General features: G+C 54.0%; 7 protein-coding genes and 1 non-coding gene across 9 annotated transcripts; 4 read left to right on the top strand and 4 right to left on the bottom strand.

Annotated features, from left to right (window-relative positions):
• The first annotated feature begins 44,745 nt into the window (after positions 1-44,745).
• DUSP26 (dual specificity phosphatase 26) lies at positions 44,746-49,035 on the top strand. Of its 2 annotated transcripts, none has more exons than XM_054396630.1 (3): positions 44,746-45,005; positions 47,788-47,996; positions 48,812-49,035. In XM_054396630.1, exons 1-3 carry the CDS (start codon positions 44,827-44,829, stop codon positions 49,033-49,035), a joined length of 612 nt encoding a protein of 203 aa, XP_054252605.1. In that variant the 5' UTR covers positions 44,746-44,826. The 2 variants fall into 2 exon arrangements, with proteins under 2 accessions (XP_054252605.1, XP_054252604.1); XM_054396629.1 differs by having other exon boundaries at positions 44,823-45,005; positions 48,836-49,035.
• A 2,629-nt stretch (positions 49,036-51,664) lies between these two features.
• Positions 51,665-58,782, top strand: RNF122 (ring finger protein 122). The gene is made up of 6 exons (XM_054396694.1): positions 51,665-51,689; positions 54,897-55,053; positions 56,486-56,531; positions 57,256-57,297; positions 57,943-58,025; positions 58,668-58,782. The coding sequence occupies exons 1-6, from the start codon at positions 51,665-51,667 to the stop codon at positions 58,780-58,782; spliced, it is 468 nt and encodes a 155-aa protein (XP_054252669.1).
• A 1,363-nt stretch (positions 58,783-60,145) lies between these two features.
• On the bottom strand, positions 60,146-60,239 carry LOC128978749 (small nucleolar RNA U13). Its single transcript, XR_008489442.1, has one exon. It is a non-coding gene; the product is annotated as a small nucleolar RNA U13 (small nucleolar RNA).
• A 469-nt stretch (positions 60,240-60,708) lies between these two features.
• TTI2 (TELO2 interacting protein 2) lies at positions 60,709-66,291 on the top strand. Its single transcript, XM_054396589.1, has 8 exons — positions 60,709-61,361; positions 61,987-62,173; positions 62,493-62,585; positions 62,901-63,085; positions 63,182-63,325; positions 63,809-63,971; positions 64,832-64,913; positions 66,261-66,291. The coding sequence occupies exons 1-7, from the start codon at positions 60,709-60,711 to the stop codon at positions 64,910-64,912; spliced, it is 1,506 nt and encodes a 501-aa protein (XP_054252564.1). The 3' UTR covers position 64,913; positions 66,261-66,291.
• On the bottom strand, positions 64,998-70,447 carry MAK16 (MAK16 homolog). The gene is made up of 10 exons (XM_054396702.1): positions 70,419-70,447; positions 69,730-69,779; positions 68,921-69,030; positions 68,172-68,236; positions 67,923-68,074; positions 66,893-66,947; positions 66,729-66,803; positions 66,308-66,412; positions 66,063-66,119; positions 64,998-65,545 (listed from the first exon to the last, which is right to left on the bottom strand). The coding sequence occupies exons 1-10, from the start codon at positions 70,431-70,433 to the stop codon at positions 65,357-65,359; spliced, it is 873 nt and encodes a 290-aa protein (XP_054252677.1). The 5' UTR covers positions 70,434-70,447; the 3' UTR covers positions 64,998-65,356.
• Positions 70,448-70,523: 76 nt separating this feature from the next.
• SLC18A1 (solute carrier family 18 member A1) lies at positions 70,524-84,263 on the bottom strand (the record flags this gene model as incomplete). The annotated part of the gene is made up of 16 exons (XM_054396588.1): positions 70,524-70,607; positions 74,282-74,386; positions 74,653-74,786; positions 75,399-75,518; positions 76,034-76,097; positions 76,861-76,912; positions 77,021-77,099; positions 79,960-80,055; positions 80,197-80,257; positions 80,417-80,460; positions 81,130-81,219; positions 82,131-82,223; positions 82,818-82,901; positions 83,171-83,229; positions 83,580-83,940; positions 84,179-84,263. Coding segments are annotated over 16 exons (1,611 nt in total), but the record flags the coding sequence as incomplete, so codon positions are not given.
• A 6,865-nt stretch (positions 84,264-91,128) lies between these two features.
• ATP6V1B2 (ATPase H+ transporting V1 subunit B2) lies at positions 91,129-103,107 on the top strand. The gene is made up of 14 exons (XM_054396698.1): positions 91,129-91,237; positions 94,127-94,182; positions 94,889-94,987; positions 95,889-95,982; positions 96,079-96,156; positions 96,252-96,391; positions 96,515-96,616; positions 97,324-97,421; positions 98,159-98,282; positions 98,939-99,089; positions 99,908-99,990; positions 100,082-100,186; positions 100,385-100,514; positions 101,453-103,107. Exons 1-14 carry the CDS (start codon positions 91,129-91,131, stop codon positions 101,593-101,595), a joined length of 1,512 nt encoding a protein of 503 aa, XP_054252673.1. The 3' UTR covers positions 101,596-103,107.
• An 8,710-nt stretch (positions 103,108-111,817) lies between these two features.
• On the bottom strand, positions 111,818-116,420 carry LZTS1 (leucine zipper tumor suppressor 1). The gene is made up of 3 exons (XM_054396686.1): positions 116,070-116,420; positions 114,518-115,342; positions 111,818-112,483 (listed from the first exon to the last, which is right to left on the bottom strand). Exons 1-3 carry the CDS (start codon positions 116,418-116,420, stop codon positions 111,818-111,820), a joined length of 1,842 nt encoding a protein of 613 aa, XP_054252661.1.
• Between the last annotated feature and the right edge of the window lie 19,712 nt (positions 116,421-136,132).

Genomic DNA, 136,132 nt, shown 5'->3' with positions numbered 1-136,132 from the left:
TGAGCCTCCTCTTCTCCAGGCTGAACACCCCCAGCTCCCTCAGCCTCTCCTCATAGGGCTGTGCTTGAGACCCCTCCCCAGCCTTGTGCTCCAGACCCCTCCTCATCCTCACTGCCCTTCTCTGGACACATTCCAGTATCTCAATGTCCTTCTTAAACTGAGGAGCCCAGAACAGGACACAGTAAATTCAACACAATGACCTCCTTGCCCAAGGCAGGGCTAAGGCAGCAGGGACCCCAAGCCCAGAGCAGTTTTGAGAGGGTTGGGAAGAGCATTTCTTCCCTCTTCACCCAACTGATCATTCAGCCAGGAGACCATCTCAGTGCTCTGCTCTCCCCAGGGCAATCCCTTTGCTCAGTCTCAGCTTGAGGTGCACATCCTCAGCTTTGAGTCAGGGGCAAATGCAGAGAGGTGAGACACACAGGCATCTGCCAGATAGATCTGGTCTGTCCATCTGTCTCCATTTGTCTGTGATTCCATATGTCCAGCCATCCAGTTTTTCCTATATTAATTTGCTGTTTATCTGGCATATGTCTCCTCTCAATCCTGATGGAACAAACAGCATCAGAGGGGCAACATATTGGCAATTAATTCATGGAGTGTCTTCCTGCACAGGGAAATGATTAAGCAAGGTCTGAAGCATCAACACCACCCTAGCTGGCAAAGCTGGCTTAGGGCTGGGAGCAGTTTGCTGTTGGCACCAAGGGGCCCTGCTGCTGTGAGGTTTTTCCCCTGCATGGGCACTGGTACAGGAGCACTGCACTCATCTCAGGTGCTGCACCCAGGTGGGATGAGTGTTGTGGCCAGTGCTGGGCTCCCCAGTTTGAGAGGGACATAGAGAGAGTCCAAAGGAGGCTATGAGGATGATGAAGGGACTAGAACATGTGTGATGAGGAAAGGCTGAGACCCTGGGGCTGGTTAGTCTGGAGAAGAGAAGACTAAGAGGAGATCTCATTAATGGTTATAAATCTCTGAGGGATGGATGTCAAGAAGCAGGGGCCAGGCTCCTTTCAGTGGTGTCCTGTGATAGGACAAGAGGCAATGGACACAAACTGGAACCCAGAAGTTCCACCTCAACAGGAAGAAAAACTTCTCTGGTGTGAGGGTGGCAGAGCCCTGGAGCAGGCTGCCCAGAGAAGTTGTGGAGTCTCCTTCTCTGGAGACTTCCAAGCCCCATCTGGGTGTGTTCCTGTGTGACCTGCCCTGGCTGATGCTGCTGTGGCAGGAGGGTTGTCCTGGATGCTCTCCAGAGGTCCCTTCCAACCCCTGCCAGACTCTGTGAGTCTGCAAATAGCCAACAGCTGAATAGCAACTGAGGCCTGGAGGCGATGCAGGAAAAATTTTGCAGACTTTGGTGGATAAAACCAAAATCAACCTCCGAGGCCTTCACAGAATTTTACTGAACTGGTATGAAAACAAAGATGAAGCAAAGAGCAGGCAGAAGCTGCTGAAGCCTCCTCACCACAAGGAAGCCTACCTTCATGTGTTTTAAAAGGTAAAAGGCAGAGAAATAGCTCTTGCCTCACAGTGTAATCACCTGTGCTCCATCTAGGGAAGAAGAGCCTCTCTTCTAATTTGCAGAAGTCACAATCTGAAATGCTTTCAAAAGTTGTTGGGGTTGGTTTTGGGAGAGGTGTGTTTTTTTTTTTTTATTTCAGTCCCATTTTCCTCCCATGGGGAAAAAAAGGAAAAGTGCTGAGGTGGAGCTTTCTTTCTCAGTAAACAGGATGCATTGTGGAGGGTACACTGCAAAAGCCTTTACAAAGGAGGGAGTGGAACTCAGAGGGAATGACAAAAGCTGCACAGATTGAATTTGCTGCCTGTGTACTGCAGGGGAAGAATAGGAGCAGGTGGGGATGGAATGAGGTCTCTGATTGTGTGAGAAGGTGGAGGAAAGCTGCAGAGGTAGGGGCAGGTTTTGAATAACTAATAACTAACAGAAAATGGTTTGGTGCAGGCTCTGCTCAGGATTTATTCCTTTCTCATCATTGCCTCTATTTGCTTTTCTGCTGCTGCTGTCAGCAAAGCCTCACAGAAGACCCAGGTTCCTTTTTCTGCTCCTTCAGAGGCAAGGCTGCATTCCTTGGGCTATTTTGTAAGGCTGAAGCAAGGCACAGGGTTACCTTTACTCACCTGCTTGACCCACACATTTTCTGCTCATGTAGCCTTCTCTTAACCTGGCTGTACCTCAGGGCTCTTTATTTTTTAATCTACACCTGCACAGCTCTCTAGTACAAGGGTTAGGGCCAGAGTCTGTAGCTGCAGCTGTCAGTAAGAGAAACATCCAGTTCTTGCTGCAGGAAATAGCCTACCATGAGCATTCCCTCCTGCACCCCTTCAGAATCACAGAATCAGAGAATTGTCAGGGTTGGAAGGGAGCTCAAGGCTCAGCCAGTTCCAACCCCTCTGCCATGGGCAGGGACACCTCACACCACAGCAGGTTGCTCACAGCCACCTCCAGCCTGGCTGCAAAGACCTCCAGGGATGAGGCTTCCACCACCTCCCTGGGCAACCTGTGCCAGTCTCTCACCACCCTCATGGGGAAGAACTTCCTAACATCCAATCTCAATCTCCCCATTTCTAGTTTTGCTCCATTCCCCCCAGTCCTATCACTCCCTGATACCCTAAAAAGCCCCTTCCCAAAAAAAGCCATGGAGCTCTTCTTGCTCAAAGGGGGGCCATGGCTAGCCACAAGAAGCTCAGAGGTAAGGATCCAGCCTATAATCCAAGATCTCCAAGCCTGAGGTGTAGTTCAGGTGAGATCAGCATTGCATGCTCCTGCCCTCTGCAGTGCTTTGCCCAGCAGTGGCTGCAAATTAGTGCTCCCAGCTCTCTGAGAAGAGCTCTTGCAGGACATCTTCTATGGCCCTTCTGACTCAGCCTTTGGATAAATTGAAAGCTCCTCACCACCATCTATCTTGCTCTGGTGCACGAATGGATGATGAGCAGACCCTATTCCAGCTCATCCTCTGCCCATCCATCATCCACCCTGCCACCTGCTGTCCCCTTAATGAAGGCAACAGAGACAGATGAGAGCTAGACAGACACAGGGACAAGGACAGACACAGGGATATGCTCCTGGCTCTCAGTGCTCTCAGCACCAGGTGGATAAGGGTTCCATGGAACTAATTGAACTACTTCCCCCTGATGGCAACTGTCCCACTTGGGGACTTCTTCCATATTTTTCTCTCAGAGTGATTTGGGAGCAGCGTCTGCCCAGGCAGAGATGCAGGGAGAGCAGGAATCATGGACTAAAAGATATGGATGGGGCAACTAACTCCCCACAACACTTCTGTGATACAACCTCCTATCAAGTGCACCCAGGGACAGGAGAAAGTCTCTGTCCCAGCAGCAGAAGCCTTCAGCTTCATGCCACGCTGATGTATTCATAAGGAACCTAATTGATTTGGGCAAGATCTGCAGTGGCCTTTGGATCCAGCTTGTGTTTAGCCATCTGCAGCACTGGTTGTACTCAGGGCTTCTGTGGCAGGTAGAACTTCAGGCAGTTTGCTAAAGCAGGCACCTGCTCAGCACAGTACCTTGTGTGGTGCTGCATGCTGCAGAGATAAGAACAAACACCTCCCTGCCAACCTTCTCAGCTGTGATCTCAGCTTAACCCTGCCCACGAGGAGCAGCTCTGCCCTTGGACTTGATTGTTGTCAGAGGAGCCACGGCCCTTTCCTGACACCCTTCTCTCTCCCAGAATTTCTTCTTAACCCAAAGATTTGCTCCTGAACACAGAAGAGGCCTTGCAAGGGCACCATCTGGAGCCCCCTGCTAGGGTGGTATTAGCAAAGACATCCAACTGCCATGAATTGCAATGGAAGTGCCATTTGCTTTGAGAAGGGAGGATGGAAGCTCATTATCCCACAGGAGGGGGAGGTGAGAGCAGCATCTTCTTGCCCCAGCTGCCAGTTTCAGCAAGCAGCAACACAAGCTGAGAGCAGAACTTCCCAAACATTGATTCAGAAAGTTGCAGTAGGAGAGCTGGCTGAGCTCCATCCCACAGTCTCTGCCTTCCTCCTCTCCTCTGCAGTCATTTCAGGTCAGCTCCTGCTCACAGCTCCCTGCCAAAGACTGCTGCTGGCCTCATCACTGCTAATGGGGATTGACACACCAGAGAATCTCCACCCTCATTCACCCTGGCAGGAAATAGGAGGCTGGTTCAAGTACTGTTGATGCAGTAAGTTCTGTCTAGAAGCTCACCTGGCACCTGCCAAAGGCTGGGGGAGGATGGAGATGTGGTCTCTGAAAGTCTCTTTGCTCAGTGGGTTTATGAATGCAGCTGAAGAAAATTCTCTGGTGCTTAGCTTTGTGGTGTGCACCAACCATCTCTTGGAAATACCTTGGAATGCAAAACCCTTCTCCCAGCCTCACTCAGGATTTTCACAGAGTCACAGAATTATTTCAGTTGGAAGAGACCTCTAAGCTCATCCAGTCCAAGCATCAACCCCACCATGGCCACTAAACCACGGCCCCAAGTGCCATGGCCACAGGTTTCTGGAACACCTCCAGGGATGGGGACTCCACCACCTCCCTGGGCAGCCTGTTCCAGTCCCTGACCAATTTTACAGCAAAGAAATTTTTCCTCATGTCCAGCCTAAACCTCCCCTGGCACAATCTCAGGTCATTTCCTATCACTGATACTAGAGGTCTCCTTCATGCCTCTCCACATAACCTGAAGAGATCTATTCAGGATTGTCTCTTCTTGTGGTGGTTGCCAAGAGGATACAGCAACTGGTGTGGATGCTCAGGGACCTGAGTGAAGCTATGAGACAGTCACTATGGTGCACAGACTCTCATCTGCAGAAGAGCAGAGCTCCACTTTCCAGCAAGCTCTGCCCATTGCCACTGGCAGCTCTCTGTGTGCCATGGATGTGTGCTCAGGGCAGAAGAGAAAAGCAGTAAAGGTTTATTACAAGCTGCTGAGCTCCCTCATGGTCTCTAAATGCAGAGCTGATGAGCAGCTCCTGGGTTCAGGTAGCACTGGGGCCATTGGAGATGGGGAGCTGACCTCCTCTGTGGAAGCAGATACCTGGTGAGCTCTGGCAGAGGTGGTGTTTGGCAGAGCCCTGGGAAACAACAGAATGACAAAGAGAGGGATCCATGGCCAATCATTATTTGCCACTCAGTGTTCCAAACCTGCCTTTTCTTTTTCCCTTCTTCCTGAAGCTTTGTCAAGCTTTCTGTCCAGCAAAACCCTTTCTGAAGTGAGCATCATGGCCCTGGCTGTTTTCAGTCCTGATGGGCACAAATGCTGTCACAAACCCAAATATCTTCCAGGTCTCTGATCCCATCCAGCAGGGAAGCCACATGAACACTAATTGTCTCCCTGTGTACTACTCCTGGATGCAGTACACAGGCTGTGATGAACTTCCCAGCTTGTTTGGCACCATCCAGGTGAAGCAGGTGCCCTGCCAGTCAGGCTTCCACCCCTCCTTTGCCAGCAGATAATGAGAGCTGCCCATGGTGGTGCTGGTAGATGATACTCAGCTGATTGAGCAGGAGGTGCAGGTTCTGTTCTTTGCAAGATTCATGAACTTTTCAACCTGTACAGGTTCTCCCCCCACTTAGATGAGGATGTCTGAGCACCTCAGCAGTGTGAATGCTTTATTCACCCCCTGCTGCCAGTAGCCAAACAAAGGTTATTCCTCTGTTACAGGCAGAGCTGAATCACAGATGGATCAGGGAATGGATGGTGGCACCAGGAAATGATCATAGTTCTGATGCCTCTCAACTGTTTTGATTAACCTCTCTGAATCTGGCTTCACTTGATTAGTGATGAGCTTTTAGGGGCTTTGCCTTGAAATCAAGAGAAGCTGGCAGGCCTTCAGGGGGAAATCAGATGCCACTTGTCACTGAGTCCCTTTGTTTAGTCCCACAATAGGACTTTTGCAGCACTTAAGGACAGTAAATTTCTTGCACAGAAGAGCTTGTAGTGATAGGATGAGAGGGGATGGCTTTGAGCTAGAAGAGGGGAGATTGAGAGTGGAGAGGAGGAAGAAATTCTTGCCAGTGAGGGTGGGGAGAGACTGGAACAGGTTGCCCAGGGAGGCTGTGGATGCCTCCTTCCTGGAGGTGTTCAGGACCAGTCTGGATGATGCTTTGAGCAAGCTGGGCTGGTGGGAGGTGTCCCTGCCCATGGCAGGGTGTTGGAGCTGGATGATCTTGAAGGTCCCTTCCAACCCAACCCATTCCATGAATCTGTGAGGATAGAAAGAGGCAAATCCCTCCTTGCCTTGCAGTGAATCTCTCCCCACCCATCTCGGAGCAGCAGGGTATTTGAAGAGAGCTGGAAGCTTGTTAAGATCAATGGGATTCAAGCAGAGACAAGGGTAGGGAATTCTGCAGTGCTTTTAATATCATGTTAGGAAGCAAAGAGAAAGGTTCCTCTCTGCTTCAGCTGGAGGGAGAATGGGCAAAGACATCTCCCTCCTTCCCTAAACGAACCCATCTGCAACACTTCCAATCTGAAGCCAAATAATGGCTGAGGTTTGGGATTCAGCAGCAAACTAGCTTTGAGTCCTTAATCCCAGTGCCTGATGTTTGGGGGTGTTGGGATTTGGAGCTAATTAATTCAGCCACCTGTAATTTTCACTCAGATGTGCTGCCTGCCTTTTCCTTAGATATCTCATATGGTTTGGAAGGCTGCAGACAATGCTGGCCTGAATCCTAATCCCCTCCTGTTTGGTTTCTTTTCCTTTAATCCTTCACTTACTCTTTTTTTTTCACCACCTTTCCCTTATTCTTTCCCCCTCATCCCACTTTTTCTTGTTTGTTTTTTTTTTTCTTCTTTTCTTCCATCTTTCTCCTGCTGCTCTCTCCTTCTTCTGAGCCCTTCTTAAAACAAAAAAATATAAAACAAGAAAAACTCCTGGCATTGAGTCAGTGATTGAGCTCTGCAGGAATGAAATGGTTTTGTTCCCTTCAGGGCTCTCTGCAGAATGATGCTCCCAGTGCCTGTCCCACTCTCCCTGGCTGGTTTCATCTCAGCCCTGTGCTGTGTTGGGAACCAGACTTCAGGTGATAAATATTGCAAGGTCTAAAGAGCCCAAATGTCCTCTCCTGCTTTCTCTCCCTTGGCTGTGAAGGGCTGGAAGAAGAATGAAGAGGTAATTAGTTTGGAGTCCTCAGAAATGAAATGGAAATGGTTGCTTCATCCCTTTCTGCAAAGCCTGGACTCGAGCTGCTGAGGCTGCAAGGTTCTGCAGCCAGCAACTGGCTGCTTGCTTGCTCACAAAACACCTCCTGCTTGCTTTTCTTTTTTTTTTTTTTTTTTTTTTTGCTCCTGTAAAAATAATGCTGTGCAATAACCCAAGCTGGAGTCAGTTTTCTCACATCTGTAGAGCCTGGAGCTGTTATTTTTTATGACTGCTTTTCATATTCCATTAGTGCCAAGCGTGCCTGGGAGCCTGATTCTCCTGAGTGCAGCAGGCAGCAGTGCAGGGAGGCAGCTGCAGCCTGAGCAGCTTGCAGCCCGAGGCCTCTGTCCAGAAAGGAGCTCTGCAGCAGCTCTGGGCATTCACACACAGCCTTAATGGCTTCAGTGGGAGCCCTCTGCTGAAGAAGGGAGGTCTCTTCACACCTAGTGCAGCCACACAGGCTAATGGGTACATGGAAAAAAGGAAGAGGGATGGAAGATATCAGAGCAGCAGGAACAAGATGGTGTTGGTGCATTGGTTACCTTTGCATCCAGCTTTTGGGTGCCTAATAGAGATGCACGAAAGCAATCAACAGCACAAGGCTCATCCCATCCCTCTGCCCAGCCAGTGTCAGCAGCACTGTGAGCCAGGCTGTTGGAGTTTCCATATCCCCACCAGGTTTACCTCCATCCCACAAGGAAAACTGATCAGGCTTTGGGAGATTTCCCAGCTCAGCCCCTGTTTGCCCAGGCTGTTAGAGGTAACTGCTAAGAAAACTTCCTCTAAGCCACATTTGCCATTTCACTTGACATAAATTAGTAGCAAAGCTGAGAAAATCCTGCAGCTGAAAGCCCTTCCTGCTTTGGCAGGGAGGTTGGACTTGAGGCTCTCTGGAAGTCCTTTCCAAGCCCTAATATTCTGTGATGCTGGAGCTCTCCTTACAATATGTCCTGCTGCTCCTGTTTGATTTCAGGTGTGTCTGGCAGGTTCAGGTGTATGAAAACCTTTCTTTGCCCCCTGCTACCTTAGCAAGAATCAACTTCTCTTCACCTGATCTAGTGTGAGGTGTCCCTGCCCATGGCAGGGGAGGTTGGAACTGGATGATCTTTGGGGTCCCTTGCAACCCCGACAAGTCTGTGATGATTCTGTGGTTCTCTTTGGGGTCCCTTCCAACCCTGACAAGTCTGTGATGATTCTGTGGTTCTCTTTGGGGTCCCTTCCAACCCTGACAAGTCTGTGATGATTCTGTGGTTCTCTTTGGGGTCCCTTCCAAGCCTGACAAGTCTGTGATGATTCTGTGGTTCTCTTTGGGGTCCCTTCCAACCCTGACAAGTCTGTGATGATTCTGTGGTTCTCTTTGGGGTCCCTTCCAACCCTGACAAGTCTGTGATGATTCTGTGGTTCTCTTTGGGGTCCCTTCCAACCCTGACAAGTCTGTGATGATTCTGTGGTTCTCTTTGGGGTCCCTTCCAACCCTGACAAGTCTGTGATGATTCTGTGGTTCTCTTTGGGGTCCTTTCCAACCCTGACAAGTCTCTGATGATTCTGTGGTTCTCTTTGGGGTCCCTTCCAAGCCTGACAAGTCTGTGATGATTCTGTGGTTCTCTTTGGGGTCCCTTCCAACCCTGACAAGTCTGTGATGATTCTGTGGTTCTCTTTGGGGTCCCTTCCAACCCTGACAAGTCTGTGATGATTCTGTGATTCTTGCCTCCTGCAGCTGGCAGCTGCTCATCCATGCTTGGAGCTGGCTTGAGGAGTTGGGTGAAGCACTTTGGTAGTGGGATAGTCAGATTGCTAATGCATGCTGCCTCTGTTTCTCTTGTAGAAATCTTTCTTTGGAAGATACAGAGAGGCCACCAGGTTGTCATGATTGAAGGTCAGGGGACGTCTGCAGTGGTAGCAACAAATAGGCCAAAAGGACCCTGGAGCTCACAGACCATCCCTGTTTGAAGGAGATAAAGTCCAAACTATTTAACATGCCTGGGTGTGAAATTAGAATGATCACATAATCTCCTTAGTCTCTGGCTACAGGTCCAGCATGGGAATATGAATCTTAATTGGTATTTCCTTATCAATACACTCGAGTTGAGGGATTAAGGATAAGGCTCTTAGTTCAACCTGAAGTTTTTGGGGAAGATGCTTCCGATGCTTAGCGTCACCAAGGAAGCATCTCTGGTGCAGAGAGAGCCTGGGGGGAAGGAGTGGAGGAGCAGCACCAACAGTTCTCAAGGTGCTCATCCTCACTGTACCTCTCTGCAACAGGCTGCCCAGAGAGGTTGTGGAGTCTCCTTCTCTGGAGACATTCAAGCCCCATCTGGATGTGTTCCTGTGCGACCTGCACTGGATTCTGTGGTCCTGCTCTGGCTCCTCGATTTAAGAAGGACATTGAGATACTTGAAGGTGTCCAGAGAAGGGCAATGAGGCTGGGGAGAGGCCTTGAGCACAAGCCCTATGAGGAGAGGCTAAGGGAGCTGGGGGTGTTCAGCCTGGAGAAGAGGAGGCTCAGGGCAGACCTCATTGCTGTCTACAACCACCTGAAGGGAGGTTGTAGCCAGGTGGGGGTTGGGCTCTTCTCCCAGGCAACCAGCACCAGAACAAGAGGACACAGTCTCAAGCTGTGCCAGGGGAAGTTTAGGCTCCAGCTGAGGAGAAAGTTCTTCCCAGAAAGAGTCATTGGCCATGGAATGTGCTGCCCAGGGAGGTGGTGGAGTCCCCATCCCTGGAGGTGTTCAAGAGGGGATTGGACGTGGCACTTGGAGCCAGGGTTTAGTTGTCAGGAGGTCTTGGGTGCCAGGTTGGACTTTGATGATCCTTGAGGTCTTTTCCAACCTGATTGATTCTGTGATTCTGTGACTTGATGATCTCTGAAGGTCCCTTCCAACCACTAATATCCTGTGTGATCCTGTGTGATCCTTTGTGATCCTGTGTGATCCTTTGTGATCCTGTGTGATCCATGACCCCATCTGTGCTGCTCCTTACCTGCACTTCTAATGTACAGAAGAAACATCTCAGAGGTAGGGACCACCAACACGTTGTCCCTTGCTCTCTGAGAAGCTTTTGAGACATTTTATTGTTGTGACAGCTTTAAAAGAAGAATAAGTAAAATAAATGAACAAAGGAAGGAATGAAGGAATGAATAAAAGAAGAATTAAATGGGGGAATAAATAGATAAAGAAAGGGATTAATAAATTAAAAAATAAATGGGTGGGTGGATAAATGAAGCAGCAAAAAAAGGGGGGGGGAATAAATAGATAAATAAATGGGTGAATGAATAGATAAATAAATGGGTGGATGGATAAATAAAGAAGCAAAGCAAAAGGGGGAATAAATAAATAAATGAATGGGTGGGTGGATAAAAAAGAAGCAAAAAAAAGGGGGAATAAATAGATAAATGGATGAATGAATTTAAATAAAAAGGGGTGGGTGGATAAAAAAAGAAGCAAAAAAAAGGGTGAAGAAATAGATAAATAAGTGGGTGGATAAATAAATGGGTGGTTAAATAAACAAGTGGATGTGTGAAAAAAATGAATTAATAAAGAAATGGGTGGTTAAATAAATGAATAAATGGATAGATGAATAAATAAATCAATCAAAGGCTGGGTGCTTAAAGAAATAAATAAATGGGTGGGTGAATAAATAATGAACTAAAGGGACAAATAAATAAATAAATAAACGGGGGGTGGTTAAATAAATAAACAAATGGGTGGGTGGTTAAATAAATAAAGGGGAGGATGAACAGATAAATAAATAAAGGGATGGATGAGTAAATAAAGAAATAAATGCGTGGGTGGTTAAATAAATAAAGGGGTGGGTGGTTAAATAAATAAATAAATGGTTGGATTAATAAATAAATAAATGGGTGAATGAATAAATAAATGGATGAATAAATAAATAAGCGGATGAATAAATAAATAAATAGGTGGAGGGATTAATAAATAAATAAATGGGTGAACAAAAAAAAATAACTAAATAAAAGGATTCATAAATCAATAGATAAATAGATCAATAAATAAAAGCCCTGGGACGCTGTGAATAAATACAGAAAGGACTCCTGCTGATGGCTCTCTCTCTTTTTTTCTCTGCTAGTTAAAGTTAAAGGCCTGCTTCAAAACTTTGCTGAGATGAATGCCTCTCATGCACACGGGAGGATGAATGCCAGCCACACACATTGCAGCTCCTCTCTCCCTCTCTCCTCTCCTAAATGCAGTGGCAGCAGTTGCTGTGCTAGGGCCCAGCTCTTGCTGTCTTAATAAATGAAGAGTGGCATGGCTAATCTTCCAGCAGCCCAGCCCCAGAGCACCAGCTGCTGGCTTTCTCAGGGTGACCTGGAGCACCAGCAGGATGTGTGAATTGCTGTCTTTTCCTCCAATTAAGAGCCAACTCAGGGCTCCTGGAGTCCAGCAGTGCGCAGGGATGCCCTCAGCGAGAGGCTGCCTGCCAGCACGCATCCCTGTCCGTCTTCATTCCCACTCGGAGGCAGAGGTTCAGACTTTCTCTGCTAGTAAATGGGCAAACAGGGCTGCAATAACCAAATCTGCAATTCTCTTTTGTTGTGGGAGCTCTCCCTATTTGTTCTCCCTCCCTGTCAGCTCCAAGTTGCCTTTCTCTCTTCATTATGTCAGCCAGAACTATCTATCTCAGCCCTCCCTCCCTGCTCCCTCTTGTTCCCTAGAGCTTTTTTCTGCAAAGTTCCTGTGTTTTATTCCTTCTTAACTGCAGTTCTGTCCTCTGCCTGCCCATTAACCTTAGAAGCTGAATGGATACAAGGAAATACTTCTGTAGAGAGGAACATTTCCATCACCTTGCTCTCTCCCACGTCTGGTTTCAAAGCAGGAGCCAGGAGACAAATTCCGCTCGTGAGCAATTCACAGCCAAACGTAGCTCAGGAGCAGAGGCAGCTTGGAGTGAGGAGGATCCCAGCATATCAGTTTAATAATCCATCCCTTGGTGAATGAGAACTCCTGTGCACACAGCCCTGGGTGCAGAGTTGATAAGCCAAACACCTCCACTTGTTTTCATTTCTCATTGCTGTCATGCAGGAAGATCAGCTGCTGCCTCGTGGTGGATGCACACTCTGGGCTCTGTCTTCTCTTCAAACACTCGGTGCAGGAGGCAATTAGAGTCCTGATGATGGCCTAAGCCAGCCTCTGCACAGCAGTGGGTCTTGTATTAGCATGCAGCAGGGCTGGCTTCCCTCTCAGGTCACTGTCAGAAGCATTTGTTGCTGTGTAGTCCCTCCTTGCAACCAGCACAAGAGTCCTGCTTCCATTGCTTAGCTTCAGTGGCTGAAAGGTTGGAAAGTGAAGAGGGTATTGTACAGCAGCTCTCCAGTGTTTGAAAGGGGCTGCAGGAGAGCTGGAGAGGGGTGACAGGACAAGCAACCTCTCCAGACTGGAAGAAGATGGGTTTAGAGGAGACATTAGGAGGAGATTCTTCACTATGAGGGTGGTGAGGCACTGGAACAGGTTGCCCAGAGAAATTGTGGAGACTCCAAGCCTGGAAGAGCAACCTGGTGTAGCAGGAGGAGTCCTTGCCCATGGCAGGGTTTGGAACTAGGTGAACTTTGGGGTCCCTTCCAACCCAAGCCACCCTGTGATTCCCAAAAGGCAGAGCCTTTGCCATTTTCCTCACTGGGCAGATGGAGCTGGGGACACCTGGAGGGACAGGACTGTGGATGTTGTGTATGAACTCAGTGGCAAATTGGGAAAAGCTCTCCTGGGTCCCAAGAACAAACAATATTAGAGAGACCAGAGGAGGCACCTTGCAGAAAGCTACAAACAGCTCCTTCCCAGGGAGCCAGAACCTCATCTAACCTGAACAGCCACCAGCACTGTGCCTGGCACTCCAGTGCCAGGTCTCCTGAAATGGCCCAGCTGCTGCATCCTTCATGCCTAGCATAACATGATGCTTAATTAAATGTACAGTTGCCTCTTCCAAGTAACATTTCAGGAGTAAATGGAACCCTTGGCCTCAATGAAAAGGCCATTTCTGGGTGTAGTTAGCAGAGTCAGTTTGTGAAACGAGCTGGCAGTGCTGCAGAGAGGGTTGTTAGAGTGCAGCTGGCAGAGACAAACTACTGGGAATGGAAGAGGAAGGTTCAGACTGCCCAGCTCAGGGCAACCTCCCTGCAGCCTGGGAGACCTCCAGCCCTGGGGTGCAGTACAGCATCACAGCAGAGCCCCAGCTGCTCAGTTTGAAGCATGAGCAAGCAGCATTTTGTCAGTAATGAGAGCAGACACAGCCCTGCAGGGCTGCATGAGCCCACCCAGGCTCTGCTCCTATCAACCTGCTTTAAATTAACTTAACTTCTCGGTGTGGGGTAGCATCAGACTCCCCAAATGAGGAGCCCTGGTGGTTGGTACCTGGCTCCTGAGTGTGAGGTAAGTGTTTTTAGAGCACTGCCAGCATAAGGGAAGCGTGCAGTTGGTGAAAGCCAAAGCTGTGTGGGGCAAGGGCAGCACAGCTCTGCCTGCTGCAGAGCTCTCAGGTCGGTCTGCAGCTGTCAGTGTGCTCTGCCCATGCTCAGGGCCAGCTGGATGTGAGCCAAGCTTGGAGTGGAAGCCATGCAGAGGTGATAGTGTAGTGCCAGCACCAGGCTAAGAAACCTCCTGAGAGCCTGGGCATGTTATCATGGGCTCAGCTTTGCTCTAGAACTGATCCTCCCCTTCTGGCCTGGAGCTAGCTTGTATCTGCCCATAGCTAACCCTGTAGATACTTCTTTAACTCCATCAGTTGGGCTACAGAGGTGCTGAGGGGACTGGAACCTCTCTCTGACAAGGAAAGACTGTGAGAATTGGAGCTTTTTAGTCTGTAAAAGAAAAGGCTGAGGAGAGAGTTCATAAATGCTTACAAATATTTCAGGTTGTCAGGCAACCTGTGGCAGTCTCTCACCACCCTCATGGGGAAGAACTTCTTCCTCACATCCAACTGAATCTCCCCACTTCTAGTTTTGCTCCATTCCCCCCAGTCCTATCACTCCCTGACACCCTCAAAAGTCCCTCCCCAGCTTTCTTGTAGCCCCCTTCAGACACTGGAAGGCCACAAGAAGGTCACCTCGGAGCCTTCTCCTCTCTAGACTGAGCAACCCCAACTCTCTCCTGTCTGCAGAGCAGAGCAGCTCCAGCCCTCTGCTCATCCTCCTGGCCCTTCTCTGGACACCTTCCAGCACTTCCAGATCTTTCCTGTGATAGAGGCTCCAGAACTGGATGCAGTACTCCAAGTGGGGTCTCACCAGAGCAGAGTGGAGGAGGAGCATCACCTCCCTTGCCCTGCTGGTTGCCCTGTTCCATCCTGGCCCCCTCTGTTTGCTCTGCACCGAGGCTGGCAGCTGTGGTGTGTTTGCATTTGCTTTAATCCAAGGCAGACTCTGTTCTCTCAGCCCCTCTCACAGGAGCTGCTGGGCAGGCAGACACAACCTCTATTGTCTGCCGGCCTCGGGCAGCACTCAGAGCTGCAGCAGAGGCACAAACATCTCTGCCTCCCTCCCCTTCTTCTGTGGCCACCTTAGCATTTGATTCAATAATCATGAATATACCGTGGGAAGAGCTGACCTCTGCAGTGACCCTTCCTGCACAGAGCTCCTGCTCTAGCTGAGAGCTGCATTTTTGTTTTCTAGCAGGAGTTTTAAGCACTCTAATTAAATCAGGGACCTGGTTTAATAATCCTACTTGGCTCAGGCAGCTGAGACAATACGTTCACAGTTGCTTTATTAATGCAGCAGTAATCTCCAGGTTGGGAGTTCACCTCTTTATTCATTCAGCCAATTCTTTGGGAATGGGGAATGAAGTTTTTGGTTGGGTTGTTTTGTTGGTTTTTTGTTGTTTTGTTTTTTTTTTTTTTCTCAAGCAGCACAAGCCCAGCCTGCAGCCCAGTGCACAGCATAAAGCACTTGCCCAGAGCAGTCAGGGAAGGATGGAGCAAGGAAACCACACTGACAGTTTCCCATCAGGCTTCCACGTGATGTCAGTTTGTATTCCTGCAGCACCCACCACAGGCTGGGTCCATTGAGCCTCAAATCTAAGCTCCTGGGCACCCCCTACCATTAATAAATCTCTTGTCACCTGTCCATGGGTTAGAGCAAGCCTACAAAATCCTGAGGGGGGAGAGGGGAAGCTGAGCTGAAAATCACAGTGTTCTGTGCAGGTTTATTGTGGCTCTCCAGTGTCTGAAGGGGGCCACAAGAAAGCTGGGGAGGGAACTTTTTTTGAGATCTTGGATTATAGGCTGGATCCTTACCTCTGAGCTTCTTGTGGCCAGCCATGGCCTCCCCTTGGGCAAGAAGAGCTCCATGGCTCTTTCTGGGAAGGGGCTTTTGAGGGTGTCAGGGAGTGATAGGACTGGGAGGAATGGAGCAAAACTAGGAATGGGGAGATTGAGATTGGATGTGAGGAAGAAATTCTTCCCCATGAGGGTGGTGAGAGACTGGCACAGGTTGCCCAGGGAGGTGGTGGAAGCCTCATCCCTGGAGGTTTTTGCAGCCAGGCTGGAGGTGGCTGTGAGCAACCTGCTGTGGTGTGAGGTGTCCCTGGCCATGGCAGGGGGGTTGGGACTGGCTGAGCCTTGAGCTCCCTTCCAACCCTCACAATTCTGTGATGATTCTATGATTCCTAAGTATGTGGCTTTGACTCTGAGCTCTGAGCAGCTCCACCACACAGAAGTTGGCATCAGGGAGATGGGGGGGGGATGAGTGCCCTGTGTGTTTCTGAGGTGTAGGAATGAAATGCCTTTCAAAATGCTGCATAAGCTACAGCCTGGCAAGTAGGCAGGATGCTTTGGCTTCTCTTGGATCCCCCAAATCTAGGAGAGAGTAGAGATATAAAAAGAAAAGAAAGGGGGAAAAAATAAAATATGCCTTGCTGGATACATGGAAACTATATCACCAAGTGACTCTGAGGCAGATAAATCTCTTTAGGTGACACCAGTTCCATGGTAAAATATCCAACATCTCAACTGCTGTAAATCACCATCCCTGGGCTGACACCAGTGCAGCTGCTTTGATTTACACCACTCCAGGATCTGGCCTTTAGTCATTATCGTGGCCTCAATGAATCCCTCTGGAGAAAAAAAACAAACAAACAAACAGAAAAACCCACTCACAAAAAAAAAATAAACCCAGCAAGAAAAACACAACAGAATAAAACACAACAGAACACAGAACACAAAACACAGAACACAAAACAAAACAGAACAAAACACAAAACAAAACACAGAACACAAAACAGAACACAGAACACAAAACAAAACACAGAACAGAACACAGAACACAAAACAAAACAGAACAGAACACAGAACACAAAACAAAACAGAACACAAAACAAAACAGAACACAAAACAAAACAGAACACAAAACAAAACAGAACACAAAACACAGAACACAAAACAAAACAGAACACAAAACACAGAACACAAAACAGAACACAAAACACAGAACACAAAACAGAACACAAAACACAGAACACAAAACACAGAACACAAAACAAAACAGAACACAAAACACAGAACACAAAACACAGAACACAAAACACAGAACACAAAACACAGAACACAAAACAAAACACAGAACACAAAACAAAACACAGAACACAAAACAAAACACAGAACACAAAACAAAGAACACAGAATACAAAACACAGAACACAGAACACAAAACACAAAACACAAAACACAGAACACAACACAAAACACAGAACACAAAACACAGAACAAAACACAAAACACAGAACACAAAACACAGAACAAAACACAGAACAAAACACAGAACAAAACAGAACAAAACACAGAACAAAACACAGAACACAGAACAAAACACAGAACAAAACAAAACACAGAACACAAAACAAAACACAGAACACAAAACAAAACACAGAACACAGAACACAGAACACAGAACACAGAACACAGAACAAACACAGAACAAAACACAGAACAAAACACAGAACAAAACACAGAACACAGAACAAAACACAGAACACAGAACAAAACACAAAACACAGAACAAAACACAAAACACAACACAAAACAAAACACAGAACACAAAACAAAACAGAACAAAACACAAAACACAGAACACAACACAAAACACAGAACACAAAACAAAAAATCCTAAACCTAACCAAACCAACAAAAAAATCCCCCAACAAACCAAAGAAACAGCAACAAAAATAAAAACCAAACAAAAAAATCCCAACCAAACTAAAAGAGAGGAGTCTGGAAAGTTTGGGTTAGTTTGTCATGTGTTGTATTTTCAGCTTCCAGAACACTCAGATAAAGAAAGATGGGGGAAAAAAAAAAAAAAAGAAAAAGAAAAAGAACCAAACCCCCATTCAAATGAAGCAAAGATGAGTAATGGATGCTCACAACTGTGATTAGAAGGTATAATTACAATTAGCTGCACAAGAGTGTTAATCATGGAAATAATTACATGTCAGCTGTTTCCACAAGAAAAGAGAAGGTAATTAAGTGGCCCAAGTGGGTGACAAAAAAAAAAACAAAACAAAACAAAACAACAAAACCGACTAAAAACAGGAGTGAGAGAGAGATGGTGCTGGAAGAAAGGGGGACAAGAGCCTGCCTAGGGGTGAAGTCCACTGGCTGGCTGCTGTTGCCTCTCCAGCCTTGGGAAATGAAGCAAAGCAGGGGGCCAGGCTCTCAGCTCTAATAATGAGCTGCTGAGGTTGATTGAGCTGATTTGAACAGCACCAGAAAAGAGAGTGGAAAAGAGTCTCAGGGTTACAGCTGCTGGATTTCTCATCTTTGGTAGGTGAGGGCTGTCCTGATTTCTTTTGTAATGAGATGAAGAGCAGTCTGGGGAAGAGAAGGCTTCAAAGAGACCTTATTGTAGCCTTTCAATATCTGAAGGGGGCTACAGGACAGGTGGTGAAGGACTTTTTGGGGTGTCAGGGAGTGATAGGACTAAGGGGAATGGATCCAAGCTAGAGGAGGGGAGATTGAGATTAGACATCAGGAAGAAGTTCTTCCCCATGAGGGTGGTAAGACACTGGAACAGATTGCCCAGGGAGGTGGTGGAAGCCTCATCCCTGGAGGTTTTTGCAGCCAGGCTGGATGTGGCTGTGAGCAACCTGCTGTGGTGTGAGGTGTCCCTGTCCATGGCAGGGGGTTTGGAACTGGATGATCCTCGAGGTCCCTTCCAACCCTGGCAACTCTGTGATCAGAGCAGCCCTCAAGCCACCTCTCCTCTACTAGACTCAGCTACCCAAAGCAGCTTTGTGTTTTGTCCCCCAAAAGAAGGCTTGAGGCAGCCTCCCCATTAGCAGAAGAGACTTCTCCAGCAAGTCTCTTTCATTCCCCACGGGGCTGTTTTTTAACTGGCTGTACTGGCAGCTTGCTCTTGATCCTTTCTCTCTTTTTGCTTAGACAGCTACTTCATGTTCCAGCTGGTGCTGGGTGAATCAGACCTTGCAGCCCAGCCCCCTCATCCCCCCCAGAGCAGGTCATTGTGCCACAGGATATCTGCCAGCAGACCCAACTGTCCATCCCCTCACACACACAGAGTGAATGGCAGAAAGCTCTCTTCAGGGAGTGAGGGTGGCAGGGTCCTGCAATTTATCTTGCATGAAATGAGCTTGTTTGAATGGACTGGAAAAGCCAAGCCATTAATTTAGAATAGCTTCTGGACCCTGCAGAGCTGCAGTTCCATTCTACATATCCACTGCTATGAAAGTTATTGGATTTTAATACCCATTCTGGTTATTATTACTCTTTTTTTCTTTTTTTTTTTTCCTCCCATTTTTTTCTCCTGCTGCAGGCTCTCTGGCTGCTCTGCTCACCTGCTTCTGAAGGCTTCTTCACCTCACCAGTTGCATGGGAACAATTGAGTCAGTTTGCTCGGTGTAAATCCTCTTCTTTAAACTCATTAAAGTGTGCCAAGCCTCTCCAAGAGCCATTTGACAAATTCCCCTGAGTAGCAAAGCAGTGTTTATTATGATTATTATTACTATTATTTTTTTCCCTCTCTCTCAGCTCCATCTGTAATGTAAACACCATTAGGATTTAATTATCTGTTTGAAAAGGAGATTTAGAAGTGAATCCTGGCAGTAACCTGGCCAGCATGCATGAGAGAAAGCTCCTTGAGAGCCAATCCAGGAGGTGAAAGCTGAAAGATGTGCTGGAAGGAAGAGGGCTGAGGGTCATGGCCACCCTGTCCCCTAGAAGTCAGACTGCAAGCTGCTGGATCACCCTCTCCAAAAGGGTCTTTTATTTCCAGCTCTGTGTTAGGGAAAGGAAGCTGCTGGCAGAAGGATGTTTCCCTACCTCTGCTGAAGGGATTGTCACCCATTCAGCAGGGAAAGGACTTGGGAGCCAGAGGTGCACCCTGCTGGAGCCTAGGGAATGAAAAGGCTTTGGTTGCCATGGTGCCTGTCTCAGGCACGGTGATAATAAGCAGCATGAGCTGAGGCAGGCAGGCAGCACAGCTCTGCAGACCCCACACACCCCCAGCTGGAGATCTGCCTTCCAGGCCAGCTTTGCAGGTCCTGCTTTCAATCACTCACTCCTAACCAGCTCTCTCCTCTCCTCTCCTCTTGTCATGCCCTACAAAGGGAACTGGGAATCTCTGCTGGGGTTTGTCCTCTTCCTCACACTTGGGACTGTGTTTTAATGTGGAGGATTTGGCAGAGGGCACTTGGACTTGGCCTGGGAAGGGTAAGTGATCAGGACAGGTGAGCAAAGGGTGTGCAAAGCTCTCCATGAATCAAAAATGATGCCAGAAAGAAAGGCAGAACTGAAGGAGTGAAGTCAGATCAAACCCAGGAGAGGAATGAATTGTTTCCAGACCTGAAAGCCATCTCTTTTACTTCCTAAGCTTGAAGTCACCTCAGCTCAGTGACCCTTTTTCCACACCCTGCTGTGAGGACAAACCTGATTGCCTGTCCTCCCCCACACTGCCACCCCTGCAGTGTTTAATGGTCTGAATTTTCCCTCCTCACTGCTCTCCTCAAATGAAAGGCAGGAGCCCAGGCTGCTCCCCTGCCCTGTGCCAGAGCCCAGGTGTTCAGCACAGCCCTCCTGCCTGCCAGGACTGTGAGAGGCAGATTCCCTCCTGCAGAGCAACCTTTTCCTGACCATCCCTTCTGCTGACCACAGTGCAAACACCTGCAGGGAGGATGGGCAGCCCCACACAAGAGTCTTCTGCCTTGCAAAGCTCTTTTTTCCCCTTCCTTTGCCCCAGAGAAAGCAGCAGCCCCCCAAGAGAAGGCTTCTGTCACATCAGGACTTACACCTGACCACAGCACCTTCAACCCAAAGGGTTCCCAAGAAACTTGGAAGAGGCCCTCCCTGTGTCTTGCAAATCCACCAAGCTTAGCATCCCTGCAGGAGGAATGACACTGAAAATGTGAGAGGAGAATATTAACACCTCCAAGGTTACCAAACCCCCCCAAAAAATTGATTTTTAATAACCCAAATCATCTCCTCAGCTTTCATTAAGGCTCCTCTTTGGCTTTTAGAGTGCTGGGCATGAAGAATATGAGGATGTGAAGAATTAACTGAATTAATGAGGGCTGATTATTAATGTTCAGAGCTGAAGAAGAAGGGGGGAAAATAAAAGGGGAGGGGGGGGAAGAGAAATAAAACACACCAAAGAAATGAAGTGAAAATAAGGAAAATCTTTCCATGCCTCCAAAATGAGAGACTTTGAATTAGGGTACTTCAAACTGAAGCAGCAAAGGAATGGGGATAAATAGAGAGCTGCCATTAGCTAATGGGGGACCTGGGAAACCTGCTGCCAAGGGCAGGGTGAAGAAGGTGATCAAGAGGAGGTGGTGCTGAAGGCTTCTGCTGAGCCTTTTGGGCCAAGGCTTTGAGAAACACTCAGCCTCTGCCTTGCAGCCCCAGCTCCAAAGATCCCAAAGCCTCTTCTGCCCTTGGATCTTGGGGCTGGGAGAATGTGGTCCACCCTCAGAAGCTGTTTAGCTGTTAACTCCTCAAAAGGTTTTCACATTCACTGTTGGAAGAGGACATTTTTGCCCTTCTGACCTATAGCTCCTCACCTCCAAGGAGGGTGGCACAGACAGGACCATGGCACCAAGCTGTGTGGTGCAGCAGACAGGCTGGAGGGAAGGGATCCATCCAGAGGGACCTGGACAGGCTGGAGGGAAGGGATCCATCCAGAGGCACCTGGACAGGCTGGAGGGAAGGGATCCATCCAGAGGGACCTGGACAGGCTGCAGAGCTGAGCACAAGCCAACCTCAGGAGGTTCAACAAGACCAAGGGCAAGGTCCTGCAGCTGGGTGGAGGCAATCCCAAGCACAAATGCAGGCTGGGCAGGGACTGGCTGGAGAGCAGCCCTGAGGAGAGGGACTTGGGGGTGCTGGGGGAGGAGAAGCTCAGCAGGAGCCAGCAGTGAGCACTTGCAGCCCAGAGAGCCAAGCAGAGCCTGGGCTGCAGCAGGAGAAGTGTGGCCAGCAGGGCCAGGGAGGGGATTCTCCCCTCTGCTCAGCTCTGCTGAGACCACACCTGGAGTACTGCATCCAGTTCTGGAGCCTCTGTTCCAAGAGGGATCTGGAGGTGCTGGAAGGTGTCCAGAGAAGGGCCACGAGGATGAGCAGAGGGCTGGAGCTGCTCTGCTATGAGGACAGACTGAGAGAGTTGGGGCTGTTCAGTCTGGAGAAGAGAAGGCTCCCAGGAGATCTTCTTGTGGCCTTGCAGGATCTGAAGGGGGCTCCAAGAAAGCTGGGGAGGGACTTTTGAGGGTGTCAGGGAGTGATAGGACTGGGGGAATGGAATAAAGCTGGAAGTGGGGAGATTCAGACTGGAAGTGAGGAAGAAGTTCTTCACCATGAGAGTGGTGAGAGCCTGGAATGGGTTGTGCAGGGAGGTGGTTGAGGCTCCATCCCTGGAGGTGTTTGCAGCCAGGCTGGATGAGGCTCTGGCCAGCCTGATCTGGTGTGAGGTGTCCCTGCCCATGGCAGGGGGGTTGGAACTGGCTGAGCCTTGTGGTCCCTTCCAACCCTGCCTGATTCTCTGATTCTGTGATTCCTGCTCCCATCTGTTTAGGCTGCAAACTCTTCAGGAGAGATGTGGAATCCTGACCTCATGCCAGGACTACTGTAACACAGCTCTTACCAGCAGCACTCCCGACCTCACCTCCACCCCAGAGCCCAAACCAGATTCCAAAGCCAAGCATTTAATTACCTGCAAGGAAAGAAATACCAAAGTGTCTGCCATTGCTCCTGCTCCATGGGTGGGATGGTCCAGGGCTGTCGGGGCTAATAGTAATTGATGTTTCCTTTCACACCTGCTCTCTTTCCTGCTTTATTAAGCCTCTGCAAACACTGCTGTCTCTGGGGAAGCAGTGGGAGGGGAGGAGGAAGCCTGTGGAAGGGAACAATTCCAGTTGTTGGAGCACACGGGGCTTTGGCTGAGTTGCATTCAGCCTCTTTTGCAGCCTAATAAAGTGTTGGCTGAAAGGCAGCCCTGGAGTTTTAATTTTCTCCTTGTGGATGGATGCTGTAATCAGGTAATTAACCAAGTGCAGGAGATAGGCATTTAAAGCAAGCTGAGAAAGCCAGGGCATGAAGCAGGTGCTTGGAGGAGTGCAACAACTTTTATTTGAGCTCTTTTAAACCTGGGGAAGCTTTTCAGCAGCTGAGAGGTGGAGGGATCACATCTGGGGCAGAGCAGGAGTTAAAAGGAGGAGTGTGCTGTGGTTTGTTGGTTTCTCCCTGTGCTAGCTTGAAAATTCAAGGGGGAAGTTGCCCCAGTCTGAGAGCCTGGGTGCTCAGGGGTAGATCCCAGCAGCCACCCCACTGGCTTCAGGGGACACTGATCTCTATGGTCCCACAGCCCCAGAGCTCATGCTGGTTCTCCTCCTGCAACGTCAACATTTCTCCCTGCCCCAGCAGCTCTCCACACAAGGACACTCCACAACCTCTCTAGGCAGCCTGCTCCAGGCCTCCAGCACCCTCACACCAAACAAATTTCTCCTCATCTTCAGGTGGAAGCTCCTGGGTTCCACTTTGTGCCCACTGGCCCTTGTGCTGTCCCTGGGCACCATGAGCAGAGCCTGGCCCCAGCCTCTTGCCCCCCACAGCTCCTTTAGCTCTTGCTGAGCATTGCTCAGCTCCCCTCTGGGGCTGCTCTTCTGCAGGCTCTCAGCCCCAGGGCTCTCAGCCTTTGCTCCTCCCAGAGCTGCTCCAGGCCCCTCAGCATCTTCCCAGCCTGCCCTGGACTCTCTCCAGCAGTTCCCTGTCCCTCTGCAACTGGGGAGCCCAGAGCTCTGCTCCATAAATTCCCATGGGCTACACCTGTGCCCAGCACCTGCTGCTCAGCTGTGGGGATGCTGAGCATGGACCAGGTCCTGCAGCTGCTGTGGGCAAGCCCAGATCTGTCACCATGTCACTGCAGGTCCTTCCTTCAGTGTGGGCTGAGAGCTGGAGAGGCCCAGATCCTGGTTTGCCCAGCAGCACCCATAAAGCATCCTCTTCTTCCTCCTCCTCCTCTTTCTATTCATCTGCAGGAATTTCAGGGCAAGGAAGTGCAATCTGTCTGCAGGGAAAACTTCCCTCCTCAGTGGCTGTTGCCCAAAGGAAGAGCCTCAGTCTGGAGGAAGAAGAGAGGTTCTACTTCTTATGCAGGAAATGCCTCCCTCAGTCTGGGAAGCCAGTAAACAATGACAGCAATGGAAGATGCTGGAGATTTAGAGATGCAGGAGTGCTGACAAAGGCTAAGTCTGACCCATTTATCTCTCAGCCCCTCTCAGCATATTTAGCAGCAGCTAAGCAGCACCTCACAACACTGAAAAGGAGGAATTTCAATGACAGCCTCTTCCCATCCCTTTGGTATTCCCCTCCCCACTCTGACATGTGGAGTCTTCCTCATCTCCACTGATCTATTCCAGGTCTGCCTCCACCTCCACACTGCTGAACTGGGAGTGGTTGACCAGATGGGCACTGCAGGTCTGCTGACTTTAATTAGCAGGAGATACCTGTGCAGAGGTTGCAGGCTGAGAGTGATGACTCTGGGAGGTGATGGCATCACCCCTGCAGGGTAAGTCAGAAGGAGAAGCTGTCCCAGAGCTGCCCAAGGCCTTCCAGATAGCTGCAACCCTTCTCTTTAGCTTCCCCACAGCAATAGAGAACAGGAGCAGCCCTCCTGACAGCTAACAGAATGTTAAAATCCATTTAGGTGCCTAACAGCCACTGAAATGGATGGCAGCTAGACCCTTGAAGTCCCTTCAGTACAGCAGATCTTCCTGAAAGCCAGGGGTGTCTGCTGGAGAGGGTCCAGAGGAGGCCAGGAGGATGATCAGAGGGCTGGAGAACCTCCCCTGTGGGGACAGGTTGGGGGAGTTGGGGTTGTTCAGCTTGGAGAAGGCTCCAGGAAGACCTCAGAGCAGCCTTCCAGGACCTGAAGGGGCTCCAGGAGAGCTGGGGAAGGACTTTTGATAAGGGCTGGGAGTGACAGGATGAGGGACAATGGCTTTGAGCTGGAAGAGGGGAGACAGAGAGTGGAGAAGAGGAAGAAATTCTTGCCAGTGAGGGTGGGCAGAGACTGGAACAGGTTGCCCAGGGAGACTGTGGATGTCCCCTGCCTGGAGGTGTTCAGGACCAGGCTGGATGATGCCTTGAGCAAGCTGGGCTGGTGGGAGGTGTCCCTGCCCATGGCAGGGGGGTTGCAACTGGATGAGCTTTGAGATCCCTTCTAACCCAACCCATTCTGTGGTTCCATGAGGATTTCTGTGGATTGCAGCAGGCATTTGTCTGAGATGGGAACACAAGACAGAACCAGGGACTGCTTTCATGTGGCCCTGCTGGCTTCTTCCAGTGGGACCCTACAGGTGGTCCCAGTCCCACTGCATGTCTGCAGGAGCCAGGGCTCTGCCTCAGACAAAGGGCCATGCTCAGGTGGAAAACTTGAGCAACAAATTGTTTGCAAAAGCAGAGCTAGGTCAAGGCAAGGAGTCAGCAGCCCCTGGGCAGCTTTATGATCTAATTTAGTCTCTCAATTGTATCACTCTGTGCTTCATGTAGTCCCTGACACGTGTACTTGGCCAAAGCCTAGGGACTGGGATGTGGGGGTGGCAAAATAACTCTGGCTGCACCAGGAAAATAGAATCTTATCAGCAGAATGAAATCATCAAGGCTTCCTTGGCTTGAATTGCTTCACTCTCCTTGCAGAGGCAGACCTGAAGCTGGCCTCTCTCAGCTGAGGATCTGCCTCATGGCAGCAGGAGCAGCAGAGAATGAGGTCCTGAGGGATGTGCATTAATCACCTGGCAGGAAGGATTTGCATCTAAGGTGCACAGCTGAGCTTTGCCTTGGGGTGTGCCAGTTTGGGACATGGCAGCTGGATCAGCACAGTCAAAGGCAGGATTCCTTTGGAGCAGCAGCCCGGGCCAAGGTGTGACCATGGCCAGGGCCCTCTCCTCCCCCTCACTTGCAGAAGTGGCCAGGCTCAGCCTCTTTGAGGGCTCACTGCATTCAGAGCAGTGGCAATGACTGCAGGCTTCCTGCTCCCAGATTCACAGGTGGGAAGGGACCCTCCAAGGGCATCTTGTGCAACCCCCCTGCAGGCAGCAGGGACACCTCCAGCTAGAGCAGGCTGCCCAGGCCCACAGCAAGCCTGGCCTTGAATGTCTCCAAGGATGGAGTCTCCACCACCTCTCTGTGCAACCTGTTCCTGTATTTCCCTACCCTCCTCCTGGTGTCCCACCTAAATCTGCCCTGCCCCAGTTCCAAACCTGTGCACCACAATCCCTTCCAAACCCCTCCCTGCAGCTTCCCTTCGGGTACTGGAGCAGAGCTGAAGGGTATGGTCACCTTCCACTCCAGACAACAGCTGGATGAGGCCACCCAGGAGGAGGAGGAGGAGGAGGAGGAGGAGGAGGAGGGGGAGAGGAGAGGAATGAAGCTGCAAGATGGCTGCTGAGGGCTTGGGGCACCATGCAAGCTGTAATTTCCCTCCAATTGATTTCCTAAAGACAACCTGTGGGCTGTGTGTGGAGCAAGCTAATTTGCACAAGAAGGATGAGTTCTTCCCCACACCCCTTGATTGGCAATTGTGATAAACTCCTGTAATTACTATTGACTGCACAGAGGGGGGGTTGCTCAAGATGCTGCTGAAATGACAGCCCAGAGATGGAGGAGAGGGAGAGGAGAGGAGAGGAGAGGAGAGGAGAGGAGAGGAGAGGAGAGGAGAGGAGAGGAGAGGAGAGGAGAGGAGAGGAGAGGAGAGGAGAGGAGAGGAGAGGAGAGGAGAGGAGAGGAGAGGAGAGGAGAGGAGAGGAGAGGAGAGGAGAGGAGAGGAGAGGAGAGAGGGGAGGGGAGGGGAGGGGAGGGGAGGGGAGGGGAGGGGAGGGGAGGGGAGGGGAGAGGAGAGGAGAGGAGAGGAGAGGAGAGGAGAGGGAGAGGGAGAGGGAGAGGGAGAGGGAGAGGGAGAGGGAGAGGGCTGCACAAAGTGGAGCTGTGATGTGCCTCCAGCCTTCCTCCTGCCTGCACCAGCAGCTCATCTCTCAGCAGCCCTTGTGCCCAAGAGGCCAATGGCATCCTGGGGTGCAGCAAGGAAAGTGTGGCCAGCAGGGCTAGGGAGGTTCTTCTCCCACTCTGCTCTGCCCTGCTGAGACCACAGCTGGAATGCTGTGCCCAGTTTTGGGCTCCCCAATTCCAGAGAGACAGAGACCTGCTGGAGAGAGTCCAGTGGAGGCTATGAGGATGATGAAGGGACTGGAACACCTCTGCTGTGGAGAGAGACTGAGAGCCCTGGGGTTGTATAGGCTGGAGAGGAGAAGGCTGAGGGGGGATCTGATCAATGTCTATCCCTATCTGAGGGCTGGGGGTCAGGATGAGGGTGCCAGGCTCCTTTGGCTGGTGGCCAGTGATGGGACAAGGAACAACAGGTAAAAGAGCTTCTCCAATTCCTTCAGCTCCTCACTTGGACACTGTGAATGAGATCTTCAAATATGTTGCCTTGGAAACAATCAAAGAGGGGGGGTCTGTGTGTGAGGGTGAGGGTGAGAGTGTGTTTTAGTAATCCCAAAGAGAGGAGGGGGAGTGGAGGGATTTAATTAGAATCAAGCACAGCTTTTTTTTTTTTTTTAAGTGTGTTTTAAATTGAAGGGAAATAAAAAGAAGAAGCTGCCAGGAAAGGAATGTTAAATAAAAGGGAATTAAAAGAAAAAGCCCTCATGAAACAAGATGGGGGGGAGGGGAGGGGACAGGGGAGAGAGAAGGGGAAATCAAAAGAATAAATTTACTGTAACCAGCAAAGGATTCATTAGGGTTACCACAAAGCTCAGTTCAATTTCCCTCCTGTTGACATTAATGAGTTTGATGTAGGTCCAGCCTGAAAGGCAGCCAGAACCTTTCCCTCTCCTCCCCTCTGCCTGCTCCCAGGGGACCCAGCAGCTGTCTTCAAATCACTCCCCACAGGGGAGTAAGGTTTCTCTGCCTTCCTCCTCCTGATTTCCTTTGTCCAGCTGAGCAGTGTCCAAGGAGCTGCCTCACTGCTTGCCTCTGCTGCTTCTTGGACTCTGCCCAGAGAGGTGGTGGAGTCTCCACCCCTGGAGACACTCAAAACCCTCCTGGATGTCTTCCTGTGTGACCTTCTGTAGGTGAACTGCATTTCAGTGTCTGAAGGGGACCTACAGGAAGGCTGGGGAGGGACTGTTTAGAAGGGTTTGTGGTGATAGGAGCAGGGGCAATGGTTTGGAACTGGAGCAGGGCAGGTTTAGGTTGGACATCAGGAGGAAGTTCTGCACAAGGAGGGTAGGGAGACACTGGGCAATGGATTGAAACTGCAGCAGGGGAGATGTAGGTTGGACATCAAGAGGAAGTTCTGCACAAGGAGGGTGGTGAGACTCTGGGCAATGGATTGAAACTGCAGCAGGGGAGATGTAGGTTGGACATCAGGAGGAAGTTCTGCACAAGGAGGGTAGGGAGACACTGGGCAATGGATTGAAACTGCAGCAGGGGAGATGTAGGTTGGACATCAAGAGGAAGTTCTGCACAAGGAGGGTAGGGAGACACTGGGCAATGGATTGAAACTGCAGCAGGGGAGATGTAGGTTGGACATCAAGAGGAAGTTCTGCACAAGGAGGGTGGGGAGACTCTGGAATAGGCTGCCCAGGGAGGTGGTTGAGGCCCCATCCCTGGAGACATCCAAGATCAAACTTGACCTACTGTGCTTGGAGGTGCCCCTGCTGACTGCAGGGGGTTGGACAAGATGCCCTTTGAGGGTCCCTTCCAACCCAGTGCACTCTGTGAATCTGTGAGCCTTCCTTGGCTGGGGAGGGTTGGACTCAGTGATCTCCAGAGGTCCCTTCCAACCCTCCCATTCTGTGATTCTGTGACTCTCAGCCTGGGACAAGTCATTTGTTGGTGGTAAACCTGAGATGTTGTTTAGTGCTGTCCTGCAGCTGGAATGCATTGAGCTTGCCAGGGTTATTTGGGGGGCCCAGTAAGAGCCTCTCTAGGCTCATCATGAACTATTATTACTGTTAGTGGTAGCACTGAGGTTGCTATTTCAGCTGTTAGTGTAAGAACAACCTCCCTGTGAGCAAACAGGCTGGAAGTTAGGGATTTCTACACATAGGAAAGGCTGAGCCTGGACAGGAAGCCTTAAGAGAAAATTTGGCAGGGTGTGAATGAGATTTGATCTCAAAGAGCTGAACTCTGTGGTCCAGAAGGTGTTTTCCAGGCTCTTGCTCCTCTGATTTATGCTTTTTGTATTGAAATGAGATGTCAAAGGAGCTGAATTACCAAGGCAGTGAGCATCCAGTCACACACACACAGAGCAGGAGCCAGTTCCTGACCCCGGTGTAAAAAAGACAAGATTACAGCTGAGATTAATTCTGCATGGCCAGAGGTGCCAGGAGGTGCACATCAAGGAAGGGGGCACTGATCCCAGATGCCAGGATCAGCCTCTGATGTTCTGCTGCAGAGAGAGCCAGCAGGAAATTAGCACACAAGAGAGAGAGGAGCTGGGAGGAGTCCAGAGGCACAGCGAAAGGAAGGGACTCAGCCAAGGTCCAGTTTTAGACCTTGGGTGTTTTATTTTTAGACACAGCACATTTCCACCACCCTCTGGAGAGGAAATGGCAGAGAGCTGCTTGGCCCTGCTGCCTTTCTGAAGGACAAGGAGCTCAGGTGACAGAAGAAGTTAGTAACAATCAGCTGAGTGCAGCTCCTGGGCACTTGGAATGCTCAGGGAGTGAAGAACTCAGAGCCTGGAGCTGGACCAAGCTAATTCAGCCTCAGCCTTGTGTAACCTTGCAGCTTGGCTCTGCTGCATTGAGAGATCTGTGTGAAGAGGCTGTGTGGGACTGTGGTGGAAGTGCCCTGTGCTTGGTACTGTCCCAGCTGTCAGAGCTCAGCCTCAGAGACCCTGGCACACGGCCAGGAGCAGCTTTACCTCTTGGAGCAGCCATCAGGCCATGCTGAGCTCCTCTCAGTCAAAAGCATTCTGCTTTGGCAATATTCTCCCTTCCCACTTGGCCATTCCTTGGCTGGATCTTCACTTTTTCAGCCACAGAATCACAGAACCGCAGAACATTTGAGGTTGGAAGGGACCTGCAGAGATCAGCCAGTCCAACACCTTTGCCAAAGCAGGGTCACCCAGGGCAGGCCACACAGGAACACATCCAGGTGGGGCTTGAAAGTCAGAGAAGGAGACTCCACAACCTCTCTGGGCAGCCTGCTCCAGGGCTCCAGCACCCTCACACCAAAGAAGTTTCTCCTCATGTTGAGGTGAAACCTCCTGGGTTCCAGCTGGCACCCACTGGCCCTTGTCCTATCCCTGGGCACCACCAAACAGAGCCTGGCACCTTCATCCAGACCCCCACCCCTCAGATATTGATAGGCATTGATCAGCTCCCTTCTCCAGACTAAACAGCCCCAGGTCTCTCAGCCTTTCTCCACAGCAGAGATGTTCCAGCCCCTTCATCATCCTCATCACCTCTGCTGGACTCTCGCCAGCAGACCTCTGTCTCTCCGCCACGACAGCTCCAAGCCCTGGCTGTAGCGCACAAACCTCTGCTTGCTTCTCCTTCCTTTTCACCACAACCCAAGCTGCTCCTGCCAGCCTTTTCCACTCCTCCCACCTTCCCTGAAGAGGAGCAGGAAGCTGTACAGCTGTGATAGATTTCCCCCCACTGGAGTGTACATTAAATTTAAGGCTTCGCCCCGGACTCCGAGCGGTCGCTCATTAACGCACCTCGAACCAGCAGCATAAAACAATCCTCCCAAGTGCTGCCATGAAAAATGGTGGCAGAGATCAGAAGTGATCAGAATGCAGAGGAGAGCTGCAGCTCTCAGTGTTTAAAGGGGAAGAAAAAAAAAAAAAAAGAAAAAAGTAAAAGAGAGAGGGAAATGATTAATGGCAAAGTCCCCAGCATCCTTTCTTCTCTTTGCAAGGGAGGAAGGCAGCGAGCTCGACAAGAACAACGGCTCCTCGTGTGAGGAGGATAATAGCAGGAATGATATGTCTCCAGGAGATTCCCAAGGCCTTCTGCTCACATAATAAATTGCCCTTGTCACTTTTGGGGAAACTTCTGAAGAAAGATAGGCCAAAGCCAGAGAGAGGGGGGGAAAAAAAAAAAGAAGAACAAAAGATTCGAAGCAAAGGAGCTCAGCCTTGCCCGGCTCCGCTCGCCCCTCGCCTCCCTTTGCTCAGCAAAGTGAGTTTGAAGTGAACAGAAGGGGTTGGCTCCCCAGGCTCATAAAATATCTGTCAGGGTGTGATGGCAAGAAAGCCAAGGAAGGGACTGCCAAGATGTAGAGCTGCAGAGCTTAAACCCTGTGTAGGAAGAGCAGAGGATGGCACTGGAACGCTGGCCAAGGCAGATGCTTCGGGCAGGTGTGCAGGTGACTGGCAGGGATGTTAAAATGTCAGGGCTTGTGTAAGGGAGATGAAGAAACCTTTGAAGGGCCTCCAGGAGAGCTGGAGAGGGACTTTGTACAAAGGCCTGGAGTGACAGGATGAGAGGTGATGGCTTCAGACTGGAAGAAGATGGATTTAGATGAGGCATTAGGAGGAAATTCTTCCCCATGAGGGTGGTGAGGAACTGCAACAGGCTGCCCAGGGAAGTTGTGGAGGTTGCAAGCCTGGAAGTGTTGAAAGTCAGGTTGGATGGAGCCTTGAGCAACCTGGGCTACTGGGAGGTGTCCCTGCCCATAGCAGGGGGCTGGAACTGGATGATCTTGAAGGTCCCTTCCAACCCAAACCCATTCTGTGTGGTTCTGTTAAGTGTGTTGCTTTCTTCCTGAACTGGATGGTGCAAACCAGCTGATGCCTCCCTTTAAAGCAGAAACATCTCCTTCCTGTTCTCCCTTGGCTAGTTCCGTGGGAATTCTGGGGACAGGCACTCTCTCCCCCTGTCAGACAGCTCAGGAAATCCTCCTGCAGACCCAGAAAGGGCTGGCACACAACCTCAGCCAGGTCTCTGGACACTGCCCTGCTTCTCCTCTTGCCACGCAGTGCCACGCAGCAGTGCCACACAGGCTCAGCTTTGCCCCTGAGAGTTTGCAGAAGCCCACTGGTGAGGTGAGGAGGGATTCAAAGCCGGGAGTCACGCTGGGAAACCTGCTTTAATTTCCTGCTGTGCCTCCAGCTTTGGCCTGACATTGTAAATCACTGCAAGCCAGAGAGTGGAAGATGGATGGACCTTGCACTGCTTGGCTGGTACTGCCCAGAGCACATCTACCAGAGTGCAATCAGCACAGCTTGGGGCAGCTATTTGTACATATGCAGGAAGGGCAATTTCAGCAGGCAGAGGGGTCTGGAGGTTCAGGAGTGAGCCAGCTCCCCTTTGTGAGTCCCTTGGGAAAACTTAGGAATGATCTTTGTGGCTTTTCCCTTCGGTGTCTCTGTGGCACACTCTCTGTGTTTTGATTGCTGGGGCTGGCAGCTTGCTGCTTGCTCTCCTTTCCTGTGGGCATTTGCGTGAACACCTGCTGCAGGTGGCTCCTCCTGCCTTGCTAAAGCACCAGCAAGCTCAGCTGTGAGGGCATTGCCATGAGTGCCAGGTGCATGGAGAAGATAAAGGCAGGTCCTGCAGTGCTGGCTGCCCTTTGGATTTCTGCCCTAGCTCCAGGGCTGGCTGTCAAAGGAGGGCTGGGCAGCAGTAGGTGAAAGCAGCCCTTGGCAGAAGAAGAGATGACCATGGTCAAAGAGCAGCCACTGATCACAATCATAGAATCAGTCAGGGTTGGAAGGGACCACAAGGATCATCTAGTTCCAACCCCCCTGCCATGGGCAGGGACACCTCACACCAGATCAGGCTGGCCAGAGCCAGCTGCATTGTTATTCCACTGAGCAAAAGAGAGAGGAATGGCTTTTGCTTGAGCCCTCCCCCAGGTCTGTGTGGGGAGATAACAGCCTGTTGAGGCCAGGTTGTCACTCTATTGTTGGTGAGAAACAAGGTGTGGGGCTGGAGAAGGAGCTGCACTCTACCTTCCACCTCTGGGCAGCATAACTCAGCCAAGAGCCACTGCAGAGCCATGGTTCCCCTCTCCAGGATGGCCTCACCTGGACACAGCTGTTTAGCTGCTGTCAGAGCTTGTTAGTGCCAGGGCTTTAGGCAAGGCAGGAGCAGGATGTGGCCTCCTAGGCTCAGCCAAGTCCTTTCAAGCTATCTTCAAGCCTTCCCCTCTGCAGTGCTGGAATAACAGGCCAGGAGCAGGGTCATTTGTTTGGCCTTTCATCCTTCAGCATGATGGATGAGGATGCTGAAGAAGAGCTGCTCCTAGGAGAAAGTCTATTTTTGGTCCTCAGCTCCTCTCACATGTGTGGCTGTATGAATTGTCTTCCTGCTCACCTGCTTCATGAGCAAACTGCTGAGGACTTCTGGGTTAAAGTTGGGCTTTGTGACAAAGGCTGAGGATTTTCTGCTGCTTTGCTGTAAATAAACCCCAAGTTTTCCCCTGCTTACAGCCAGCTCCTTCCCATGGGGCAGTGTCTCCAAGGAAGCCCCACAGACCCCCCCTGGGACTGCAGCAGATCTTGGTGGATTTCCCAGCCTGTTAGCTGCCCCAGTCCCTTGGCATTTCCCAGCTCCAAAGGTTCTCCATTCCTGAGGGACTGCCACTGTAGCTTCCAGGTCAAGGAATCACAGCTGCATATCCCATGGGAGAAAGGCAGAGGGGAAAACATGGAAATATCCTCATCAGCTACAGGGAAGTGAAGAACAGGAGAGCTATGGCATGGCAGTGGTGTGCAGGAGGCTTAGCTTCAGGGCTGGTTTTGCCTCAGCTCCCTGCATGGCTCTGCAGCAGCTGCTGTGCAGAAGTGAGGGCTTTAATTTTCTCTCCTATTTCTGAGCATATTTCCCATTCTTTTCTGTCTTGTCTCTGCAAGGCAGAGCTCAGGGTAGATTTAGATACCTGCATTCTGCCACTGGATGTTTCCCAGTGCCATGGGACACTGATTTCATTTGGATTTCTAATTTATTTCACAATACTCTGGAATAATTAGAATTATTAAAAGCCAAAATGTTCTTTGCTGCCTCTTTCTATTAGGCAAAGCAGCTCAGACTCTCAGGTCTTTGGGGAGGGAGGAGAAGGTTTGGGTTTGTTGGTTTTTTTTTTTTTTTTCCACCTCCAACTTTTTTGTCCTCCACAACCTTTACTTCTTTTTGCTAACATCAACATTTGTGCAAGAAACAGAGGTGGGAAATTGGTTCCTCTTCCCTTTGCACCAAACATTCCTGCAGAGGTTGCTTTGTCATAGCTCTGCTACAGGGCACATCAGATGCTATCCTCTGCCCTTTCTCAGGCTAAATCATCAACAGCTTTAATCTGTTTTCCTTCTCTCGTTATTCCTATCCTCTACTTGGAGCAGAAGGACCTCCCATGTTGACTGTAATATTGCTGCCTGTGCTGGCAGCAGATGGAAAGCCAAGCTGGAAGTGCAGGAGATGCAACCAGTAGGAGCCAGCAGCTAGATGGAATGGTTTTGAGTGTAACCCTTCCAGTCAGGGACTGAGCTGGTTCTCAGAAATGTTTAATAATAATAATAGTAATAACAGTAATAGTAATTAATAGTGATAGTAGTATTGAGAAGAAGAAGGAAGGAGAAGAAGGAGGAGAAGAAGAAGAAGGAAGGAGAAGAAAAGGAAGGAGAAGAAAAGGAAGGAAGGAGAAGAAAGGGAAGGAAGGAGAAGAAAAGGAAGGAAGGAGAAGAAGAAGAGGAAGGAGAGGAAGAAGGAGAGGAAGGAAGAGGAAGGAAGAGGAAGGAAGAGGAAGGAAGATGAAGGAAGAGGAAGGAAGGAGAAGAAGGAGAAAGAAGAAGGAGGAGAAAAAGGAGGAGAAGAAGGAGGAAAAGAAAGAGGAGAAGAAGGAAGAGAAGAAGGAGGAGAAGAAGGAGGAGAAGAAGGAGGGGAAGAAGGAAGAAGGAAGAGAAGAAGGAGGAGAAGAAGCAAAAAAAAAAACCCAAACAAAAAAAAACCAACCAACCAAAAAAACCCCAATAGCCCTAAGGCACAGCTCTGTGTTCCTGTGTACTGGTAAAATCCTGCTGTGAAGCCAGGCTGGAGTTGTTCAGCCTGGAGAAGAGAAGACTCCATGGAGGACCTCAGAGCTGCCTTCCAACACCTGAAGGGATCCTGCAGGAAGGCTGCAGAGGGACTGTTCATAAGGGTGTCTAGAGACAGGCCAAGGGGGAATGGTTTGAAGCTGAGGCAGAGCAGGGTTAGACTGGAGCTGAGGAAGAAGTTCTTCAGTAGGAGGGTGGTGAGGCTCTGGCACAGGCTGCCCAGGGAGGCTGTGGCTGCCTCCTCCCTGGGGGTGTTCAAAGCCAGGCTGGATGAGGCCTTGAGCAGCTAAGTCTGGCCCATGGTGGGGAGGTTGGAGGAGATGAGGTCTGAGATCCCTTCCAACCTGAGCTGTTCTGTGATTCTATGTGGAGAGGCTTGGATAGCACTGGGATTATTTTTTAGCTTTCTATTATAATAAATGAATCAAGTGAGAGCTTTCCTAGGAACAAGCAGGAAAGAATTGCCATAGTATGAAATCAAGCAGCCAAATATCCAGGAGGAGGATCATTCCTGGCAATCTAATTTGAACCATCAGTTTGGGATCTAATCAGCTGAAGCAAATCAGGGACTGCTGGAAAGGCTGAATGTGAGCTTGGGCTGTGCCACCCTCCTGGATCCGTGGGCATCTCACTCAATATCCCTGAAATGTTGACCTGCCATGGCCTCTACAACCTTTCTACAGCATCACTGCTGGGAGCACTCTTACCCAGTTTGGAGATCCTCTCCTCCCTCCCTTCCCAATCCTGCACAGCCAGCTGCTGCTGGAGAGCACACCCGGGGCGCAGAAGGAAAGCCAGCAGCTGGGTTTTGATTCGTGCACTTGCAAAGGTAGTGCCTAACCATCGTTAGATCTTTAGGAGCCCTGTAGCCAGGCTGGATTTTCAAAGCTCTCTGTATTTTCTGTCTCCCCCGCGTCCCACTCCCTCCACCCCCTCCCCAGCCGAAGCCTCCTCGTTCCCTATTCAAGGAGCCGAGCGCAGCCTTTGTGCTCCCAACGCCCAGCAGTCACCCTGGTGCCTCTCCCTTCCTCAACAAAGAGAAACCTTATCTGCTGATGGACACATCCAGCACATTCTCTGTGACATTTAAATCTCCCTTTGTAGCCAGCTCAGATCTTTTGGGGCTGTTAAAAGCAGCCTGTACAGCCTGGGTGATTTCATTACTGCAAAATGTTATTACACTGAAAGCCTCTTTAAGACATAATGTCACTGAAGGGAAAATAGGATCCAGCAGCCACTGTGGCCCGATGGAGGGTGCTGGGATTCATCACAGCCTGAAAGAGACCTCTCCAACATCAGACCTGCTAATGGAACAGCTTTTTTTTTTCTCTTTTGTTTTTTCCCCCTATTTTTTCCCTCCCCCCCCCCCCCCCCCCCCCCCACCTCTTCATCAACTCAAACCAACCACTTCCTCAAAAACTTAATGCTAGGAATCAGAAAAGAAGATTGGATGGAATTAGACACCCAACCCTCACTGACTTTCCAGTTGGAGCTCCTGAGCTGTTCTGGCTGCTTCAGGAATTAGAGCTGGGCTGCTGGCAGTCTTAGTGCCATAGGCACAGGGAGTGGAAATGCTTTGTGTTAACAGCAGCCACGGGGCCTCACCGAGGGGCTGCTGCTGCCTGGATGTGCTCAGAACGATGAGGTCCTGCTCCAAGAACCACTCAGGAAGAGAAATAATCACAGACAGGTCCCAGCCTGCCTGAAAGCAGTGTGAATTTCCTAGGGACTTGGCTCCAATGTCCACCCTGATGCAGACAGAATTCCTTTCTCCTCCCAGGCAGATTTCCCTAAGGATTTGGGGGTTTCAAGAGCTTCTAGAGAGGCAAGGGTGTGATGCAGTGATGAGTACTCAGCTCTGGGAGGTTCTTCACAGAGAGAGTGGTTGGCCATTGGAATGGGCTGCCCAGGGAGGTGCTGGAGTCACCATCCCTGGAGGTGTTCAAGGGAGGATTTGGATGTGGCACTTGGTGCCATGGTTTAGATAGGCATGAGGTGTAGGGTGACAGGTTGGACTCGATGATCTTTGAGGTCTCTTCCAACCTTCTTGATTCTATGATTCACAGGTGGGTTTGAGCTGTGCAGAGGTGGTGGTGAGGTACAGAGCAGAGCCAGCCAAAAGGACCTGCACCATGCAGGAGATTTAGATTGGAGGTTAGGAGAAAATTCTTCACCATGAGGGTGGTTGAGAACTGAGAGGTGGTTGGGGCCCCATCCCTGGAGATATTCAAGGTGAGGCCCCACAGGGGTCTGGGCAACCTGATCTAGTTGAGGATGTCCCTGCTGACTGCAGGGGGGTTGGACTGGATGCCCTTTGGAGGTCCCTTCCAACCAAGGTGATTCTGATCCATGACTCCCAGCCCTTTGAGGTGCAGCTGTTGATGATTGGCTCTGTTCTGACCTTCAGCTCAGCCTTTCAAAAGCCTGAGCAGCTCAGGCTCCCTGCTAATGGGGGGATGGGGATCACGAATGCCTTGGCTGTGCTCCCTTCCAGGGGGGGAGGGGAGGGCTGTGGGGAGCTCTCTTCCATTTGACATCTTTCCAAGCATTGAAACACGACAACTATCGAGTCAACAGCAAACCTCTCACCAGCTTCGAGAAGGTTTGGACTGTGCCCCAGCCTCCTCTGCTAACAGGATGTGACAAGCTGAAGTGAAGAGTTAGACAGAAAGCATCAGGATTTCACAGCCTATTTTGCCAGCCACTTGTTGGTTGGTTTTTTTTTTTTCAGATGTTCTCCCTCCCTCCCTTCCTCCCTCCTTTCCTCCCTTCCTCCCTCCTTTCCTCTCTTCCTCCCTCCCTTCTTCCCTCCCTCCCTCCCTTCTTCCCTCCCTCCCTACTTCCCTCCCTCCCTTCCTCCGTTCCTCCCACCCTCCCTTCTTCCCTCCCTCCCACCCTCCCTTCTTCCCTCCCTCCCTTCTTCTCTTCCTCCCTCCCTCCTTCCTCCCTTCTTGCCTCCTTCCCTCCCTTCTTCCCTCCCTTCCTTCCTCCTTCCCTCCCTCCCTTCTTCCCTCCCTCCCTCCCTTCTTCTCTCCCTGACTTCCTCCCTTCCTCTCTCTCTCCCTTCTCTCTCTCCCTCCCTCCTTCCTCCCTTCTTGCCTCCTTCCCTCCCTCCTTCCCTCCCTTCCTTCCTCCTTCCCTCCCTCCCTCCCTTCTTCCCTCCCTGACTTCCTCCCTTCCTCCCTCTCTCCTTCCCTTCCTCCCTCTCTCCTTCCCTTCCTTCCTCCCTTCCTTTTTTTTATCCTCTTTGATTTTGTTGTTCATTTGTTTTTTTTTTTTTCCTTTTTCCTCCCCTCCTCACACTGCAGCAACTCCAATCTATCCCAGGCTGCTCCTGACATTAACAAGGCAGTGGGTGACAGGCAAAAACACAGCCCTGAGCAACCCAAAGTCTGCCTGCTAAGTCATCATAAATGCTGCAAGTTTGCAACAAAGCAAGCAGCTGTCTCTCTCCCTCTGGACAAGGATTTGCTCCCTCACAAATTGAGGCTCTGCTGCTTTTACAGCTGTTGGACAATGACTCTGCTGCCTGTTATTTCCTCCTCCTCCTTTACTTATTCTTTTTTTTTTTTTTTTCCCCTTTCTTTTAATGGAAAATATCTCAGAGCTCAAGTGGCCTCCTCCAGCAGTGAATCAATACAGCCAAGTGATGAGGCTTTAACTTTCTGCCTGACACTCCTGCAATGGGCACAGAGGGGTTGTGTTGCTTGCACATCATCTCTTCAAGGGTTTATTACCTTCCTTCACAACCCTTACAGGGAAGCAGAGAGGTGTTTGGGGGCTGGGAAAGGACTCAACAGCACAAAACTTCTGCCCCAGGGGTGGGGAGGGTGTGCTGGACTGGGACTCTGAACTCATGGCAGGCTTAGTTTTACCTCATAGAAGCATTAAGGTTGGACAAGACCTGGAGGATCATCCAGTCCAACCATCAACCCAACCCTACCATGGCCACTAAACTCTGGCCCCAAGTGCCATGGCTACAGGTTTCTTGAACCCCTCAAGGGATTTGGACTCCACCACCTCCCTGGGCAGCCTGTGCCAATCCCTGACCACTCTTGCAGCTAAGAAATTGTTCCTCATCTCCAGTGAGCTCAACAGTTGGCTTCAGTGATCTTAGAAATCTTTTCCAAACAAAACAATTCTATGATTCCAAGCCTCCCCTGGTGCAACTTGAGGCCATTTGCTCTCATCCTATCAGCAGTTATTTAGGAGAAGAGACTGACCCCCTCCTCACTCCAGCCTCCATTCAGGGAGCTGTAGAGAGCCAGAAGGTCTCCCCTCAGCCTCCTCTTCTCCTCACTTTGCTCCAGCTCTCTGTTCCCTCTGCACCCCCTCCATCTGCCACCCTCCTCTGCAGAGGGTCTCTCAACCTGGCTGCAGTCTGTAGATTCTGTTTGTGATTGAGTGTGCTAAAATCTGGCTCCTCTGCCTTCCAGGTGGCTTTTGGACATGCAGCATTTAGTGTGGGGACTGATTGATCTCTGCTCTTTAAAACAGAGCCGCCAAGACCAGGCTGGGTTTGCATGCATGAGGAACCCAAAGGCAGGGAGCAGCAGCTCTGAAACTCCCTCACCCCTGCTCTTCGGTTTCCTTGCGTGGACTTTGCCACCTGACAACGCTCACGGTGGTGATTTATGTATGACCAGAGCAGCCTCCAGTGGCTGGATCCAGGAACTTTCCCGAGCAGCCCTTTTTAGCTCAGCTCCTTCCTTGTGGGTTTTGCAAGCCCCCGAGGCCGATTCCTCCCTGCTCCAAGCTCAGCCTAGGAGAGGGGAGGGGGGAGCTGGGAGCAGCGGGTGTCCTGCTGGGAGCTGATTTGGTCCCTAATTGAGCTGAAAACAGCTGCTCCATCCCCGCTGCCGCAGGCCTGCTGTGCACAGCAGCTTCTGACAATAGCTGAGATGCAGGGAAATCAGAGGCACAGGGAGATCAGAGCTGCCTGTGCCAGCATCCCACCCCTGCAGCCACCTCTGCCAGTCAGGGCACACAGGGAGCCTCTGCCAGCGCTGTCCTCACGCTGCCCACCCCTCTCTGCAGTGGTCCCCAGCAGGGGAAGCCAGACCCTGGCTGTCTGTGTCTCCAGAGCTCTGCTCCCATCCAATCTTTACCTGCCAAGGACCAGATGATCCTTCTCAGGTGCTGGGCTCAGGCATCATGAAGTGGTCATGGAGTCTTCTCTGGAGCTTTCAAGTGGTCATGGAGTCTCTCTCTCTGAAGACTTTTAAGTGGTCATGGAGTCTCCTTCTCTGAAGACTTTCAAGTGATCATGGAGTCTCTCTCTCTGAAGACTTTTAAGTGGTCATGGAATCTCCTTCTCTGAAGACTTTCAAGTGGTCATGGAGTCTCCTTCTCTGGAGACTTTCAAGCCCCACCTGGATGCATTCCTGTATGATCTGCCCTAGGTGATCCTGCTTTGGCAGGAGGGTTGTGCTGGATGATCTCCAGAGGTCCCTTCCAACCCCTACCATTCTATGATTGTGTCCTGTCCTACAGTTGGATGCTTCCCAAATGGAACAGCTTAGAGAGAATCACTGCCAGGAGGAGGAAGACTCTGGGGGTTGGTCCTCTGAACTCTCTCCCTTAGTCTTGATTAGTTCTCAGAGAGAGTTTTGCTTCTCAGGGCCCTTCAGGGCAAAACAGGTGAGAGACAGGACTCTGAAGTGGGAGGTGATGAGAAGGAAGTGGGGAAAGTGAGCAAGATGCATGTGATAGTCACAACAAAGCCCAAATGGTGTTGGTGCTCTGAGAGGCCTCTTGCCCTCAAGGACAGGAGCTTCAGAAGCAATCTACTGAGCTGCCAGGGAGCAAGGAGCAGCTCAGTCTCTGCTCCAGCCCTGATGTTTATGGAAAAGGAGGAGAGGAGGTGAGGCAAAGAGCTCTGGTTTTATAGCTAAGAAACTTCCCTTTACAGAAAGATAGATGGCTGCCACTTTTCCTTGCTGCAGCTGCCCACAGCATTTCAAAGCATCAGAGATTTCATTATCTAAGAAGCAGTCAGTGGCTTTGTGGGGGACTTCTGGCTGCTTTACAAAGCAATTCCAGTGTTATTATTGGAATAAAAACAACCACTAATCCTCTGTTTAAATGACCAGCAAGTTCCCTGCAGGCAGTGCTCTGCCAAAACATTTATCTACCTAATTTTATTTCATGTAGGTTTGTGGTTTGTTGGGGTTTTGGGTTTTTTGTTGTTGTTGTTTTTTTCCTCTCAAATTCAGATGTAACCTTTTGTGATGGGGCTTGTAGGCACTTCTCCTTAAAAGAACATTTTATGGACCACTGGGAATGTAATTCCTTGGTGCAGGGGAGGGAGAGGGCCTCTGCTTGTCCTTGTTAAAGGTGTCTTGCAGAGCTGTGAAAGTGCAAATTGCCTTTTAGGTCACTCAAGCCCTGGGTTGTTGTGTTTGGTTTTCAGTTTGGGTTTGGTTTTTTTTTTTTTTTTTTTTGGAGGAGCGCTGCCAGGCAGAAGTGAAAAGCTTGAGCCTTCTGCAGGTGAGTGGAATCAAAACCCTTAGTCAGGGGGCAGGACAGGCTTGTCCCAGGCTGCCAGTATCACACAGCAATGAAATGCTCTTAGCTCAGTGAGGACAGCAAAGCCAACCCTCAGCCAGGACCTCCTGGGGTCTGCTCCTTGCTGTGTGCCCCTGGGAGTCTGGACATGGAGGAAGGGCCAGAAACAGGTCTCTGAGTGCTGCTTCTCATGTGCTGCTTCTCATGTGCTGCACTGGGGACCAGCAACTGCTCCTCGCTGCCTGTTGCCTGGGAGCAGTGGCAGCTGGCAGCAGGGCAGCATTTCTGGAGGGCAGGAGCTTTTGGAGGCCATGCCAGGAGAGGAGGAGGCTGCTCCTGGCCAGCCTGCAGGGCTGTACCTAGCAGCTGTGGCTCTCTGTGCCTGGAGCTGGTGGCAATGCAGCTACCTGGTGTGTCACAGCCCTGGCATGGCTGATGGACAGGGAGCCAGTCAGCGTGGGCACAGCCACCCTGGGGGTGTTCACACAGCAGAGCTGCTTGGTAAGGAGCATTTGGGATGGGTGGAGCTGGAACCTCTGTTCCCTGAGGATCAGGTGAGTGTAGCTGGCAGGAGAGCTTATGGGGGCAACCTGGGGGTGTTCAGGGCCAGGCTGGATGAGGCCTTGAGCAGCTGAGTCTGGTTGAGGGGCATCCCTGGCAGCTCTCAGGTTGGAGTGGATGAGCTCTGAGGTCCCTCCCAACCTGAGCCAGTCTGTGATTCTCTGATCTAGAAAATGTCAAAGCAAAAAGCCTTCAGTCTTGGGGGTTTCCCCCTTTTCTTCATCCCCAGTCTTTGGGGTTTCCTCCTTTTCTTCATCCCCAGTCTTTGGGGTTTCCTCCTTTTCTTCATCCCCAGTTTTAGGGGTTTCCCCCTTTTCTTTATCCTCAGTCTTTGGGGTTTCCCCCTTTTATTCATCCCTCCTCCCCAAAGGAAAAAAAAAAAGGAAACTAAAAAAGAGAAGCATTCCCATGAATTGAACATGGGTTTGTAAATAGTTTGGCATCTCGCCACAGACCCCCCCAGGCTTATTTTGTTAGCAAGTGATCCAAATGTCCCCAAGCCACAGGGATCCTAGAAGGTGAGCAAGGACAAGGTCAAGCTGCAAAACAAAAGATGAAGGAGCATCCTTTAGAGACAGCTTCAGATTTCGGAGCCGGGTAACCCTGTCAGCAGCAGCACTTTCTCAGCTGTTCCCCCCCTCCCCCTCCTCTGCACGCCTGTGGCTTGGGGTTTGCTGGAGGAGGGGTGAGAGCCAAGCTGGCAGCGGAACCCGGAGCCGCTCGCAGCCTTGCTGCCGTTCCTGCCTGCGCGGCCATGGGCGAGCGCTTGGCTGTGGGGCTGTGCCTGCCCTGCATGCCACCCCTGTGGCTGTGCCCAGCTCCCTCCTGCCTCCCTTAGCCAGCCATGCACAGCATGAGATAAACAAAGCTGCCTCTGGACATGTCATGGCTTAAAATAGATGTTCCTACATCAGCCCTTCTCCAGCGGCGGCGGCGGCGAGACATGGCCGACTGGATGTGACTCCTGCACTGCCTCTGAGCTGAGGAATCCCAGCCCTCACCAAGGTAGAGTTCAGGGGGTGGGCATCTCCTCCTCCTGTCTGTCTGTCTGTCTGTCTGTCTCGGCGGGGCTGTGCAGCCTGCATTCCTCCGGCGCTGCCTCTCCCGAGCTTGTTCCGTGCATCCAGGCAGGCTCAGCCTGTGCCTCCCCTCCCTCCCAGCATGGCACGACTGGCTGAGGGCTCTGGGGGCAGCCATCAGCCTGCTCAGGAGGAGCAGGGGCCGAGCCCCCCCCTTCCTCGGCTGATGAAGGGGGGGGAGGGGGGTGCAGCCGATGCCTGTGAGGGTTTGGGGTGCCAGGAGTGCTCTGGGGTCTGTTCTGAGCTCTTGGATGTGGAGCAGTTCCTCTTTCCCTGCAGCGGTTTTGGGGGGCTGAGGTGGTGGTGGTGGTATGCTGGGGGGGTGGGATGCTGCAAGTCAGCTTTGGCCCTGAGGTTTCCAGAGCTCCATCCCAGGACAGGTCTGGGTTGCTCTTTTTGCAGCCAGCTGTAGCTGTGAGGATCTGCTGTTTGCCTGGTTACAGCCTGATGATTCAGTTGGGGTTTTTTCAGGCCCTTCTGCTTGTTTGTTTCTTAACGCTGCCCAGTGGCATGTGGCTGTGCTGCAGCCAAGGTCACCCAAGGTTTAAGGGCCCTGGGCCATGCTGGATGCCTTCTCCAGGTGGGCTTTGCCAAGTCTGAATTCCCAGTGTGAAGGAGTCAAAAATTCATCAGGACGGGGAGAGCTGTCAGGGTGAGACCTGGCCCATAGCCAGTGTGGTGTGCTCAGTGCTAGCACCCCAGGATGCCAGGCAGGGTCTGAACTGCCACCTTGGAACAGGGAGTGGGGAGGGAGATGTCCAAGAGTCTCTCTCTGCTCCCTCTGAGCTCCCCTGTGCCCTTGCAATGTTTTCCTCCTCTACACACTGCCAAGAAATGGCTGGAGGCTTCTTCCTCCTGCACCATCAGCTGCTGCTTGGTGCTTTAGGCAAAATGTCAGTGCAGACAGACATGCTGTGGTCCAGGACAGACAGACATGCTCTGAGACAGCCTGGCCAGCCCAAGGTCGCTGATTTTCCTCCCCAGAGCCAATTGGCCAGCGCTGGGGTGGAGGGGGGGCTTCAATGGGATGCTCTTTGGACACCTTCCAGGGCAGCAGCAGTGATGGAGGAAGGAGAACTGAGTGCTCCTGTCTGGGGGGGAGGGGGATTTGTCAGTGGGGCAGCAGCAAAGGAGCAAAAAAAAAAAAAGGCAGCTCTGAGGCACATCTGGCTGCAGGGATGGGGAACTGCTCCCCATGGGTAAGGCTGCCCAGGGAGGAGTCTTGCAGATGTGTGGCAAACATCAGCATGACCTAAAGGAGGATCCTAGAGGAGCCACTCTGTAAAATGAGCTTCTGCTCCCCTGGAGTTAACTCTTCCACACCAGAACAGTCTTAGACATTCAAACACAGCAGCAGGACACTGCACTTGGAGAAGTTAATCCTTCCTCTCCCTCTCCACAGGCTTTTGTGCCTGGTCTGTAGGAGTCTGGGTCCTGGCCAGGCTCTGTGTGGTGCCATATGGAATCCTCCACCTGTCTGGGGGTTTTTCCTCCCCAGCCCTGGTGCCTTGCCCAGACCTGGCTGCCTTTCATTGCTTCTGATCGCAGGTTGGCAGCATCAGTTCTCGAGCTGGCATTGTCCTGCTGGCAAGCAAAGCCCCAGAGCCAGCTCAGAAGGAAGGTGGTCCTGTGTAGAACATCTCTTTGCCAACGTGGCCTCAACCCAAAGTCATGAGGCTGGAACAAAACCTCAGCCTTTGGAGACTCAGCAATCTGGCTGCCTCTCTGGCTTCCCCTCAGCAGCCCTGGCATCATAAACACCTCCCCAGCAGGACTGATTCTTGGAAGGGGCTGTAGGTGATACTCTGCCTCACACTGGGGACCCCTGGGTAGCTGATTTGACACAGCCCTTTGACCAGGCAGGTGAGAACTGGCAGCTCTGGGCCAGTGTTCCTACAACAGGGAGGGAGGCAGAGGTCTCCGATTCTTCTAACGCCATCTTCACTGCTTCCATGACAGGACCGTGGGTGGCAGAAGCAGCAGAAGCGACCTCCAGGCCACCCTCCGGCCTTCAGGAACCCACAGGTATGCCTTGTGGGTCTCCACAGCTCCAATGGCTTTCCTGTCCAGGTTCTCCAGGAACGGCACCAGATCGCCCAGCCGGGGCGCGCGGGAGGAGCGCCACAGCCACCCCATCCTCAGCATCTTCGAGCTCGAAAGGCTGCTCTACACGGGGAAGACAGCCTGCAACCATGCTGATGAGGTCTGGCCAGGGCTCTACCTGGGTGACCAGTAGGTATCACAAGGGCACAGAAACCAGCAGGAGGGTTGGGGCTGGTTTTTTTTTGAGGAACTGTGAGAGATCTGGGAGAGGAGAGGTTGAGAAACGGTGCTCAAGGCATTGAGCGACCTGAGCTAGTGGGAGGTGTCCCTGCCCGCAGCAGGGGGTTGGAACTGGATGATCTTTAAGGTCCCTTCCAACCCAAACCATTTGATGAATCTATGAATGTGAGGGAGAAGAGAAAAAATTCATTGCTGCAAGAGTGGGCAGGGATTGGAACAGGCTGCCCAGGGAGGTGGTGGAGGCCCCATGCCTGGAGGTGTGCAAGAAACCAGTGGCCATGGGGATACAGTGGTCATGGCAGTTGGGTTATGGTTGGACTCAGTGATCTTTAAGAGCTTTACCAACCTTAATGATTCCATGATGGTCCATGATTCCATGATGGTCCATGATTCCATGATGGTCCATGATTCCATGATTCCATGATGGTCCATGATTCCATGATGGTCCATGATTCCATGATTGCATGATGGTCCATGATTCCATGACTCTATGATGGTCCATGATTCCATGACTCTATGATGGTCAATGATTCCATGATTGCATGATGGTCCATGATTCCATGACTCTATGATGGTCCATGATTCCATGATTGCATGATAGTCCATGATTCCATGACTGCATGATGGTCAATGATTCCATGACTCTATGATGGTCCATGATTCCATGACTGCATGATGGTCCATGATTCCATGACTCTATGATGGTCCATGATTCCATGATTGCATGATGGTCAATGATTCCATGACTCTATGATGGTCCATGATTCCATGACTGCATGATGGTCCATGATTCCATGACTCTATGATGGTCAATGATTCCATGATTGCATGATGGTCCATGATTCCATGACTCTTATGATGGTCCATGATTCCATGATTGCATGATGGTCCATGATTCCATGACTCTGTGATGGTCCATGATTCCATGATTGCATGATGGTCCATGATTCCATGACTCTATGATGGTCAATGATTCCATGACTCTATGATGGTCCATGATTCCATGACTCTATGATGGTCCATGATTCCATGATTGCATGATGGTCCATGATTCCATGACTCTCTGTGGTCTATGATTCTATGTGGTCCATTGGGACAAAGGAAGGACATCAGCATGGCCATGCAGAAGAATTCAGAGCACTGCTGTGGAGGGCTAGGTGGAGGTAGACTGTCCAGGGGCAATCAGATTGATGCCTACCAGACTCTTTGGCATTATTCTTCCACATCCAGCTTCTTCAGGTGTAAATGTTTGTCCAGGACAACCCTTAGCAGTGTCCTTGTGTGGTGGGTTGAAAATTCCCCTCGACATTAAAATTGCCAGACCTGCTCAGCTGGAAGCAAATGAAGCTGTAATTACAAGCAAAACTACAATCTACAATGCAATGCATGGAATATGTACAAAAGATAGAAGATTTACAGATATTTTAGCCAGCAGTGTGCCCAGGTGGCCAAGAAGGCCAATGGCATCCTGGCCTGCAGCAGAAATAGTGTGGCCAGCAGGAGCAGGGAAGTCATCCTGCCCTGTGCTCAGCACTGGTTAGACCACACCTTGAGTGCTGTGTCCAGTCCTGGACTCCTCAGTTTAAGGACATTGAGATACTGGAATGTGTCCAGAGAAGGGCAGCGAGGATGAGGAGGGGTCTGGAGCACAAGGCTGGGGAGGGGTCTCAAGCACAGCCCTGTGATGAGAGGCTGAGGGAGCTGGGGGTGTTTATCCTGCAGAAGAGGAGGCTCAGGGCAGACCTCATTGCTCTCTGCAACTACCTGAAGGGAGGTTGCAACCAGGTGGGGGTTGGGCTCTTCTCCCAGGCAACCAGCACCAGAACAAGAGGACACAGTCTCAAGCTGTGCCTGGGGAAGTTTAGGCTCCAGCTGAGGGGAAAGTTCTTCCCAGAAAGAGTCATTGGCCATGGAATGTGCTGCCCAGGGAGGTGGTGGAGTCCCCATCCCTGGAGGTGTTCAACAAAAGCTTGGCTGTGGCACTTGGAGCCAGGGTTTAGTTGTCAGGAGGGGTTAGGTATTAGGTAATAGGTTGGACTTGATGATCTCTGGTTGATTCTGTGATTCTGTGCCCCCCTGTTCAGCACTAAAGCTGAGATCAGGAGGAGTTGTCTCCCCCTGTATCTGGAGGTGCTGGAGGGTGTCCAGAGAAGGGCCATGAGGATGAGCAGAGGGCTGGACCTGCTCTGCTATGGAGACAGAAGGAGAGAGTTGGGGTTGCTCAGTCTAGAGAAGAGGAGGCTCCGAGAGGACTTTATTGTGGCCTTTCAAAATCTGAAGGGGGCTACAAGAAAGCTGGGGAGGGACTTTTGAGGGTGTCAGGGAGTGATAGGACTGGGGGGAATGGAACAAAAGTAGAAGTGGAGAGATTCAGATTGGATGTTAGGAAGAAATTCTTCCCCAGGAGGGTGGTGAGAGACTGGCACAGGTTGCCCAGGGAGGTGGTGGAAGCCTCATCCCTGGAGGTTTGTGCAGCCAGGCTGGAGGTGGCTGTGAGCAACCTGCTGTGGTGTGAGGTGTCCCTGCCCATGGCAGGGAGTTTGGAACTGGCTGAGCCTTGAGCTCCCTTTCTCCCCTACCAATCCTATGATTTTCTACCACTTTCTGTTCACGATCTGTGCAATTCCAAATTCCCTGGGCACTGCCTGAAACGACCTCCACCTTGGAAACTTCTCTTTTGAACTAAGCTGAACCTAGCTTCTCTCTCTGCTCTGCTCCTGGCTCCCCGCAGGGATATAGCAGCCAACCGGCGCGAGCTGGCCCAGCTGCGCATCACCCACGTCCTCAACGCCTCCCACAGCAGGTGGAGGGGGGGTGCTGAGTACTACGAGGGCACTGGCATCCGTTACCTGGGCATCGAGGCCCACGACTCTCCTTCCTTCGACATGAGTCCCTACTTCTACCCTGCAGCTGACTTCATCCACCAAGCGCTGAACGAAGGTCGGTGCGAAAGATTCCCGGCAGAGAAGCAGAGGGCTGAGGGCTGGGGAGGGTCTGGCCCGGGTAGGTGGGAAGTCAGACTGAGATCCTCATGCTAGGAAACAAAGGGACTTCTAGTCTGGGGTGGTGAGTTCTGCACTGGAACAGCTTGTCCAAAGAGGGAGCAGGCTAGGTGGGAGCACCGGTGCCCCAGGTCACAGTCCAGCCCTGCTGTGATGTAGGAGTTCAACCTCAACACGAGGAGAAGCTGCTTTGGTGTGAGGGTGCTGGAGCCCTGGAGCAGGCTGCCCAGAGAGGTTGTGGAGTCTTCTTCTCTGGAGACTTTCAAGACCCAGCTGGATGCTTTCCTGTGTGGCCTGCCCTGGGTGATCCTGTGCTGGCAGGGAGGTTGGACTTGAGCTCTAGAGGTCCTTCCCAACCCCAACTCCCATTCTATGACTCTGTGATTGTACTCTGTCTGCTTTGGGAGATCAGCAGAGAGGTTGGAGCTGCCCCATCCCTGGAACCATTTCAGGTCAGGTTGTGTGGGGCTCTGAGCAACCTGCTCCAGTGGCAGATGTCCCTGCTGACTGCAGGGGGGTTGGACTAAGACAAGCTTTAAAGGTCCCTTCCAACCCAACCCAGTCTGTTATCACAACACCCTGACACCCTCTGCCCAAGAAGGGCACCTCAGTGCCTCCCAGCCACGCCACAGCTGGAACCCCACATCCAAGGCAGAGGCTGCACACCTGAGCCACAGCTCCAGGATGCACCACGGCACAGCTTGGGCCCTCAGTGAGTTTTTGAGCTGTGCTGTTTGGTCTGTTGTGACACAGCCACTGTGTTTCCCATCCCCCCAGGAAGGATCCTTGTGCACTGTGCTGTGGGGGTGAGCAGGTCAGCCACCTTGGTCCTCGCCTACCTCATGATCCGCCACCACATGCCCCTTGTAGAAGCCATAAAGACAGTCAAGGACCACCGTGGCATCATCCCCAACCGGGGCTTCCTGCGCCAGCTGGTCGCCCTGGACAATGCCCTGAGGCTGAAGAGGAGCTCCTGAAGGAGGAGGAGGAGGAGGGAGGGGGTGTGTGGAGGGAGCAACGTGTGTGTGTGGTGCTCACCTCACCCCCATGCCCACAGAAGGCTTCCTCGCGGGGCAGACGCTTGGCAGCTGACGGGCTACCAGCAACTGGCCCCTGGGCCTCCCCCTCAGCTAAGGGGGTCCCCAGACCCAGAGCTGTTCCCAGTGGTGAAGCATAGACCCTCAGCCTGCAATCTTGCCACCTAGGTAGGCCTGACACATAGCCTCCTTCCCAGCCTGCTCGCTCCAAGATGCCTCCAGAGGGACTCAGCCCCACGTTTCAGGTTACTCTAGATCCATGCTGGCTCCAGGAAGCCTTCCAAGCTTCTTCTCCCACGTGGCAGATGCATTTGCCAAGCCAGTCCTGTCCCTCCCTCGCAGGAGACTGAAGCTCTGTGTTCCTTGTCTTGTTCCCCCATGTGTTTTTGGTCTGTGAATCAGGTCTGGTGCCTGGGCTCAGGCAAACAGCCTTTTGTTGTGGTGTTTGATGTCCTCCATGCCTGGTGTTCCCCTGGTAAAATAAAGACAGCACTAAGGAAAAAAGTTCACCCACCCCTTGTGTGCTTCAGGACAGACTTGATGTGGTCATTTATGCTTTCATTAAACAGGAGGAGAGACTTGTTTGGTGTGAGGGTGCTGGAGCCCTGGAGCAGGCTGCCCAGAGAGGCTGTGGAGTCTCCTCTGGAGAGCTTCCAACCCCACCTGGCCACTGTGAGCCTGACCAAGCTGTGGTGGGTGCCCTGCTTTAGCATGGACTGGATGATCTCCAGAGGTCCCCTCTAACCCCATCCGTGCTGGAATCCTGAGTGATTCAGGCTGACACCCATCCCAGGAGCTGATGGGAAAGCATCACCCTGAGTGCTCTGGGTTGAGGTGGACCTGAGTCCTTCTGGATTTTGGCTCCAGGGGGCTGAATCTGCCAGCCCTCACTGGTGGCCAGGGCTTGTGTTGGGCTTCACAACTCTTTTCCAGCCATGGGGACCGAAAGGAAGGCTCCTGGTGGAGAGCAGCTGGCAGCTGCCAGGGTCCCCATCCAGCACGAGGTGGCGATGTTGGTCTCCCAAAGGCACGCAGGTACCAAGCTACCACCCAGGCTTGCAGGAGGACCTTGTCCTTCGGGGACAGCAAAAATCGCCTTTACCTCTTGCAGAGGGGATGGAAGAGCTGAGCCCCAGGAGAGTGACCACTGCCAGGGGCAAGTGTCTGTGGTGGCACCAGCCACACGGGCTCCGGGTGGCCCCGGGGGTGCTGGGCTGCCCCTGCGTGCTGCCAGCACTCATTGTCCACAGGCTCTTATTATAGCTCCATTCTTCCTCTGCTTCCTGAGAGCACAGGGAGCAACGCTGCCGGCTCTGGGATGTGCTGGGGACACGGAAACACGGAGCTGGAGGAGCCTGAGGAGCACGCAGGGTGGGCTGCTTGGCTTGGGAGGGGGTGGTGCTCTAACACCCCTTCAGTGCTGGCTGGTGGCCCCAAGCCATCCTGCTCCAGGGAACATCTGCCCAAGTGCAGCAGGGAGAGCAAACTCAGTTTGCAGAAGCTGTGGTGTCCTCTACGTGTGTTGCATGGTTCCTGGGATAGGGCCTCTGCTCTTACAGGCTCCTGAGTTGCCCCAGGGTGCCCAGGGCATGGCACTATCCCAGAAGGGTACTGGTAGAACAGAGCAGCTGCTGGCAGTGAGGCCAAGGTTGCCCTGAGCCAGGGCTGCAGACATTGAGGCAAGGAGGAGCTTGTGTTGGGCAACAATCAGGGGCTGGGCACCAAACAGGGGCTGGGCACATTCTGCAGCCATGCTGGGTGGTGCTGGGACTGGTGGACATGCCAGGAGCTTCAGCAAAGGTGTGAGATCTCACTACAAGGAAGACACTGAGGTCCTGGAGTGGATGCAGAGAAGGACAACAAAGCTGGTGAAGGGTCTGGAGAACAGGTCTGGTGAGGAGCAGCTGAGGGAGCTGGGATCGTTCAGCCTGAAGAAAAGGAGGCTGAGGGGAGACCTTCTGGCACTCTACAACTCTTTCTGACAGGAGGTTGGAGCCAGATGGGGGTTGGTCTTTTCTCCCAAGGAACAAGGGACTTAGAGGAAATGGCCTCAGGTTGCCCCAGGGGAGGTTTAGGTTGGACATTAGAAGAAACTTCTTCCCTGAAAGGGTTCTCAAAGGCTGGCACAGGCTGCCCAGGGAGGTGGCTGGATCCCCATCCCTGAAGGTGTTTCAGAGCTGCAGAGATGTGGTGCTGAGGGCCAGGATTTAGCCCCAGCCTTGGTAGAGTCAAGAGAATGGTTGGAGCGGATGATCTTGAAGGGTTTTTCCAACCAAACCCATTTTGTGATCTACGATCCTCTAACTCCGTGACTCCAATGCCCCGGGACCTCCCCGTTCCCTGCCGTCCCACCGCTCCAGCTCCAGGGCTCCGCCGCCTGCTCGGCGCTGCGGGGGCGGCCCCGGGGGGTGGCTCCGGGGCGGGGTTTGAGGGCAGGGGCCGCTCCCGGCCGCCCAGCCCAGCCCAGCCCAGCCCAGCCCAGCCCAGCCCAGTACAACCCAGCTCAGCCCAGCCCCGCTCCCGGCCATGGCCCGGCGGAGCCTTCCCGGCCCCGCGGAGCGCCTGCCGGATGCCCCCCTTCCAGTGGTGCAACGGTGAGAGCAGGGACCGGGGCTGGGGAAGGGTCGGGCTTGGGGGGAGGCGGGGGAAGACGGGGTGCTGTTCCCCTACCTCCTTCCTTCCTTCCCTCCCTCCCTGGGAGAGGCAGCGGGGCGGCAGTTTGGGGAGAATCAGGCATCCCCCCGCCGCTCCGCTTCGCCTCCCGGACGGCCCCGGCTCCCTCCCTGCCCTTCCCTCGGCTCCTAACTTCCAGCCTCGGCTCCGGTCGATCCCCGGGAGCCCTAACCGTGCCGGCCCGGGTCTGGGAGGAGCCGGGGGAGCGGTTTATACACCCAGGGTCCTGCTCGGTTGGCAAGAATAAAGCCAGTTCCTAACTGGATTGGCCACGCTTTCGCTTCGCCTGCTGGCTGCAGAGGAAAAAAGCTTCTTTCAAGTCTCCGCAGAAGTGGAATAAACTTATTTTTAAGAGCTCCCAGACGAAACCCTGGCTCCTGGCTCTTGCGTTGGCTGCAAGAAACTCGCAGGAACGTGGAACTGAGGTTGCACATGTGAGAAGCGTTTGGTTTAACCCAGAAGTGGATGCTTGTTAGGATTTAAGCAGCTGAGAAGCTGCGCTGGGAATTCTCCCATCAAAGCCCTGCCTGAGCAACAAAGGCTGGGTCCTTGTAATTTGTGAGAGGCTCCCAGCCTTTGAAGCTCGATGTAATGCGAGCAGTGGCTTCTTCTCCCCTAAAAGGTGCCCTGTGTGCTCTTGTGCAGCCTGAGGGAGGAGAAGCCACAGGTCCTGCAGGCAGCTAGCCCTGGACGTGTGGGGAGTGCCCAGGGTTCCACTCAACGGGGCACAAGCAGAACGTGCAAACTTGGCCGTGTTGGAGAAACAGCCTAAATAAGAGAGACTTTGCTTTGGGAGGCTTTTGCTGCCTTCCCCAGGCAGGGGCTTTGGGAAGCAGGGAGGACAGAGCCCCCTCTTGTTTCAGAGGCCAAGAGGTAGGGTGAGGAGAGCAGCTGTGGGCAGCTAACACTGTGCGTTTTGGCCTCAAGCCCTGAGTTTGCAAAGCTTTAAATCAGCAGGGTCCAGCAAAGTCTCTTATCTGTGCTAAGGACCTCTGCAGAACTGTGGCCGCTGGTGTCAGGCAGGCTGAGGCCCAGGACAGCAATGCCATTGTCAGCCTAAATGAGCAGGCAGTGGGTGCAGAGCTGCTGGGGCACTCAGTTCCTCTTTTTGTTTTTTGCATCCCAGGTTTCTCCTCCTGTTGCTCAGCTGTAGCTCAGGGGCATTGCAGTCACCAGGCATGAGCCAGGGAACTTTGGAGGCAGAACTGCTCAGCTTTGGGGCAGCTTTAGCAGGGAGCCTGCTCCAGCATCATAGCAGAGATTAGATGGGAGCTGTGTTCAATTTTCTGAGGCAAAGCCCACAGCTTTTGTGTGGGAGTAAGAGAGAATGGTTTTATTTAATGACCTGCTGAGCTCTCCATTTGTTTTATTGAACAAGAATTGGGGTGAGAGAGGAGCTCTGCTCAGCAAATACTCCCATGCCTGCACAGTCTGGGGTGCTGGAGCAGGTCCAGAGAAAGGCAATGAAGCTGGTGAAGGGTGTGGAGAACTTCTGAGGAACAGCTGAGGGAGCTGGGGGTGTTCAGCCTGGAGAAGAGGAGGCTGAGGGGAGACCTTCTGGCTCTCTATAGCTCTCTGAAAGGAGGCTGGAGCCAGCTGGGGGTTGGTCTCCCAAGGAACAAGAGATAGAATGAGAGGAAGTGGCCTCAAGTTGCATCAGGGGGAGGTTTAGGTTGGACATTAGACAAAAACTTCTTCCCTGAAAGGGCTCTCAAAGCCTGGCACAGGCTGCCCAGGGAGGGGGTTGAATCCCCATCCCTGGAGGTATTTCAAAGCCACAGAAATGTGGTGCTGAGGGCCAGGGTTTATCCCCAGCCTTGGCAGAGTCAGAGAATGGTTGGACTGGATGATCTTAAAGGGTTTTTCTAACTGAAAGGATCCTGTCCTGCAGAGGACTAGACCATGTGGACACCACCCACGCGAGGGTCTGCTTTTGGAGAGGTTTTGGGGCCCACACTGCTGCTTGTGCTCCCCATTGCAGCAGGGAGGAAACCAGACAGAGCAAACCTGGGGTCTCACTGCTTGCACAGAGGCTTCTGCCTCCTGCTCTCTTTCTGCCCTTGCCCTCCATGGTGGAGAGCAAATTTCATCCTCGTGAGAAACAGGCAGAGGCTTTTCAGTGGCTGTAATTGAGCCCAGATGTGCTCCTGGAAGAGCTTTTTGATGGGGGCTGCCCAACACAGGGCAGGGGGAGCCGAGCGGAAGGGGTGGGGGGAGATGCTCCGTGGAGCACAGATGGGGCTCGGGGGCTGCTCTCCTTTCAAGTCTCATCTGAGTGAGATCTGATGAGAAATCAAAGCTCCAACTCTTGTGGGGGTCAGCACGATCCTGGGATGTTAAAAGCAGTGCTTCTGCAGTGCCAGAGCCTGGCTTTGCAGCCTCCTCCAGCAGAGGCAGCTGCAGTGGATCTGCTGTTTCCCTGCCTTCCCCCCCTCAGTTAGTTGGGGACCCTCCTGGGGTGGCCCTGTTGTCACCAGCTCTGTGTGACAATCCCTCCTCCACGTTTCACTCCCATGGTGCCAGGCTGGCAGCAGGAGGTGGTGGCCCAGGCAGCAGCAGCAGCAGCATGTGGCTGATGTGTGCTGGCACCCAGATTCTTGCTCAGAAAGGGGATGTGGTCAGTGCAGTGCTGGACGTGCTCTTGGGGACAGCACCAAGGACAAACCAACCACTTGCTCCTTCTGGCTGCCATGGAGCAATGACAGACACCAACTGTTCCTGTTTCTCAAGCTATTTATTTATTTATTTTGCTCTGTCCTTTCCTAAATCCCCTTCCAGCCTCCATGGATTTCTCTGGAGAGGCCTCCTTTTTTGGTTTGGTTTGGTTTGGTTTTTTTTGTTCCACTCCCAGCTGCTTGGATTCTGCCTGGAGTGCATTTGTGCTGCTGGAGGAAGGTGTCCTGATGGCAGAGATGCAGCAGTGTCTGCTGCCTGTGCTGCACTGAGCTGTTGCCCCTCCTGGGGACAGCTCACAGGCCATGAGGTGATGTCTTGGTGTTGGTCTCTGCCCACTCTGCAAACTCCAAAAGGGATGGAGTCAGCCCAGGCTCCCTCTGCTCTCCCAGCACCTCCTCTTCACCTCTTTTTCCCCTTCCCCCTCTTAAACACTGACTTTTCCCTCCCCATAGGGTGCTCCTGCAGTCTGGGGCCGATCTATGCCAGTAAACCCTGCACAATGCCTCCCATCACGTTCCAGGACCTGCCACTCAACATCTACATGGTCATCTTTGGCACTGGCATCTTTGTCTTCGTGCTCAGCCTCATCTTCTGCTGCTACTTCATCAGGTGAGCTGGGAGCGGAGGATGCAGCAGTGGGTTGGCATCCCTAGGGCACCAGGCACTTCCCAGTGCCCTATTATAGAATCATGGAATTCTTTGGGTTGGAAAAGGCCTCTAAGATCATCCAGTCCAACCATCCACCCAACACCACCATGGCCACCAAACCATGGCCCCAAGTGCCATGGCCACAGGTTTCTTGAACACCTCCAGGGATGGGGACTCCACCACCTCCCTGGGCAGCCTGTGCCAATCCCTGACCACCCTTTCCTTAAGGAAATTTTTCCTGAATCTAAATTTTCCCTAATCTAAACCTCCCCTGGCACAATTTCAGGCCACTTCCCCTTCTCCTATCACTTGTTCCTTGGGAGAAGAGACCAAACCCCATCTGGCTCCAGCCTCCTTCCAGAGTTTTAGAGAGCCACAAGGTCTCCCCTCAGGCTCCTCTAGGCTGAACACCCCCAGATTCCTCAGCTGCTCCTCACCAGCCCTGTTCTCCAGACCCTTCCTCAGTTCCATTGCCCTTCTCTGAACCCCTTCCAGCTCTTCAATGTTCTTCTTGGAGTAAGTGGCCCCAAACTGAACCCAGGATTCAAGGTGTGGCCTCACCAGTGCTCAGCCCAGGGGTACAATCCCTGCCCTACTCCTGCTGGCCACACCACTCCTTCTTTGAGCTGCTTGCTCTGAGGATCTGCCCCAAGGAGGGGGTCTTCTGCCTGCCATGCTTGGGCCAGGCATGATCATGTTCCCTGCAGTCCCCTGAGCTGGAGCAGGGCAGGAAACACAGGAAGGGGCTCTTGTTTTTCAGGGGAGCACACGGAGGGATGCATTGTGTCGGGCAGGGAAGGAGCAGAGCTGCAGAGCTGCAGGCAGAGGATGTGTCTGTGCACTGCACTCCCTGTTCAGGGAGGGCTATTTTTAAACCCAAAGCCAAGGCAGCAGCTGCTCTTTCTGCAGGGCCTGGCTGGCTCAAGTCCTTCCCACATCCCATGCACCTCTCAGCTATTTTTGGACACCAGGAGCACATCTCAGCACCTGGGTTGGAGCAGCAGCTCTGCTGCGTGCGGTCCAGTCCCTTTCTCCTCACAGCTGGCTGTGTTTCTCTGCTGGGTGGTTTTCCCCAGCACCCTCTCCCCAGCCAAGGTCAGAGCAGGGCTGGGAGCTGCTGGCTGGGAGCTGCTGGCTGGAAGCAGAGCACTTCCTGCACCGCCAATGACTTCCTAAGGCAAACAATCAGGGGGGGGCTGCCGGCTCCCACCGCACCCCACTGCCGATTCCTGCCGGTGCTGGGCACTGCCAGGCTGCTCAGGCACTGCTCAGAGCTGCTTCTGCCCGAATCCTGCTGGGCAGGGCAGGAGTGTGTGCTCCTCGCTTTGGGTGCCTCCTGAATGTTTTGTGGCTGCTCTAAAAACTCACAGAGCCTTTTTCTCCCTCTCCGCAGCAAACTGCGGCACCAGGCTCAGAGCGAGCGCTTCGGCTACAAGGAGGTACAGTCCGTGGTGGCTTCCTGCGTGGACCCAGGGGGGTTTGGGGATGAGCAGGGGGTGGGTGCAGGTGGGCACGGTGGGGAGTGATGCTGCATGTCGCAGCTGGGCACATTCAGAAGCAGTTTGATGGGAAGTGGTGCTCGCTGCACCCAGGCGCGCGCAGCTGGACCCTGCCGCCTGGCTCGACTCAAGCTCCTTTGGGGCTCCTGGCAAAATCCCTCCTGATGTTAAGGTTGGAATGGACCTCCAGAGGTCATCTAGTCCAGCCCTCTGTCCAAGTCAGCAGGGACATCCCCAACTAGATCAGGATGCTCAGAGGCCCATCAAGCCTGACTGAATGTCTCCAGGGATGGGGTCTCCACCACCTCCCTGGGCAGCCTGTTCCAGTGTCTCACCACCCTCATGGGGAGGAACAACTTCCTAACGTTCAACCCAAATCTCCCTGCTCCAGTGTCAAACCATTCTCCCCTGTCTTATCACTCCCAGCCCTTCTCAAAGGTCCCTCCCCAGCTCTCCTGGAACCTCTTCAGGTACTGGAAGTCTGCTCTAAGGTCACCCTGGAGCCTTCTCCAGACTGAACAGCCCCAACTCTCTCAGCCTATCTCCATAGGGGAGGTTCTCCAGCCCTCTGATCATCTTTGTGGCCTCCTCTGATCCATGTCCCTCTTGTGTTGAGGGCCCTAGAGCTGGACATGGTAATCCTCTGCTTCCTTTTCTCCCCCAGGTGGTTTTGAAGGGTGATGCCCGGAGGCTGAACGTGCATGGGGTGAGTGGGCTCTGGGCTGGACTGGAGCTGGGGCTAATGGGGACGATGCTCTGGGGCACATCTCCTCTGCTCTGCGAGGTTGAAGGCAGCTTGAGTGAGGCTTGGATGGGGACATGCCAGCAGTGAATGGCTGGGGAACGATGGTGCTGGGCTGGGAACCGGGTAGGGGCACTTTGGGAACTGGGCTGAGCTGCCAGTTGGCAGTAGGGGAAGGGGCAGTGCAGCAGTAGGATTTCACAGAATCACACAGAATCAACCAGGTTGGAAAAGACCTCAGAGATCATCAAGTCCAACCGATCACCTAACCCCTCCTGACAACTAAACCATGGCTCCAAGTGCCACAGCCAAGCTTTTTTTGAACACCTCCAGGGATGGGGACTCCACCACCTCCCTGGGCAGCACATTCCAATGGCCAATTACTCTTTCTGTGACGAACTTTCTCCTCACCTGGAACCTAAACTTCCCCTGGTGCAGCTTGAGGCTGTGTCCTCTCGTTCTGCTGCTGGTTGCCTGTGAGAAGAGCCCAACCCCCACCTGGCTACACCCTCCCTTCACCTACCCCCACGTCTGGTGGGAGTGGGGCTGGGTGTGGGTGTTGGGTAGTGACCATGATCCAAACCTCACCTCCCATCTCCCTCCCCACAGCAGACCTGCGCTGTCTGCCTGGAAGACTTCAAGGCGAAGGAGGAGCTGGGGGTGCTGCCATGCCAGCACGGCTTCCACAGGAAGTGAGTACAGCCCCGGCCTGGGATAGGGCAGGGATTCCCCCCAGCATTCATTTTGTCAGACTAGCTCAGGTGGAAGTAAATGAAAGCTGTATTTACAGGCAAAACTACAGTCTCCAATGCAATGACTATGTACCAAATATCCAGCATTTATCGACAGGTACTTCCCACTAACAAACAGCACAAGGACTCCCCCTGGCCAAAAGACCAGGGGAGCTGCAACAGCTTCTCCCTCCCTGCCTCCTTCTTAACCCCTGTACAAAAGGGATGAGAGAGGGAAGCAGAGACATTAGGCTTAGCCAGAATAAAAGCGATGCAGCCGAGGTCAAGCAGAAGCACACAGTTAGTATCTCCCAGCCTGAAGAAAGAAGGATAGAGAGAGAGAAATAGTTTTGGGAGCCAAATCTTATGGGAGATCTCCCTCCAATGGAATTGTTCAGAGTAATCAGTCTTTTCCTTTTTACACCCAAGAGTGATTTATTTACATTCTTACTACTTTCTGCTTGGGATCTGTGAAAAAACAAACAAACAAAACAAACCAACCCCAACAAAACAAAACCAAACCCAACATGTTAAAGGCATAAGCCTGAAACTACCCCAGCCCCCGTGGGGAATGTTCCCTCTCCCGTGGTTCTGCCCCCGCAGGTGCCTGCTGAAGTGGCTGGAGGTGCGCTGCGTTTGCCCCATGTGCAACAAGCCCATGGCGGGGCCGGCACAGCCCCGCGCCGGCATCGGCACCCTCCTGGACGAGCTGGTGTGAGCTGCAGGGCTCCTGGCCAGCCAGACCCTACCCAGGGAGCCGTGGCAGGACCATGGCTGCCCACCCCCCAGCCAGCCCCCAGCCAGCCGGCTCCAACGCTTCGTCTGGAAGGATTTGGGATCTCTGAGTTGTGGTTTTTTTTTTTTTTTTTTTTTTTTTGTAACTCGCAGGTCGTTGCTTTATTATTTTTTATTACTTTGGGTTTTTTTTTTTGGGGGGTGGGGGTTGTTTGGGTTTTGACATCACCCCAGTTGGTGCTCCTACAGCAGGGCGGGGGGGAGATGGTGTGGAGCTGCTCGTGGAGAGCTTGAGCCCCATGGTGCTGGGGACATCTTTTTGCTGCCCAGAGGAATTTTGTACCTGATCCCCTGCGGACCCTCAGGCCTCCTCCCCTGCCCTCACAGTGTACAGTTTTGTGTGGAAAGCAAACAAAAAAAAGATTAAATGGACAATTTCTTAGCTGCCCCTGAGCTGTGAGATCTCCTGGGGGACTGAGGGGGCTTGGGGTGGGAGCTGAAAAAACCTCCAGGGGTGCAGCAAGCTGGGGGGGGGGGGGAAGCCTGAGGCACCCATGCAGCCCTGGGACACCATTGGCTGTGTCCCTGCATGTGGCAGCAGTGGGAAAAGGTACCAGAAGTGCCTGAATTAGCCTCAAAATGAAGCCTTTTGGTGCTTGGTTGGGAAAAATATACCAAAAGCACCTGAAATAGCCTCAAACTGCAGCCTTACAGTGCTTGGTTGGGGGGAAGTTACCAAAAGCACTTGAATTAGCCTCAAACTGAAGCCTTTTGGTGCTTGGTGAGGGAGAAGGTACCAAAAGTGCTTGAATTAGCTTCAAACTGAAGCTTTTTGGGGGTTGGCCAGGGAGAAGGTACTAGAAGGGCCTGAAATAGCCTCAAACTGGAGCCTTGCAGTGCTTGGGTAGGGAGAAGTTATCCAAAGCACCTGAATTAGCCTCAAACTGGAGCCTTGCAGTGCTTGGGTAGGGAGAAGGTACCAAAACTGCCTGAATTAGCCCCAAAATGAAACTTTTTGGGTCTTGGTCAGGGAGAAGTTACCAAAAGCACCTGAATTGGGTTCAAACTGGAGCCTTTCAGTGCTTGGTTGGGATAAAGATACCAGAAGCACCTGAAATAGCCTCAAAAGGTTCCTCAAACTACAGCCTTTCGGTGGTCAGGGAGAAGGTACCAAAATCACCTGAATTAGCCTCAAACTGGAGGCTTCTAGCGAGGCGGAGCGAAGGAGGACTTGAACGCTGGCAGGGGCGCAGCCACCGCCTACCCAAAGCCACCGCTCTCGACTGTTTTCTACGAACACCTAAAAAGAAGCTGACGTCAGCGCTGACGCCGCAGACCCCCCGGCCGCTCAGATGGGAATGTGCCACGTCGTAACGAAGGGCGCACACGTCACGCAGGCGCGTGCCGCTCCCATTCATCATTGATATGAACCGGAAGGATCAAACACATGCTCTTCCCGCTCCCGAACCCAACAGCGCGCCCCTCACCTCTACGTCACGGCGAGGGATATTCTCACCGGCAAGCCCTACCTCCAGTGTAGCACTCTCTTCATCATATTTTCTGCTCTTTCAGTCTCTTTTCTTTCTTCCTCGGCCGCAAGACCGCGATTCCCTCGCATGCGGCCGCTAATTATTCATGCTAATTTATGTGCGATAGCCTAGCTCCCCCCCCGTCAAGCGCGCTTTGCGGAAATGGCGGCGTTTTGCGACAGCGACGCGCTTCGCGGCAGCCCCTGAGCGGGGCGGAAGCGCTCTGCAGTGGAGGGTTCTGAGGGGTTCTGGGGGTCTCTCAGCGGCCTGCAGTCGGTACCGGGGCGTGGATTTGAAGCGGGCTATGGGGGGTGTATTGAGAGGGGGGTTTTGAGCGCGGGAGGTCGCGCCCTGGGGTGGGAAGTGGCGGTGCTCGGGCTATGGAGCTCAGCGGCCTAGTGCAAGCCCTGAGGCTGGAGGAGCCACGGGACGAGGAGCAGCCGCCCCCCGCCGTCCCACCGGCCGAACAAGTCCTCCTCCAGATCGGGCTGCTCTTCTCTGAGGGGCCCGGCGGTGCATCCAGGGCCGCTGTGGTCAGAGACCTGGGTGCGCTCATCGAGGCTGCGGATTGCCGGTGGCTGTTGGGAGGCGTGAGCCCTGCGACGCTGGGCGGGTTGGTGGCCGCACTGAAGGGCTACGCAGCACCCCCAAAACAGGAGCAAGATGCTGCGGATCTCCCCAGCAAGGACAGTGCTTATGCTGCCGCAGCTGAGAGAGCAGCAGATGTTGGCTCAGTGTTTCTCAGCCTCCTTGCAAAGCTGGAAGCTGCCAAGAGCCAAGAGTCTCTGGGCAACCCCGTAGTGGATCCAATCCTACGCTGTCTGATGGGACCCATCTACATCTTTTCTGCTACACACGTTGTGGAGAGGCCGTGGACAAACAGAAGGTCTCAGGCAGTGGCACAGGAGCTGCTGGAGCTGCTGGTTCAGGCTGCAGGCTGTGGGTCGGTGGCTGAATTCCTCCGAGGAAAGAATGAAGATGAGGAAGGAAGATTTGCAGCAGTGATGGGGCTCCTGAAACAGGAGTTGACCAAGTGAGTAGGAAAGGGAGGGCAGCAGTGTGTGTGGCTGGTCTCTGTGTAGGAAATACTGGAAAGTTTTAGGAAATGGGGTGAGCACTGGTATTACAAGACCCTCAGTGATAAGTGAGAGGCCAAGAGCTTTACAGATAGCCTGGAAATGTGAGAGGGTGGGGGCAATCAGTCAGAGCTTATTGTCAGCTGAGAGGCCCAGATGTGTAGATAATTAGGGCCACAAAGATGCTGAGGGGCCTGGAGCATCTCTGTGAGGAGCAAAGGATGAGAGCCCTGAGGAGAAGAGCAGCCCCAGAGGTGAGCTGAGCAATGCTCAGCAAGAGCTAAAGGCTGGGGGGCAGGAGGCTGGGGCCAGGCTCTTGTCAGTGGTGCCCAGGGACAGCCCAAGGGGCACAAACTGGATCCCAGGAGGTTCCATCTGAAGAGGAGGAGAAAGTTGTTTGGTGTGAGGGTGCTAGAGGCCTGGAGCAGGCTGCCCAGAGAGGTTGTGGAGTGTCCTTGTGTGGAGAGCTTCCAACCCCCCCTGGGGGGTTGGGGTAGATGATCTCCAGAGGTCCCTTGCAAACCCCAGCAGGATATGACTGGTTAATCCCAGTGTTCACTGAGCTTGTGTTTGCCTTTCTAGGGACACCTGGAAGCATAACCCTGCCACAAAGTTTGTGTTCTCCTGGACCCTGCCCCACATCAGCCGGCCCTGGCTCAGCCCTCACCTGGAGCGTGTCCTGCCGCCCTCGCTGCTCCTCTCGGACGACTACCAGGAGGAGAATAAAATCCTGGGGGTGCACTGCCTGCACCACATCATCCTCAACGTGGTAAGGTACTCACACCTCCTGCCCCTGCACAGAGTCTCTGTGCCAGCTTTTGAACTGCTGCGTCAGCCTGAGAAGCGTTTGCAGGGCAGGCTGTTAGAGTCATGCCAGCGGAGCTGCAAACAGGCACAGGGAAGTGGCTGCTGCTCTGCATGGCAGGCTTTGACCTGCATTTATTGTGCCACCTGCTGCCTGTCCCTTGGCAGCAGCGTTCCTCCTGCACAGTGTGTCCAAGGGTTTGTGAAGCCTGTTCTCTTCCATCAGCTGAAGCATCTGCTGGGTGGGAGGCACAGCAATAACATTCTGTTCTCTGCTGTTGCAGCCAGCTGCTGATCTGTGCCAGTTCAACAGGGCTCAGGTTGTGTACCATGCCCTCTACAACCATCTCTACTCACGAGAGGCTCCTCTCATCCAGGTGGGACAGCAGAGCTGCATTTTCATATTGTCTCAGCTCCATGAGGCATGGCCAGGAGGAGGCAGAACCTTTTCCTCACAGCCAGGCTGCTACCAGCTGATGCCTAAGAGACAAAGTCACTCAGTAGATCTGAGGAAAACACCAAAGCAGAGGGCAAAATCTCTTGCCTCCTGTCCCCATCCAAGTGGCAGCCTTGCTGGAGAGGGCTGGGGAGCAGAAGTAGTTGGGTCTGTGGGTGGTCAGCAGGGTTGGATGCTACTGGTGCTGTGGAAACAGCAGCAGCAGCGCTCAGAACCGTGTCTCTCACTGAACCAGGCAGTACTGCTGTGCCTGCTGGACTTGCTGCCCATCCTGGAGCGAGCCCAGAGGCAGCAGAAGCAGCCCAGACCCAGCTCTCCCTGGCAGGAGGTGCTGCAGCTGGTGCTGACCCACATGGAGGCCGAGCATCGCCTGGCGCTGCGGAGAGTCTACGCCAGGACCCTGCCTGCCTTTGTGCAGAGGTGAGAGCAGCACCCACAGCCCTGCAGGACTTGCTTTGGCCTTGCTCTGTGTCTCCCTCCTCAGTGTGTGTGTGTGTGGTTTTCCTGTGCTGGCAGACTTGGCATCTTGATAGTGAGGCACCTGAAGAGGCTGGAGAGAGTTATCCTGGGGTATCTGGAAGTCTGGGATGGCCCTGAGGAAGAAGCCCGACTGGGAATACTGGAGACACTGCAGTGCACCATAGAGCATGCTTGGCCCAGGTACACAGCTGTGGAAAGCATCTCCTGGATGCTGTCACTCAGAGCCAAAGTTGCTGTTGCTTGAGGAGAAGGCCCTCAGATCTTAAGGGTGAATCTCTGCCAGGGAGGAGTCGCTGGCAATGCTGTCCTGCTGAAAGATCTGACCCCAGAATTAAACTAGGTCCTTGTTTTGATCTGGCTCCTGTGTGCCCTGCGTGGCAGAACTGTGGAGCCAAGCCTGTGCTGTGAGTTCAGCACTCCCACTCCTGAGCTCAGCTCTGGGTTCAGGACTTGTGTCCTCCTCCCTCTGGTGGACACATGGAACGAGGCAGCTTCTTCAGCCTCCAAACTGAGGGAGTTGCTCATCTTGAGCCAGCTGCAATCTCACTCCACACCTAAATGGCAACGAGCAGCTCCTGCCTGAAGCATGTAGGAACTGCCAAGCATTCCCCTGGCTTGCCAAGAGGGTTTAGCCTGGGGTGCAGCTGCTGTTTCCCTTTGCAGGATGCCCTGCAGGCTCCCTGTGCTCCTCAAAGCCCTGCTGAAGATGATGTGGGATGTGCACACTGACCAGGGGTCAACACCAGAGGCAGTCAGAGCTGCCTTGCTGCAGGGAGCCACTGAGTGCCTCATCCTGCTGGATCGCTGCTCTGAGGGGCAAGTGAAGGTGAGCCCAGAACTGCTTCAGCTCTAATCCCTTGCCTCTTAGAATGGGCAGCAGAGTGCATGCAAGAGCCCACTTGGCTTCCCTCAGGATTCTGAAAGCATCAGTTTCCACCCACCTCAGCATCAGTGTGGATTTAGAATAGAAGCAGAGGATGGCTTTGGTTGGAAAAGGCCTTGAAGCTCAGCCAGTCCAACCATTCTCTCACTGTGCCCTCAGCACCACATCTCTGCTTCTCTTAAACACCTCCAGGGATGGGGATCCAGCCACCTCCCTGGGCAGCCTGTGCCAGCCTTTGAGAACCCTTTCAGGGAAGAAGTTTCTTCTAATGTCCAACCTAAACCTCCCCTGGGGCAACCTGAGGCCATTTCCTCTTGTCCTGTCCCTTGTTCCTTGGGAGAAAAGACCAACCCCAACCTGGCTCCAGCCTCTCAAGGAGTTGTAGAGCCAGGTGGTCTCTCCTTGGCCTCCTTTTCTTCAGGTTGAACAATCCCTCAGCTGCTACTCAGAAGTTCCCCAGATCCTCCACCAGCTTCATTGCCCTTCTCTGGATATGCTCCAGCCCCTCCATGTCCTTGTAGTAAGGATCTCAAACTTGAACCCAGGACTCACCAGTGCCCAGTACAGGGCACCAATCCCTTCCCTACTCCTGCTGGCCACACCACTGCTGATCCAGGCCAGGGTGCTGGTGGCCTTCTTGGCCAGGTGCTGGCTCAGCCTGATTTCTAAGTGACTTGATCCATACTGACAGGTGTGGAGAGATCCTTTGTGCAATTCTCTTCCAGCAGATGGCTGGGAGAAGGTTGGTAGCTCTCTAAACCTGAGTGAGCCAAGCCTGGAAGTGGTTATTTCTCTCCTTTCAGGCCCTGCTGGAGGGTGTGTACAGCAGCTGTGAGGAGAACAGAGTCCGGGAGTGCATCAGAAGAGTGCAAGAGGACACCTGAGGTGTGGCTGATCAGTGCTCAGCTGCTTTCTGTACAATAAAAAGGCTTTATTTATTTATTTATTTATTTATTAAAAGTTCCTGTCCTCCTTATCCCATCCTTCAGCCCCACACCTCACCCAAAGCAGACACATTGCTGTGCTCTCCCCATGCCTCCCGTGGGCTTCTCCAGAAGAAAGCAGCAGTGTCCCCCAGGCCCAGGTTCCTTCCTGGAGCACAGCCTGAGCTGTGAGGCTGAAGAGAGGGGGGGAGGAAGACTTCTTCCTTCAAGCTGTGCTTTGTGGGGGGCTGTACAAACTTGCTGCAGGGCCTGGAGTCAGGAGTTTTCTTATTTTTTTTTTTCAAGAAAACCATTAGAGCATGGGAAAAGGAGGAGTTACTGAGGGGCCTGCAACTTGGCAGCTGGGCTCCTGTCAGTCAGTACAGAGTGGGGGCTGGGAAGGGCTCAAGCTGCTTTTGTTTTGCTGGCTGGCTCTGTCTCTTCTTCATACTCTATCTCGATGTAAGGACGTTTTCTCCTGGCTGGGCCTTTCAGGGGAGTTTTCCCTTTTGATTTGGAGGGAAAGGCTTTCTTCTCTACTTCTTCCTCCTCTTCCTGCTCCTCTTCACTACTTGTCTCCAATTTATCCATGTCCTGAGAAAGACAAAGAGCAGTGACATCAAAGCACACTCTAAGTAAACCTCTCTCTGCAACATTATCTGCTGTATCTGGATCCACTCCAGCGTTCCTGGCTCCCAGCTGTCCATGCAGAGGAGTGGGGCTGTAGTGGGTATGCTGCAGTCTGGCTCTATCCCCATGTCCCACAGATCTGATTTTGCTATCCCCATGTCCCACAGATCTGATTTTGCTATCCCCATGTCCCACAGATCTGATTTTGCTATCCCCATGTCCCACAGATCTGATTTTGCTATCCCCATGTCCCACAGATCTGATTTTGCTATCCCCATGTCCCACAGATCTGATTTTGCTATCCCCATGTCCCACAGATCTGATTTTGCTATCCCCATGTCCCACAGATCTGATTTTGCTATCCCCATGTCCCACAGATCTGATTTTGCTGGCTCTTAGCACACCCCCAGAGCCACCAAGAGGGTAGAGGTTCCTTCCCAACAGCTTAAGCCTGACACTTTATACCTGGAGCTTCACCTACCTCAAAGTCACTGAGGTCACTGTCATCTGCTTCCACAAACTCCCTTTTATCCATGTCCTGCAAGAAACAAAGTCAGAAATGAAAGTGATCAGAAGCTGGTTCCTGGGGCCTAAGCACAACACAGCAGCAAAGCCACCAAGGCCACCACTTGCTGTGGCTGAATTCACCTCTCCTTCTCTCCTCTGCTCACCCCAACAGTGCCCAACATGCAGGTGAACAAGAGGTGCTGAGGCTGAAGGCATTACCTCCTCATCTTCCTCTTCCTTCTCTGTGTCAGAGTCGCTCTCGGCGTCCTGCTGCTGCAGAGCTTTGTCAAAGGCATGAATGGGGAAGTTGTAGATGTCTCCATACTGCAAAGGAAAAGGTGGGTGTGCCATGAATCACAGCAGCAAGACAGCTGGTGCTGGGAGGGTCATTAAATCCTGCACTGAAGCCATACCAAACTAATTCTGAAGGACTCAGAGAATGTTCTGTGTTTCGGGGCAGGGGGGGGAAATTCCTCCAGGCTGTTTTGAAGCCCCTCAGGAAGGGCAACCTGCAGTCATCCCCTGCCCCTCCTACCTGAGTGATGCTTCATGCCCAGCACCTGTGTCCCTCCCTGGAGAGCCAGCAGGACAAAGGGGAGGAGCAGTTTTCCCACCCTCCTCTAAAGGCAGTGATCCTTACTGTATCCTGCTTTAGTCTTTCCAGCAATTCCTTCTCAATGGCATTATCCAGCTGGGCAGCAATCAGGGCCTTCTCCTAAAGGAGGAGAGAGGAGCTGTGTCAGTTGTTTGCAAGCTGTGTGGAAGAGAAGCAGGAGATCAGAGGAAGGAGTGGTGTGGAGTTACCTCTCTCCTCTTCTCTCGCCTCTCGATCTTCCTGCGTAAAGGAACGAGCTTCCTCCTGCAGGGAACATGGGATAGGGAATCAGTCTGGGGAAAGGATTGAAGCTTGAGGAGGGCAGATTGAGACTTGGAGATGAGGAAGAAATTCTTGACAGTGAGGGTGGAGCAGGTTGCAAAGGGAGGTTGTGGATGTCCCCTCCCTGGAGGTGTTCAAGGTCAGGCTAGATGAGGCCTTGAGCAACCTGGGCTGGTGGGAGGTGTCCCTGCCCAGGGTGTGGGGGTTGAAACTAGATGATCTTTAATGTCCCTTCCAACCCAAACCACTCTGTGACTACAAATCTCACAGCCTCCTGGAGCAGATGAGCTCATTTGGGCCAACAACCAGCCAGTGGTGTCTTTAGAAACATAGCTGCAGGTCATTGGTGAGCTCAGGCCACACCACAGTGAGCTCCATTCCAGCCAGGTCCATTCATACCTAAAGCCTCAGGGCAGATTTAGATTGGATATCATAGAATCATAGAATTGTTAGGGTTGGAAGGCACCTCAAGGATCAGCCAGTTCCAACCCCCCTGCCATGGACAGGGACAACTCACACCACAGCAGGTTGCTCACAGCCACCTCCAGCCTGGCTGCAAAAACCTCCAGGGATGAGGCTTCCACCACCTCCCTGGGTAACCTGTGCCAGTCTCTCACCACCCCCATGGTGAATATCAGGAAGAAGTTCTTCACTATGAGGGTGATGGAACAACTGGAACAGGTTGCCCAGGGAGGTAGTTGAGGCTCCTTCCCTGGAGATACTGAAGGTGAGGCTTGACAGGGCTCTGGGCAACCTGCTCTGGTTGGGGATGTCCCTGCTGACTGCGGGGAGGTCGAACTGGATGAGCTTTGGAGGTCCCTTCCAGCCCGAACCATTCTGTGATTCTGACTCAGGAGACGAGCAGCAGGGCTGTGGTGGTGGTGGTGGTGGCTTTGGTGGCCAGAGAGGTGATCACTAAGGCAAAGCAATGCCACCCCCCTCGGAGCTGTCACTTACTGTCTCTTGAGGGTCAGCTTGCGGATGCGGATCAGGTACTGAGTGATCTTGGTGAAGCGCTGCTTGCACTTGTGCCGCAGGAACCGCGGCCAGTAGATGAGGTTCTCATCGATCTCCTCCAGAGCTTTCTCATAGTTCTTGCTTAGCAGGACCTGGGGTGGAGGGAACAGAAAAGGGCTGAGCTGCAGAGCAGCAACGAAGCAAGGGACACATCTGCTTCGGTCCCCCAGGGGGGCAGCTGGGACTCACCCTCTCCCAGAGGCGGCGGGGGAAGGGCGCCCGCTCGATTGTCTTCATGTACAGGTAACAGCGGCCTGAGGAGAAGAGGTCAGGAGGTCGAGAGAGGTTCTCCTCCCTCTCTACTCTGCCCTGGTGAGGCCACATCTGGAGTACTGTGTCCAGTTCTGGGCCCCTCAGGTCAAGAAGAACCTCAGGGAACTGCTTGAGAGAGTCCAGCGCAGAGACACGAAAATGATGGAGTGGCAAATCTTCCTTAGGAGGACAGACTGAGGGAGATGAAGCTCTGTAGCTTGGAGGAGGGGAGACTTAAGAGACTTATTTATAAACCTCATTCATGTTTATAAATATGTGAAGGGTGAGTGCCAAGAGGCTGGAGCCAGGCTCTGCTCGGCGATGCCCAACGACAGCACAAGGGGCAATGGGTGGAAGTTGAGGCAGAGGAAGTTCCATGGAAACAGAAGGAAGAATTATTTCACTGTGAGGGTGGCAGAGCACTGGAACAGGCTGCCCAGGGCGGGTTGTGGAGTCTCCCTCTCTGGAGATACTCAAGACCTGCCTGGAAGAGTTCCTGCGTGATCTGGTACAGGTGATCCTGCTCTGGCAGTGGGGTTGGACTGGATGATCTCTCAAGGTCCCTTCCAGCCCCTAACATTCTGTGATTCTATGAATGTGAGACTGAGAGTGGCCCTGCCACTGGGAGGGTGCCCTCAGGCAGGACCTATCTGCCCCCTCCCCACACTTAGCTGCCCGACTCCCACCTTTCTCCTCCCTGACAGTGGCATACTGGCTGTTGGCCAGGGGGCAGGAGGAGCGGTTGCAGAGGCCGGTGAGGTTGTACTCATTGCGGCAGAAGTTCTGAGTCTTCGTCCTGCAGGGAAGAGAGGATGGAATTGTTTGGCCTGCAAGAGACCTTTCAGGTCATCAAGCCCAACCCTTAACCCAGCACTGCCAGGTCAACGCTAAATCGTGGCCCTCAGCACCGCCTCTCCATGGCTTTGAAACCCCCTCTTGTCCTATCAGTTGTGACCTGGGAGAAGAGCCCAACCCCCCCCACACTCCAACCTCCTTTCAGGGAGTTGTAGAGAGCCAAAAGGTCTCCCCTCAGCCTCCTTTTCTCCTGGCTGAATGACCCCAAGTTCCTCACCAGCCCTGTTCTCCAAACCCTTCACCAGCTTCTTTGCCCTTCTCTGGACCTTCTTGGAGAGGCCCCAGTCTGAACCCAGTACTCAAGGTGCAGCCTCACCAGTGCCCATCCTCTGTGCCCATAGAATCATAGAATCAAGAAGGCAGGAAGAGACCTCAAAGATCATCGAGTCCAACCTGTCACCCTACACCTCATGCCTATCTAAACCATGGCACCAAGTGCCACATCCAATCCCCTCTTGAACACCTCCAGGGATGGTGACTCCACCACCTCCCTGGGCAGCCCATCACACGTAGCTGTGGTGACAGGGCACAGAGAAACGTGCCAGGGTGTGAGTGGCACCCAAACCTGTCCCTCCCACTCCTCACCCTGCAGCCCCCAGGCTGGGAGAGCTCAGCCCACCCCCTGCCCACACACACTCACGTTATCTTGTAGGAGCAGAACTGTCTGTTTCCCAGCATATCCCAGACAACCTGCAAGGACACAGCAGGTGACAGTCAGCACCTCCACTCACCCAGCACCCTCTGCACCCCCGTTGAGGCTCAACGATGGGGGATACCCCACCAAGACAGGGGACCACTCTCTGCACCCCTCCTGCACGGTGGGCTCAGTGTGACAGTGACGCAGGGATAGGAGATGTGCTGCTGCCATGTTCCCATTTACATCCCACCCACCCCGGTCTATCAGCTGGGGACAGAGGACTCACCCCAGGCTGGGTACTGGGGATCCGTGAGGGGCTGGGGACCGGGGGAGCCCCCAGTCTTGATACTGAGATCACTCCAGGCTGGGTACAGGGGACCCCCACCCGGGTTGGGGACCGAGGGAACCACCCGGGTTGGGTAGTGGGAACCCTCTGGGATGTGCATAGAGAACACCCACCCATGCTCGGTACAGGAGACCCCCTCCGGCCTCGGTACCGGGCTCCCTCTGGGTTGGGTACACAGAACACCCATCCGGGATGGGTGCAGGGGAACCCACCCCGGGCCCGGTACCGGACCCGTCTCCGGTCTGGGTACAGGCTCGCTCTGCGGCGGGTAGCTGGGGAAGCAGAGGGTGTCCGCCCCACCGCCGCAGCTGCCTGAGGCGGGGCGGACGGGACCGACTCAACTCACATCGTCCGAGTGCATGCTGCCAGTTCCGCGGGGCCGCGCCGCCTCAGCGCGCCGCCATCACCGGAAGGGGCGGGGCGGGGCGGGGCGAGCTCTCGCGAGAGTGTGTCACCGGAAGTGAGGGCCGTGGGCGGTGAGGGCCGTGGGCGGGGCGGGCCGGGCCGGGCGGAGCTGTCGTGGCGGCAGCGCGGACTGTGCGGAGGGCAGACCCTCAAAACTAGGCCTTTTCTCACTGCGAGAAGCCAAGCGCCGCACGGAGTGGTTTGCTTTATTTGGGTGCTAAGCGCCGGGCCATAAATCGCTAAACCCAGCGCTCGTCACTCAGCCGGCAGCGGTTTATACACGGTCCCAGTCATAAGGACTCCGAATCATAGGATGGGTTGGATTGGAAGAGACTTCTGAGGTCGTGGAGGCCAACCATTAGCCAGGACACCACTAAGCCCTGGCCTTCAGCACTGCATCTCTACTTTGAAACCCCTCCAGGGATAGAGACTCCCCAACTGCCCTGGGCAGCCTGGGCCAGACCTTGACAACCCTCAAGGGAAAGAAATTTTCCTCATGTTCAACCTAAACCAGCTGTTTCCTCTTCTCCTGTCACTTGTTTCTTGGGAGAAAAGACTAACCCTCACCCAGCTCCAAACTCCTTTCAGGGAGCTGTAGGGAGCAATGAAGTCTGCCCTCAGCCTCCTTTTCTACAGACTGGACAATCCCAGATGTTGGTTGCTCCTCACCAGACTTCTCCAGACCCTTCACCACTTCTATTGCCCCCCTCTGGACTTGCATCTTGAAGGCAGAGGAGTCTCTGGCCCAGCAAGGTAGATTCCTCACCAGCCAGCCCTCCCCAGGCACCTCACCCACCACTGAAAGGAGGTTGGAGCCAGGTAGGGGTTGGCCTTTCCTGCCTGGTAACAAGTGATAGGATGAGAGGAAATGACCTCAGGTTACCCCAGGGGAGGTTTAGGTTGGACATTAAAAGAAACTTCTTCCCTGAAAGGGTTTCAAAGCCTGGCACAGGCTGCCCAGGGAGATGGCTTTAGTCATGACTTTATAGTCATGAGGTTTAGGGTGACAGGTTGGACTTGATGATCTTTGAGGTCTTTTCCAGCCTTCTTGATTCTATGACTCTATGATTCTATGGCTGAATCCCCATCCCTGGAGGTGTTTCAAAGCTGCAGAGATGTGGTGCTGAGGGCCATGGCTTAGCCCCAGCCTTGGAAGAGTTAGGGGATGGATGGACTGGCTGATCTGAAAGGGCCATTCTGTGCTGGCAGGAGGTGAGTTTCCAGAGCAACCAGCATGCAGACAGGCCTACCATTAATATTTAAGTGGGAGCTGAGCTGTGGAGGTGTGAATAAGATCCCCCAGATGGAACAGCTCACACTTCTTCCTTCCATCACACAAAGCAAACAGCTTTTTTATTTTCTTTTTTTTTTCCCTTTTATTCTTGGCAAAGCAGGGAAACAGGTGGAGGATAAAAATAACCACTTTTGGAGAACAGGCTCAGCATTAGTCACTTCCAGTCAGCCTCAGAAATAATCATTTCAGCTCATCTGGTGCAAAGCAAGGGGGGCAATGGGTCTGATGTGGCTGTGGGATTGCCTGATGAGAGCCATTGATGACCCTTGGTAATGAGTCATATGGTCCCAAATCTTGATGAATTGTTATTAGCCTCCTGTTTCCCCACTGGCAAAAGCATCTGTGTTGTGCTGCTTGGGGCTGCAGAGCAGTGAATCATCTCTGCTGTCTGGCAAGTGAAAGGGCTCTGCCTTACCCAACTGCTCCTTCGAGGCAGAAAGGAGTTGGTTAGAGAAACTGCCAGCAGAGGAGCCAGAGAAATGGTAAATTTGAGGTTTCTCTGCAAAAAAAAGAATTAAAGAAACGAGATCAGAGGAATTTCTCTGATGTGTCCACAATTAATTTGGTGCCTCTATGACTTCACTCTCTGTTGGCTGTCAGGTTTACAGCCCATCATGCTCAATAATTATTGTTAGCAGTGCAGCTGCTCTCTGGTCTAAACTTGGGGCCAGGAAATTGCCAAAGGGCCCTTAAAAATGCATTGATTGTGCTTCTCCTCCTGATGGATTAGGAGCACAAACACAGCTCAGCCAAGGGGCAGGGTTTAAAATGCTGTTAGTCACTTACAGCCCCAAGTGATCAGAGGATCAGAGAGTAGTGGGGTTGGAAGGGACCTCTTGAGATCATCCACCCCAAACTCCCTGCAAGGCAGGGTCACCTAGAGAAGGTTACACAGGAGCACATTCCAGTTTGGAATGACTCCAGAGATGGAGACTCCAATACCTCTCTGGGCAGCCTGCTCCAGGGCTCCAGCACCCTTAAATTAAAGAGGTTCCTCCTCATCTTTAGATGGAACTTGCTATGTTCAGGCTTGTGCCCATTGCCCCTTATCCTGTCACTGGGCACCACTGAACAAAGCCTGGCCCCAGCCTCCTGACACCCACCCTTGAAGAATTTAAGAGATCCCCCCTCAGTCTTCTACTCTCCAGGCTAAAAAGCCCCAATTCTCTCAGCCTTTCCTCATGTTCCAGTCCCCTCATCATCTTTTTAGCCCTTTGCTGTACCCTCTCCAGCAAGTCCCTGTCCTTCTTGAACTGGAGAGCCCAGACCTGGACCCAGTATCCCAGATGTGGCCTCACCAGGGCTTCCCTAACAGGAATCTCATGACCTGGCTGAGTCTCTGTCTGAGAGCCTAAACCTGCTTTCAGCCTCATTTCTACCTGGATTTCTTAAGAGCTCTCCCAGTGTCTGATTTAATGGCTGGTGGCAGGGACACAGAGGCAGCCCTAAGCAGCCCATAAATAGCACCACAGATAAAGCTTCCCCCAGACAGCAGCCAGTGTTTGTTGTTGGCTGTCCTCAGAGGAGCGTGGAGCACACCAGCAGCACAGGGACATCTTTATTGATGGCCTGACAGTGACACAGATGGATGGAGCCCTGCTGCTGCAGGAAGCTTTCATGCTGGGGATGATAGCAGAGAAGTCTCCCAGAGCTGATGCTGCTGAGTTTGTTTTCTCCAAGTGCTTCCCTTTCAACAGCTTTAACTGCCTTAACAAATGGATTCATCTGGCAGGGGTGTGGATGTGGGCCCCTGCTGCGTGGTGAGGCTGTGCCTAAGACAGAATGAGTCCAGAGGAGGGCCACAAAGATGAGCCAAGGGCTGGAGCACCTCTGCTCTGAGGCCAGGCTGAGGGAGCTGGGGGTGTTCAGCCTGGAGAGGAGAAGACTCCAGGGGGACCTTAGAGCTGGCTTCCAATGTCTGAAGGGATCCTGCAGGAAGGCTGCAGAGAGACTTTTGCTGAGGGTGTCTAGAGACAGGCCGAGGGGGAATGGTTTGAAGCTGAGGGAGAGCAGGGTTAGAGTGGAGCTGAGGAAGAAGTTCTTCAGGATGAGGGTGGTGAGGCTCTGGCACAGGCTGCCCAGGGAGGCTGTGGCTGCCTCCTTGCTGGGGGTGTTCAAGGCCAGGCTGGATGAGACCTTGATCAGCCAAGTGTAGTTGAGAGGTGTCCCTGCCCATGGTGGGGAGGTTGGAGCAGATGATCTCTGAGGTCCTTTCCAAGCTGGCCCATTCTCTGATTCTGTGGTGTGGTTCTCCTCACCTCTGTAAATTTATTGCACAGGCAGTGGGTTTGGGTAACTTGCCTCCAAGCCACGCAGCAAACGAGAGGCTCAGCCACATGGAGAGAGCCTGCAGATCCTGGAGGCTGTGAATTGCATGGAGCAGGTCAGCCATGGAGGCTGTGGCTGCAAGTGCTGGGGCAGGCTGGGGTGTTCTTGGGGTGCTAATGCATGTGCTGTAGACGTAGCCCAGCTCCAGAGGAGGGCACACAGCCTTGCCTGGGCTGTTCCACCTTCTCTGCCTCCACATCACTGCCGCCGCTGAGAGGGAGGTCAGGCAGGGTCTTGTGAGTGCTGTAGCTTTTGGTTTGCAGGGGGCACTCCTGGCTTAAGATTGCCTGGGTGAAGGAGAGGAGAAGCCTTGCTTTAGAACAGAGATGGTGATCAATTTGCATAGTTAATGAGAGGATTACTGCTTCCAGAGAAAGCCAACAGCTTCTACCAGCTGTGAGTTAAGGGAAGGGTGATAGCCCTGAGCTTTCCTGCTTTTATTGTCTGCGTTTTCCATCCCTTTTAGGAAGGGAGAATCCCTGGCATGTCTCTTTTGAGACGTTTGGATTGTCAGTCCCCCACACTTTAAGGGAACAAAGGAACTTCAACTCACAATCTTCTCCTCTTTAGCAGGAGGGCTGCGCAGGTACCAGCAGAGAGGAGCATAAGCAATGTTGAGGACTCCAATGCTGATCATCAGCCAGGGGAAGCCAACAGCTCGTACAACTGCACCACCTGTGGAGGGGCCTGCAGATGGGGGGTTCAGAAGGGCTCAGGTGGCAGAGAGCAAAAGCTGCTCTGCCAGTCTGGAGGGGTTCTGTGGTGTCTGGGCTGCAGACACACTGCTGCTTGCTTGCAGTGAGTGCTGGGTGGAGGAGAGGGAGTGATAAAGTCAGTGAGGTACACACTGGGGGCATCATGCCATGGGTAGGAGTGAGATACACACTGAGGGCATCATGCCATGGGTAGGAGTGAGATACACACTGAGGACATCATGCCACAGGGTAGGAGCTCCTCCATACCTAGGGCAAAGGCCATGCAGTAGGCAATCCCATACCTAGGGCAAAGCCCGTGCAGAAGGCAGTCCCATCCCTATGGAGAAGCTCCACAGCATGCAGAAGGCAGTCCCATCCCTATGGAGAAGCTCCAGAGCATGCAGGAGGCAGTCCCATCCCTATGGAGAAGCTCCACAGCATGCAGAAGGCAGTCCCATCCCTATGGAGAAGCTCCACAGCATGCAGGAGGCAGTCCCATGGAGAGCTCCACAGCATCCCATCCCTATGGAGAAGCTCCACAGCATGCAGAAGGCAGTCCCATCCCTATGGAGAAGCTCCAGAGCATGCAGGAGGCAGTCCATACCTATAGCAAAGCCCATGCAGAAGGCCACATCAGCTATGGCATAGACATTGCCATAGACAGAGGTGTGGCGAAGGTCCACCAGGTAGCCCATGATAGGCATCATGGAGGAGTCCACCATCCCTGCCCAAACAAGAAGCACCTGCTCAGTCCCCACCTGCTCACTCCCCACCTGCTCACTCCCCTCCTGCTCAGTCCCCCCTGCTCACTCCCCCCCTGCTCACTCCCCTCCTGCTCACTCCCCCCCTGCTCAGTCCCCCCCTGCTCAGTCCCCTCCTGCTCACTCCCCCCCTGCTCACTCCACTCCTGCTCACTCCCCCCCTGCTCACTCCCCACCTGCTCACTCCCCCCTGCTCACTCCCCCTGCTCACTCCCCCTGCTCACTCCCCCCTGCTCACTCCCCCCTGCTCACTCCCCTCCTGCTCACTCCCCTCCTGCTCACTCCCCCCCTGCTCACTCCCCCCCTGCTCACTCCCCCCCTGCTCACTCCCCTCCTGCTCAGTCCCCCCCTGCTCACTCTCCACCCTGCTCACTCCCCCCCTGCTCACTCCCCCCCAGCTCACTCCCCTCCTGCTCCAGGGGCTCTGGGGGGAGCTGCTTTTGGGCTGTGCTGCTCAGCCTGGCCCCTGACAGCTTACCTATGGCAAAGCCCAGCCCAGCGTTGGGACCGATCAGCCCAGAAATTGTTTTGGCCAGAGGTACCTTGGGGAGGAGAGGTTGGGGATGCATGGATGAGGCCAGAGAGGTCGTGTGGAGGTGGGACAGGGATCTGTGCACGAGGTGCACCCACTGAACACCCACTGCCAGGCCCATAACTCCATCCCACTGCTGCCCCCCACACTGCCCCTGCTGATGCTCCTACAGAAAGGTCTCTTCTAACCCAAACCATTCTGTCATTCTCTGACCCTCTTGCTCTCTAAAACTCACTGAAAGGAGGTTCTAGTCAGGTGGGGGATGGTCTCCTCTCCTAAGTGACAAGTGGTAGACAAGAGGAAATGGCCTCAGGTTGTGCCAGGGGGGGTTTAGGTTGGGTATCTGGAGAAAAATCTTTACTGAAAGGGTTGTCAAGGCCTGGCCCTGGCTGCCCAGGGAGATGGTGGAGTCATCATCCCTGGAGAGGTCTAAAAGGTCTGTAGTAGGTGCTGAGGGACCTGTGGTGACCTGGCAGTGCTGAATTAATGGTTGGACTTTAATCTTAAAGGTCTTCCAGCTTAAACACTTCTCTGATTCTATGCTCATGGCTTCAATATCTCCTCCTGCCCCACACCCTATGCCCACCCTTGCTGCTGGCTTTTGGAGGCAACCAGGTGCCTGTGGGCTTCAGCCTTGTTCCTGTGAGACCCATCCCAAGGAACAAAACCCATTGCTGCCTGCTGGTGCAGGAGCAGCAGGATGAAACCCTTCAACACTCCCCAAAGCAAGGCAGAGCCCTTCATGCTCAGGCTGTTGAGATGGTGCTACTCACACAGAGGAGGCTGATCCCCACCACAGCCATGCCAATGAGGGAGCACAGCCACCTGCAAGGGGGCTGCAGTTAGCAGAGGACAGAGGTTCTCAGGGTGCACAGCACCAGCAGCTGAAGGCACAGGACTGGGGTGAGCTGAAATCCCTTGGGTTCCACTTACCGACCCATTTTGTTAGCCAGGATCCCAAAGAGGTTGGTGCCAATGAGGTAGGAGATGCTGGCAGGGAGAAAGGCCATCCCTGAGAGAGAGAGGAAAAGAATTCCAGCTCCATGGAGAAGGATCTTGGAGTTCTGGTGAACACTAAGTTGTCCATGGGACAGCAATGTGCCCTGGGGTGAATGGAATGTGGCCAGCAGGTCAAAGAGAGGTTCTCCTGCCCCTCTGTACTGTCTTGGTGGGGCCACAGCTGGAGTATTTTGTCCAGTTTTGGGCTCCCCAGTTCAAGAGAGACAGGGAGCTGCTGGAGAGAGTCCAACAGAGGCTACAAGGGTGATGAAGGGACTGGAACATCTGTGTGATGAGGAAAGGCTGAGCCCTGGGGCTGTTGAGCCTGGAGAAGAGAAGGCTGAGAGGGGATCTGAGCAATGTCTATAAATATCTGAGGGGTGGGGGGCAAGAAGAAGGGGCCAGGGTCTTGTCAGTGGTGAGAGGCAACAGACACAAACTGGAACCCAGGAGGATTCACCTCAAAGCTTCTTTGGTGTGAGGCTGCCAGAGCCCTGTCCCAGGCTGCCCAGAGAGGTTGTTGTCTCCTTCTCTGGAGACTTCCAAACCCCATCTGGATGTGTTCCTGTGTGACCTGCCCTGGGTGACCCTGCTCTGACAGGTGGGTTGGAGTGGATGATCTCCAGGGGTCCCTTCCAACCCCTAACATTGAGCTTGGGGCTCAATTCTGTAGCCCAGGCTCAGCACTTGCAGTGTTTGCTGATTTCCCAGCTGTTTGTTTTTAACATCCTCTTTATCTGATTGTAAATAAAAGTGGCCAGCTGCATTGCACTAAGACAGCTTCCTGATGGGAACACACTGATTTGTGGTTGGTTTTCTTTCCTCTCTTTCACAGCTACACAACATGGTTAATCCTGCAGCTTTAGGCCAAGCTTTTCCTTGGATTTGTTCCAGACTTATGGGAGGGGGCAAGCTGAAGCCAGTAGAGAAGGCCCTTGAGTTGATAACAGCTTGTGAGCTGGGTGGCTTTGCAGCTGAGCTGGGTGGTGAATCCAAACTGCTCTCAAATCTGAGGCCCCATCCCTGGAGACATCCCAGATCAGACTTGCTGTGGCCCTGAGCAGCCTGATCTAGCTGGGGGTGTCCCTGCTGAGCTTTGAGGGTCTCTTCCAGCTTGATGCATTCTGTGATCTGAGCATCTAGGGAATACACCTGGGGGTTTCTTAGGTGTCTGCTGCCCTCTGGGTCACCTCAAAGGTTCCCCTTGAGTCCAGTGGTGACAGGGGCAGCCCTGAGTGCTTCCCTCAGCCTGTGACACTTTTCATTACCAGGCAGCCACACTGTGCCTTCTCCCCCCTCTCAGAGCCCTTTGGGATGCTGCTCTGCCCTCATCCATCCTCACTCAGTGCCCTGCTGGTGAGCTGTTAACAGGATGGAAGCTGCTGCCTTGACCAGAGGATAACTCAATCAGGAGCTCTCTAAAGCCTCCTGCTCTCAGGCTGCAATTCAATTTGGGCTCTGAGTGTCACCTAGGGCACCCCCTAGGGTGGTTCCTCAGCCCGTTGGGTTTGCTGAGTGCTGGGTTTTTATTTGTGCAGCAAACACAGGCTGCTGTTATCTGCAGATCCCATTTCCCAGGCAGCTGGTAATGAGCACAGACCATCCTGTCCTGCCTGGGACCCTCTAAATGGCCTTGTTCTGCTCAGAGCTGCCTCTGCAAAAGGCATCTGGCTGCCACCATTTCAAGCCCAGCATGAACCCATTATCTGCCCTGCAGAAGACAGGATCCAACAGGCTTCCTGTGCTTGAAGCAGCCTTTCCTCCACCCTCATAGCTCATGGGGGGAGGCTAACTCCAGGCAAGCCTTGCAGTAGTGGAGGAAAACACATTGTGCAGCCAGCCCTGAGGGCATCTCCAGCTGGAACTGGAGCACCAGGCAGCCTGGGATCACTCTGGCTGGCTGAGGGCATATGTTTTTCTTTTTCTTTTTTTTTTTTTTAGAGTGACATGGAAAAAAAAAATCCCAGAATGCCAGCTTGGAAGGGACCCCAAGGGTCACCTGGTCCAACCTTTCTAGGTGAGAGTGGAGCTGCAGTGAGCTGGGCCCAGCACCCTGGCAAGCTGAGGCTTAAAACTGCCCAGTGTAGGGCAATCCACTGCTTCCCTTGGGAGATGATTCCAGTGTCTGACTGCTCTCATGGAGAAATATTTTCTTCTGGAGTCCAGTGGGAATCTCCCCAGCAGTAACAACTTGTCCCCATCACCCCTTGTCTTGTCTTTGCCTCCTTGGAAAAAGGAAGCCTCCATCCTCCTTCAGTCTGGAGAAGAGAAGGCTCTGAGGTGACCTTCTTGTGGCCTTTCAATATTGAAGGGGGCTCCAAGAAAGCTGGGGAGGGACTTTTTAGGCTATCAGGGAGTGATAGGACTGGGGGGGATGGAATAAAGCTGGAAGTGGGGAGATTCAGGCTGGATGTGAGGAAGAAGTTCTTCCCCATGAGAGTGGTGAGAGCCTGGAATGGGTTGTGCAGGGAGGTGGTTGAGGCTCCATCCCTGGAGATGTTTGCAGCCAGGCTGGATGAGGCTCTGGCCAGCCTGACCTGGTGTGAGGTGTCCCTGCCCATGGCAGGGGGGTTGGAACTGGCTGAGCCTTGTGGTCCCTTCCAACCCTGACTGATTCTCTGATTCTATGATTCTGTGGTTCTCTGATTCTCCTGGTCACCACCCTTTATGTCCTGCTCCATGCCAACAAGGTCTCCCCTGAGTCTTCTCTCCCCCAGGCTGCACAAACCCAACTCTCTCAGCCCTTTCCAGGGCTGCCAGGTCTCTGAGCATTCTCAGTCCACCTCACAGTGCCAAAGCAGGGCCCAGTCCTAGCTGACCTACAGCCAGCAGCTGCTGAGGGCTGGGGGGAGGCTGCAGAGCCCAGCACTCACCTAGCTGCCATTGAGGGGAGCACATCGTTTGCATCATCCAGATGGGCAAGGTGGGCTCCAGCATGGCCACCCCCATGTTGGAGAAGCAGAGGGCTCCTGATGGGGGCACAAAAGGCAGAAAGACTCTGGTTTAGCCACTTCTTGCTGCTGTTTCAGGCTGGCAGTGAGGGAATCTCTTTAGTCAGCAGAGGGAAGTGCCCAGAGGGAGGCACGGTGCACACCAACGTCCTCCCTTACCTGCAGCTATCAGGATGTAGGGGTCTCGCAGCAGGGTGGACACTGGTGTGCCCTTGGAGCTCTGTGGGATGCCAGAGGGGGTGGTGCTGGCTGAGAGCTGTGTCTGCATCAGCCTCATCCTCAGCTTGGAGCTGGCACAGCTCTCCAGCCTGGGGAAGCCCCCTGGGTCACAGCAGTGGGCACCAGCTCAGGTGTGCACAGGGGTCTCGCCTGTACTCACCTCAGGGGAGATCTTGGAGGGCTGCAGTATGCAGAGCTGCAAAGCTGGGAAGAAACAACTGATTTTTAGCTCAGTTCTGGAGACAGCATCCCTTCAATCCACATTTCCCTCTGGCTTTTCCTTCAGCCTGACCCCTTTGGTAGGCAGAGCCCCCCCACCCCAGGCGATGCAGTAACTGTGTTGGGGGAGCTTGCTCCAGTGAGCTGGGGGAGAGGTGGCTGCCAGCCCTGCTCCCATGGGAGTGAGCAGCCAAACTCCCTGGAGTTTCATGTGCTAGAAGTGTTTTGTCAAGCCATGAAGCAGTCAAATATGCAAATCCTCTCCAGCAGGCTGCCAGCTGCCTGCTGGGGAGCCACAACTAGAGCATGACAGGAATTGAATGTGGAAAAGAGCAGGATCTGAAAAAAGAGGAAGTTTGCTATGGATGGGGCCTAGGTTTCATTTCCCCAAAGCTCTTACATGCTTCATTACAGATGTCCTGCATTACATCCAGGCAAAGATGGAAACTGTGGCTATGATTTAATTAGCTTCATACTCCCCACTAGAAATGCACTTTTCTGCTCCCTGGAACTCTGCTGTGCCACTCTGAGGGCTCTCGTGGTCTGCATCTGTAATGCAGCCCTCAGAGAAAGAAGAAAGATCACCCCGTGGGAGGGGGCAAAGTCTTCATTCCTTCCTGGCCTGCTGAAGGATTAAACCATTTGGCCTCTCACCTCCATCCAAGAGGGAAAGGAATGCCAGGACCAGGAAGGGAGATGATTTCCCCACGAGTTCATACATCACACTTCCAAAAGGGGCCCCGACTGCAAGGGGAAAGCTGTGTCAGGGAGTGGCACTGCCACTGTCCCCAGCACTTGGTGCTGCCATCCTGGGGGGCTCTGAATCCCCCAGCAGGTGTTTGGGGGAGGTGGTGAGAAGGTGTCAGGTCCTTTGGGTGGTGGCTGTGGGGGGAGGGAAGGGGGGGAAAGGGAGGGAAAGGAGGGGAAGGGGGGGAAAGGGGGGGAAGGGGAGGAAAGGGGGGGAAAGGAGGTGAAGGAGGGGAAGGGAGGTGAAGGAGGGGAAGGAGGGGGGGAAGGAGGGGAAGGAGGGGGGAAGGAGGGGGGAAGGGGAGGGGAAGGGGAGGGGAAGGGGAGGGGAAGGGGAGGGGAAGGGGAGGGGAAGGGGAGGGGAAGGGGAGGGGAAGGAGGGGAGGGGGAAGGAGGGAGGGGGGAAGGAGGGAGAGGGGGGAAGGAGGGAGAGGGGGAAGGAGGGAGAGGGGGAAGGAGGGAGAGGGGGAAGGAGGGAGGGGGGAAGGAGGGAGGGGAGGAAGGAGGGAGGGGGGAAGGAGGGAGGGGGGGAAGGAGGGAGAGGGGGAAGGGGGAGGGGGGAAGGAGGGAGGGGGGAAGGAGGGAGGGGGGAAGGAGGGAGGGGGAAGGGGGGGCAGGAGGGGGGAAGGAGGGGGGAAGGAGGGGAGGAAGGAGGGGGAAAGGAGGGGGGGAAGGAGGGGGGGAAGGAGGGGGGGAAGGAGGGGGGGAAGGAGGGGGGGAAGGAGGGGGGGAAGGAGGGGGGGAAGGAGGGGGGGACGGAGGGGGGGACGGGGGGGGGGAAGGGGGGAGAGGGGGAAGGAGAGAAGGGAAGAGGCCAGCCACGCCCAGGGGGTGCCAGCAGGGAAGGGGCAGAGCCGGGCAGGCGATGGCCAGCAGAGCTCTGGAGGTGCTGCTGCTCCTTTCCTTACTCAGCACACCCAAGGCCAGGCCTCCCAGAGCGATCCCCATGGCGCTGCCCCTCTGGAGGTCGTCGGTGTAGACGCTGGCCAGCATGCCCAAGCCTGGCAGCAGAGACCAAGCAGAGGCCACCTGAGGCTGGCTGCTGCCAGGCTCCTCTCTGGAAGCATCCCTGGGATTTAGAGGGGATTTATCTGCTTCCCAGCTGGGCTGTGGGGGTGTTCTGCCTGCACCAGCTGGGCAGGAGCAGTGAGGAAGAGGAGTTTGAAGCCAAGGAAGGCTCTGGGTCTGTTTTTTGTGCTGCTGATCATTCCTGGGATGCTGGCTGAGCATCAGGGCAGCCAACACAGGGACTTGGGTGCACCTACAGGCAGGCTGGGGAGGGAGTGCTCAGAAGGGGCTGTGGGGATAGGAGGAGGGGCAATGGTTTGAACGTGGAGCAGGGCAGAGTCAGGTTGGACACCAGGATGAAGTTCTGCCCCATGAGGGTGGGGAGACTCTGGAACAGGCTGCCCAGGGAGGTGGTGGAGGCCCTGTCCCTGGAGGCATCCAAGATGAGACTCAGTGTGGCCCTGTGCAGCCTGCTCTAGTTGGAGGTGTCCCTGCTGACTGCAGGGGGGCTGGGGAAGATGACTTTTGAGGGTTCCTTCCAACCCACTGCAGTCTGTGAGCTGTGATTCTGTAGCTAAAGCATTTACCTGCAACTGATGAGAAGGAGGAGCCGATGCCTTGGAGGGCTCTGGCGATGAAGAGCAGGGTGTAGGTGCCTGAGAAGGCAAACACTGCAGAGGAGGGAGAGAGAGAGCATCAGGCAGGACTGTGGACTGAGCATCCAGACCCTGCAGAGGGTAAAAGCAGCCTCAGCTTGCAGCAGTTTGCATGCTGGAGGGAGCTGGGGGCCACTTGCTCTTGCTCGATCCTGGTTGTTTCTGAACCTGGCTGCTCTGCTGTCACTCCTCCTGTGTGGAGACAGCAGCAGAGCACAGCACAGCCCAAAGTATTTAGTGCTGTGCTGCTGCCCACGAAGGGCAGCCAGAAGGGCAATACTCACTGAGAGTGGAGAGGAACATGATGGTGAACCCGACGAACATGGGGATGTGGTATCCTATCCTGGAGAGGGAAAACACAGACACCAGCTCAGGGAGGAGTCCTCCTTCCAGCCTGAGATCTGCTCTTGCTGGAAGTTCCACCTCAACATGGGGAGAAATCTCTTTACTGTGAGGGTGCTGGAGCCCTGGAGCAGGCTGCCCAGAGAGGTCGTGGAGCCTCCTTCTCTGGAGAGCTTCCAACCCCCTCCTGGATGCTCTCCTGTGTGCCCTGCCCTGGGTGACCCTGCTCTGGCAGGGGGGTTGGACTCAGTGGTGCCCTCCAACCCCTACCATTCTGTGATTCTCTGATTTCATCAGCAGGCAGGAGCTGCCTGGCCCTCAAGGGGCTACACCCCGGTGTGTCTGACCTACCTGTTGGTCAGGTGCCCCACGGCTGGGTTGACCACCAGCTGCACCAGAGCCTTGGAGGCAAACAGCAGCCCCACACGGACGTTCTCCTCGGCCAGGAACTCCTCACCCTCCAGGCAGCTGCTTGCTGATGGGGGGCTGCTGGTGGGGGGCTCTGCTGGGGGGCTGCTCTCTGTCCTGTTCCCCAAGCCCACCGTGCTCATGGAGCCCGAGATGGGCACCGTGGTGTTGTCAAAATAGGAGAACACAAAGGAGAAAGGAGGAGCCCTTGAGGCTGGAGGAGCCAGCTCAGTCTGGGCTGGGGCAGCAGAGGTGTTGATGCCTTTGTATTCTGTGGTGTAGAGGAAGGTTGGCACGATGGGCACTGGAAGAAAAGCCAGGGAAGGGCTGAGTTAGTGACCTGACTCTGTTTGCTGGCCCAGCACACACCTCAACAGAATGGTGCTGGCCAGATATTGATGTCCTGCAAGCTCCCAGCAGCACCCTGCCCTCCCCATGGCTCTCCCTGTGCAGGGACCCTGCTGCCATCAACCAGAGAGCAGCCAAGGAGCTGAAGCCCCAAGGCAGCACCCCAGGGGCACAGGGAGAGCCTCACACCATACCCACAACCGTCAGCAGCATGTTGTCCAGCAGCAGTGCAACGAAGACCACCACCAGCACCAGCCTCCTGGATGCTCTGCCTGCTGCCAGCCAGCCCCAGGGCTTGTGTCCAGCAGCTGAGGACATGGCTGAGAGCCTGGAGCTCAGCTTGGGTCCTGCTGGCTCCTGGTCTTCAGGGCTGGTGGTCTTCTATGACCTGTAAAGAAAACCCCCCAGGTTATTTACAGATTCACAGAATGGGTTGGGTTGGAATGGTCCTCAGAGGAGTTTTAACCTCCCTGCCATGGGCAGGGACACCTCCCACCAGCCCAGCTTGCTCAAGGCCTCATCCAGCCTGGCCTTGAACACCTCCAGGGGGGATACATCCACAACCTCCCTGGGCAACCTGTTCCAGTGTCTCCCCAACCTCACCGGCAAGAATTTCTTCCTCATCCCCAGTCTCATTCTCTCCTCTTCCAGCTCAAAGCCATTGCCCCTCCTCCTGTCCTTACAAGCCCTCATCAAAAGTCCTTCCCCAGCTCTCCTGTAGCATCCTTCAGGTCCTGGAAGGCTGCTCTGAGGTCTCCCTGGAGCCTTCTCCAAGCTGAGCAACCCCAACTCGACCAGCCTGTCCCCACAGGGACCTCACAGAGCTCATGGCTTTTCCCTTGAGTGAGCAGCTCCTGAGGTCACTTAGTGTCTGTGTCCTCCAAGAGCTGGGTGCTGTTCCCTGGGAGCTGGGTCCACCCTCTTTGCTCTCAAAAGATCATAGCTGGATCAAGCTTGCGTTTCAGTTTGCAGCTGGGGAGTGGCTCTAACCCATTTCCACTCTCCTGGGACATCCTGTACCTGCTTTAAGGCATCATTTAAGTCTTCTTGCAGAGACTCAAAGCACAGATCAAGCCTGTAGCTTATCTGTGGTAATCTCAACGTCTTTTATTCCATGTTTGTTCTTCAGAGGTTCAATTAGGCCTCAAAGGAAATTCATTTACCTTGCATCTCTTTTCATTTGACCTAATTGAAATGTCCTGGCAAGATACAGGGCTTAAAAGCCTCACAGAGGTGATTAAGATCAGGACTTCAGAGGGGCTGAGAGAAGATTGGGTGCTCAGTCCCACTGGAAATATCAATCAGCAATTTGCAAGCAAGCCAGCAATTAGCCCTCTGCCTCCTCACAGCTCTGAGGCACTGCACAGGCTGAGTGGCAAGAAGAATGGAGCTCTGGAATCTTTGCAGTGAGGATGAGGAGACACTGGAGGAGGTTGGCCAGGGAGGTCATGGATGCCTCCTCCCTAGAGGTGTTCAAGGCCAGGCTGGATGAGGCCTCGAGCAGCCTGGTCTAGTGGGAGGTGTCCCTGCCACGGGACTGGATGATCTTTAAGGTCCCTCCAACCCAAACCATTCTGTGGTTCTATGAATCTCTCACTCCCTCCAAACGTCCTCTGCCTTCCCCAGACCCCAGGCAGTGATATTTATCAATTTTTAGTTAACAAAAACAAACCCTCCATCACTGAACCTGAGCTGGGAAACAGGGATGGCTTCCCACTGCACCTCCAAACACTTGCAAATACCAAAGAAGAGCAAGAGAAAGGGAGAATGAGGGAACAAAAGCAACAAAACCACATAGACTGCCACAGCCTTTGCATCTCAAACCACCAACCCAGTCCCCTACTCAATGCAGACCTGTTGAGGGGAGCAGAACAAAACAAACTCTTACCCTGCAGCTCATCTTGGTGTGAGGAGCTGGCTGCTGGCACGGGAGCTGGTGTGCTCTGCAGCTGCTCCTCCCAGTGGATTTGTGATTAGCTCTTCTCAGAAGAAGATAGGAGTGGTCCTCTGCCATGGAGATGTAATTGGGACCTCAGAGAAGTTTCATTTGGCCCTGCAGCTCCCTCTGTGTCAGAGCAGGGTGAAGGGGTGGGCAGAGGGGAACTGGGAGGAGAGAGCCAGGAGCGTTTGTCTGCAGCAGAGGCCACCTGCTCTGCAGGCTTTCATCAACCTTCTCTCTCTCTCTGAGCACCTTAACTCTTGCCTGGGTCTGAGCACACTCAGTGTGCCAACCTGGGACTGCATCAGCAGGTGGGGATGAGGGGCAGGGAAGGGGTTCCTCACTGGGAGGTGAGGCTGGCATCATCAAGTGGCCCTGGAGTCTTTTCTCCAGGATGAACACCCCCAGCTCCCTCCCCCTGTCCTCACAGCAGAGCTGCTCCATCCCTTGGATCATCTTTGTGGCCTCTCCTGGCCTCACTCCAGCAGCTCTGTGTCCTTCTTCTGCTGGGGACAGCAGAACTGGAGGCAGGATTGGAGGTGAGGTCTGAGCAGAGCAGAGCCAAGGGGCAGAATCCCCTCTCCTGCCCTGCCAGCCACACTCCCCTGGCTGCAGCCCAGCTCACAGCTGCCTGCTGGGCTGCAGGAGTCATCTTCCATCATTTCTGTTTTCTTAAACCCCTGACACTTTGCCCCATGATTTCTGACACCACCATCCATTCAGGATGCAGAGATTTACCTCAGAGGAAGAAAATAAATCCTAAACATATTCACCTTTTTTCCACTGGCACATAAATCTGCCATGGAGGCCATTTATCCAGCTCCTGCATGGCCCAAAAACTATTGCCAATAACGTGAAATGAGTAGATCCCAGCAAGGAATTCCCTGGGTGGGCATTAGAGCACAAGCTGAAGCCTTTCCATATATTTCATGAGCTCACAATTGAATGTCTGGGCTTGGAAATGACTTTCTAAAGGTCTGTGGAGTCAACAGAGGATGAGTAGAGCAGCACTACCATCTACTGAGGGAGCTCAGAATTGCTCAGCTCTGCCTTTGGCTCTGGGTGGAAAATCCTAGAATGGCTCAGGATGGAAGGGACCTCAGAGATCATCTGCTCCAACCTCCCCACCATGGGCAGGGACACCTCTCCACCAAACTCAGCTGCTCAAGGCCTCATCCAACCTGACCTTGAAAAACCCCAGACAGGAGGCATCCACAGCCTCCCTGGGCAGCCTGTGCCAGACTCTCACCACCCTCCTACTGAAGAACTTCTTCCTAAGCTCCATTCTAATCCCGCTCTTCCTCAGCTTCAAACCATTCCCCCTTGGGCTGTCTCCAGACACCCTCATGTCCCTCTGCAGCCTTCCTGCAGGATCCCTTCAGGTACTGGAAGGCAGCTCTAAGGTCCCCCTGGAGTCTTCTCTTCTCCAGGCTGAACAACCCCAGCTGACAGCCCTCCCCCTGGCTCTGGGGGCTGATTGCAGTCCTGGTGAGTTCAGGCTTGCCTTGGGGAGGTTGATCCCTGCTGCTGCCTCACTTGGGAAGTTGCAATGAAATGGTGCAGGGAGGGCTGCTGCACACCCAGACCAAGCAACGTGACACAAATGGCTTTTAGATGCAGTAGCCCCACCTGCAAAACTCTTATTTTACTTTAAAACCACTCTCTGCCCATTTTCCCCCTACCAGGAGGTTTCTACAACCCAGCACTGGACCTGCTGCCTGTTGCCTCCTGCTCTCCAGCAGGCAAATTTACATCATCCCCTCCGATGCTGGTTTTGTCCCCGGTCCACCAGGCCAATTTTCTCAGCCTGTGAGACTAATTAAGAGCTCAATAAAAATATTTAGAACACAAAATGGTCTGTTTGGAGCAACTGGGGGGGTTGGGATTGCATCCTTCAAGGCTGCCTTTTAGCCAGGCATTGAATGCAGGTGGAACCAGTTGGCAAAGTGGTGCTGGTTGAAGCACCCCTTGAGGCTGTCACTTCCCGAGTCCTGCTGGCTTGGGTTTTGTTAAGTCCTTTTGAGTCTTAAGAAGCAGGAGAGCTCTGTAATTTGCTAGAGGTCACGTTGCATTAGAAAGGAGAGCTGAAAGCTGGCCAAAGCCTGCTGGTTTTGTGTTTAATCCACTCGATGGCATTGTCCCTTTGTCTGGGGATTATTTATTGTGTTTGCTCCCTCCTTAGCCAAACAGTTCTCTGGGTTTGTTTTATCCAGCAGTCTCCCCAGCCCTGGGTACTTCGCTGCTCCTCCCAGACAGGCACAGAATTGCCAACAGCTCGTGGAAAACAGAGAAATATTTCTGGGTTTAAGGTGGAAGAATCTGGGTTTCTAACATCAGATAACTCCGTCTCACTGCTAAGGGAGGAGGGGAACAAACAGCAGCTACTAAAGCGTAACCTGTGGGAAGAGATCCCGAGGGAAGGCTCTCATGGAGCAGTGGGACAACAAACCCCAGTGCCAGAGCTGTGCTGAGCTGAGGCAGGGTGGAGAAGGGAGCCCCAAATGTGCTTCTCAGCCCTGGCCCAGGGCTGGGGGTACCAGGGTGGGGGTCAGGGCTCTGCTTTCTCTTTCTTTTCTTCTCAGTCATTTGACTCTTCAGTCAGTGCTTTAATTAATTACTCTTCCTTGCTTCCTTCTTTCCTTCCTTCCTCCTCCCTTTTTCCTTTTACCTTTTCCCTCTCTCATTTTCCTGTTTTTTCTGCTTTTCCATTCATCTTTTTATCTTCCATTTTCTTTTACCTTATTTGTCTTTTTTAGTTCATTACTTTTTCTTTTCCTTTTTCCCCTTTTCCATTTCCCCCCCTTTATTTTCTATTACTTTTTCTCCAGATCCCCTTTCCCTCTTTTTTTTTCCCTATTTTTTTCTTCCCCCCTTTATTTTCTATTACTTTTTCTCCATATCCCCTTTCCCTCTTTTCTTTTTTTCCCCTATTTTTCCTTCCCCCCTTTTTTCCCCCTCTTACTTTCCCCATATTCCTTTTTCCTCTTTTCTTTCTTTTGTCTTTTTTCTCCTATTTTTCCACTTCCCCACCCTTTTTCCCCCTACTTTCCCCTACATTCCCTTTTCCTCTTTTCTTTTTTCCCCTATTTTTTCCTCTTTCCTCCTTTTTTTCTTACTTTCCCTCCATATTCCCTTTCCCTCTTTTCTTTTTCCCCTATTCCCCCCCCCATTTTTTCCTCTCTTGCTTTCCCCCTATTCCTTTTTCCTTTTTCCTTGTTTTTCTTTTTTTCCTAATTTTTCCACTTTCCCCCCCATATTCCCTTTCCCTCTTTTCTTTTTCCCCTATTTTGTCCTTCTCCCTCCCATTTTTTTCCCCTCTTGCTTCCCCCATATTCCTTTTTCCATTTTCCTCGTTTCTTTCTTTTTTTCCCCTATTTTTTCCACTTCCCCCTTTTTCCCCCTACTTTCCCCTATATTCCCTTTTCCTCTTTTCTTTCTTTTTTCCCTATTTTTTCCTCTTCCCCCTTTTTTTTCTTACTTTCCCCCCATATTCCCTTTCCCTTTTCTTTTTCCCTATTTTTTCCTCTTTCCCCTTTTTTTTCTTACTTTCACCCCATATTCCCTTTCCCTCTTTTCTTTTTTCCCTATTTTTCCTCTTCCCCCCTTTTTTCCCTCTTACTTTCCCCCCATATTCCCTTTTCATCTTTTTCTTTCTTTATTCCCCTATTTTTCCTCTTTCCCCCTTTTTTTTTCTTTCTTTCCTTTCCCTTTCCTTTTTTTCTTTCTTTTTCCCTTTTTTTCCTCTTTTCCTTTTTTCCTCCTTCTTCTTTCCCTTTCCCTTTTCCTTTTTTTCTTTTTTTCTTTCCCTTTTTTTTCCTTTTCTTTCCCTTTTTTTTCTTCTTTCCCTTTTTCCTTTCCCTTTTTCTTTTTCCTTTTTTTTTCTCTTTCCCTTTTCTTTCTTTCTTTCCCTTTCCTTCTTTTCCTTTTCTTTTTCTCCTTTTTTTCCTCTTTCCCTCCTTTTTTCTCTTCTTCTTCCCTTCTTTTCCCTTTTCCTTTTTTCTTTCTTTTTTCCCCTTTTTTTCTCTTTCCTCTTTTTTTTCTTCTTTCCCTCTTTCCCTTTCCTTCTTTTCTTTTTCCTTTTTTCTCTTCCTCCTTTTTTCTTTCTTCTTTCCTCTTTTCCTTTTCCTCTTTTTCTTTCTTTTTTCCCCTTTTTTTCCTTTTTCCTTTCCCTTCTCTTTCTTTCCTCCTTTCCCTTTCCTCTTTTTCTTTCTTTTTTCCCCTTTTTTTCCTTTCCCCTTCTTTTTTCCTTCTTCTTTCCCCTTTCCTTTTCTTTTTCTTTCTTTTTCCCCCTTTTTTCCTTTCCCCTTTTTTCCCTCTTACTTTCCCCCTATTTCCTTTTCCTCTTTTTCTTTCTTTTTTCCCTTTTTTTCCTCTTTCCTCCTTTTTTTCCCTTTCTTTTCTTCCCCTTTCCTTTTCTTCTTTTTCTTTCTTTTTTTCCCCTTTTTTTCTCTTTCCCTTTTTTCCCTTCTTCTTTTCCCTTTTCCTTTCTTTTTTCTTTCTTTTTTTCCTTTTTTCTTCTTTCCTCTTTTTTTCCTTTCTTTCTCCTTTTCTTTTCTCTTTTTCTTTCTTTTTTTCCTTCCTTTTTTTTCCTTTTCCTTTTTTTTCCCTCTTTCTTTCCCTCCTTTTCCTTTTCTCTTTTTCTTTCTTTTTTTCCCTTTTTTCCTCTTCCCTTTTTTTTCCCTCTTTCTTTCCCCTTTCCTTTTCTCTTTTTTCCCCTATTTTTTCCTTTTTTTTCCTCTTTCCCCTTTTTTTCTTCTTACTTCTCCCCTTTCCCTTTTCCTCTTTTCTTTTTCCTTTTTTTCCTCTCCCCCCTTTTTTCTCTTGCTTTTCCCCATATTCCCTTTCCCTCTTTTTCTTTCTTTTTCCCCCTTTTTTCCTCTTTCCCCTTTTTTCCCCCTTGCTTTCCCCCAATATTCCCTTTTTCTTTCTTATTTTTTCCTATTTTTTTTCTCTTCCTCCCCCCCCCCCCCTTTTTTTTTTTTTTCCCCCTTTTCTTTTCCGTTCCCTTTTCCCCTCTCCTTCCGCCTCCCCCCACGCCGGGCCGCCTCCCGTTACTCCTCTGTGCGTCCCCCCTCAGCACCCTGGCCAGCTCCCGGCGCTGCCCGCCCGCGGCCGCGGCTGGGCGGTGCGCGGTGGGCGGTGCGCGGCGGGGCCTTATCTGCGCCTGCGCGGCGGGGCCCGGCCCGGGCGGCGGAGGCGGAGAAGATGGCGGCGGTGCGGGCGGTCCGCGGGCTGGTGAACGGCGCCGGGCCCGGCGGGCCCCGGGAGCAGGTGGCAGCGCTGACCCGCGACTACCTGTCCCAGCCGCGCCTCAGTGAGTGCGGGGCCCGGCGGGCAAAGGCGGCGGGAGGCTCCCCGGAGCCGCTGCGGCGTGGTGGGCCCGGCCCGGCCAGGCTGCCCCGGAGCCGGGCGGGAGGCCGAGGCCGGCAGCTGGGCCGCGGCTTGGGGCAGCCCCGGCCTCGCTCCCAGCACCGCCGTCACGGGGGTGGCCGTCTCCGGTGGGGCTGTGCGGTGTGCTGGGGGCTGCAGCGCCGATCGGCACCTTTTTTTTCACCTTTCTGAACGCTTAGCTCTGTCACACGTTGGAACCGGGAGCCTGCAGCCCGTCGGGTGGCACAGGGCACTTCGGTGTCCTTCCTGGTAAACCGGGGTGGGGGGAGTTGTCAGGAACTGAAGATCGCTGGAAATTGCGGGAGGTGACGTGGGTGCTGTTCCTTCAGCATGAAGTTGAGCAATGTGATGAAAAAGGGGAAATAATGCAGCAGCCTTGCAGAAATGCAGCAGCCCGGTAGGAAACCCTTCTGCTGCACAGCAGGGGGAGAGTCAAAGCGGGGTGAAGGTTCATTTCTTCTCCCTAACCTTTCCTTGGTCCAGGTAGCAATTAAACGAGTGTCTCTACACCTAAACGGTGCCAGTGCTTAGGAGGTGGTGGCCAGGGAGCTTCTTTGCCATGGTGTCACTGCAAATGTCAGCTTGGTTTGAAAGCCAAATGGCTCATTGCCATTTCTGCTCCCCCCCAAAGCTTACTGCTCTGCTTTACTTCCTCTGCTCTGGTTGGAGCCAAGGTGACTTCACATTCAGCTCATGGTTTTCTATCAGGCTTCTGGCTCTTACTCAAGCTGATGTTGCTTGCAAGCTGGCTGTGAAGAATGTTTTAGTTGCTTTTGGTTTGCTGTGGAGCTGTTTGATCTTACTGCAAACAGGGATTTTGAGTTGGGGGTGAGCTGCTTTCAAGGGGAGTGGATGCTGATTGAGTCAGGGAAAGCTGCAGATCACAGAGTCACTGTGGTTGGAAAAGACCTCAGCGATCATCAGGTCCAACCGTTAGCTAAGTCCACCAGAGCCAGTATTGCATCACATCTAGATGGCTTTGAAATGCATCCAGGGGTGGGCATTCAACCACTTCCCTGGACTTTTGGCAAGGCCTTGTAGTGCTAGGAAGAGGGACAATGAGCTGGAAGAGGGGGAGATTGAGACTGGAGATGAGGAAGAAATTCTTTCCAGTGAGGATGGTGAGACACTGGACAGTTATGGACAAAGCAGGGAGTGTGAGGCCTTTGCTGCTGGCTGAGGAGGAAGTGTGCTCATGAGACAGTCATGAGATGAAATGGTTTGCTCAGGGTCATGTTTTCCATTTCTTGGAGTCTGAGCAGAGCCTTCTTCCTAGCACGGTGCCTGTGTGCTTCTCCTTGCTCAGGTGGGAGGAGCAGGGCCAGCTTGTGCTTTGAAGACATCCAGGGACATGTGTGGGTGTCTGAGGGTGCTCAGCAGACTTGACAAGAGGAAAACTGAGGCACAAGAGTTCCAGCCTTAGCCCATTTTACACACCCCTGGCCCTCAGCCCTTATCTAAGGTAGCTTTGCCTGCTGCTGATTAAGAGATTACATTGCAACAGTTGAAGGCTTTTGTTGAGGTGTAAATACCACACTGTTGACAGTTGAGACAACCCATGGCAAGTGCCAACCTGGGCAGCCTGGAGTGGTGCTGGTGGAATTTGTGACCTTTCCTGGCACCACAACTTCTCTCTGCCTCGTAGTGTGACTAAGAACCTGGTGCTGGTGCCTCTCCTGTTCTCCTCTTGCTCATTTTCCCCTCAGTGATTAACAGTCACTCTCTTGGTCACTTCTGCTTGTGACCCTCAGAAAGCTTTGACTCAGTGATGCTGAGTGCTGGCCAGGTTGCTCCTATCTCCTTGGAACAATGCAGGAGGACTGGGCTGAGGGCAGAGTGAGGAATTCAGGGCAGAAGTTGTGTGTGGAGCTGATGCTTGAGCTGCTGATGTTTAAGACATGAGCCTTCTGCTGAGCTGACTGCCTGTGGCCTTCTATCAGGTGTCAATCCTTAAGATAACCCAAGGATAGCTCAGGAGCAGGAGTTTGGATAAGGTGAAATTCAGCCTTTTACAGAGCCCTTTTCCCAGGAGACAGGAAAGGTTTTGGCAGCTTCCCAAACCCCACAACTTACTGTGGAAGCTTTGCTGATCAGCTTTGGGAGCAGGAGATCTGCAGGCTTGGCTGAAACCAGGAGTGGGTGGTTGCAGTGTCATGGAGCAGGACACTTCTGTGGATAAAAAAACACCCCAACTGCAAGTCTGGGGTTTGAAATTAAGATCTTCTGACATAAATGTTAGACATAAATTGCAGTGGCACCTGCTTTACCACAGATTCTTAACCCTGCTTTTGAAAGATCTTAGAGTCATAGAATCATCAGGGTTGGAAGGGACCTCAGGGATCATCCAGTTCCAAGCCTCCTACAGCAGGTTGCTCACAGCCACCTCCAGCCTGGCCTTCAAAACTTCCAGGGATGAGGCTTCCACCACCTCCCTGGGCAACCTGTGCCAGTGTCTCACCACCCTCATGGGGAAGAACTTCTTCCTAACCTCCTCTTGAAACTCTGTTTTTCTTAGCTCAAAATGTCAGCTCTACACTGCCCCGATGTTTCTGTTGGCACTCAAATGATCCCTAGACAGAGGCTTGCAGACAAGACAATGGCAATATCATAAATCCATGGTAGCTCAGGTGCTTTGAAAGTGCTGGCAACACAACCCAGTCCCTAAACCTTTTTGTGGAGTTCAGAATCAACAGAAATGCTTCAGAACTGGACCCCCAATCTGCAAACCTGAAACTGGTGATAAGAACTAAACTTGGAAAAGTTGATGCAGGAGGTTTCTGAAGTACCTGACCTGTGCCTTCTTTTCTTCCAGCTTATAGAACTGTGTCAGGTGTGAATGGACCTCTGGTTATCTTGGACCAAGTTAAGGTAAAGATTCAGCTTCTAATGAATGAAGCTTTTTGAGGAAAGCTGGGACAGGTTAAACCCAGCCTGTGAAATCCACTGAGCTGTTTTTAGTACCAGATCCCTTGCTGAGGGAACATTCAGATTTGCTTGAAACTTTTAATTTGTCTTTTATGACTGTTTGGGATCTTAATGCTTCAAGTAATGTAAAGCTGAGGAGAGACCATGGGGGAGTCCTGTCCATGTCCATGGGAGAATCCTGTCCATGTCCTGGGAGAAAAAGGAAGGTTTATTTGAGACTGCTGGGGGGCAAAAAAAGGAAAGTGTTTCATATTTTTACCAAAATCCCTCAGATGTTAACCAAACATTGGGAGAAACACAATTCTTGGCTTGGTTCTTGACCTTTTTGTTAGGAAAACAGGAGGGAACTGTAAACACTTTTGGATTGCTTGCAAGTTGCTGCTGAGGACAAGCAACTGAAGCTGTGGGCAGACAGAAGCCAACTTTGCCAGGTGCTTTCCATCAGTGGTTCAGGACCTGGACAGCTTCTGGCCAGGGTTTTCTGCAGCCTGCAAATCTTGTCTGCCTTGGAAGGAGTTTTGTTCTGGTCAATTTCCAAAGCAATTCAGTAGTTGCTAAGCTTGAGCTTGCTTGAAACTGACAACTGTTGTTTCAGGGCTGTTCTTCTGGATTTTAATGCCTTCCCACCATCTTTCTTGCTCATCCTCAGTTTCCTAGGTATGCAGAGATTGTCCACTTGACCCTTCCTGATGGCACAAGAAGAAGTGGGCAGGTTCTGGAAGTCAGTGGCTCCAAAGCTGTGGTTCAGGTATGACCAGGGGCAGGAATGTCTCTTGTTGCCACAGAAAAAAAACCAGTCATTAATCAGCATGTGTCTGAGCCATGTCAGATCTACTTGGGATATAGAACCAGGGAATTGTTGTGGTTGGAAAACCCCTTTAGGCTCATCCACTCCAACCATTCTCTGACTCTGCCAAGGCTGGGGCTAAGCCATGGCCCTCAGCACCACATCTCTGCAACTCTGAAACACCTCCAGGGATGAGGATTCAACCACCTCCCTGGGCAGCCTGGGCCAGGCTTTGAGAACCCTTTCAGTGAAGAATTTTCTTCTGATGCCCAACCTAAACCTCCCCTGAGGCAACTTAAGGCCATTTCTACTTGTCACTACCCCCACCTGGCTCCTGCCTTCTTTCAGGGAGCTTTAAAGGGCCAGAAGATCTCCCCTCAGCCTCCTCCAGGCTTAACAACCCCAGGTCCCTCAGTCTGTCCTCATAGCAGATGTGCTCCAGCCCTTGGATCATTTTTGTGGCCTCCTCTGGACTCACTCCAGCAGCTCTGTGTCTTCCTCCTGCTGGGGACACCACAACTGGACATTTCCAGTATTTCTCCCAAGCTGCTGTTTCTTGTTCCTACTAAGTCTTGTAATCTGAAGACTGGCAGAAGGAAACACTTGAGATCAAAGGATTGGCACCAGCTTTGTTGGGTCAGGAATTCACTTCATGAATTTTGTTGAAAGTGAGATTTTTTTTTTTTTTTTGCACTATTGAGCTGCTCTTGCAGTGCTTTGCTTGCAGAGGGTTTGCTGCCCTGTGGCTGAGCAAGCTCTCAAGCTGTGCAGCAGCATTCCAGTGTCTTTTGTAAAGCACAGGACTCTTGTTTTTTTAACTCTGTGGGTTTTTTTTTTTTCCATTCTTCTGCTCTGTTTCCAGGTATTTGAAGGGACTTCAGGTATTGATGCTAAGAAGACATCTTGTGAGTTCACTGGGGATATTCTTCGAACCCCTGTCTCTGAGGACATGCTTGGTAAGGACCTGCCTCTTCCTCTGAAGAGTGCCCAGCCTGACCTCACACCAACCCCTCCCTAATTTACATCTTGATTTTTATGGCTGTTTCTTGCAGGCAGAGTATTTAATGGCTCAGGAAAGCCTATAGACAGAGGCCCCATTGTTTTGGCTGAAGATTTCCTTGACATCATGGGTATGTTCTTAATCCAGTTCTGGTGAGGGTTTAAAGGCAAATCTGATGTTTCTGCTTCCTGAATGGGATAAGATCTCTTCTCTTAACTACACCAGGCCAGCCAATCAACCCCCAGTGTCGTATCTACCCAGAAGAGATGATCCAGACTGGCATTTCTGCTATTGATGGCATGAACAGTATTGCCAGGGGACAAAAGATCCCCATCTTCTCAGCTGCTGGCCTGCCCCACAATGAGGTGAGTACTCAAAGCCAAGCCTTTGGTGGTTTCCTGAAAACTAAACTGAAGTTAAACTCTGCTCTGTAATAGCCTCAGATACACAGAGCTGGACTGAAACTTGGCTTTGATTCCCTCCCCCAGATTGCAGCTCAGATATGTCGCCAAGCTGGCTTGGTGAAGAAATCCAAGGATGTGATGGACTACAGTGAGGAAAACTTTGCCATCGTGTTTGCTGCTATGGGTGTAAGTCAGGATGGTTGGGGGGAGTGGTGCTGAGTGAGAAATAAGAAAATGCTGAGAGTAGCTGAGGTAGAATCTTAGAACTGAAAGCAAACCACATCCTGAGCTGCAGCCAGAGGAGTGTGGGCAGCAGGGCAAGAGAGGGGATTCTGTCCCTTGACTGCTGAGACCCCCACCTCTAATCCTGCCACCAGTTCTGAGATCTCCAGGATAAGGAGGACACAGAGCTGTTGGAGTGAGGCCAGAGGAGGCCACAAAGATGATCCAAGGGCTGGAGCAGCTCTGCTGTGAGCACAGGCTGAGGGAGCTGGGGGTGTTCAGCCTGGAGAAGACTCCATGGGGGCCTTCCAGTAGCTGAGGGGATCCTCCAAGAAAGCTGCAGAGGAACTTTTCCTGAGGGTGTCTAGAGACAGGCCAAGGGGGAATGGTTTGAAACTGAGGGAGAACAGGGTTAGACTGGAGCTGAGGAAGAAGTTCTTCAGTAGGAGGGTGGTGAGAGTCTGGCACAGGCTGCCCAGGGAGGCTGTGGCTGCCTCCTCCCTGGAGGTTTTCAAAGCTGGGTTGGATGAGGCTTTGAGCAGCTGAGTCTAGTTGAGAGGCATCACTGCCCATGGCAGGGAGGTTGGAGCAGATCTCTGAGGTGCCTTCTGTGTTAAAAGGGAGCAACCTGAAATCTGGTCTGGAACTGATGCCTTAATGTTGTGGTTCAGGTGAACATGGAAACTGCTCGGTTCTTCAAATCTGACTTTGAGGAGAATGGCTCCATGGACAATGTGTGTCTGTTCCTGAACCTGGCCAACGACCCAACGTGAGTAGTTACCCTCTGCTGGTTGGGACAAAGCTGAGAAGAACATGGCCATGGCACTTGGGGACATGGTTTGACTGCCATGGTGGTCTTGGGTCGAAGGTTGGACTCAATCATAGAATCAGTCAGGGTTGGAAGGGACCACAAGGCTCAGCCAGTTCCAACCCCCCTGCCATGGGCAGGGACACCTCACACCAGATCAGGCTGGCCAGAGCCTCATCCAGCCTGGCTGCAAACACCTCCAGGGATGGAGCCTCAACCACCTCCCTGCACAACCCATTCCAGGCTCTCACCACTCTCATGGGGAAGAACTTCTTCCTCACACCCAGCCTGAATCTCCCCACTTCCAGCTTTATTCCATTCTCCCCAGTCCTATCACTACCTGATAGCCTAAAAAGTCCCTCCCCAGCTTTCTTGTAGGCCCCCTCCAGATATTGAAAGGCCACAAGAAGGTCACCTCAGAGCCTTCTCTTCTCCAGACTGAACAGCCCCAACTCTTTCAGTCAATGATCTTGAAGGTCTCCTCCAACCAACACCATTCTATGATTCTAAGTTCACTGCCAGCTGCAGCCTCGCTGGTGTCCTGCCAGCTGTCCCTGGAGTTGGCATTTGGCAGCAGAGTTGAAGGTGAAGTGCTGGTGCTTCTGCTGCTGCACCTAGCAGCTTTCCAGAGGGTTTTCCAGAGGGTTGGAAGTGAGCTGTTCCCTTGCCACAGCTGCTGTCCTGCTGTTCTCTTTCAGCATTGAACGCATCATCACCCCTCGCCTGGCTCTGACCACAGCTGAGTTCTTGGCATATCAGTGTGAGAAGCATGTCCTGGTCATCCTGACAGACATGAGCTCCTATGCTGAGGCCCTGCGAGAGGTAGGTGCTCATGGGCTGGGTGCTGGCTGGAGGACAGAGTGAGGGTGGAAAGCTCTGCTCAAGCTCTTACAGTTAGTGCTCATCACAGTGCTCTTCATGAGCCAGTCAGGCTTTTAGTCACTAATTGCTCAGAGAGGTTGTGGAGTCTTCTTCTCTGGAGGCTTTCAAAACCTGGCTGGGATGTGGGTCTGGGTGATCCTGCTCTGGCAGGGAAGCTGGACTGAGATTCATGGAATGTGTTGGGTTGGAAGAGACCTTGAAGATCTGTGATCATCCAGGTCCAACTCCTAGCCATGGGCAGGGACACCTCCCACCAGCCTCATCCAACCTGGCCTTGAACACCTCCAGGGAGAGGACATCCACAACCTCCCAGAGCAACCTCTTCCAATGTCTCCCCAACCCTCACTGGCAAGAATTTCTTCCTCACCTCCAGTCTCAATCTCCCCTCCTCAAACTTCAATCCATTCCCTCTCGTTCTATCACTATCTTGTCTTGTGGCTGTGCCATACTGAGAGGGCTCTGTGTGGCTGTGTTGTGATGTCACCTGCAGGAAGAGAGGCTTTCAGTCAGTTTGGCTTAATGTGTGGGGGTAGGACAGAGGTCTGTGGGAGTGCTCTGACTTGGCAAACCTTTGGGTTTTGTCTGGCTTGCCTCAGGTTTCAGCAGCCAGGGAGGAAGTGCCTGGCCGCCGTGGTTTCCCAGGCTACATGTACACCGACCTGGCCACCATCTACGAGCGTGCTGGGCGTGTGGAAGGCAGGAATGGTTCCATCACCCAGATCCCCATTCTCACCATGCCCAACGATGGTGAGTGGTGTAGCAAACAGCACTTCAAAGGAGCTGCTTTTAGAGCAAGCTGCCTTGTTTTGGATGCACAGCAAAGGTAGGAGGTTGTCCGGGTTTCAGCCTCGGGTCCTGGGGCCTTCAGGTTTGCAGCTGAATGTTGCAGCTGGTTGGGGCCTGCAGGTTTCATAGTCACTGAATGGTTTGGGTTGGAAGGGGCCTTAAAGCTCATCCAGTTCCAGGGACACCTCCCACCAGCCCAGGTTGCTCAAGGCCTCATCCAGCCTGGCCTTGAACACCTGCAGGGAGGGAGCTTCTTTGGGACCGCCAGGACAGCCCATTGGTTCCCAGCAGCATGGGGTCTTCACATTACACTTTTTTTTTCTCTCCAGACCTCAGTTGAGCACCTTCTGGCCTTATTTTATCATAGAGTCCTAGAAATATTTGCATTGGAAAAGACCTTTAAGATCCACAACCTCCCTAGAGGTTTCCATCTGAACATTGCAATGCTTGGCTGCTTTCTCTTGTCTCTATTGCTAATGAAGTGATTCCAGATTTCAGGACTGTTCTCCAGCCCTGTCAGGGGTGCTCACAGCTTTAATCCTTACACTTCAGGACATGGTTTAAAGGCCATGATTGGACTTGATCTTGGAGGTCTTTTCCAACCCAAACAGTTCTGTGACTCTCTAAGAGCACTCCAGTGATACATGAGGCTGTTAACTGGTGGCATTTCACTGTAGAAGTCATTTGGCTGCAAAATGATGCCCACTTCAGGGCTAGCAATGATACAAAAGGTTAGAGAACTGTCACACCGTTGATTGATTTATTTTTTCCCCCTCTAGATATTACTCATCCTATCCCTGACTTGACTGGATACATCACTGAGGGGCAGATCTACGTGGACAGGCAGCTGCACAACAGGCAGGTGTGTGCCACACTGCTTAGAACATTCAAAAAGGAGAGAGGAAACTTGAAGCACCCACACAGAAAATCCTTGGCTGTCTCTTTTCCTCCAGGTTTATCCACCTATTAATGTCTTACCCTCCTTGTCTCGACTGATGAAGTCAGCTATTGGAGAGGGCATGACCAGGAAGGACCATGCAGATGTATCCAACCAGCTGGTATGTTGAGAAGCTCTTCAGAGGAGCAGAGATGTGCTTCAAATGTGCCTTTTTCCTAAGGGCAGCATCAATCCAGGACACTCCTGAGGCTGCTTTAAAGCTCTTGAGTGTTCAGTGAGACCCTTTCAAAGGGGTCTAGAGCAGAAGCTGGTACCTGGGTGACCAAGGTAAGAGCAGTTGTGTTTCCATCCCCTCTAGTATGCCTGCTATGCTATTGGGAAGGATGTGCAGGCCATGAAGGCTGTGGTGGGGGAGGAAGCTCTCACCTCAGATGATCTGCTCTACCTGGAGTTCCTGCAGAAGTTTGAGAAGAACTTCATTGCTCAGGGTAAGTCCAGGTCATCAACAACATCCTGCTGAGTGCAGCTTGGCCATAAAACCATGGGATAACAGGGATTCCTCTGTGCCTGGAGGTGGCATCTCCAGCACTGCATCTTCCCAAGACCAACCTTCTGGGGGAGCTGGGCTTGGTTGAATGAGAAACATCCCCAAGACTCCTGATCTGCCTGGGCCCTGGTTTCCAGTTAGCCCTGGAAACATTCCCAGTCTGGTTGGATGGGGCTCTGAGCAACCTGAGCTGGTGGAGGATGTCTCTGTTCACTGCAGGGGGGTTGGGTTGGGTGGCTTTGAGAGGTCCCTCCTAACCCAAACCATTGTAGGTGCTGTGGTTTATCTCAGTTAGGTCTGGCTGACCTCCAACCGCAAGGCTTCCACCACATCCCTGGCACCAGCTGTGGTGTGGGTCCAACTCTTTGCAAGTGCATTTAGCTACTGCAGAGGGGGTGGGATGGCATGGGAAGGGTAGGACCTTTCTGCTGTCCTTTCAGGGACCTGCAGGGTTGTTTTTCACTCCAGAGGCCCATGGCCATCTGCCTGCTGACCTTCCTGTAGTGTCCTCACCCTTTCTCTTTGCTTTGACTGTGAACCCTTTGGTTGGGTTGTGTCTCACTTGCTGCTCCAGCAGTAAAGTGTGAGGGTGGTGAGGCACTGGAGCAGGTTGCTCAGAGAGGGGGTTGATGCCCTCTTCTAGAGGTGCTCAAGGCCTGGCTGGCTGGAGCTCTGAGCAGCCTGGGCTGGCTGAAGATGTCCCTGCTCACTGCAGGGACGTTGGCCTAGGTGACCTGTTCCAAGCCAAACCATTCCATCGTTCATGTCTGTTTTGAGAACTTCACCATGTGCAGGCCTGGGAGATGTGAGATTGCCTTCAGGCCTGCCTGGTGGCACAAAGCTTCTCCTGCCCCACATCTGAGGCTGTGCTTCCCCCAGGTCCCTACGAGAACCGCACCGTTTATGAGACCTTGGACATCGGCTGGCAGCTCCTCAGGATCTTCCCCAAGGAGATGCTGAAGAGAATTCCTCAGACAACATTGGCTGAGTTCTACCCTCGAGACTCAACTGCCAAGCACTAACCACAGCTTGCATCTCTCAGCTCCCTTGCTCTGTGAAAATGCTGTTTTTGGGGTTCCTTTCTCTCATGTGTTGGTGTTTACTTGTCGCCTGTACAACCCAACCCCAGGGGAGGTGACACCTGTGCCAGTGTTCCAGCCTACACTGCTACCAGTCTTTAAAATATCCTTTCTTCCAAAGCCTGGTTTGGATCTTCAGGAAAAAAAGAAAAACAACATATTTTAGGCCAGCTCTTACAATGTGCAATAGCTCTCACCAAGCTTCTTTGGTCAAGTTGGACTTCCTGTAGATGTTTCGAGGCAGTGTCTTGAGTTACCACCACAAGTTGCAGCTCTTTACTTACACACCAGGAGGGGCATGGTTTAGAAAACACAGAGCAAAAGTTGACTCCCTTTATGTCCCCAGCATCTGCTCAGTCCCACCACACAGATGGCTCTGTGCCTGGAGAGCATGTGTGGAAAGCCTCTGAAAAGTGCAAGTCACTGATATTTTGGTTTTGTTTGTTTCTTTTCAGCTGTGGCTTAAGATCCTTCAGGGTGTTCAGGGCACTGCTTGGTGCTTCTCCACCAGCAGAGAGGTCACAGGCCAGGGGGTTGCCACCTGAAGGTAGCCACAATCAGGCTTAATGACTAAATTGGAGGTTTTTAATTGAGAGGAAGCTTCCTACTTAACCCTTTTTTTTGTTGTTTTCTCTCTGAACTCTGGCAATGCCAGAGGCACAAACCAGCAGCTGAAGCATCTTGAGATCAGAGTGCCCCACTGGGCAAAAAACAAAACAAATCAATCTGTGGGTGGTTCAAGGCTTCGTGCTGCTACTGAAGGGGATTAGGAGAGCTGTGACAAAGACTTTTTGAGGTGACACAGTCATGCTGGTGGGAGGTGAGCTGCTGAAGCATGTCTGGTACCAACTGATGTGACAGGAGAAAGTGAGGTGCTGTGTGAGTGGATATTTTGAACTCTGCTATAAAACCTGCTCCAGCTGGCACTGGCTCCAGAGTCCTGTTTGAAGCTGCTGTGCTTTTGCACTCCAGGCACAGATTTGGCCAGCCAGGAGCACTCAGCATTCCCAACCACCACAGATCCTGGCTGGTCAATCTGCTGTTGGTTTTCTCAGATGGGTTCAGATGAGGCTCCAAGCCCAGTGCTGGCAGGCTTGCTTGCTTCTTCCCAGGCTTAATGTAGTCTAAGCTCTGGTCTGGCAAACCAAAGTGTGTTGCACCTCCCTCAACTCCCTCAGAGCTTGTCTAGGAAGGTGCTAACATGACTTGGGTGCTGCTGAACTGATTCCAGCTCTCCCTGATGTCTCCTCTGTGCAGTTCTCTCTGTAGCTTGTTTGGTGTTGTCCCTAACTTGGACACAGCAGCAGCTTTATCCCCAGTGCATTCCAGCCTAAGGCTGTGTCAAGTCTCCTTTTGTCTTTTTTTTTTTTTTTCTCCTCTCTTGAGGTAGGGATGGGAGGTGTGGAAGTGTTGGCATGAAAAATACTTTAATGTAGAGAATAAATAAATTAAATATGGAAGGTGTTGAACAAACTTGGAAGCTTTTGTGAGTCTGTGCTTGGAAACTACTTGAGGCCTTTCAGCAGTGTCTTCTGGGGGAGGACATTGAACAGTCTTGAGGCCTTTCAGGTGTCCTCTGCCACCTCTGTCTGCATGCACACAACCCAACAAAGCTCCTGAGAGGTGCCTGTGGCAAAAGAAGGTTCACAGCAATGAACCTTGGCCAGTTTGGAGCCAAGGGCAATCTTCTTGCAGTGGCACCCAGTGACAGGACAGAAGGGGAACAGGCACAAACTTGACCATCAGAAGTTCCACCTAAACATGAGGAGGAACTTCTGTAATTGAAGAGTGCTGGAGCAGGCTCTCCAGAGAGGTGGTGGAGTCTCCATCTTTGGAGTCATTCCAAACCCAACCTGGATGTGTTCCTGTGTGACCTTCTCTAGGTGTCCCTCCCTTGGCAGGGGGCTTGGACTGGGTGACCTCCAGAGGTTCCTTCCACCCCCCAACCATTCTCTGATGCTTCACTTTTCCCCTTCTGGGTGCACGGTGAGGGCCTCCCCAGCCACCCCCACATGGCTGCTGGAGCTGGTTCCTGTTACTGGTTGGGATTTATCCCCCAGGCTGCAGGGCTTGGGCACTTTGTGCTGGGGGAGGGGGTTGGGTGGGAGTCAGTCACGGGGAAAGGCTTTGCAGGAATGCAGGAGGTAACCTGATACCTCTCTTTCCACAGCCTCTGAGGGCTGCCTTGCACCAGAGGAGACTCAGAAACCTTCAAAAGCTTCTTGAAGGAGCTCAGGCAGCTGTGGGCTGGGAACTTTCTGAGCAGGGTGAAGGGGCTGGGGGGGAGGGAGGGTTAGTTCAGGTGTTCTGGGCAGCTTCAGTGCCTGCTGCCAGCCTCTCGCTGTTAATCCACTTGTGAGAGGCTCCTACTCTGGGGCTGCAGCCCCTTTGCCTTGAGGGAGAGCCTGTGCCATCACTCAGGCAGGCAGGGTTTGACCACAGAGGTAAGAGAAGAAATTCCAAAGTCCAGTGAATTCCTGAAATCCTTCAGCAGGTGACAGCTTTGGGGACAAAGGTTGGGCTGAGGGGGTGCTGAGTGCTGCTGGCAGGGCAGCTGCTGCTCGTGGGAGACCTGCAAGGGGCTGGAGGTGGCTAACAAAGCTCCTGAGGTGTTCCTGGGCCAGAGCAGGGCAAAAGGAGTCGAGGGAGAGTCCCAACAGTTAAACTCGGCCAGGGTGGAGCCAAGGGGGAGTCTGTCTGCAGTGGGGCCCAGTGACAGGACAGGCAGCAGTGGGCACAAACTTGATTCCCTCTAAACATGAAGAGGAACTTCCTTACTTATGGGGTGGTGGAGTCTCCGTCTCTGGAGAGCTTCCAACCCCCCCTGGCCCTTGTGCTCCTGGGCAAGCTGCTCTGGGTGCCCTGCTGGAGCAGGGGGGTTGGAATGGGTGATCTCCAGAGGTCCCTCCCAGCCCCCACCATGCTGGGACTCTGAATGGGAAGTGTTGGGATGAATCCTGCGGCTCAGGGCAGGCTGGTGAGCAGCTCTGACACACAGACAGGTCCTCAGTGATAGCATCGAGGCCAGACAAAGTCCTGGGAGGAGTATAAAGAGTGAGGGTGGTTTTGAGCTGGAGATAAAGCAGCTGTTAGCAGCTGGCCGGGAGCTGGGCTTTGGGCAGGGGCTGGGCTGCGGGGAGCTCGGCGCTGGATGGAGGTCGGCGCTGGATGGAGCTCGGCAGCCACGCAGCGGCACTGCGGGAGAGGGGACGACGGAGCCAGCTGCTGCTGCTGCACCTCAGCTCCAGGTCAGCCCTGGCGCTGCAGTCTGGAAGGAGAAGGCTGATTCAGCTCCTGCAGCACCTGGGAGGAAGATTCTTTCTCAACTAAGCATTCAGAAAGCAGAGCAAGAACTGCTCCAGATGCTCTCAGGCCACCTGCAGCCAGCGATGTCTTTGGAGCCTGCAGGGATGAGGTTGGCTGTGAACCAGCTGAGTTTTGGGATGGTGCTGGTGGGGACCAGGGTAGGGCTGGCTCTGGTTTGCTGGAACAGGCTGCTCAGGGAGGTGGTGGAGTCCCCAGCCCTGGAGGTGTTCAGGAAACCTGTAATCATGGCACTTGGGGCCAGAGTTTGGTGACCATGGTGGGGTTGGGTTGCTGGTTGGACTTGGTGATCTTGGAAGCCTCTTCCAACCCAAACCATTCTGTGATTCTGTGACATGCTGCTGTCATGGTCCACTGTTTGGGTTGGAAAGTGGGAAGTGGAGCTGAGCTGGGGGTCCTCATGGCACAGCTTGGCCATTGGTTTAGCTTCAGCTCTTCCTGCAGGGCAAAATATTTGTGGTGTATCCATTCCAAGAAGCCAGAAAACAGCCCCATGGGTGAGGGAGCATCCAGCAGAGCTGGGAGGAGAGCTCCCACCATGAGGTTTTATCCCAACTCAAACACAGAATGTTTAAACTGGGTTAAAAGCTGCCCTGGGGACAGTTTGGCCATGGCACCTGGGGCCATGGTTTGGTGGCCATGGTGGTGTTGGGTGGGTGTTGGACTGGGTGATCTCAGAGGTCTCTGCCAACTTCAACGATTCTATTTCAGCACTGAGCTGAGAGCAGGAAGCCAAGGGGCTGGCAGGAAGGGATGCCCCTTTGTGTGCCATCAGGCCAGGCTGTGACCATCTCTGGGCTGTGTGTCCCTGCCTGGGGAGGAGCAAGCAGCCCCTGGCAGGCTGCTAAACAAACAGCCAAATATTCCATGGTGTGGAGACAGCAGGTACCATGCTCCATGGGCTGTGCTGATCTCCCAGCTGCTGCCTCCCTGCATTTACCACGCTGGGCTTGGGGTAGGTTTTTTTTTTTGATGTGTTTTTTTTTGTATGTGTCCCTTTTTCTTTTCGGTGATGACTAATGAGGACTGCCTGGGGGTCCTTCCTCCCCTCCTTCCCCCCCTTCCCAACTGATGTCAGCCGCTCAGGTCCCTCCCAGCAGCACACGCCAGCTGTCAGCTCCTTTAGGAAGGGAGGAGAGCAAACATTGGACACGTTCCCCCCCCTGCCTGCCCCTTGGGTTTTGGGTCGGGACTGGCAGATGTAAGGCAGGGAGCAGGCTGGTGGGGAGAGCTGCCGCGGGGTTATTTGCACATCAAAAGCAGCTTTGCCTCTGACCCTCCCTCACCCTCCGAGCAGGAGGTGGCTGGGTTTAATTGCTCTTTCAAAGGCAGCCTTGGTCTTGTCTCTGCTGTGATTTTTAGGTCTGACTCTGCTTCCCCCCCCCCCCCCCCCCCCAACTCCCCCCTGCCCCCTGCATAGCCAGAAACCGGTGTAATGGCACCGGGGTGTTAAAAAGAAGATGCAAATCAGCTTTTCTCTGTCTTGAGGCTGATTTGCATCCTCTGATTAGCTCAACAACTAATTCAAACTCCTTCTGGCTGAGGCCAGTTGGTGCTGGGGCAGCTGGAGCAGAGCTAACCCCGACCAGACAAAACAGGGACCCCAGTGCCTGGGAGAGGAGGCACAAACTGGTGCTGCTTCTCCTGCTTTGCCCCCCCAGCACCTGGCACAACTCTCTCCCTCCTGCTCAGGTGCTTCCTCAGCGCTGCCACCACCCTGGTTGTGTTCAACCTTTCACTGGGTGCCCCGAGGGAATGGCTTCACCTTGGTGCCATCAGGAGCCCTCTGCTCCTTCCTCAACCTGCCCCCTCTTGGGCATGAAGCAGCAGGGACTGGGCTGCCCTGGCTGTGGGTGGTCCTCCACTGCTCAGCTTCCACAGAATCATTAAGGTTGGAAAAGGCCTCTAAGCTCATCCAGTCCAACCAGCAACCCAACCCCCCCATGGCCACCAAACCATGCCCCCAAGTGCCATGGCCACAGGTTTCTTGAACCCCTCCAAGGATGGGGACTCCTCCACCTCCCCAGGCAGCCTGTTCCAGTGCCCCTGGGACACCCTAAAAGAGCAGCCAGCTCAAAGGTCTTCTCCTTGCTGCCTTCCCAGATGCATGGATGAGCCTGGGAAGGGCTTGCCCTGCCTACAGCCAGGGTGGGTGCCAGTCAGAGGTGGTGTGGAACAGAAGGTGCTGCTCAGCAGAAAGAGTCCCTGCACGTGGGTTTCCATCTCCTTCCTCCTCAGCAGCTTTGGGAGGCTCTAAAAATATCCTTCCCTCATGCCTGGGGCAGTGTGAGCAGAGCCAGAGCTTCCCTGCAAGGTGTTGGCAGGAGCTGGGTGCTGGTGCCAGATGCCCTTTCATGGGGCACAGAGCAGCTCATGGGTGTCTTGGGGCCCCTCACCCTGCACTGTGGGTGAGGTGAGTGCCCCGTGGAAAGCAGCCAGATGAGTTGGGCTGAGGAATGTTCCCTGCAGTTGTGAGTGCTCCCTGAAATTTGAGTATTTGCCCTAATTTTCTGCCTCCCACCCCCAGCTTCCCCCTTCCCCTCCCCCTCTGCTGTGAAACCAGCAGCTCCTGCAGTGCAAACAGGCTCCAAGTGGATTCGTTTTGGGGGAAAAAAAGCAGCTTAAATAGTCAAAACACCTCCTCCTTGGCTTTGTTGCAGCATTCCCACTCTTATCTCTCCCCTCTGCAATTGTTTCTTTCCCAGCTCTCTGCTAGCCCTGGGGATGGTGGGTCAAGGATGGCTGGGGCTGGGGGGATTTGGGATAGGCAGGGTGGGGATGAAGATTGGTCCCAGCTGCAGACCAGGAGGGTGATGAGCTGTGGCATGTGGGCTGGGAGCAGGGCCAGGCAGATTCTCTGCCCCTTGATGCCTCCCAGCTGGCTCATGCCAGCTGCATGGCACAGATAACGCTGAGCACCCGCGGCCGGGCACAGGCAGGGCCAGGTGGGAGGAGGTCCCCAAAAGGGACCTTGGGTGTGCTGTGATAAGTGGTTGGTGGCTTGGAGGGGAAGTTCCTCATCAGCCAGCAATGGGCCCTTGTGGCCAAGAAGGACAATGGTCTCCTGGAAAGCATTAAGAGGAGTTTGGCCATCAGGATGAGACTCTCCTTCCTCTTTACTCTGCTCCGGTGAGGACACAGCTGGAGTCCTGGGTCCAGTTCTGGGCACCCCAGTTCAAGAGGGACAGAGAACTGATGGAGAGAGTCCAACAGAGAGCCATGGAGATGCTGAGGGGCCTGAAGCATCTCTGTGAGGAGCAAAGGATGAGAGCCCTGAGGTTGCTGAGCCTGCAGAAGAGCAGCCCCAGAAGGGATCTGAGCAATGCTCAGCAAGAGCTAAAGGGTGGGGAGCAAGAGATTGCAGCCAGGCTCTGCTCAGTGATGCCCAGGGACAGCACAAGGGGCAAGGGGCACAAACTGGCACCCAGGAGGTTCCATCTGAGCAGGAGGAGAAAGTTGTTTGTTGTGAGGGTGCTGGAGGGCTGGAGCAGGCTGCCCAGAGAGGTTGTGGAGTGTCCTTGTGTGGAGAGCTTCCAACCCCCCCTTGGGCACTGTGCTGCTGGGCAAGCTGCTGTGGGTGCCCTGCTGGAGCAGAGGCTTGGAGTGGATGATCTCCAGAGGTCCTTTCCAAATCCCACCATGCTGGGATTCCCTGTGCCCTGGAGAGGAGCACACAAAGTGCCCACCCTACATCGAGAGGGGAAAACCCTTCAGCTGCAGCCCAGCCTGGCACCTGGGGAGACGCTGAAGAACTTTACCAAAAAAAAAATTTATTTATAAATAAAACCATAAAATTACCAGTAGTTTACAACAGTCACCAGAAATAACATTTAAAAAAACAAAAACAAAAAAAAACCCAGAAAAAAACCTGCAGAAAAAATCAGGACCTGTGGAGGCTGCGGCCGAGGGCACAGCATCGCCAGGGACGGGCACAGAGCGTTGTGCAAAGGCAGCAGGGAGATGCCACCAGGCAATCACATCACACAGCGCTGGCTGCAGGGCTGGGGGGACACAGGGCAGGGGCAGTGGGCACCTGGGGTGGTGCCACCGAGGTCAGAGGGAGCAGAGGTAAGGCTGGCTGGGGGGGGCACGGGAACCGGGAGCTGTGGGATGGGGCAGCCGGGGAGGGCTCAGCTCCTCTTGGCCCCCCTCTGGGTTTGGCACTGGAAGGGTTCTGGTGGCTGTGGTGTGGCTCCAGGGTGGGTTGTGGGAGGGGGGGTGCAGAGCCCTCTGTGCAGGGCTGGGATGATGCAGAAAATCCCTTCTGGCCTTGTGAGCCGCAGAGGAGCTGGGTGCCAAGCTTCAGCTCCTGAGTGTCTCACCAGAACACCCTTCAGCAGGGCTGGCCAGAGGCTGGTGGCCCAAACGTGGCCCCAGCCTACAGCCACAGGGCTGGAAGTGGTGTTTGAGGTTGGCTTTTCTCCAGTGGACCATGGCTGAGGATTGGCTTGTGCTGGGTGCCAGCCCCGGGGACTGGCTGGGATGCCCCAGGCTGGCACGTAGCTGGGGGTGCTCAGGGGCAGGTGCAAAAGGCACAGACTGGTTTCCATGTGTCACCTGGCCAGGCTGGCTGGAGCGGGGTGAGGGACACTGAACTTTGCTGCTCGTGGGCAGCTTGCAGCCCTTGGCCGAATTTGCAGCGTGGCATCGTGCAAGATCCTCCCCACCAGGGGTGGAGGTCCCTGGGCTGGTGCCCAGTTTGTGAGTGGGTAAACAAAGAGACTGCAGGAAAAATACCATGGCACTGGCACAGCCTGGGCCTGGCTGGAGACCTCCACCCTGGCAAGCTGGGTGTGGGCTGATTCCTTCCCGGCCTGTGCTGAGCCTTGGAGGGACGTGAGAGTCACCACTGGTGATGTGTGGTGCAGCCTTCTGCCCCACTTGCTGGTGGCAGGAGGAGATTTTAAGAGCTAGGGTGGAAAACAAGCTGCAAGTGGTTGGTTTGGGTTTGGGTTTTCTTCTTCTTTCTTTTTGACCAGCTTCTGCTGATGGCATCTCGTGGACATAAGGGCACAGGAGGAGATAAGGCAGCCAGGGTTCCAGGCAGGGATGGCCACAGCGAGCTCATGGGGTGCTGAGGTAACCCCAGCTGATTTCCCTCTTGATCCCTCAGGTCAGGCTGTGGCTTGGACCCATTTCTGCTGATTCTTAAATCCAGTTGCCCCTCTGGCAGCTGGAGAGAAAGGATTTGGGAGTCCTTGTCCATCGGAGCAGGGAGTGCTGAGCTCACCGTGGTGGTGCAGGGCCAGGGAGGAGGCTGTGCCAGAGCTGCTGTGGCCAAGGGCTGGGTGCAGGGTGGGCTGGGTGCAGGGTGGGCTGGGTGCAGGATGGGCTGGGTGCAGGGTGGGCTGGGTGCAGGGTGGGTTGTGAGCAGGGTGGGTTGTGAGCAGGGTGGGCTGGGTGCAGGGTGGGCTGGGTGCAGGATGGGTTGTGAGCAGGGTGGGCTGGGTGCAGGATGGGTTGTGAGCAGGGTGGGCTGGGTGCAGGGTGGGCTGGGTGCAGGGTGGGTTGGGTGCAGGGTGGGTTGTGAGCAGGGTGGGTTGTGAGCAGGGTGGGCTGGGTGCAGGATGGGTTGTGAGCAGGGTGGGCTGGGTGCAGGGTGGGCTGGGTGCAGGGTGGGTTGTGAGCAGGGTGAGCTGGATGCAGGGTGGGCTGGATGCAGGGTGGGCTGGATGCAGGATGGGCTGGGTGCAGGGTGGGTTGGGTGCAGGGTGGGCTGGGTGCAGGGTGGGTTGTGAGCAGGGTGGGCTGGGTGCAGGGTGGGCTGGGTGCAGGATGGGCTGGGTGCAGGGTGGGCTGGGTGCAGGGTGGACTGGGTGCAGGGTGGGCTGGGTTGTGAGCAGGGTGGGCTGGGTGCAGGGTGGGTTGGGTGCAGGGTGGGCTGGGTGCAGGGTGGGTTGTGAGCAGGGTGGGCTGGGTGCAGGGTGGGCTGGATGCAGGATGGGCTGGGTGCAGGGTGGGCTGGGTGCAGGGTGGGTTGTGAGCAGGGTGGGCTGGGTGCAGGGTGGGCTGGGTGCAGGGTGGGTTGTGAGCAGGGTGGGCTGGGTGCAGGGTGGGCTGGGTGCAGGGTGGGCTGGGTGCAGGGTGGGCTGGGTGCAGGGTGGGCTGGGTGCAGGGTGGGTTGTGAGCAGGGTGGGCTGGGTGCAGGGTGGGCTGTGCTGGTTAGTGAGGGGTGATTTTGGTGGGGTGCAGGCTGGGGGGGGTGTGGGTAGGGTCCTTCCTGAGGCACTCCAGCAGCTGAAGGACCAGAGAAGTGGATGTGCAGGAGGTGGCTCCTTGGTCCCATGGCACCCTGCAGGTCAGCACTGGCCAGAGGAAGGCTGAGGAGGTGTGAGAGCAGCGTGGTGCTTCCTCCAGCTGGGGATGCCCTGGGGTGTGACTCCTCTTGAAGCCAGTGGGAAGGGCTGGGCTGTGTCCCCTTCCCTGGAGCTGCACCACCACAGGACCCCTCCAAGCCTGGAGCAGGGCATCCTGCAGGAGCTTTGCATCACCTTCTTGCCCACCAGGAGGATATCTGCTGAAGTCCCATTGCCCAGCTGCCCCCATCACCAGCTTCCCAGTCCCATGAGGGGGCAGAAAGGACGCTGCCAAGGTGGCAGAGGGGGGAGGGGGAGCTGCTGGCACGTCACCATTGGCACGAGTTGCTTGTTCACCTCTGGAATACGAGGGGTGGCACAGGGGACTGAGGGGCTGGCCAGGCCACCAGCTGCAGGAATAAATACATGGCTCATCTCGACTGTACACAGCCTGCTGGGCTCAGGGCAGAGCTTCTGGCCTGGAAGAGGCTCCTACCCCCCAGCTGCCAGGAGGAGGAGGAGGAAGAGGAGGAGGCAGAGCTGGCTCAGATCTCGGTGGCGATGATGTCCTCGTAGGGGACGTCGGCACCAGGTATGTCCAGCTCGATGGGCTCCTTGCCCTCCTCCCCTGCAGCCAGCTGCTGGAGCATCTTCTCCAGGTTCTGGTTCCTCTTGTACATGTGCAAGTAGCTCTGCTGCAGCTGCTTCTGGTAGTGGATCACCTTCTCCTTCTCCTCCTTCCACGTCTGCCGCTCTTGCTGGAAGCCGGAGGTCATCTGCTCGTTGTTGTCTCGCTCCGCCTTCAGCTCTGCCCTCAGCCTCTCCAGCTCTCCCTGCAGGGCCTGAGCATCATCCACCCTGCTGCAGGGCCTGGCCACCTCCCGGGCTTCGCTCAGCTGCTCCTTGAGGAGGGAGAGCTCCGTCCGCAGGTCCAGGATCTCCTGCTCCAGCAGGTTCACCTTCTCCCTCAGCAGCTCGGATTCGTTCTTCTTGCGCTGCAGTTCGTTCTCACACACCTCCAGCTCCATGGCTTTGGTGCGCAGGGAGCCCTCCAGGTCCTGGGTCTTCATCTCCAGCCCTTCCAGCTTCATCCTCACCTCCTTCAACTGAGCCTTCAGGCTGAGGATCTCAGCGGTCTTGCTGTTGAGCTCAGTCTGGGACTCCTTCAGCTGCTGCTTCAGGAGGGAGATCTCCCCTGACTTCTGGCACACCTGTGGGGAGGGAAGCAGCACCCAGGTTAGGGTTGTGCTGTGGAGGAAGCTCACAGCAGCCTGTGGGAAGCGTGCTGGGCACACTTAGGATTGGGCAAGTGGAGACCTCAGTCATGAAATCTCATCCAGAGAGGCTCTCAGCTGGACTGAAGGGAAAATAGGGTGACCAGCAGGAGCAGGGAAGTGATTGTCCTCCTCTACTGGGCACTGCTGAGGCTGGACCTCAAATCCTGGGTTCAGTTTTGGGCCCCTAATTCCAAGAAAGACATTGAGGGCTGGAGCAGGTCCAGAGAAGGGCAAGGAAGCTGGGGAAGGGTCTGGAGAACAGGGCTGGGGAGGAGCAGCTGAGGGAGCTGGGGGTGTTGAGCCTGGAGAAGAGGAGGCTGAGGGGAGACCTTCTGGCTCTCTACAGCTCCCTGAGACTGGAGCCAGCTGGGGATTGAGCTCTTCTCCCAAGGGACAAGAGGTAGGAGAAGGGGTGATGGCCACAACTTGCACCAGGGGAGGTTTAGGTTGGAGATGAGGAACAATTTCTTTGCTGCAAGAGTGGTCAGGGATTGGCACAGGCTGCCCAGGGAGGTGGTGGAGTCCCCATCCCTGGAGGTGTTCCAGAAACCTGTGGCCATGGCACCTGGGGCCAGGGTTTGGTGTCCATGGAGGGGTTGGGTTGCTGGCTGGACTGGGTGATCTTGGAGAGCTTTTCCAACCTGTGATCTTTCCCTATGATCCTGCAAGTGGTCTGAAAAATCCTTGCATGGAGGGGAGGGAAGGTGGACACTGTGCTCCTCCTGGTGCCACCAGAGTGGGATGCCATGGGGAGCATTTCCCAGGGAGGGGGCATCAGGCTTGCTTCTGCGTTTTCCTGGCATCCTTGCAGCAGTTCAAGGCTCATTGGTCAGCAATGCTCAAGCAGGGAGCAAACTCAGCTTGAGCAGCTCGTGCAAGGTTTTGCTGCTCCCTTGATCAATGACCGTGGCAAGTGCCAGCAGTTCCTACTTCCAGGTGGGAAGCAGCTTTCCTGCTCCTCTGGGGCTGGCAGGCAGCCTGATAAACCCTGAGCTGCAGGTTGGGAGCATGAAGTGGCTCTAATGCTGGGGATTTTATGCAGTAAATGTTGCCTCTGGATGCTGTGAATTGCTGAGGGTTTAAGAGGGGCACTGAGTCAATTAGAGCTTGCAGAGCCTCCATGTGACACAGCAGGGATCTCCTGAGCTCTCAGATCCATCCCCTCCAGCCTGGGCTTACTGAGTGCACCACCTGCTCTGTGCTCAGCCCCTGCTGCTGCTGGGGGCAAGCATGGAAATCACAGAATTCCAGCAGGGATGGGGTGGGAAGGGAGCTCTGGAACTCATCCAGTCCAAGCCCCCTGCTCCAGCAGGGCACCCACAGCAGCTTGCCCAGGAGCACAATGCCCAGGGGGGTTGGAAGCTCTCCACACAAGGACACTCCACAACCTCTCTGGGCAGCCTGCTCCAGCCCTCCAGCACCCTCACAACAAACAACTTTCTCCTCCTGCTCAGATGGAACCTCCTAGGTTCCAGTTTGTGCCCATTGCCCCTTGTGCTGTCCCTGGGCACCAGTGAGCAGAGTCTGGCCCCAGCCTCTTGCCCCCCACAGCTCCTTTAGCTCTTGCTGAGCATTGCTCAGCTCCCCTCTGGGGCTGCTCTTCTGCAGGCTCTCAGCCCCAGGGCTCTCAGCCTTTGCTCCTCACAGAGCTGATCCAGGCCCCTCATGGCTCTCTGTTGGACTCTCTCCAGCAGTTCTCTGTCTCTCCTGAACTGGGGAGCCCAGAATTGGACACAGTACTCCAGGTGTGGCCTCACTAGGGCAGAACAGAGCTGCAGGAGAGCCCCAGGAGACCATTTGCCTTCTTGGCCACGAGGGTACATTGCTGGCTGGTGATGAACTTGCTGCCCACCAGCACTCCTAGGTCTGGAGAAGAGCTGCAAGGCACCAGAGCTGTCCCCTTCCATGCAGAGCCTTTGCTCTCAGTGCTGCCAGCCCCAGACACCTCTTGGTGCTCCACTTCCTTACCTCCCACTGGGTCTCCTCCAGCGCCGGGGCGAAGCTGGTCTTCTCCTTCTCGTAGGACCTCAGCTTGGTCTCCAGCAGGTTTTGCTCTTTCATGAGGTTCTCCAGCTCCTCCCGGAGCTGCTTCTTCTCCTGCTGAAGCTGGAACACCTGAAGGTGAAGGACCTGCTGCGTCCTTTGGGTTTTCTGCGAGGTTTGCTTGAGCTTGCTGTTGCATTTCTGCTTGAGGCCCTCCAGCTCCTCCTTGCAGCGCCTCTGCTTCTCCTCATACACCTGGCAGGAGCTGATTTCCTTCTCCTCGAAGCTCATCTGAAGCTCCTGCAGCTCTCCCTCCCTCTCCAGCAGCTTCTGCTCCAGCTCCTGGATGGTGGACTCGTCCGTGGAGATGGGCGAGCGGACGCAGGTGGTCTTCTCGGCGGCGCGGTGCTGGTGGGCAGCTTTGCCAGGGTTGAGGATCTTGTTGCCCCCATCAGAGAAGGACATGGCCTTGAGGCTCATCATGTTGCTGTCCTGGATGATGGCACACTGCAGGATGTTGTGGGCTGAGCCCCCGAAGCGGCTGATGGGGCCCATGGGCGTCACCAGGGGGTCCAGCTGGTAGCTGCTGCTGGTGCTGTGCGTGGGGAGGCTGGACATGGAGTTCCTGCCCGAGTCAGACAGACCCCCTGAGCACAGCACCGGCCTCAGCTCCTGCTCCTTGCCTTTGTCCTGGGGGTGCAGCTGCTGGGCCAGCTGCCCCCCGTTCTCTGGGGAGGAGTGGAGGATGGCACCGGCGCGGGGCAGCACCGGCTTGAAGGCTGTGGGCCGTGGGGTTGGCTTCTCTGCACCCTAGGGAGAAGAGCAGAGCTCAGCAGCACAGCACAGCACAGCACTGCACAGCACAGCACCGTACTGCACAGCACTGCAAGCACTGCACTGCACTGCACAGCACAGCACTGCACAGCACAGTACTGCACAGTACTGCAAGCACTGCACTGCACTGCACAGCACAACACTGCACAGCACTGCACAGCACAGTACTGCACAGCACTGCACAGTACTGCACAGCACTGCAAGCACTGCACTGCACAGCACAGCACAACACAGCACTGCACAGCACAACACTGCACAGCACTGCACAGCACAACACAGCACTGCACAGCACAACACTGCACAGCACTGCACAGCACAGTACTGCACAGCACTGCAAGCACTGCACTGCACTGCACTGCACAGCACTGCACAGCACTACCCCATCCCTCCTGCCCCCAAGGGTGACCCCTTCCCCATCTCTCTTGGTCAGGATGTCTTCAGCCTCCAGTCTTCAGCTCAGGAGGATGCTGAGCTGCCTCTCCTTTGGAGATGGAAGGGAAGCTGATCCCAGTTCCCAGAAGCAGAGGGTGGCACGAAGCCCTCAGCACCCTTCCCCCCCCACCATCTCCTTCCACTCTCATTTTCTCTTGTCCTCCTCCTGGCCCAGACCAACCCTGTGGTAGGATCTACACCTACTCAAGGGCAGATGCAGCAGAGGGGTTCTCCCCTTGCTCCTGGGCTCCCCCAGCTTCCCCTTACTAACCACTTCCAGCTGACTGGGGAAGGGCATCAGCTTCTGCGGCGTGGGGCTCCCAAACTCCATGCTGCTGGTGCCAGCCTGGCTGCCCAGCTCCCCAGCAGCCAGCGAGGTGTAGTCCGCTCGGTGGGAGCCAGGAGCCTTCTGGCTGACCTTGATGTAAAAGAAATCCTCATTCTTGCTGCTCTTGGAGCTGGATTTGTGGCTGGAGTCCTGGGAGAAGCCGAAGCGCAGCAGCCCGTCCGAGTACCTGTTGAGCTTCTTCAGGTGCGAGGACTTGCGCAGCTTGTACTGGGAGGCTCTGCAGTGCTTGCTGTGGAAGCTGTGGCCAGAGATCAGGCTACTGACGCTGCCCATGCTGCTCCAGGCTGGGGGGTGAGCAGTGGGGGGAGCAGGGCCAGGCTGGCAGGGGCTGAGGGCAGCAGGGACAGGCGGCTGCGAGCATAGCAAAGCCCTGGCGGCGCCCGGGAGCTGCGAGCCTGCGGGGGGTAAAGAGCAGGGTGAGGGAGAGCAGGCTGGGAGGAGGCTGCAGTGATGGGCAGAGGGCCCAGGAACTGGCAGGAGAGGGCTGGGTTCACAGGCTCACAGGATGTTAGGGGTTGGAAGGGACCTCTGGAGATCAGGTCCAACCCCCTTGGCAGAGCAGGAGCATAGAACCCAGCACAGTGCACACAGAACACATCCAGACAGGGCTGGAAAGTCTCTCTCCAGAGAAGGAGACTCCACAACCTCTCTGGGAAGCCTGCTCCAGGGCTCTGTGACCCTCACAGTGAAGAAGTTCCTCCTCATGTTGAGGTGGAACCTCCTGTGCTGCAGTTTCCATCCACTGCCCCTTGTCCTGTCACAGGACACAAGTGAGCAGAGCCTGTCCCTGTCCCTTCCTCCCTGAACCCCAGCCTCAGCTATTGATAGACATTGATCAGATCCCCTCTCAGTCTTCTCCTCTCCAGACTAAACAGCCCCAGGGCTCTCAGCCTCTCCTCATCAGGCAGTGCTCCAGCCCCTTGCAGCCCTCCCTTGACTCCCTCCAGCAGATCCTTGTCCCTCTTGAAATGGGGAGCCCAGACCTAGGGAGCCCAGAACTGCAATATTCCAGGTGGAGCCTCACCAGGGAAGAGCAGAGGGGGGCTTGAGTGTCTAGAGGCATGGCTTGCACATGTAGTACCCCCCTGCCAGCCCAGAGCTGCTCTATCCCCATCCCTCTGCATCCAGAGGCAGGCAGGGAAGAGCCTGGCTTTCCCCTGAGCCTGGAGGTAGCTCCAGGAGCCTCCCACAAGCTGCCTGTGTCCCCCAGGCTGTCTGGCACCCACCATGGCATTGCTCCTGGATGGCTGGGAGCATCCTGGCCTCTTCCTGAGGGCTTTTTTGGGAGCTGCTGGGTATGGTGCACTGAGGCCAAGAGGGCTCTGAGCCATGAGAGGAGAGGAGGGAAAGGGATTTGCAGTGACTTTTTTAGGTGCCTGGTGGGCACTAATCCCACGAGCACCCCTGCCTGCCTCTTGTTCTGTGCTGGATGGATCCCATGCTCAGCACTGTGGTCACAGCCTCCCCCACACCAGCCTCTGGCTTCCTGATTCCTCTCTAATTTCCAGTGCTCCTCTTCACCCACCTGAAAAGGGGAGGCTGTGAGGCTTAATTACACTTGATGTCTGTGCAGCACTTGAGGAGAGGCTGGAGTGAGTGCTGTGCATTGTGAGCAGGGTTCAGAGCTATGTGGGGCTGGGAATTCATCCTCTTTGCTCTAGAGGGAGGGGGAAAATGCTATTGCCAACTGCTGGCTCCTGGTAGCCCTTGTGACACCTGGCTCCCAGTGGCAGGGCTATAATGCAGATGCATTTTCCATCGAGATAATTAAAGGGTGAGGAGGGGGAGAAGGGGGAAGAGCTGCTGGTGGGCAGAAGTTGGTGCATGACCCACATGAGCTGGATCCTGTTTGCACAGCATGAGGACACAAGAAGTGTTTCTGCTCTCCCACTGCAGCTCAGAGCTCTCACTCCTGCTGCTGTCAGCACTGCCAGCAGAGCAGAGAATGCATCAGGTTGGAAGGGACCCTTGAAGGTCATCTTGTCCAACCTCCCCCCTCCAGTCAACAGGGATACCTCCAACCAGAACAGGTTGCCCAGGGCTCCATCAGTTTGACCTTGCACATCTCCAGGGATGTGACCTCCACCACATCTCTGAGCAACCTGTTGCAGTATTTCATGCCAAGGTCACATTGCCTGAGCAGAGGTCCCAGGGGTGAAAATGTCCCCTGGCAGTAGGGGAGGGTTGGGTGGTGGAGGGGGGTGCAGGTACCCTGTGCCAGAGCATCCTAGAGAGCTGCTCCCATTTTCTCTTTTCTCTACTTTTCATCACCTCCTGCCTCACACCTGCTCCATTGCAGGCTCCTCTGCATCCCAACAGGGGAACCCCAACCTGTGCTCAGCCCTCAGCTGTAGTTGTTTTCTTTTTCCTCTATGCCCTGAGGACCCAGATTGATTAAGTGTCAAAGAAAAGTCCCAGACTATCCCCTTTAATCCCTAAATCCATTTTGGGGAGATTAAGAGAAGTAAGGAAGCCCTGAGGTCTGAACTGCTGCCTGGGTGCTGCTGTGCTCCAAGAGATGGATGGCTTTGGGCTTCATTCATTTTCAGGGTGGGGGGGAGGGGAAGAGGCACAACGTGCATGGAGGGGGAGGGCTTGCTGCAGGGAGGAAGAGGAGCATTGGCCCAGGAGGCTGCTCTGCTCTGCCAGCTTCTGTTCCTCACACCAGGCTCGAGTGTGTGAGCTGGCAGAGGAGCACAGGAGGTGGCACAGCAGCAAAGCTGCCAGCAGCCCTGAGGCAGCCTTCCTGGGGGGAGCAAAGAAGGGATCCTGGGCTGCATGAAGAAGAGTGTGGCCAGCAGGTCAAGGGAGGTTCTTCTCCACCTCTGCTCCACCTTGGTGAGGCCACATCTGCAGTACTGGGTCCAGTTCTGAGCTCCCCAGTTCAAGAGGGACAGGGAAGTGCTGGAGAGGGTACAGCAGAGATACTGAGGGGGCTGGAACAGCTCTCTATGAGGAAGGGTTGAGAGACTCTTGGGGCTTTGAGCCTGAGAAGAGGAGAGGAGATCTCCTCAATACTGATGGGTGTCAGGGGCCAGGCTTTGTTCAGTGGTGCCCAGGACAAGGGGCAGTGGCCACAGACTGGAACATAGGAAGCTCCATCTGAACATGAGGAGGAACTTCTCTACTCTTTACTCCAGAGCCCTGGAGCAGGCTGCCCAGAGAGGTGACAGAGTCTCCATCTGTGGAGAGATTCCAGACCCTTCTGGACACCATCCTGTGCAACCTGCTCGAGGTGAGCCTGCTCGAGGTGAGCCTGCTGCAGCAGGGCTGCTGGACTGGATGATCTCCAGAGGTCCCTTCAATGCTTTTACATCCTCTGAGGTGCCCCAAAGCTGGAGCAGAAGCCTGTGCCTTCTGCTCACTCAGTCTGCTCCCAGCTGTGCTGTCTCCAGAGCCTTTCTCTTTCCAAGGCTGTGTGTGGAAGCCAACTCCTCCTCAGCTCTCCAAGTGCTCATTTTCAAGTTGAAAGAGTGGAGAAGAAGAAAAGAGCCAGGCCCAACCCTCTCAGGCATGTGTAGGAGGGCTGGGATTGACTGAAACACCTCCTGCCAAGAGGCTGGAAAGTCCCAGCAATCCCTCCTCACATTTCTCCTGTTGCTCAGAGCCCAAACCAACTTGACCTGCACTGAGGTGTGGTGTGGAGCTGGGAGGTGTGGGGGGGTCCAGCAGTGATCTCCCATGGCATGGACCCCCCAGGAAACAACCCCACAGTGTGGGTTAAGCCCCTGGGCCCGAGGCTGAGCACATGGATGCAGCCACTCTTGTTTTGGCAGAAATGGGGGGCTGGGAAAAACCCCCCATGAATGGCATCTCACATTGCAGGGAGTCATCCCTCCCTGCCACCACATGTGGGAGGGCAGCTCCCCCCCATCTCCTCCAGTCTCCCCTCATCTCTCTCCATCTCCCCTTATCTCTCCTCATCTCCCCCATCTCCCCTCATCTCTCCCCATCTCTCTCCATCTCCCCCAATCTCTCCCCATCTCTCTAGATCTCTCTTCATCTCCCCTTATCTCTCCTCATCTCCCCCATCTCCTCCAATCTCTCCCCATCTCTCCCCATCTCCCCCAATCTCCCCTCATCTCTCCCCATCTCTCTCCATCTCTCCCCATCTCTCTCCATCTCTCCCCATCCCTCTCCATCTCTCCTTATCTCTCCTCATCTCCCCCATCTCCCCCAATCTCCCCCCATCCCTCCCCATCTCTCCCCTTCGCCTCCTTCCTCAGTGGGCTGCAGGAATCTCTTCTTATCTCCTGGCAGCACACTTTCTTGGAAGCTGCAAGAAGAGGTTGGTTTGGGTGGTGGTTTTTTGGTGTTGGTTGGTTTGTATTTTTTTCCCCAGGTGGTTGCTTTCTCTGCCTTCCCCAGCCAGGTCACCTCAGACAGAGGCTTCATTTCCTACTGCAGTGCTGCTGCCTCCCTGCTGATCCTGCTCCCCTCCCTGTGCTGGGGGACAGCTTCCTTCTCCCCCTGCTCTCTCTCACCCACTCCTTTTCCCTCTTGAATTATTATTCATCATTCCTGTGCAGATGCTCCCACACATTTGGGTGTTTGTTGATAGATGCTGAGATAATACAGCAGCAGCAGCAGCAGCAGCTGCCAAGAGCTTGGATGGTAGGATCAGGAAGGCTGGGAAAGACCTCAAAGGTCATCAAGTCCAACCATCAATCCACCACCAAACCATGTCTCCAAGTGAAGATGGCTCTGGAGTCTGTCACACTTAATGTTGTTTCCATGAGCATGATCCAGGAGCAGCCTCCCTCCTCTTTCCCTCTGTTTTACTCTGGGATTTGGGTCTTTGAGGCAAGGGAAATGTGGCCCCAGGGGAAAATGTGGGCATGTCCCTGGTGAAAAGCCACCCAGCTGCTACCTGCAGCATCTGGCTTCTGCCTGAATGAAGAGAATGGCTTAGCACAGACCTGGCAGTGCAGCAACCCCACAGAGAGGGGGCTGGGATCTGCAACCACCTCCACGTTCTGAGTTCTGGATCCACAACCCCATGTGAGGATGAGGAGATGGAGCCACCAAGCAGCTGCTGGTTCTGCTCAGGCTGTCACAGAATGGCTTCAGCTGGAAGGGACCTTAAAGCTCAGCCAGTTCCAAGCCCCTGCCATGGGCAGGGACACCTCCCACCAGCCCAGCTTGCTCAAAGCCTCATCCAGCCTGGGCTTAAACACTTCCAGGGATGAGGCTTCCACAACTTCTCTGGGCATTCTGTTCCAGTACCTCACCACCCTCATAGTAAAGAATTCCCTAATGTCCAATCTAAATCTCCCTTGCTCCAGTTTCAATCCATTGTCCCTCATCCTGGCACTCCCAGCCCTTCTCAAAAGTCCCTCCCCAGCTCTCCTGGAGCCCCTTCAGGTACTGGAAAGCTGCTCTGAGGTCTCCCTGGAGCCTTCTCTTCTCCAGGCTGAACAGCCCCAACTCTCCCAGCCTGTCCTTGCAGGAGAGGTTCTCCAGCCCCCTGATCATCTTCATGGTCCTATGTTCCAGCAGCCCTACCCTTGATGTCCCCAGCTCACACCACAGCCCAAGCTCTTGCTCACTGCTTTAGGACCCTCCAACTCCCAACCTTCTCTTGCCCACCCACGAAGAAAACCTCACCTGGTGGCACCCAGTTAAAACCCACCAGCCCTCATCCTGTCCTCTTCAGCTTTCCTGCAAGCCCCCTTCAAACACTGGAAGGCTGCTCTCAGCTCTCCCTGGAGCCTTCCCTCCTCCAGCCTGACCAACCCCAGCTCTTACCAGCTCATCCCAGGACCAGCCTCTCCAAAACCTGCTCTTTTTTTCTCCCCCCCCCCTCTCCAACGAGCTGGCAGCAAGAGGACTTTGGAGAGCCTCATCAGCAGGGCCGACCTTGCCCCCCCAGCCTGTAATCTTCCCTCTCATCATGCTAATGGGGGCTGGATTCAAACCCGCCCAGGCAGACGCCGTCCTTGTGGGGCTCGATTGTGGCTGGTGGCTGAGCGAAGGGCCCCAGCACAAGAGCTTTTCATTCACTCTCCTTCATTGTCCCCCTGCTCGTTCATTGACATTCATTGGGATCGTTTTGATCGGAGGCAGGGAGTGAATTGCAGCCCGGGATTCACAAAGCCAGCACCATGTGTTCCGGCCCTGATTTGCCATTAGAGAAGGAGAGGAGGGGGGGTGGGGGGGAGTGGGGGGACACACACACACTCCAGATGAAGAATAAGCAGCCCTCAATGACACGTTGCAGCCACTCTAATAGCCCAGAAGTCCATCACACTTCATCTTATTTCAATGAGCACTGAGAGAATTCACACCCACTGCCTGCTGCGTGTTAGAGGAGCCAGCAGCGGTGTTGGCAGGGATTGGGGTGGGCTTCGTGCCAGAGCAGCAGCAGGACCACGTTGTGGCTCTGTCAGTGTCCCCTGGCAGCTGGGCACTTACACCCTGACCGCAGCTCCTGCTGCAAGGTGCAGTCGGTTAATAGGGAGGGAAAAAAATGCAGCAAGAGACTCAGAATCCCAGCGTGGTGGGGACTGAGCTCATCCAGCCCAACCCCCCCTGCTCCAGCAGGGCACCCACAGCAGCTTGCCCAGCAGCACAATGCCCAGGGAGGGTTGGAAGCTCTCCACACAAGGACACTCCACAACCTCTCTGGGCAGCCTGCTCCAGCCCTCCAGCACCCTCACAACAAACAACTTTCTCCTCCTCTTCAAGTGGAAGCTCCTAGGTGACAGTTTGTGCCTGTTGCTCCTTGTCCTGTCCCTGAGCACCACTGAGAAGAGCCCAGCACCATCACTCCAAGAAGGACACTGAGATGGTGTCCCTGCCCATGGCAGGGGGTTGGAACTGGATGATCCTTTGTGGTCCCTTCCAACCCTGACTGATTCTATGAATCTGTGTTGGAGGTGAGGAGCTGGAGCCCAGTGGGGCTTGGTCTCCCAAGGAACAAGAAATAGGATGAGAGGAACTGGCCCCAAGTTGTGCCAGGGGAGGTTGAGGTTGGACATAGAAGAAACTTCCTCAAAGCCTGGGACAGGCTGCCCAGGGAGGTGGTTGAATCCTTATCCTTGGAGGTGTTTCCGAGCTGCAGAGATGTGGTGCTGAGGGACCTGGTTTAGCCCCAGCCTTGGTAGGGGGGGGGGGAATGGTGGGAGTGGGTGATCTGAAAGGGCTTTTCCAACTGAAACAATTCTGTGACGCTGTGAAAAGCCTAAAAAATCAGCTCTGAATTCAGCACCAGCTCTGGAGCAAGCTTGGAGGAGCTGTGCACACCTCTGCTCCATCCCCTGTGGCACCAATCCTGACTGGGAATGAGTCAACAAGTGGCTGTGATGGCATTGCAGGGCAAAACCATCCCTGTGCTGATGTAGGTGGCACAGAGGCAACTGGCTTGAGCTGTGTTTGGGGAAGCCAGGGCTGGAATAGGAGGAATTTCTCACATTCCCAATGAATCACCTTGGCAGAGCAAGCTCTGAGGGATAGCAGCCCAGCACCTGCTGTGCTCTGCCTGCTTCCAAACCTTCTGCTTCCTGGGTGGGGACATGGCAGCACTTCCCTGGGCAGCAGAGCCCTGGCTGAGCAGGGAGAGGTTCTCCTGCCCCTGCCTGGGGACAATTGCTCAGCCTACAGCCACTTGGTGTCACATCAGCAATGTCCCACGGCTTTGGGGGTCTGTGCTGCTGCAGAGCCTGCTGCTTACCCTCCAGCAAATGAGCCTCAGCACAAACTCACTGCTCCAGCAAAGAGCTGAGCTGGAAAGGAAGGAAAGAGGCAGGAAAGGGGAAGGGAGGCAAGGGAGGGGAGGAAGGGAGGGAAGGAAGGGAGGGGAGGAAGGGAGGGGAGGAAGGGAGGGGAGGAAGGGAGGGAAGGGAGGGAGGGAAGGGAGGGAGGGAAGGGAGGGAGGGAAGGGAGGGAGGGAAGGGAGGGAGGGAAGGAAGGAAGGAAGGAAGGAAGGAAGGAAGGAAGGAAGGAAGGAAGGAAGGAAGGAAGGAAGGAAGGAAGGAAGGAAGGAAGGAAGGAAGGAAGGAAGGAAGGAAGGAAGGAAGGAAGGAAGGAAGGAAGGAAGGATGGATGGATAGCAGAACCAACCCTTGGGCTTGGCAGGTCACCAAATGATGGAGCAAGGAAGGAGCAGGGCCAGCAGGAGCAGGGAAGTGATTGTGCCTCTGTCCTGGGCACTGGGGAGGTCACACCTTGAATGCTGGGTTCAGTTTTGGGCTACTCACTCCAAGAAGGACATTCTGGGGCTGGAGCAAGTCCAGAGAAGGGCAGCAAAGGGTCTGGTGAGAAGCAGCTGAGGGACCTGGGGGTGTTTAGTTTGGAGAAAAGGAGGCTGAGGGGAGACCTCATTGCTCTCTACAGCTCCCTGAGAGGAGGCTGCAGTGAGGTAGGGTTGGTCTTTGGTCTCCTCTCCCTAGTCTCAGGTGATAGAAGGAAAGGAAGTGGCCTGAAATTGTGCCAGGGGAGGTTTGGGCTGGACATGAGGAAAAATTTCTTTGCTTCAAGAGCAGTCAGGGGTTGGAACAGGCTGCCCAGGGAGTCATCATCCCTGAAGGAGTTCAGGAAACCTGTGGCCATGGCACTTGGGGCTATGGTTTGGTGGCTGTGGTGCTGTTGGGTTGAAGGTTGGACTGAATGATCTCAGAGGCCTTTTCCAACCCAAACAATTCTGTGATTCCATGATGAGAGCCTCACCTGCACCACCTGCTCCCACCTGCCAGCCCAGCCAGTGGCCAGTGATGGGATGGTGGCATCAAAAGCCTGTGCTGGGAAGCTGCTCCTCCCTGGCCAACCTGTGGGCACCACTTGTGCCAACCTGGGTGAGCTGAGGCTGTTTGCAGCCCCATTCCATGTGTTGTAACCCATTCCAGAGTGCTGAGGGACAGCCTGGCTCTCCCCCACACAGCTGCACTTGGTGTTCAACAGCTTCAGAGGGAGCAAAGCCAAACAGCCTTATCAGGAGCTGGGCTTCAGCTGGTGCCAGCCTCCCTCCTGCTGGCTCTCTACCCCTGGGTGACCTTGGGGAGAGCTTGCTCCCAAGATAGGATTCCCTGCCCTGGCTGGAGGCAGGCACAGCCCCAGCAGGGCATTGTGGGAATATCCCCACCCTGAGCCTGCTGCTCCACATCATCACCACCTTGGCTTGGGGGCTGCAGCTCTTCTTTATGCTCTTGATGTGCCAAGATCTCTGCCAGTAACCCTCAGTCATCATCAGAGCATCACGGAATGGTTTGAGCTGGAAGGGATCATCTAATTCCAACCCCCTGCCATGGGCAGGGACACCTCCCACCAGCCCAGGATGCTCAAGGCCAAACCCAGCCTGGCCTGGAACACCTCCAGGGAGGGGACATCCACAGCCTCCTTGGGCAACCTGTTCCAGTGTCTCACAACCCTCAGAGTGAAGAACTTCTTCCTAGTGTCCAATCTAAATCTCCCTTGCTCCAGTTTCAATCCATTGTCCCTCATCCTGGCACTCCCAGCCCTTCTCAAAAGTCCCTCCCCAGCTCTCCTGGAGCCCCTTCAGCTACTGGGAGGCTGCTCTGAGGTCTCCCTGGAGCCTTCTCTTCTCCAGGCTGAACAGCCCCAACTCTCCCAGCCTGTCCTTGCAGGAGAGGTTCTCCAGCCCCCTGATCATCTTCATGGTCCTGCAGCCCTACCCTTGATGTCCCCAGCTCACACCACAGCCCAAGCTCTTGCTCACTGCTTTAGGACCCTCCAACTCCCAACCTTCTCTTGCCCACCCATGAAGACAACCCCCACCTGGTAGCCACCAGCCCTCCTGCCAGCTTCCTCCCCACTCCTGCCAGCAGCTTCCCTTCACGTGGAGCTCCTCAGTGATTCAGCAGCCAGGCACCCACTCCACTCAGCTCACTCATGCTCCAAAGTACAAAGGGAATGCTGCCATGAGACACAGTTAAATATTCCTGGGGTGGGCAGAAAGATCTTCTCCCAGCTCACTTTAATTCCTAACAGCATCTGGCTTTCCCCCACTAATGAGCAAGTAGCATTGCTGCAATTAAAGCCCTGCTAATTGGAAGCTCACAAATGCTCTGCTCCCTGCTTTTGTCTCTGGCAGGTCTGGGGCTGTGGCAGTCACACCTGAATGGCAATCAGCCACCACCTCCAGACCCTGCCTGCTGTGACAGGCACCACCACCCCACGGGCAACAGCCAGGTCAGCCCTCAGACCCTGCCAGGCCATGGCATCTGGGCCACCAGTAGCAGGGCCACCAGCACTGGGGCCACCAGCACCTGCTCAGGCTCCACCAGCAGCTCCTGGGAGCCCTCTGTTAACAGGGCAAGCTCTGGGGAGGGGGTTTGGCAGCCTGGGGAGGGGGTCTGGCAGCCTGGGGAGGGGGATTGGCAGCCTGGGGAGGGGGACTGGCAGCCTGGGGAGGGAGTCTGGCAGCCTGGGGAGGGGGATTGGCAGCCTGGGGAGGGGGTTTGGCAGCCTGGGGAGGGGGTTTGGCAGCCTGGGGAGGGGGATTGGCAGCCTGGGGAGGGGGTTTGGCAGCCCGGGGAGGGGGTCTGGCAGCCCGGGGAGGGGGTTTGGCAGCCTGGGGAGGGGGTTTGGCAGCCCGGGGAGGGGGTCTGGCAGCCTGGGGAGGGGGTCTGGCAGCCTGGGGAGGGGGTCTGGCAGCCCGGGGAGGGGGTTTGGCAGCCCGGGGAGGGGGTCTGGCAGCCTGGGGAGGGGGTCTGGCAGCCCGGGGAGGGGGTCTGGCAGCCTGGGGATGCTTTTAGGCACTCCCCATCCTAGCAGGACCGTGCAGAAGGTGCCATCCACGGTGGTCCCATCCCCACGAGGCTGGGGGTTGCAAACTGCCTGCTCCTTGCCCTGGGGGAGGGTTGTGGGGCTGTGGCTCCCCTGCCATGGGGGAGTTATTTTGGGAGCTGTCTGGGGCTGGCAGCTGCTGCTGGGGTGGGTGAGAGCTGAGCACAGCTTTCACTTGGGCTCTCTGAGGCCCTTCTCACACCTCTATTTCCGACCCTGGAAAACACAATCTGCCAGGGTGTGAGCACGGGGGAGGGGGCACCCAGAGGGGCTGGGTGCAAGGGACTGGCTTGTGTGAGGCAGCTCAGCAGCTCCCTGCACCTCCCAGGTGCCTCCAAATGGAAGCTGCAGAGAGGCTGGCACAGAATCCCAGCAGGGATGGGGGTGGGAAGGGACCTCTGGAGCTCAGCCAGTCCAAGCCCCTCTGCTCCAGCAGGGCACCCACAGAAGCTTGCCCAAGAGCACAGTGCCCAGGGGGGGTTGGAAGCTCTCCAGAGGAGACTCCATAACCTCTCTGGGCAGCCTGCTCAGTGTGAATGAGGGAAATTCACAGAATTCCAGCATGGATAGGGTTGGAAGGGAGCTCTGGAGATCATCCAGTCCAAGCCCCCTGCTCCAGCAGGGCACCCACAGCAGCTTGCCCAGGAGCACAGTGCCCAGGGGGGGTTGGAAGCTCTCCACACAAGGACACTCCACAACCTCTCTGGGCAGCCTGCTCCTCCTCACACCAAACAACTTCAGGTGGAGCCTCCTGGGTTCCACTTTGTGCCCCTTGTGCTGTCCCTGGGCACCAGTGAGCAGAGCCCGGCCCCAGCCTCTTGCCCCCCACAGCTCCTTTAGCTCTTGCTGAGCATTGCTCAGCTCCCCTCTGGGGCTGCTCTTCTGCAGGCTCTCAGCCCCAGGGCTCTCAGCCTTTGCTCCTCCCAGAGCTGCTCCAACCATTAATCTAATTCCAGCCTGGGCAGCAGCAGCGTGGTGAGCTCTGTGCCTGGTGCCCCTGTCAGCAGCCAGCCTGGTGAGGTTTGGTGTCCTACACATCTCCCACACGTTGTCTCTGGGGTTTAATTGATGGAAAGGCTTTGCCTGTCCAGCTAAAAATAGCAAGAACTTCATGTAACTTGAGCTGAGCCCTAAATACTTCTCCTGCCAGCTTTCCACTTCCCCAGGCTTTGCACATGTCTACTCCTGCCTCCCCTCCCCCTTTCCCTTTCCCCCCAATCAGGGGTAAAAGTGTAACGAGGGACCCCGAGCCTGTTCCCCCCCTGCTTGTGCCAAGCTCTTTCCACAAGCCTGTCCCTCCCCAGCCAGCAGGAAATAGCTGGACTGAGGCTCTCTCTGCTGCAGAACTCCCCCAGGAGCACAGAGGGGAGAAGCATCCTCCTCATGAGCAGGGAAAATTTAGAAGTGGAGCTGCAGGCTGCCATGGAGACAGGGCTCTGTTTGCAATCTTCTTGCTTTTTATTGTCTCTCCTCCTCTCCCAGACCGCTGAAAAGCAGCCAGGAGCATGGCCTGCACTGCCTGCTCTGCTCCTGCTGGCCACAGCTGCCCAGCCCACCTTCCCTGGCTGCTGGCTAAGTGCTTAGCAGGCCAGCTGGCTCTCCTTTTCTGCTCCTTCACCTCTTGCTGAGCCTTTTGGGCACCTTCTTGACGTATCTGGGGATCATAACACAAATCTGTGCTGCTTCTCCCTCAGCCTTGCTGTGCTCATGTGCAACCTCAGCACTGTCAGGGGTCATGGACCCACCAGCTGCTCTCCATTGCTCTTTCCTCAACCATCATGGGCAGGTAGCTGAGGACATGAGCAGGCAGCAATGCTCTTGAGGGCATGAGGGAGGGCTGGTTCTCCTGGGACATGCTCCTGGAGTCACAGAATGGCCTGAGTTGGAAGGGACCTTAAAGATCATCCAGTTCCATGGCCAGGGACACCTCCTCCTGGAGCAGCTTGCTCAAAGCCTCATCCAGCTTGGTCTTGAACACCTCCAGGGCTGAGGCATCCACAACTTCTTTGGGCAACCTCTCACCACCCTCCTAAGTCACAGGCTGGCCTCTGGCTGCTGCAGTGGGGAGCTTCATCTGCTCCCCAAAGCAACAAGAGGGGAGATGAGTGACCCTGGCAGCAGCTGCAAACCCTCAACCTCTCTCCTTAGCAACCTCTGAGAGTATCAGAGGAAGAATTCCTCTGAGGCAGGACCTTCCTGCAAACTAAACTTCTCCATCTCAAGCCTGTGCTTGCTTCACACCACCTGAGCTGCAGGAGGGAGCTGTGCCCTGTTCCTGTGCTCCCCTTCCTTGGTTGTGGCACCAGCTGCACTCTGCTTGGTCTAAGTGCTGAGTATTTTTGTACCCTGCATGACACTCAGCCAAGAGAGAGCTGAGGAAAGGCAACTTCTGCCTGCTGGGGAAGACTCAGACTCAGTCCCTGCTGTGACAAGCATCTGCTTGGCTGCTGCTGTCTTCCCCTCCTTCAGCTCCCTGCTTTGCTTTGCTGTCTTCTCATCCTTCAGCTCCCTGCCTTGCTTTCCAGAGTGTTACATCTCCCTCTCCTTGCTCTGCTCTAACAGAGCAGTGGCAAGAGAAAAGCAACAAAGAGAAAAGGCAAATTCAGTTCTTGCTTCTGCTTTTCCTCCTCCTCTTTCCTCTTTGTTTTTATTTTCCTTCCCCCCCCCCCCCCAAACTTGGCCCATTGTGAGAGCCACCCCTTGGCTGCCAAACAGAGCAATTCTCTCACCAGAGAAATGTACATCAGGGCTGCAAGGAATATTCAATTAACCTTTTAGAGGAGATGATCCAGAACTGGCTTACTGGGATGTCATTTTGTTGTTGGGAACCCTAAACACTTGCACTTCAGAGGAGCATCTCTGCTGAGGCAGCTGCTGAAAGGCAATTCCAGCTCCAGATGCTTGAAATGAGAGCAGAGCAGGATGAGATTGGATGTGAGGAGCAAGCTCTGCTCCATCAGGCTGCTGGAACACTGCAACAGGTTGCCCAGGGAGGTGCTTGAAGCCCCATCCCTGGATATACTCAAGGTGAAGCTCAACAGGGCTCTGAGCAACCTGATCTGGTGGAGGATGTCCCTGCAGGGGGGTTGGACTGGATGGCCTTTGGAGGTCCCTTCCAACCCAAACCATTCCATCACTCTATGTTCCTTCCAGTGTCCCAGGAGGGCCAGCCCCAACTCATGTCCTCATGAGCAGAGCTGGCTGCTCAAGCCCTCAGCTACCTGTGGTGCTTCTCTTTGCCCAGGCAATATGGCAACTGGCCAAATTCATCCCTCCTAGATTAAGGAAGCCTTGATACACTCTGAGGGAACAGGCAAAGCACAGGATGGACTTCTTGGAGGCTCTCTTCCAGCAAGAGGGCAACAAGTGCCCAGCTGCAGCTCCTCCAGCTCTCAGACCTGAGCACTGCCAGTGCCCTGGGGGGGAGGGGTGCTTGGTTCTCCAGAAACCAGACCCTCAGGAGGTGAGGCTCTTTCATCAATGATTTAAAATCCTCTTCTGCCAAGGAGCAGAGTGTGCACAGGCATTGCTACCCTCTGCTGGAAGGAGCTGCCTTGCACAGAGGCCTTTACCCTGCCAAGGAGATATGCTGAGACCTTCCAGCTGTGTGTGTGTGTGAGGAAGAGGAAGGTCTGAAGCCTAAAGCTGCTGTTGAGAGACCCCAGCTGCAAAGCCATGCATGGGCAGCATTTGTTCCCACAGCTCTGGAGTAATCCCAGTGCTGCCTGTGCTACAAGGGTGTCCCTGTCCCTCCCCAAGGTCTTCCTCTCCAAAGCCAGGTACTGGCCACATGTCTGCACATCCAGGGCTCCCCAGAAATGAGTTGTTGAAGGAAATCTGCTCCAGGAGAGGCTTTTCTTAATGAAGTCAGCGAGCACAACCCCCCTGATAGTAGCAAACAATGTGCAGAGGAAAGACTTTGTGACCCACGTGCCAAATCTTTGTACACTCCCTGCTATTTTTAGCTAATCCCTAATGGCAATGCTCTGGTCCTGCCCACCTCCTGCCACATGCTCCTCACCACTCTTCTCCTCAGCCTGGATGCTCCATGCTTCCTCTTTCCATCCTTCTCCCTACCACATGCCCCTCACCACTCTTCTCCTCAGCCTGGGTGCTCCATGCTTCCTCTTTCCATCCTTCTCCCTACCACATGCCCCTCACTACTCTTCTCCTCAGCCTGGGTGCTCCATGCTTCCTCTTTCCATCCTTCTCCTTACCACATGCCCCTCACCACTCTTCTCCTCAGCCTGGGTGCTCCATGCCTCCTCCTCCCATCCTTCTCCCTGCCACATGCCCCTCACCACTCTTCTCCCCAGCCTGGGTGCTCCATTCCTCCTCCCTGCACCTTTCTGCCTTCCACTGAGGACCTGCTATGCAGCCTGATGCCCAGAGAGCTTGGGAAAACCACACCACAGCAAACCCCAAGGGCAGGCATTGGAGGTAGAGCATCAATTCTGTGAGGCAGGGGGTGGATTTTTAAGACCTCTCAGGAGACAGCAACATCTCTAAACACAAATTGAAGTCAGTGGCTGGGGGGACTAGAAAAAAACCCAGGCTGTGAGTTTCCCATCAGTGCAAAGCTCCCTTTAACTCTGGAGGATTAAGGTCCATGGCCATGTTAGAGAATCATAGAATCATGGAATTGTTTGGGTTGGAGAAGGCCTCTAAGACCACCCAGTCCAACCAGCAACCCAACCCCTCCATGGCCACCAAACTCTGGCCCCAAGTGCCATGGCCACAGCTTTCTTGAGCCCCTCCAGGGCTGGGGACTCCACCACCTCCCTGGGCAGCCTGTGCCAATCCCTGACCACTCCACTAATCTCCAACCTAACCCTCCCCTGGCACAATTTCAGGTCATTTCCTCTCATTCTGTCACCAGATAGGAGGGAGCAGCAGAGGGCCATGGGCTTGTCTGTGCCAGCCTGTGCTTCCAGGAGCAATTTTAGCAGCAGTTTCCTGAAATGGCTGCAGTGATACTATCTCTTCACACTTGTCCACGCAGCACCTTGCACCTCGGGCTCTGAGCTCTGCTGGCACGGCTGTGGGCGACTGAGCATCCTCAGGAGCAAGCCTGGAGCTCAGCTCTTGCTGTTGGAGGTAGGGGGATGGGGTGGTTGGGATGGTCTCAAAGGAAGCAGACCCACCAGCCAGCCCTCCATGCTGGGTTGCTGCTCCCTGCAGTGCTCAGCGTGGCTGCTCTGTGGCTGCCCACCCTGCTGCATGCCGCAGATGCCTCGCCAGAGAGTGTGCTGAGCATGACTGTACCTGCCTGCAGCAAAGCAGAGGCTTTCAAAAGGGGGGGAAACAGTGCTCTAGGGCCAAGGAGATCATCAGAGCAAGGGCTGCAGGAGGCACAGCATGGGAGAGCAGCAGCAAGCTCACTGGGGCAGCATCCCCAGCCCTGCTTCCCATCTTTCTCCAGTGCCCCGGGCTGGATTAGGAGGTCCACCCTGTAGACCGTCATCAATTCCACCTAAGCATGAGGAGGACCTTCTCTGAGGGTGGTGGAGCTCTGGAACAGGCTGCCCAGAGTGGTGGCAGAGTCTCCACTCTCTAGTCATTCAGAGCCCTCCTGGACACCCTCTGGTGCAGCCTGCTCTAGACGGACCTGCTCTGGTGGGAGGGCTGGGCTGGATGACGTCCAGAGGTCCCTTCCAACCCCTACCCATTCTGTGATCCTGTGACCACGGGAAGCCTGCCCTGGAAGTCCCTACGCCTGCTTTGGTGGCTCAGAGGGGAGCTGGCTTTGCTGGAAACCTCATTTTCCTGCCGGAGTTTTCACATTCATTTGCCTCCCACCGCTCCGCAGCGCTGCCTGCCAGGGGAGAGTGACTAAGGGGTGGGTGGAAAAAAACCCGAACCACTCAAGACCAATTTAGCAGCCCGAGGTGCCATGGGGAGGGGGTCACCCGGGGGAGCTAGGAGCGAGGGAGCTGCCACAGCATCCCAAGTGTGGCAGGGAGCTGCGAGCATCCCCCCCTCGCCCCCCGTAGCCTGCGATTGTGTTCCCCCAGAGCACTTCTGCAGCTGCCGCCAATCGGCCCCCCCAGGCTGACTGCTCCGAGGATCCTGCACTTACAATTCTTTGTCCTGCTGATTAATGGCCCTGCTGATTAATTGCACGGGGTGGAAGCGGGGAGGGGGGGGGGGAGGGGGGGGATGGGGGGGTGGTAGCACAGAATGGCTACCAGAGGGACCCTCGGGAGAGCCCGGCTGCAGGCGGGCAGGTCGGCAATATCGCGACACGGCAACGGTGCGCGGCCGGGACTGCAGCTGGTGTGGGAGGGGAGGTTGGGGCCAAGGAGAGGAGCAGCCGGGCGGGCTCTGCCCTGGCAGGGATTTCAAAGGGAGGTTGAGCAGCGTCTGGAGTGATGCTATCAGGGAGGACAGATAAGTAGAGGCCGGAGAGGACTTTTAGTCCTGCTCGCGTTGAGCTCTCGGGGAGGAAAACAAGGGCTCAGGAGGAGCTTGGAAAGCCCTGGTAACTGCTGTGGCAATGTACCTGCTGGGGAAAACGGGCCAGGTGCTGGTCCCTCTGCACTGTAACGAGTCCATGAGCCTCGGCTTTAGAGAGAAGCCCTCTCAGAACTGCTCTGCTGGAGCAGCGTTGCCTGAGGAAATGCCCAGGGCTTGGCACTGCTGGAAAGCGACCGTGCAGGGGTCAGGGGGGTGTTAGCAGAAAGGGACAGGGAGAAGACAAATGCAAAGCCCTTGGGAGAAGCAGGTTCGTAGCAGGGATGCAGTGGTACCACCACTGAGATTGAGGTATGGATCAAAGGTTGGACCAGAGGGTCCTTGGTGTCCCTTCCAACCTGGCATTTTGTGATTCTGTGTGTGTGGGCACACACACAGTGTGTGGGGAATCAGAGCTGGGGTGGCTGGGTGGGAGCTGTCAGGGCTCCCCCACAATCCTGAGCCTACTTCTGTGTGTGGGACCTTCCTGCCACACCACTGGGAAGCTGTCCCCGTGGTCAAATAGCCCTGAACCAGAAGGAGGGGTGCTCTCTGCTGAGCCCAAGCAGGTATTTGGAGGTGGCAAGATACAAACTCCAGAGTGGACTGAGCAGGGAAGGGAGTGTGGAGCACCGAGCCTGGGACCTAGCTCCACGCTTGTCCCCAGCAGAGCCAGCAGCTGCAGGGCTGTGCAGAGCTGGCACTGAACAGAGAGCATCAGCGAGGTGAGAAGTGACAGCCCAGAGCTGGCTTCTGCCACAGCAACGCTCCAGGACTGCTTCTAAAGACAGAGATTAATCCCTGATATGCTAGGACCTGAGGTGGGCACCCCTGAGAGCGGTACATTCTCCAGTCAAGCAATGACCTCCTCCCCAGGTGTGCAAAGCCAGGCACAAATCCTGCCCAGGGTTCACAGACACCCCGAGGAAAGCCCCCCCAGACCTGTCTGGCTACAAGCACCCAAAGAAAGGCTAAAACATTTCCTTGGCCTCACTCTCAGCCACCTCCAGCTGCAGTCACTATTTGCACACAGAGGTGCCCGATGCCCACGCCAGCCTCCGTGCTCACTAACCCTCTCCTATCCACGCTGCCGTCCCTCTTGCTGCCCATCCATCCTTCCACAGGCACTAAACCAGGAAACAATTCCCAGGCAGAGGCAGGCAGCCCCTTTCCCGAGGATGGCTCAAGGCTCATGACAACAAACCAAAGGCATCTGGCTCCTGTCTGGCTCTGCCCGCGGTTTGGGGACTGTGTAACCTGAAGCAGCCGGAGCCAAGGTGCTGAACACGCACAATTTTTCCCTCTGCCTTGAAAAGAACTTTTCCAGACTTCAGAAGGAAGTGGAAAAGCCGGAGCTGAGCCTTTGTGGGAGCCGCTGGCAGGGGGATGCGCAGTCCGGTGGTGGTTGTTGTTTTTTGCGGGGGACGGACAGGACACACAGACACACGTCCAGGGAGCTCAAGCGTTGGAGCCGCTCCCCCCGGCCAGCTCCGACCCCTCGGGCTCGGGCAGCGGCTCCGACCCTTTGTGCCCGACCTTGGCTCGCTGTCACCGCGGGGCTGGGCTGGTTAAAGCTGCACGGCCAGGGGCACGGTGCCCGTTGTGCCGCTTACCCCCGAAGTCCCCTTTCCCCGGGGAGAAACCGCGGCCGCGCAGCTCAGACTCCCCCCCACCAAAAAAAATAAACAAAACCAAAACAACCAGAACCCAACCAACCTTAGTCCCCTGTTCCTCCGCCCGGAGGACGAAGCCCTTTCTCCCGCATTCCCCCCGTGTCCCCTCCGTGTCCCACCTCGGGTGGCCGGTGCCTGTCCTCAGCGCGGAGCTCCGCGGGGCTCCCGGTGCCTGCCCGGCCGCAGCATCCCCGGCGCGGCGGCGGAGGAGGAGCCGCGCATCGGCCCGCCCCGCTGCGCCCCCCCGCCCCAACCAGCCCCGCGCCTTTGTGTCCCGGCCCTCCGGGTGTCCCAGTCCCCACCTCCATGGGTCCTATCACCTCCCACCGCTCCCCGGCTCTTCGGAGTGTCCCAGACCCCGATCCGGCTCCAAGGGGCCGTTGGTGGGTTGGGAAAAGGGAGGGTTGGGATGGGGGGTGGGGGTGTGTGTGTGTCTTTTGCTTGCTCAGATGGTAAAAGAGAGAGTCCTAGAATCCTAGAATCGTGGAATCATGGACTGGTTTGGGTGGAAAGGGACCTTTAAAGCTCATCCAGTCCGAAGCCGTGCAGCCAGCAGGGACATCCCCAGCTGGAGCAGGCTGCTTGGAGCCCCAAACGGCCTGACCTGGGATGGTGCCAGGGATGGGGCATCTCCTACCTCTCTGGGCAAGCTGAGACAGGGTCTCACCACCCCCCATGTCAAACATTTCTCCCTTCTCTCCAGTCTGAATCTCCCTCTTCGAGTTCAAACCATTCCCCCTTGTCCTGTCACAAGAACAGGCTCTGCTCAAAACTCTGTCTCCAGCTTTCTAACTGAATCACTGAAAGGCCACCAGAAGGTCTCCCTGGAGCCTTCCCTTCTCCAGGCTGAACAACCCCAGCTCTCTCAGCCTGGCCTCACAGCAGAGGGCTTCTACCCCTGGATCCTTGTTGTGGCTTCCTCTGGCCCCACTCCGACAGGTCCCTGTGTGTGCTGTGCTGAGGGCTCCAAGAGGAGATGAGAGAGGAGCTTTGGATAAACGTGGCTGGATTTGGACCATTGCTGTGTCCATTCCTGCCTAGCACTGGGATTCAACCTGGCAAAGCTGTTGGGGAAGAGAGGCAAGAGGCCAGGGAAAGCAGCCAGCAGAGAGGGAG

Source organism: Indicator indicator, chromosome 38, assembly GCF_027791375.1.
Source record: "Indicator indicator isolate 239-I01 chromosome 38, UM_Iind_1.1, whole genome shotgun sequence".
Lineage (NCBI taxonomy): Eukaryota > Metazoa > Chordata > Aves > Piciformes > Indicatoridae > Indicator > Indicator indicator.
The sequence above is the reverse complement of the archived record's forward strand: the minus strand, read 5'-3'. Positions and strand labels throughout refer to the sequence as shown.

Coding starts and splice junctions, on each gene's coding strand:
- DUSP26 (XM_054396630.1), top strand. CDS start 44,827: ATGGCTTTCCTGTCCAGGTTCTCCAGGAACGGCACCAGATCGCCCAGC. Junction 45,006..47,787: donor GGGCTCTACCTGGGTGACCA/GTAGGTATCACA, acceptor GGCTCCCCGCAG/GGATATAGCAGCCAACCGGC. Junction 47,997..48,811: donor CCACCAAGCGCTGAACGAAG/GTCGGTGCGAAA, acceptor GTTGTGACACAG/CCACTGTGTTTCCCATCCCC.
- RNF122 (XM_054396694.1), top strand. CDS start 51,665: ATGCCCCCCTTCCAGTGGTGCAACG. Junction 55,054..56,485: donor TTCTGCTGCTACTTCATCAG/GTGAGCTGGGAG, acceptor CCCTCTCCGCAG/CAAACTGCGGCACCAGGCTC. Junction 56,532..57,255: donor AGCGCTTCGGCTACAAGGAG/GTACAGTCCGTG, acceptor TTTCTCCCCCAG/GTGGTTTTGAAGGGTGATGC.
- TTI2 (XM_054396589.1), top strand. CDS start 60,709: ATGGAGCTCAGCGGCCTAGTGCAAGCCCTGAGGCTGGAGGAGCCACGG. Junction 62,174..62,492: donor ACCACATCATCCTCAACGTG/GTAAGGTACTCA, acceptor CTGCTGTTGCAG/CCAGCTGCTGATCTGTGCCA. Junction 62,586..62,900: donor GAGAGGCTCCTCTCATCCAG/GTGGGACAGCAG, acceptor TCACTGAACCAG/GCAGTACTGCTGTGCCTGCT.
- MAK16 (XM_054396702.1), bottom strand. Junction 68,237..68,920: donor CACTGTCAGGGAGGAGAAAG/GTGGGAGTCGGG, acceptor TCTTCTCCTCAG/GCCGCTGTTACCTGTACATG. Junction 65,546..66,062: donor GTGACCTCAGTGACTTTGAG/GTAGGTGAAGCT, acceptor TGTCTTTCTCAG/GACATGGATAAATTGGAGAC.
- ATP6V1B2 (XM_054396698.1), top strand. CDS start 91,129: ATGGCGGCGGTGCGGGCGGTCCGCGGGCTGGTGAACGGCGCCGGGCCC. Junction 95,983..96,078: donor TGTCTCTGAGGACATGCTTG/GTAAGGACCTGC, acceptor TGTTTCTTGCAG/GCAGAGTATTTAATGGCTCA. Junction 96,157..96,251: donor AGATTTCCTTGACATCATGG/GTATGTTCTTAA, acceptor TAACTACACCAG/GCCAGCCAATCAACCCCCAG.
- LZTS1 (XM_054396686.1), bottom strand. CDS start 116,420: ATGGGCAGCGTCAGTAGCCTGATCTCTGGCCACAGCTTCCACAGCAAG. Junction 115,343..116,069: donor TCCCCAGTCAGCTGGAAGTG/GTTAGTAAGGGG, acceptor TCTTCTCCCTAG/GGTGCAGAGAAGCCAACCCC. Junction 112,484..114,517: donor TGGAGGAGACCCAGTGGGAG/GTAAGGAAGTGG, acceptor CCCTCCCCACAG/GTGTGCCAGAAGTCAGGGGA.